The sequence below is a fragment of the Bos grunniens genome, chromosome 20, assembly GCF_055505025.1.
Source record: "Bos grunniens cultivar Pamir isolate PY7600 chromosome 20, Bosgru_T2T1.0, whole genome shotgun sequence".
NCBI classification, from domain to species: domain Eukaryota; kingdom Metazoa; phylum Chordata; class Mammalia; order Artiodactyla; family Bovidae; genus Bos; species Bos grunniens.
In genome coordinates this window covers 7,501-126,427 of record NC_141184.1, presented here as the reverse complement: position 1 = coordinate 126,427, position 118,927 = coordinate 7,501, and the positions used below count along the sequence as shown (strand labels likewise).

The following is a 118,927-nucleotide window of genomic DNA, read 5'->3' as shown; positions in this document are numbered from 1 at the left end:
ATACTACCTCACACTTATTAGGATGGCTACTGTCAAAACATTGTTCAGTTGTTTCAGTTCAGTTCAGTCACTCAGTCATGTCCCTCTCTTTGCGACCCCATGGACTGCAGCACACCAGGCTTCCCTGTCCATCACCAACTCCCAGAGTTTATTCAAACTCATGTCCATTGAGTTGGTGATGCCATCCAACCATCTCATCCTCTGTTGTCCCCTTCTTCTCCTGCCTTCAATCTTTCCCAGCAATGAGTCAGTTCTTTCCATCAGGTGGCTAAAGTATTGGAGTATCAGCTTCAGCATCAGTCCTTCCAATGAACACCCAGGACTGATCTCCTTTAGCATGGACTGGTTGGATCTCCTTGCAGTCCAAGGGACTCTCAAGAGTCTTCTCCAACACCACAGTTCAAAAGCATCAATTCTTTGGTGCTCAGCTTTCTTTATAGTCCAACTCTCACATCCATACATGACTATTGGAAAAACCATAGCCTTGATTAGACAGACCTTTGTTTGCAAAGTAATGTCTCTGCTTTTGAATATGCTGTCTAGGTTGGTCATAACTTTCCTTCCAAGGAGTAAGTGTCTTTTAATTTCATGGCTGCAATCACCATCTGCAGTGATTTTGGAGCCCCCAAAAATAAAGTTTGACACTGTTTCCACTGTTTCCCCACCTATTTCCAATAAAGTGATGGGACCAGATGCCATGATCTTAGTTTTCTGAATGTTGAGTTTTAAGCCAACTTTTTCACTCTCCTCTTTCACTTTGATCAAGAGGCTCTTCAGTTCCTCTTCGCTTTCTGCCATAATGGTGGTGTCATCTGTGCTCTGAGGTTATTGATATTTGTCCCAGCAATCTTGATTCCAGCTTGTGCTTCATCCAGCCCTGCATTTTCCCATGATGTGCTCTGCATATAAGTTGAATAAGCAGGGTGACAATATACAACCTTGATGTACTCCTTTTCCTATTTGGAACCAGTCTGTTGTTCCATGTCCAGTTCTAACTGTTGCTTCCTGACCTGCATACAGGTTTCTCAGGAGGCAGGTCAGGTGGTCTGGTATTCTCATCTCTTGAAGAATTTGTCAGTTTGCTGTGATCCACACGGTCAAAGGGTTTGGCATAGTCAATAAAGCAGAAGTAGATGTTTTTCTGGAACTCTCTTGCTTTTTTGATGATCCAGCAGATGTTGGCAATTTGATCTCTGGTTCCTCTGCCTTTTCTAAACCCAGCTTGAACATCTGGATGTTCACGGTTTACATACTGTTGAAGCCTGGCTTGGAGAATTTTGAGCATTACTTTGCTAGTGTGTGAGATGAGTGCAATTATGTGGTAGTTTGAGCATTCTTTGCAATTGCCTTTGGGATTGGAATAAAAACTGACCTTTTCCAGTCCTGTGGCCACCTCTGAGTTTTCCAAATTTGCTGGCATATTGAGTGCAGCACTTTCACGGCATCATCTTTTAGGATTTGAAATAGCTCAACTGGAGTTCCACCACCTCCACGAGCTTTGTTCATAGTGATGCTTCCCAAGGTCCACTTGACTTCACACTCCAGGATGTCTGGCTCTAGGTGAGTGATCACACCATCGTGATTATCTGGGTCGTGAAGATCTTTTTTGTACAGTTCTTCTGTGTATTCTTGCCACCTCTTCTTAATATCTTCTGATTCTTTTAGGTCCATACAATTACTGTCCTTTATTGTGCCCATCTTTGCATGAAAAGTCCCCTTGGTGTCTCTAATTTTCTTGAAGAGATCTCTAGTCTTTCCCATTCTATTGTTTTCCTCTATTTCTTTGCATTGATCACTAAGGAAGGCTTTCTTATCATCCTTGCTATTCTTTGGAACGCTGCATTCAAATGGGTATATCTTTCCTTTTCTCCTTTGCCTTTAGTTTCTCTTTTCATAGCTGTTTGTAAGGCCTCCTCAGAGAGCCATTTTGCTTTTTTCTGTTTCTTTTTCTTGGGGATGGTCCTAATCACTGCCTCCGATACAATGGCACGAACCTCCATCCATAGTTCTTCAGGCACTCTGTCTATCAGCTCTAATCCCTTGAATTTATTTGTCACTTCCACTATATAGTCATAAGGGATTTGATTTAGGTCATACCTCAATGGTCTAGTGGTTTTCCCTATTTTCTTCAATTTAAGTCTGAATTTGGCAATAAGGAGTTCATGATCTGAGCCACAATCAGCTCTTGGTCTTGTCTTTACTAACTGTATAGAGCTTCTCCATCTTTGAAGAAGATGCTTGATCGTGTCCAAGTCTTTGTGACCCCATGAACTGCAGCACACCAAGCTTCCCTGTCCTTCATTATCTCCTGAAGTTTGCTTAAACTCATGTTCATCGAGTCGGTGATGCCATCCAATCATCTCATCCTCTGTCACCCCCTCCCCCTTCTGCCTTTAATCTTTCCCAGCATTAGGGTCTTTCCCAATGAGTTGGCTCTTTGCGTCAGGTGGCCAAAATATTGGAGCTTCAGCATCAGTCCTTCCAATGAATATTCAGGATTGATTTCCTTTATGAATGACATCACGGTAATCGAAATAGATGCCCCAACCACTAATGCCAAAGAAGCTGAAATTAAACAGTTCTATGAAGACCTATACTGTGGAAAATTCTGGAAGAGATGGGAATACCAGACCACCTGACTTGCCTCTTGAGAAATCTATATGCAGATCAGGAAGCAACAGTTAGAACAGGACATGGAACCACAGACTGGTTCCAAATAGGAAAAGGAGTACGTCAAGGCTGTATATTGACACCCTGCTTATTTAACTTATATGCAGAGTACATCATGAGAAATGCTGGGCTAGAAGAAGCACAAGCTGGAATCAAGATTGCCAGGAGAAATATCAATAACCTCAGATATGCAGATGACACTTTCTTATGGCAGAAAGTGAAGAAGAACTAAAGAGCCTCTTGATGAAAGTGAAAGAGAGAGTGAAAAAGTTGGCTTAAAGCTCAACATTCAGAAAACTAAGATCATGGCATCTGGTCCCATCAATTCATGGGAAATAGATGGGGAAACAGTGGAAACAGTGTCAAACTTTATTTTTGGGGGGCTCCAAAATCACTGCAGATGGTGATTGCAGCCATGAAATTAAAAGACGCTTACTCCTTGGAAGGAAAGTTATGACCAACCTAGATAGCATATTGAAAAGCAGAGACATTACTTTGCCAACAAAGGTCCATCTAGTCAAGGCTATGGTTTTTCCAGTGGTCATGTATGGATGTGAAAGTTGGACTGTGAAAAAAGCTGAATGCCGAAGAATTGATGCTTTTGAATTGTGATTGTTGGAGAAGACTCTTGAGAGTCCCTTGGACTGTAAGGAGATCCAACCAGTCCATTCTAAAGGAGATCAGTCCTGGGTGTTCTTTGGAAGGAATGATGGTAAAACTGAAACTCCAATACTTTGGCCACCTCATGCGAAGAGTTGACTCATTGGAAAAGACTCTGATGCTGGGAGGGATTGGGGGCAGGAGAAGGGGAGCAGAGGATGGTGGATGGCATCACCGACTCAATGCACATAAGTTTGGGTGAACTCCGGGAGTTGGTGATGGATAGGGAGGCCTGGTGTGCTGCAATTGATGGGGTCACAAAGAGAAACGATTGAGAGACTGAACTGAACTGACTGATGAAAACCTACAAGACCTTCTAGAACTAACACCAAAAACCAGTCAAAACATAAAATGTTGGCAAAACATAAATGTTGCAAGATATGGAGAAAGTGGAGCTCTTGGCCACTGTGGGTGGGAATGTAAAATAGTGCAGTCAAGTGGAAAACAGAATGGAAGTCCCTCAAAAAATTAAACATAGATCTACCATATAATCCACCACCTCTGGGGTTATGACTGAAAGAACTGAAAGCATGGTCTTGAGGAGGAACCTGTCCACCTGGGTTCACAGCAGCACGTTCACGACAGCCAAGAACTGGAAGCAGCCTGAGTGTCCATCAACAGATGAGGGATGAACGCATGATGGTCCATTCATACAACAGGCGAGTATTCAGTCTTAAAAAGGAAGGAGATTCTAAGACAGGCTCCAGCATGGGTAAGCTTTGAGGACCTGGTGCTCAGCGATGTGCACAAGTCACGGGAGGACAGACCCTACAGGACTCGCTCACACAGGGACCCAGAGGAGTTGGGTTCTTGGAAAACAGGAGGTGGTGGGCGGGGGCGGGGACTCAGTGTTCATGGGGACAGTGCTGCAGCCTCACAGGATGAAGAGTCACATGGAGGGTGGTGTGAGGCTGCACAACACTGAGTGCACTTCATACTGGTGAGCTGCGCACTTCAGCCCAGTCCAGCTCAGTGCAGTTCAGTCGCTCAGTCGTGTCCAACTCTCTGCGACCCCATGAATTGCAGCACACCAGGCTTTCCTGTCCATCACCAACTCCCGGAGTTCACTCAGACTCACGTCCATCTCATCCTCTGTCGTCTCCTTCTTCCCCTGCCCCCAATCCCTCCTAGCATCAGGGTCTTTTCCAATGAGTCAACTCTTCTCATGAGGTGGCCAAAGTATTGGAGTTTCAGCTTCAGCATCATTCCTTCCAAAGAACACCCAGGGCTGATCTCCTTTAGGATGGACGGGTTGGATCTTTGGATCCTTGCAGTCCAAGGGACTCTCGAGAGTCTTCTCCAACACCACAGTTCAAAAGCATCAATTCTTCGGCGCTCATCTTTCTTCACAGACCAACTCTCATATCCCTACATGACCACTGGAAAAACCATAGCCTTGACTAGACGGACCTTTGTTGGCAAAGTAATATCTCTGCTTTTAGCTGTGCACTTAAAACTGGTTAAAATGGTAAACTTTTCATTATGCATATTTTCACCATCGTACAACAGGTAAGAATCTCTGCCTTTACCCATTTTCCCAAGAGATACGTTCAGACTCTCACACAGGCTGGCTTCCTGGAACCTCCAGCCTGGACACCGATGAAATCCTCACGCGTGCCCTGGCACACTTTCATGCTCACAAGTCACCCTCACACTTCCCCTTAAGGGGAGACGCAGTGATGCGGCCATGCCGCACACTGCTCCTCACATCAGCTCCGCCTGCAGCCCCCGACCCCCCACCCTGGGCCCCCGCCTGCTCCCACTTTGACCAGGCTTGCCTGGACTGAACAGGTGGCTCCCTCAGCTGGCTGTGGTGATGAGGGTGGTGACCAGACGACCACCCTCTTCGAGGAGAACTGGGCTTGGAAGCTGGATGAGAAAGGTGGCATCTCAGGCACATCCATCATGTTCCTGGGAGTCAGACAAGGAGCTATGCCCGTGGAGAAGGAGTGTGAGAGCAGGCAGCCAGGGGCGGGGGCTGAGTGACCAGGCTTGAGGCAGCAGATGGCCTGGCCCCCTGCACGGCCTCGCCCTGAGCCCCTCGAGGCTGGGCCGGCTTCCCGGCAGCCCTTCCTCTGCCCCATTCCCGAACCGACTCTCAGGGGCTCCGGGCCAGCCTGAGCATGGAGCATCCTGACAAAGGAAAAGCCCCAGAGCTGTTTCCATCCTCACGACCGGTGACCCGATCCCTCGGGTTTCTCTGTTGCTTCTGGAAATTCCACGCCTGCGGTCAGGGCTCAGGTCTGGGTAAGACCCAGGGTCAGGCAGCCCTCCAGGCGGCACAGCACCGCCCCCGTGTGGCCAACTGGCACTGAGACCAGTCGGGTGTGGCCCTGGAGGGAAGGCCCTGGAGGGAAGGGGTCCCCGTCTTCCTGTGTGCATGCCTGGGCGGAGCTTGGAGACAGCCTTTAACCCACCTGCCTCTCCCGTGGCAGCCGCACTCCCAGCCCACACACCCCCACCTGTACATGCAGTGGTACAAACCCGAGAGTCCACTGAGAGGGTCCGTGCAGTGCATATACACCAGACCACCCCACCTGTGCGCCTGAACTGTCTGTGTGCACCCCTACTACCCACCTGTGTGTCTCCACCACCTGCTTGTGTACCTGCACCAACTGTGTACTGGGCCACCTGAGTACATCTGTATCACATCAGACCTCTTTGCAATTCTGCAACTTCCCTCTCCCTCACTTCCCTGAATCAGGGGACATCCCCAATCACATGTGCACAGGTTCCTGCCTGCAGCCGACCTGCACTGAGCAGATGACTCAATGTCTGCTCTGTCTGGGCACAGGCCTCAGGGATCTCCAGAAATTAAAGGCAGTCCGTGCACTGGGCAGGTTCCTCAGTGAAGCTGGGAATTGCTGCCACCCCAGACCAGCTTCAGAGATCCCCGATCCTGGGGTCCAGGGGGAATCCAGGGCCTAAGGTACTGCAGGGGTGGGGGCAGGGAGGACAGAGAAGCCAACATGAGAATGGATGAGGGGCCCACATCACAGGGGCCCAAAGTGCAAATGTGGGATGCCTGCCCTCGCTCTAAGCTTGCAGTCTGTGCAGGCCAGAGCTCACGGGACAAACAAGCATGGCACCTCGCAGGGGAGAGGGACCATGCTGTCCACACTTCCATCCACTGGAGACCAATTATCCATACCTGGGGACCCTCAGGGGAAGTGGGCCCCACTGTCTCCATCTACTGGGGACCCTCAGGGGAAGTAGGCCCCACTGTCTACACCTCCATCTACTGGGGAATCACCAGGGGAGGAGGGGCCCACTGTCTACGCTTCCATCTACTGGGGAACTTCCAGGGGAGGAGGGGCCCATTGTCTATACTCCATCTACTCTGGAACCTCCAGGGGAAGTGGGCCCCACTGTCTCCACCTCCATCTACTGGAAAACCTCCAGGGGAAGTGGACCCACTGTCTACACTTCCATCTACTGGGGAACCTCCAGGGGAAGTGGGCCCCACTGTATACACCTCCTGCTACTGGGGAACCTCCAGGGGAAGTGGGCGCACTGTCTACACCTCCATCTACTCGGGAACCTCCAGGGGAAGTGGGTTTCACTGTCTACACCTCCATCTACTCGGGAACCTCCAGGGGAAGTGGGTTTCACTGTCTACACCTCCATCCACTGGGGAACCTCCAGGTGAGGAGGGGCCCACTGTCTACACCTCTGTCTACTGGGGAAACTCCAGGGTAGGAGGAGCCAACTGTCTACACCTCTGCCTACTGGGGAACCTCCAGGAGAGGAGAGACACCACTGTCTACACTTCCATCCACTAGGGAACCTCCAGGAGAGGAGGGGCCCACTGTCTACACCTCCGTCTACTGGGGAACCTCCAAGGGAAGTGGGCCCACTGTCTACACCTCTGTCTACTGGGGAACCTCCAGAGGGGAAGTGGGTCACACTGTCTACACCTCCATCTACTGGGAGACACGGAGATAGACTAGAGGCAGTTTTGGCTGAGGCAGTGGGTACCAGGTACAAGATGAGTCCAGCTGCACACCCAGACGTCCCAGGCCTCAAGTCAGGAATTTGAGTTCCAACCTCTGGAGTACAACTTGTAATCGTGGGCTGGTGTCTTCAGAAGTATTTCGAAGTGCAGAGATCCATGAAGGGTAAAGGCGTGGAATCCTCAGAGAACCCCTTGGACCTTCGTCCATGAGCTCACAAGGCCAGTCGGAGCCCCATAGATTCTTTATCTCAACCCCAAGTACTGTGTTCAATGACGTTCCTCGTAATCACATTGCAGATAAAATCCACAGTCCCCCAGGCTCCGATCTCCTACCAGCACAGGTCCCCCAAAATGGACCCCCAGTTTCTGGCACCCCAGATCCATTTATGGGTCACTGACACCGCCCAGAGGCCCACCCCGAATCCTGGTTTAGGGAGGCACATTTTAAAGGGGGTGGGCACAGGAGCCCGAGGCGAGTCTGGGGGCAGCGCAGGGAGCCTGGGCCGGCTGGGCACCAAGCGCACGGGGAAGGGCTGGTGCACCCCCTGCACACCTTCACGCGTGACAAACTCTGATCAAGCCCATCAGAGGGCAGAGGCACATCATTAGTAAGTGGAAGAAAAACCACTCCTTTCCAAATCAAATTTGGATCTGTATTTCCAAAGAAGTTTTACCAAATGTAAAGCAACTCCTGTCACAGAGGATGGACAAATCTTGGGATTCCCATGACCAGGGCCAGGGGACACCCCAGGCTGCCAGACCCCTCGGAGCTCCAGGTGAGCGCAGCTGAGACGGACAGGCACAAGGATCCGTGTGCTTTATTGCTTACGCTGCACGTTCAAGTGAATACAGTAAACCCCCTTTAAAAAGTAAGGCACATGAGTGGCCTTCTGTGCAAGTTCCATATTATTTAAAGTTCCTATTGGCTAATAAAGTATTTCTACTCTAGAACTAGAGCTATCTGAAAAAGCACATGATAAGTTTTTTGCAAGCAGAATACCTGAAACATCATTACATGTTACCTCATGGCACAATTAACAGCCTCATATCAAATGTCTGTATCTGAGGAAAGATAGAACTATTGTTACAACTGGGAAACGTTAACCAGCTTATCCACATATATACAGTTGGGTCCCCAAATAGTAGTTATACAAAATCTAAAGAAAGAACTGTATCTAACTACGTTGGTGCTTGTTTCATTAAAGGTACGAGATTTGGCATTTTCAGTCTTTTTTCCCATAAGTCATGCTGGTATTTGCAGAAAGGCAGGGTCATACGATGCTGAAGACCATGGACAGATACTGTTCATATGACACTTGGATCCAGCCGTCCTGGTCTGTATCGTAGCGTCTGAATATATCTGTCAACCTCTGAGGAGAAACAGCAGGTATTTAGACCTGACACTCACCAACAGAAGGAACACAATGTACTGGTAAACAGACATTCAGGAACCCAATTTCAGAAGGGTCCCTGTCTCCACATCCCACACCCCCAGCGCAGGGACGCAGGGCAGGTGTCCCTGACCACCCACAGGGCAGGCCGGTCCGCTCACGAGATGGGGGATCAGGCAGGACAACGGACGACAGGGGGAGCCTAGTGTGTGGGCCACAGCCCCGGGTCCTGGCAGGGCCTCTGGTCCCAGAACAAGGTTTCCCCACAGTGGGTGATGTGCCCGGGTCCTCCTTTGCCATCATAAGACCGTTCTCCCGGGGCCTTCCCTGAAGGCTCACCCCTGTTCTGGTGACAGGCTGCTCAGAACGAAGGGAAACCAACCCCCAGTGGGGCCCCCCGGGGGAGGCCTGGCTGTAGAGCCAGAAGGGCGGGGTCTCCTGTGCAGCCCAAGCCCTTGCCTTGATGCCCCAAGAAGGGTGGGGTCTCCTGTGCCAGTCCAGGCCCTCGCCTTGATGCCCACCCTCCCCATCTCCTCCTGGCTGACCAGCCCCCAGGGCTCCCCCTCAGTCTGTTCACAAGTCTAGCCACTGGACAACAGAGACTGGGGCAGCTAGGTCAGTGCTGCCCTGAATGACAGAAGCTAGAAACCACCATGGGTTCGGAAGAGCCCAGACTGGAGAAGACAGTGCCCAGGCTCATCAAGACCTTGGCCTGTCCACCTGCCCCAGGGCCGAGCAAGGTTGCAGCCTGGCCCGTGAGCTGAGCCTCCCGCTCCCGGCTCCAGTTCCAGCCCTCTCTGCCCTGAGCTGGGCAGGTCGATGGCCAACAATCAACAGGCTGACACAGGTGACGGTCAGCGGGGGTGAACTGGAGCTTCCTATGTGGCCAACCCTGGTGTGACACAGACCACAGAAACCACAGCAGCAGTGCCCTCTGCTGGGAGGGCATGGCATCGTTTCCCTTTCTTTGCGCTTGAAGATTTCTACCACTTTTCACATTGCTTCATATAAAAACAACTTTCAATAAGGCTTTTTCTTTCTCGAAAGGGGCAGATGGTGGAGAAGGAAATGGCAACCCACTCCAGTATTCTTGCCTGGACAATCCTGTGTACAGAGGAGCCTGGTGGGCTGCTGTCCACAGGGTCGCACAGAGTCGGACACGGCTGAAGCGACTTAGCATGCACGCGTGCATATGTAAAATAGACAGCTAGTGGGAAGCTGCTGTGTAACTCCGGGAGCTCAACCTGGCGCTCTGTGACAGCCCAGAGGGGTGGGATGGGGTGGGGGGTTGGGGGAAGGCTCAGGAGGGTGGGGACATGTATACCAGGGACTGATTCGTGTTGATGTACATCGGAAACCAGCAGGACATTGTAAAGCAATCATCCTCCAATTAAAAGTAAATAAATTTTTAAAAGCCCCTCTACAAAAAAAACATTGACTTGCGTAGTTTGAACGGGTGTATTGTGTGGCATATGAATTATGTCTCAAGAAAGCTGTTAAAATAACAATAAAAAATAAAAGCCGCATCCAACAAACAAAAAAAAAAAAAAGAAAGGGGCAGATGGAAGAAGACCTCTGAGGGCTCCTGAGGACTTTCTGCAGATGGTCTGCAGCTGAGCCTTTCCTTTCTGACCCCCGTGTCTGTGCAGAGTTTGGGTTCCTTCTCCAGGGGGTGGAGGCAGGGGCACCAGGCCCAGACAGTGACAGGCCGCGGGCGGCCCGCGGTCTGTGCTCCGTCTGCAGGCAGTGGGGACTCCAGGGGCTGAAAGCGACATAGGATGACCTTTGCTTATGCGGACATAAGGGTCAGCTGGTTACTTAGGGGACACAACCTCAAGTGAAAATCCTAACCCCACAGATCCTGGTGAAATTTCTACATCACACCTATTCCTAACGTATTCTGACAGCATAAAAGTGAAAGTTTTGGTCGCTCAGTAGTATCTGACTCCTTGTGACCCCGTGGACTGTAGCCTGCCAGTCTCCTCTGTTCACAGGATTCTCTAGGCAAGAATACTGGCATGGGTTGCCATGCCCTCCTCCAGGGGATCTTCCCAACCCAGGGATCGAACCTGAGTCTCCAGCATTGCAGGCAGATTCTTACTGTCTGAGCCACCAGGGAAGCCCTGTAATCTCACCTCACCAGACCCTGAGAGGGAGACAGCTGGCATTCCAATGAGTCACTGAAGCACAGGGCCTGGCAGGCTCAGATTCCCCAGGAAAGAAATCAGGACAGCAGGCCAGGGAGAGAAAGCTCAGTCATTCAACCATCACTGCGACAAGGAGAGCCCTGAGAGTGCCCCCCAAGTTACCAGTTCCACTGACACCGCGTGCCCTGCACACCTCTCTGCAAATTCTGCTGCTGCTGCTAAGTCGCTCAGTCGTGTCCGACTCTGTGCGACCCCATAGGCGGCAGCCCACCAGGCTCTGCTGTCCCTGGGATTCTCCATGCAAGAATACTGGAGTGGGTCGCCATTTCCTTTTCCAATGCATGAAAGTGAAAAGGGAAAGTGAAGTCGCTCAGTCGTGTCCGACTCTTCGCGACTCCATGGACTGCAGCCCACCAGGCTCCTCCACCCTTGGGATTTTCCAGGCAAGAGTACTGGGGTGGGTGCCACTGCCTTCTCCATTTCTGTATTATTTCTATGCCTGATTTTAGAATCTTCTCTGCAGATTCTAAAGACAACAAAATTTGACAACAAAATGGTTTGGATGTAAACAGCAAGGGTGTCTTTCAGGGCCGGGTTCTACCGAAATACTTCTGGAAAACACATTTGCTTCCCATAAATGGAACTGTGTCAGAATTATGAGCGAGTGGAGTATTATATGGACTTGGCTGTGAGTTGGTAACTGCTGACTCTAAATAATGGGCACAGGGTTGTCTTCGCTATTATTATTGTTGAGACTTCTCACAATAAAGAAAAGGTTTACACCAATTCACTGTGTTTTCTAAAGCTGAAATCTAAGGAACTTGGCCCCCACCTGGAGACAGGAGCAGGGCCTGTGTGGGAACAGCCAGGGGGGTCAAGTGCTGCCACCCCCACCCTCGGGGGGCATGCCCGCGCCTGGTTCCTCCTGGGTGAAGCCGAGGGACCGCAGGAGCAGCCAGCTCAGAGGGGCCTGCGAGGCAGTGGGCACTGCGATCAGCAGCCCGCCAGGCACTGCTCCCGACTCTCGCTGGGGAGCAAGCCTCCCGTGAAGGGCGCAGAGCAAGCCTCATGACAGAACCTTCTCTGATTCTTAGGAAGAAACACAACACACCACCAGGTATTCATGTGAACCGCCTGCTGGATCCCTTCCAAATGGACGGCTCTCAGGGTTTCCAGTGGAGGAGGGACACGCTGTCTACACCTCCATTTATCAAGAGAACTAGTTACTTCTCCAGGAAGCACACTCACTTCTGTAGCTTCTAGAGCCAGTCTTATGTGTCTGACTCGCTTCAACTGCCCAAGCGTGGGGCCTCGGGCGCCCACTGCCCACCACCCCGGGCCTTCCGGCGGCGGTACCTGCAACACGATGCAGCCCTGGATGAAGTCGTCGAAGGCGATCTGCCCCCGGCCTTGTCGGTCGAACTTCCGAATGAGGATGTCATGAAACTGGTCAGAGAGCCGGTACCCTGCAGGGGGGCAGGCAGAGTCAACCCCACACCCGCCCCAGAACCCAGTCTCCCCCACCCAACCCCCAAGAACACAACGTGGGCCCCCCAGGCAGGCCCGGGGGCAAGCACACGGCAAGGCGCTGAGAGCTCCGCAGAGTCTCTGCACTGTGCCCTTGGCCCCACGGAGGTGCCCTCCTGGAGGGACCACGGAATCACTCATTCACACCAACTCCAGTGCTACAGTCGCCCTGCAGGGGCTTCTGGAATGTCAGCCTTCTTAAAAGCCTTCATTGGTAAATTTTACTTCATTGTTAACAAGCTAGCGGTGAAGTTGTGAATAACTCAGCTGTCCTGGATTATTCGCTGCTAGAGAATGCTTTGCAAAATAAAAGCTCACTAAGGCTCCCAAGGAGACAAAGTGTAAACTTAAGGATAGGAAGTTAACTGATGGTCCCTCCCCTGCATCAGCTGGTTGCTCACTGGCATCAAGACATCAAGGTATGAGGGTGCGGGATCCGATGGAGCTCCGGAAGGGCCATCCTGGTGCCTTGACTCCCCCTCCAATGCTCGATCGGCCTGGCCCCCAGCAGGGCAGCAGGGATGCCCTGGCTCTCTCAGCCCTGCCCTCCCCGCCCCCAGTCTCACCACCTGTTTGACCGTGGCTTCCTTACTTATTCAGGAGACAACATCCAGGTACAAAATATTTTTACCACTTTTCAGTCTCGCTGGAATCTTTGCAAGGATATGTACACCTATTATCTGAGTGAATGTCACAGTTAATTACCTCTATAAGTGCTTCATCACTTTACTGAAAAAGTCAAGCATGCACACACGTGACTGTACCTTCCAGAGTGGTCAGCGAGCTCCTCACATCCATAACTAATCCAGGGCCCCGCCCTGCAGCTGAGCAGCAGACAGGACCCTCCTACACCTGGCACAGCCTGTGGCCAGACAGAGGCCAGGCTGGGGAAGGCCGGCGAGATGGCCACAGGGACACAGCATCATGGAGAGCGGGGCTCGTGGAACCAGGCAGGTGCCACTGGGCCTGATGAGCCGCTAGGCCGGCTCCGCCCTCCGGGTCTCACATGTGGACCCACCTCAGCAGCCTGTTCTCGGCCAGTGAGGCAGGTGAAGACCACTGTGTGTCCTGTGGCCAGCAGGAGGGGCTGGCCACCTCATTGGGTGTCATGCACGTCCTCCCAGAACGCCCCCTCCCCTAAGGCTGCACTTCCAGCGGAGGGAACTAGCCCTCCTTCCCCAAGAGCTAGCGAGGCGGCCTGCTGCCTCCAGTGACCACCCAGCACCCACTCGCAGTGCTAGGAAGAAAAGCGGATGCCAGTTAGAAACTATGGCAGAGGACAGACAGGGTGAATGGCACAGAGAGGGGTGGGGGCTGCCGTGGCCCTGTCAGGGCCGTAACTTGGTCAACCTGACTGTAAAGACCCTGTTGACCTGGGCAGGGTGGCTGATGGCCCGGGCTCCGGGACGCAGAGTGTGTGTGTGGGTGTCAGGGCTTGGGCTCCGCTGCATTAAAAGAGACAGAGCAGGCGCAGCACAAGAGGGAAAGCAGCCGACGAGGGTGACGAGTGAGCAGAGGCTCACTGCCCCCGTGCGATGTCCCCTCAAACCACGCTGGCTTCAGGCTGCCAGGGTCTGGGTGCAGGGCTTGGGCGGGAGTGCTGGACGGGTGCTTGTGGTGGGGAGCCTGCCTTTGTCAGGGACAACAGGACTGTTTGTCCCCCACGAGTGGAGTGTGTGGCCTTGCCTTACACACCTTGTTACTTTCTGGTCTCTGTACCTGGCATGCAAAACATGCTGTTCAGTCACTCAGTCGCATCCGACTCTTTGCGACCCTGTGGACTGCAGCACGCCAGGCCTCCCTGTCCTTCACCAACTCCTGGAGTTTGCTCAAACCCATGTCCATCGAGTCGGTGATGCCATCCAACCATCTCATCCTCTGTCATCCCCTTCTCCTCCTGCCTTCAATCATTCCCAGCATCAGGGTCTTTTCCAATGAGTCAGCTCTTTGCATCAGGTGGCCAAACTACTGGAGCTTCAGCTTCAGCATCAGTCCTTCCAATGGATATCCAGGCTTGATTTCCTTTAGGATTGACTGGTTTAATCTCCTTGCTGTCCAAGGGACTCTCAAGAGTCTTCTCCAACACCACAGTTCAAAAGCACCAATTCTTGGGTACTTAGCTTTCTTTATGGTCCAACTCTCACATCCATGCATGACTACTGGAAAAACCAGAGCTTTAACTAGACGGACCTTTGTTGGTAAAGTGATGTCTCTGCTTTTAAATACACTGTCTAGGTTGCTCATTGCTTTTCTTCCAAAGAGCAAGCAGCTTTTAATTTCATGGCTGCAGTCACCATCTAGAGTGATTTTGGAGCCCAAGGAAATAAAGTCTGCACTGTTTCTATAGTTTCCCCATCTATTTGCCATGAAGTGATGGGACCAGATGCCATGATCTTAGGTTTCTGAATGTTGAGTTTTAAGTCAGCTTTTTTATTCTCCTCTTTCACCTTTATCAAGAGGCTCTTTTATTCCTATTATGGAGCACATAATAGGAATAAAAGCCTAAAAGATGAACAGATGGACCCTCAAATCCAGCAGGTGGGCCGTTCAGGGTCACACAGCCCTGCCAGGGTCAGCCTGAGACTCCATGTAGGGGGGTGAGAGATCAGAGGGCACCTTAGGGCTTCAGCCACCCTGACTCCCTCACGCGTCTGCTGAGCTGCAATGCAGCTCCAGCTTGACTGACAGACACTTGTTCTTAGAAACCAAAGAGGAAATTTCACTCCCAGGGCAAATTCTTTGTCACTAACAAGTAACCGGCAAAAGGTTGACAAGTCACCTCGGGTGGGAGACGAGGAGCCAGAGGAGTCCTGAGAAACGGAGGACCAAGGGCAGGAAGGAACCCTGCGGCGTAACTGAAGAAATGCTGCAGCGGAGTCTGTCCTTTCTCCAGGAAAAGCTGAAGGTCAGGGAGGCTCCTGGCTCTGCCCCGCACCATGAAGCCTATCAGCGTCTGACCTCCTGGATCTGACTGGGACTTGCAGGCCCGAGAGCCAGAGACCGGCTGGTCAACCTCAGCGTTTCCAACCCGAGTCCAGGAAATGACGGTTGCTGGCACTAAGAAAAAGCGGGCTCCAGGCCTGACAAGGTTAGAAACACTATGGTCGGTGCTGAGATCACCAGCCTGGAAACTAATTCAGAGGGTCCAGGTTCCAGTCAGCCAGGCCTCCAGCTCCCTCCTGCCCAGGACTGCTCTCTGAGGGACGCCCCTAATGCTCAGCCCCCCACCTACTGGCACAGCAAGGTCAGCCACATTCCAAGTTCCAATCCAGAGAACCCAGGGCCGACATCCTACCCAAATCCTGACCTGCGCCTGGTGGCGATACAAACTTCTGTGGGGGTCTCACAGCCTCTAAAGCAAAAGAGACAAAGAGGAGAAGACACCCATAAAGGACAAACGCAGAGGAAGAGGGGTGGGGAAGAAGCACAGCGATAACCACAAGGACCAAAATGTACTTTGTTATTAAAACCAGAAACAGCCAGAATAAAATACACTGGACTCTAACAGAAGGGCCCAGAGAACACAGGGCCGGGGGATTCACGCCCGTCAAACCAGAATTCTGGTGCGACGACTGCGTCCCTCCTCACGAACCCTGAGCTCCCCGCAGGCCCACGTGGGCCCCAGGACCAGGCCTACTGACTGCTCTGGAAGGTACCACAGGAGCACTGCTCACGGCACAGCAAGCACGCAGGCTGCACACACCTGAGAATGCGGGCTTCCGTGCTCACGCCTGCACTCCATGCAACCCACGGGCTCGTCTTTGTGAGCATTTTATCACTGGTCCATGTATTCTCATGTCAGGGAACAGAAGGTGCTTTATATACGTAAGCTGTTTTATCTTGACTTGTTCACTTTAAACTTTTTGAAAGCCACATTCTCAGTGTGCCTGCGACACCACTTCACAAAAGAAAACTACTGCATAGCCCTTATCTCATTTTGGATGGAAAACCGCATAAAAGCCCCCAAGTCAAATATAAGCCTGTATGATACAGAAACATCAAAAATGTACAACTGCAATGTAAACAAAAATTTCACATAGGCTACTTTCAAATGATTAAGCTGAACAAAGCAACAAGATACACCATATGGCCCTTGGCTCCAAAATGAAATAGCTACGCAGTCAAGACAAGTGTTTTACCGAAACCTGAGAGGGCTTGCTTGAGCTCGTTCTTGTCGATCATGCCCGAGTTGTCCCTGTCGTATGTGCGGAAGACGTTCTGCCAGTCCGTGATGTACTTCCAGACGCCAGTGAACTCACTGAAGTTCACGCCGGCCTTGTTCTCTCTGTCAAACATGGCTGAAGCGAAAGGGCACGGCTCAGCAGGAACCAGGGCAGAGGCACACCCACAGCTCTGCAGGCTGGGTTCCTCCAGGACCAGCCCGGAGCTCGGCCAGCAGGTCCCCAGGGGCTGTGGTGACACCAGCCCTAAATTAGCCAGGCAGGCGTGAGGCAGCTGTGAAGAGGGATGTGCAAGCCGAACACCCTGATAGATTCACAATAAGAATGATTTACACCAAAGGATGTTCCTCAAAAGCTGGGCACGCCCGCTCTCGGGAAGGAACCGGGGTGCAGAGGGGTCAAGGGGCCTACCCCAACCCTCCAGGCTCAGGTCTGGTTTCTGGAGCTGCCCGTCCCTCCCCCAGAGGATCCGTGTCCCCGAGGAGGAGCTCCTTAGAGGGCTCGGTCAGGGAGGCCCATTCCAATGAGAAAAATACTACTGGCTTTTGGTTTTTTTTTTAAGCGAGACCCACCTTTCATTTTAAAAAAATCAGCCTCATTCCAGGTCCAAGTAAGAACTTGTAACTACATTTACATACAACTGCATGCAATGTGGACAGAGACGCCTGTAGGAAATCTCAGCCTGAGACACTGCTACCAAAACGTAGTGTGCCATCTGCCTCTTCAGGAAACCGAAGTGCTCCTGGTGTGCACAGAAGTCACTCCAGCTGAGTGACTCGTCACGTGAGAACTCAGCTGCTTCTTCCAGTCACAGCCGCGCAACCCGGGGGGAACGGAAACGTGTGCGGAAATGAGGGTGGGGCGCACAGCGAATGCTGAGCGAAGGCTCAGGGATGGTGGGGCGGGCGGGACACCCAGAAGAGAATCAGCCGGAAGCGCAGGCCCGACAGGGTTGCCCATACTTACATATGATTGATCGGACAGTCACTGGATTAAACGGAGTCCAGGTGCCTGAAACAAACATTAGGAATTAAGACAGAACAAAATCTCCGAATCCCGTCTGTAACCCCAGAAGCCAGAGAAAGTGAGTAGCTGTCAACATCAAGACCTGAGAGCCACGGATCTCAGCGGGGAGGCTGCCCCTGGACGATGGTCAGCCAGGGTCCTGTCTACGCTGCCTGAGAGTCACTCTGGTCCAGCCACACGTTCACAGCTGCTCATGACCTGCGCCTGGCAGCTCGCCCTCCTCACGTTATAACTAGAGACGGCCATCTTACCACTCACTGAACTTCCCAGGCCCACAGCACCAGGTGAGCTGAGAAGAGGGCGCTTAGCCCCACTAGGAGTGTCACAACTGCACTTCAGAAAACCCCACGCCCAGGGGCACCACTGCTGCAGGACCAGGGTCGTCCACGAATCCACAGTGGCTGCACATGTGGTGATCGAACCTGCCAGAGTGCTCGGCAAAGTACAGCGTGAAGACAGGCTTACATGCTCCTCCTAAAGTAACAGGCTGGCAACACACTATCTTCTCTGAAACTGTGAAAAGGATGCATCATTCCATGATTCATTTCAGAACAGGAGTGGGATCTTACCAAACATTTGTTATGAAGGGAACTGTTCACTCTGACAGATTTGGTAATTTAGAACCCTTCATAAGCTGTGATGATGGAACGTTCACCAGGTAACTCTGTGCCCAAGGATCTGTTTTCAGAGTGATCTATGCTGACTAAAACCAGGGTAAACGTTTTTTATGTGCCGTGTCCCCCCATCCCCCCTTGTATAGTAACACCCCACCTCCCCTCCTGTGTACAGACCGCTTCAGCTCTGGGGGCACAGGCCCCTCCCGACCCCACGCAGGGCAGCACCCCTGGGCTCTGAGCATGCCCAGTTGGCCCCCACACACCCCCGATACCCCATGTGGCCCCACCTTCACCCCACCCCTACTTCTCCTCAGTCTGTACGGGGCTTTGCAGGGGAAGCCGCCCTGAGCCCCGAAGTCACCCCACCGGCCCCTTGGGGCCCCGACACTCGTGAAACCGTCCCTTCTTCCTGAGCCAGGCCTGCAGCCAGGGCCCCTGCGCGCTGGGCAGGCATCTCTGGCTTCTTCGGGGTCAGAGGGAGAGTGGGTAGGTGGATATGAAGGTTCTGGGGAAGGTCAGCTCACTAAAACCAGGCCACAAAGGAGTCATACACAGAGGGGCCGAGAGGAGGCGCCGTCTGTGCACAGAAGGTTTCTGACGTCCCAGCTGCTCACACACTGGCCGCTGTTTCCACAGGATACAACCCACCCTGGACCAGGAGCCCGAGGGACCAGATGCAGCTGCTGGACTCTTCCTGCCTTTCTCAGCTCCGATGCCGGCTGTGTCCACACCAGGAGTCCTCAGGGACTGCCCGCTGGGGGCCTGGGTGCGGCCTCGGCGATTCCATAGACTGGAAGAGGCCGCACCCACTGCTCATCCCGATTGTGAGGAGGGCATCCTGGTCACGTCGGCAAATGAATTTTAAACACAAGTGACTTGAGTAAAACAGTTAAACGATGCTGCAAACACAGGCACTTTGTGAGGTAAGGGCCAGGCCCCTGTGGAGGCAGAGGGACGTGTGGGTGGATCGGAGCTCCAGTTGGCAGAGCTGGAGGACGGGAAGCTGGGGACAGCAGAGGCCACGCTGGGCCGAGCTGGGCATGGAGACAGGAGACCCGCAGGCTGGCCAGTTCGGGAGGCAGAGGCAGGCTCCTGGTCCCTTAACTGGCCCTTCCTGTCACCCAAACTGGGCCGACTCTCCACGGAAACCAAGGGGTAATGACAACCCCAACAGTGAACGGACTCTGTTGAGTGCCAGGTCCTGTGGTCTCAGACTGAACGACAAAGCTTGACAGCCCCTAGTGATTCTGCACTCAACACTTCAGTAACGCTAGCTGTTACACACACCAGAGGGTCAGCCTGAAGACCTACAACCTCTGTAAGAAAATGCACTGCGACACGGAGAAGCAGGCCTAACAGAGCCTGCCGGGTACCCAGGACACACTGAGCAGGAAGAGTCCCTTCGGCACAAGTGACCCTCACATGGCTTTCAGGGCCAACCCCAATTTCAAACATTCCCACCCGCTTCCCTCGGTAACCAACGCGTCTAGGAATGTCACAGCCACCAGCCTGAGAAAGATTTCCTGTCAGACTTCTACTTAGAAATACATGGTCTCTGTTCCTCTAAGTCTTGCCTCAGTCTGATCTGAAAGAACCAAAGAAAACAGAAACACACACAGAATCTCCACGTACACTGAGCACACATAACTCTTTCCACCCATAATTTGAACATGAAAGGGCCACAGCTCCATGGTGGTGGGTCGGGGACGGGGGTCACACTGGGCACTCAAGTGTTTTGCCTGTAACCCTCAGGAGTACAGATGATTTTAACAAATTTATATTGGACCCTTTCTTAAAGGAGAAAAACGCCACTCTGCTCTGTGATAATATATTCTTTTTGCTCTCCAGAGAGTTTTCTTTCTAGAAACTGCATCCTGTTAGCAGACTTGGATTGCAGCGAGAGGTGCACGGGTGGAGTCGTCCTGCACCCTGCAGCCACATGCAATCAGTGGACGAGCGGGCCTTTCACAGCACCACCGCCGTCCCCTTCCTCTTCACCGCATCAGAGCCGCTGCCCAGCCCTTCTGGGGGAGGCAGGAGCCATGCAGGCAAGCTGGGCGCACCCTGCAGGCTCACGTGGACTCTGCCAGGACCCTGGTGGCTCTTCAGGATCAGGAATTCCGTACCCCACCAGTCACCTTCACCTACAGCCTCAAAGAGCCACGACTGCCGGGTCTCTAGGAGAGCTGAAGTCCATTTTGATAAAAACACCTCAAAAAGAATGTATTATATGACCTATTATTTAAAGTCCAACTAGGGCTACCCGGGTGGCTCATGGTAAGGAATCCACCTGCCAGTGCAGAAGACACAGGTTCCATCCCTGACCCAGGAAGATCCCTCAAAGCACGGAGCAACTAAGCGCATGCTCCATGGCGCCGCAGTGAGAAGCTGGGGTACCGTAACTAGAGCGACCCCACTCACCGCAACCACAAAGAATCCTCTGCAGCAACGGAGACCCAGAACAGCCATAAATAAATAAAGTCCAATTTGAAAAATGCCTTCTCCAAGTATACCAATGTTATGTTACTGCAAACCTAGAGAGGCACAAAAAAAGGGGCTTGAGCAAATTTAATTTCCAATAATTCTAAGTAACAATGTGGAAGTAAAAACTTTTTTAAAAAGTACCTGACTGAAGATGGTTTGTGCTGTTATTTCAGACGGCAAGACAGTCCTGCATCTCTTCACACCTCTTAACCACACCTCCCTGAGAGCAGCCATGGGAAAGTTCCCCCAGGGAAAGAAGACATAAAGGACTTGGTGTGCAGGGCCCACAAGGACTCCTTCAGCGGTGGTTTCATCTGATTTTAACAGCGCCTCAGAGGCACACAGCTAACAGAAGAGAGAAATCATGCTATTTTGTGCCTTCAGTTTTTCCACCAGTAATAAACTAATTTCCTGAAATAACTTAATATTCTAGTCCTAATATGAAAACAGGCTTTCCAGGTGGCACTACTGGTAAAGAACCCGCCTGCCAATGCAAGAGACCCAAGAGATGCAGGTTCCATCCCTGGGTTGGGAAGATCCCCTGGAGAAGGAAATGGCAACCCTCTCCAGTATTCTTGCCTGGAGAATCCCATGGACAGAGGAGCCTGGTGGGCTGCTGTCCATGGGGTCACAAAGAGTCAGACCCAACTGAAGCAACTTAGGAATATGAAAACAGAGGTCCATTCTGGGGAGAAAACTGAAAGTCAAAATAACTCCAATGTTAACAACTCTGGGAATTCGAGGAGCAGGAAGAGAACTGACTTGTGTCCATCCTCAGTGACTGAGGCCGGGAAACACGACACAACCGGAAATGAGAGACCGGCTGGAGCTTCCTCTAGGAGCCAGAGACAGCTGCAGAAACAACTCCAGCAGAATGAGAGGAGCAAACAGGCAGCACCCAAGAAAAGGGAGGAGCCGTGGGTGCAGAGACAGGAGCCGCCCAGCTCCGGAGCAATGGCGGGTGTCCTGGCAGGAGGAGCGGAGCCCGCTCAGTTGGGGTGGGAGCCACAGCCGGCCTGCGCCTTCAGGGAGCCAACGGGAGGAGGCAGGCGGGACGGCACCAGGTGTGGGGGGAGCACCTAGCTATGCAGGCACACACCTTGATTCCAGTGTACGACCTACCTCTACTCTGGGGCTGAGAAAGGACGAGCGATCGGCACCCATTCATAACCAGACTTCCTGCAGAAAAAGCCTAATTGAATCTACAAAGATATTCACAGCACAGCAAAACAAAGCAAACTCTGGTTATGCAGGATGGGAGGACAAAAGCCTAAGAAAGTAAGGGGTCCCCGACTATCAGTAAAATTCACCTCTTAAAATTCTCAGCTTGCGGCACTGGTGAGCTAGAAATTTAAAAATTTTAGCAGCTAATTTGAAGAGGAAAATATGATTGGTTCAAAAAAAGTCACAGTTTATAAGATACACACAAAACAGGTAGAACAACCATCACAAGTTGCTCCACACAAAAACCAGCACACCCCCAGGGAGGAGAGAGGCAGCCACGGCAGGTGGGGGGAGGGAGTCCCTACCTCCCTCTGGGCTCAGTGACTACCAGTAAGCTCTTACCCAGCCCCAATAGAAGCCGAGGAATCCCTCAGGGCAAATCAAGAAAACTGACTCCACAGGATCACCGGAGCAGGCCCTGATACACACTCAGTGGCTGGGTTAAACACGCTCCCTCTCCAGCAGGCTCCTGCTTCAAGGCTGTCTTCCAACAGAACCATTTGCTTTAACAACCAGCTGAACTGTCAAGCCTGACATCCTCTAGAGACAGTATTACCTGTATGATCCTGTAAATACCAACCCTTCACCAATAGCAACAGAGGAGTACCCACAGTGGAGGCTCGCCTCCCTTCTGGCCCATACGCAGGCCTGGGAGGCACCGTCCACCTCCCACAACCCCAGCCTGCTCCCACTGGTAAGGTGAGCCTTTCAGCACTGTCATTACCTCTTAAAATCAATCCCTCTTCGGATTTAAATGGCACCCCTCTGGAAGATACCACAAATCTAAGGACCAGAAAAAGACAGTGGTGTCTGACAGATCAAAAGAAGGGCAACACAGTCAGGTATTTACTGAAGTAAGGTGTCCACGTCAATGGATTAATCACACTGAGACCAGCAAAAAGGTGACTCCAAAGTGTGCCCCCAGAACTGGCACAAAGTGCTGGGATCCTCTCGCCCCAGTCTGGATGACTAGCATTCATCCACTGAAAAGCCTGAGCCCCAAGATCTGGCTGCAGGGCCACCAGCATTCCCAGTTACTTCCTCTTCGGTGTCAGTGGGACCCTGGTGCCCCTCCCCGGAAGTCACAAGATGCAGTTACCAGAGAAATTCAACAGCCTTCAATAAAGCAGAGGACCGTCTGCTGTACAAAGCCAGGCTCCCTGTGCTCCTGAAGCCCACACCCCAGCCTCCAACTCTCAGGCTTTCCCTGTGACCTCCATGCAGCTGCCCCCCAAGCTCAGCAAGGACTCAGAGAAGCACTGACTGGACACCCAGGAAAGCCCTCCACAGGCCAGGGATTAAGTCTTAATGATTTGGAAAAGAAATCCAGGAAAGAAGTTATTTACTACGGGTGGTCAGGCCTGCAGTTCCGAGTCCAGATGGCCGGGTGCACTCACCATTGGACAGTGCTTGCTGAAGCTCGTTGTCAGATATCACACCGCTCCTGTCCTTATCAACCCTACAAAATTAAGATCAGTTAAACTGGCGATTCAAAGTGCAGGAAAAGCAATACAGGACCAGAACCAAGGTTTAACTCTCTTGTCAATCTAAATTAATTTCCCTGCTTCTTTCCCTTTGGCTGCTAGACTATCTCACTCCCATAGTCCGCTGGGGAATAAGCAAGCCTGTCTCCTTCACTGTCTGAGGTCCCCCTGCTGAAGGCCAAGCTGCTTCTCCCTTTCTCTCAAGCCTTTCTCCCACAGCCTGTCTGAATTCCACCCAGATCGTGTCCTTTTCACAAAGAGGAAAAGGTTCTCTTAGACAACTAAGTCACTCCCTGACCCTGAATCACTCTAGCATGGGGCGCCAACTCGCTGGAAGGACGACCGGGTACCGAAGACACTGCGGTGACGTCCCCTGAGCACAGCCAGGGCCTGGCTTCCCGTCTGGTGGCCGAGGCAGCTGCGGCGAGCCCGCGTTTCTGCTCCCCTAAGTGAATAAGCGTCCCCGGGAGACCCTCGCCCCTGAGCAAAGGCCCTGCTCTCGGGGGAGAAGGACGGAGGCCGAGCCTCCGGGCGGCCGCTCTGCGCTCCGGTAAGTGCCCAGGGGCGGAGAGGAGATCAAAGCTGAGGGGACGGAGCAGGCCGGGGGGCCAGGGTGCCACGAGGGAGGCCGGACTGCGGGCCGAGGGGCCAGGGCGCCAGGGTGAGGCCGAACTGCGGGCCGAAGGGCAGGACGGGGAAGGCCCGGGGCTGACACCGAGGGAAGGGGAGGCCTGCCGGCGCCCGCCCGCCCGGCCGGCCGCACCTCTGGAAGACGTTCCACAGGAAGCTCTGGTCCGGCAAAGCGGCGCCCGCGGCAGGGCCGGCGCCAGGGCCCGGGCGGTACGGGTAGGCGGCCATGGGCCGAGGCGCGGCGGAGTTGAGGTGCGGCTGAGGGGCGGCCGGGAAGCGGGCGGTGGCAGGTGGCTCCACTTCCGCCTCGGCGGGGGCGGGGCCGGGCGCGCCACTTCCGGGGCGGTCACGGGAGCGAGCGCGGCCAATCCCGTCGCTGCCCCGTTGCCAGGCAACGCCCCCGCGTCCGGCCAGCGTGTCAGGGTCCAGCGAGCGGCTCGGAGCCGGTGGCCGAGGCCACGCGGCCCCCAGGGTCACGGACCCGCGTGGGAGATGCTTCTCCCGCGGCACAGAGTGGACGTGAAGGGCGGGGGAAGTTCCTTCGAGCATGGACCGTCCTTGCACCAAATGCAGGCCATGGAAGAACGGTGATGGAGCGGAAGAACGCGCCAGAGATTCCTGTGATTTCCGAACTTCTCTCCCGGCCCTGCCCGCGCTTCTGCGTTCCTTCCCCACACCCACTTTCTTCTCGGTACCACCCGACGTCCCCTCCGGCGTCTGACAGGGCCTGGAGCTCCTCAGCTCGGTCTGCACGTACGTGACCAGGCCCTGATGTCCCCTGCTGATGGGCGGCCAGCGTGTCCCTCCGGCCAGTTGAAGACGCCACCCCCTCCGTCTGGACTTCGACTGAGCGCAGCGCCCTCCGCGCAGGGAAGCCCAGCTTCAGGGCGCTCCCACCGCCTTCCAGGCTGTCAAGAGTGTTGAGCTGCTGATGCAATCTCGCTGACTTGGTTCATCTTCCTCCCCTGCTTAGTTTGTGGAAGGGCCGAGCACCAAGGAAGCCCCTGACCCTTCCTTTCCTGAAGGGATTTCATTATTCAGCACTCCAAAGCTCTGCAGAAGACCCTGGTTCGATTCCTGGGTCCGGAAGAGCCTCTGGAGAAGTGATAGGCTACCCACTCCAGTATTCTTGGGCTTCCCTTGTAGCTCAGCTAGTAAAGAATTCACCTGCAATGAGAGAGGCCTGGGTTCGATCCATGCGTTGGGAAGATCCCCTGGAGAAGGAAAAAGCTACCCACTCCAGTATTCTGGCCTGGAGAATTCCATGGACTGGATAGCCCATGGGGTCCCAAAGAGTTGGACAGGACGGAGCGACTTTCACTTTAATTTTCCAGGGCTCTGCATCTGACCTGTTGTTATTCTCCAGTTGTATTGTCCTCAGCCCCTTTTAACCACCAGACCATATGCTGGAGAGTTCTTTAAACTCTTCAAAGAGACTAAGGTATTCTGACTTGGGCACTCACACAGATTATTATTCTACAAACCTCAGCAATGTGGCTTTTTTCATGACTTAATGAATTAAGTGCTTTCTAGTTTTATCCTCCTAAAGCATTCACATCACTTTCTACACATCACTAATCCTTTCTACAGTTTTCCAAAGCTCTTTGATCTGTAGTTTCTGAAATTTTTTTTATTCTGTCTCCCACCTCTGGCTCATTTTTCTCTAGAACACTACAAAATTAATAACTATAATTTTGCACCCAATTTGTAAGTTTTCCAGCACAGAGTGTACAGGGCAACTTCTGCAAGGAACTCCTCAGCAACTCTAGCTGGCCTTGGTCTCCCTTTCCTGACAGTGACACAGCCTCCACCAACTCTTGGTTGAGTCTCCAGCCTGGATTGCCACAGCCAACACCAACTGTGAGGCCCAGAATTACTCCATCCTACTTTCTGTTTAGTTCCAGGGTTTGGAAATGATTCATTCAAGGGAAGAATCAATTACTGAATCAACCCTAATGTTTAAACATTGCTGTGTATAATCCTTATACCAGAACCTCATGGCAAGGTACCAAAGTTCACATTTAACTGATGAGAAAACTATGCTGGCCTAAAATCTGTCAACTAAAAAAAGATGAACAACATGAGAGCTGCGAGTTTAGTTTTATCTGGGGCAAAATGAAGCAAACAGCCCAGGAAACAACACTTCAGATAGTTCTGAGAAACACCTCCAAAGAGGTATGGTGGTGGGGCGGGGGTCAACATATGTGATTTTGGTGAAGGGGGAGTTCATGCAATCAAGCACTTATTTTGCAAAAAGTGTTCTGCTAGTTACCAGAAGCTAACTTTACAATGAAGGGATTTAGTGCTTCTCTAGACATGAGATGCTGGGTTCCCTGATAGCTCAGTTGGTAAAAAATCCACCTGCAATACAGGTGACCCTGGTTTGATTCCTGGGTTGGGAAGATCCACCGGAGAAGGGATAGGCTACCCACTCCAGTATTCTTGGGCTTCCCTTGTGGCTCATCTGGTAAAGAATTCACCTACAATTCAGGAGACTGGGTTCAATCCCTGGGTGGGGAAGATCCCTTGGAGAAGGGAAAGGCTACCCACTCCATGATTCTGGCCTGGAGAATTCCATGGACTGTATAGTCCTTGGGGTCGCAAAGAGTCAGATATGACTGAGTGACTTTCACTTTCAGACATGAGATGCAAGGATTGGGATCAAAAAATCAGTTCCTGAAAATATCTATCTAAAGACCTGTTCCACCAGTTTTCCTGGAGCACAGCATGCCTCAGTCTCCACCCTGGACTCATTTCAGGGCATGTCAAAGGTCAGCAGCTGCAGCAACACAGGATTCAAGCCCAGCTGAGGCAGATAGCAGATGCCCTTACCTTGCTTAGTCGCTAAGTCATGACCATCTCTTTGCAATCCCATGGACTGCGGCATGCCAGGCCTCCCTTTCCTTCACTATCTCCTGGAGTTTGCTCAAACTCATCTCCATTAGAATCAGTGATGCCATCCAACCTTCTCATCCTCTTTCACCCCCTTCTCCTCCTGCCCTCAATCTTTCCCAGGATCAGGGTCCTTTCCAATGAGTTGACTCTTCCCATCAGGTGGCCAAAGGATTGAAGCTTCAGCTTCAGCATCAGTTCTTCTAATAGTCAAGAAGCAATAGTTAAAACTGGACATGGAACGGACTGGTTCAAAATTGGGAAAGGAGTACATCAAGGCTGTATATTGTCACCCTGCTTATTTAACTTATACCCAGAGTACATCATGCAAAATGTTGGGCTGGATGAATCACAAGCTGGAATCAAGATTGCCAGAAGAAATATCAACCTCAGATACACAGATAATACCACTCCAATGGCAGAAAGTGAAGAGGAACTAAAAAGCCTCTTGATGAGGGTGAAAGAGGAGAATGAAAAAGCTGGCTTAAAATTCAGCATTCGAAAAACTAAGATCATGGCATCTGGTCCCATCCCTTCATGGCAAATAGAAGGGGAGTTCTTGGGCTCCAAAATCACTGCACATGGTGACTGCAGTCATGAAATTAAATGACGCTTGATCCTTGGAAGGAAAGCTATGATGAACCTAGACAGCATGTTAAAAAGCAGAGACATTACTTTGCCAACAAAGCTCTGTATAGTCAAAGCAATGGTTTTCCCAGTAGTCATGTATGGGTGTGAGACTTGGACCCTTAAGGAAAGCTGAGTGGCCAAGAATTGATGCTTTTGAATTGTGGTGCTGGAGAAGACTCTTGAGAGTCCCTTGGACTGCAAGGAGATTAAACCAGTCAATCCTAAAGGAAATCAGTCCTGAATAGTCATTGGAAGAACTGATGCTGAAGCTGAAGCTCCAATAGTTTGGGCACATGATGCGAAGAGCCGACTCACTGAAAAAGACCCTGTTGCTGTGAAGACTGAAGGCAAAAGAAGAGGGTGGCAGAGGAGATGGTCAGGTAGCATTACCAACTTAATGGACATGAATTTGAGCAAACTCCAAAAGACAGTGAAAAAGATAGGGAAGCCCTGCGTGCTTCAGCCCATGGGATGGCAGAGTCAGACATGAATTAGCGACTGAACAACCAGTTTGTCGTAGCTTTCCTTCCAAGGAGCCAATATCTTTTAACTTCATGGCTGCAGGCACTGTCTGCAGTGATTATGGAGCCCAAGAAAATAAAATCCACCATCTTTTTCACTTTTCCCCCCTCTATTTGCCATGAAGGAATGGGACCAGATGCCATGATCTTAGTTTTTTGAATGCTGAGTTTTAAGCCAGCTTTTTCACTCACTCTCCTCTTACACCATCAAGAGGCTTTTTAGTTCCTCTTCAGTTTTGGTCTGTTTTTGGTCAGTTTTGGTATCATCTGCATATCTGAGGCTGATATTTCTCTTGGCAGTCTTGATTTCAGCTTGTGAGTTATCCAGCATTTCACACAGTGTACTCAGCATAAAAGTTAAATAAGTAGGGTGACAATAATATAGCCTCGGTGTACTCCTTTCCCAATTTTGAACCAGTCCATTCCATGTCCAGTTCTGACAGTTGCTTCTTGACCTGCATACAGGTTTCTCAGGAGGCAGGTTAGGTGGTCTGATGTTCCAATCTCTTTAAGAGTTTTCCTGGATGGTGAAGGACAGGGAGGCCTGGCGGGCTACAGGCCATGATCTCAAAGAGTCGGACATGACTGAGCGACTGAACAGACACAAAGGCTTTTGTGTAGTCAAAGATGAAGATTTTGTGGGGGGGGGGGGTGGAAATTCCCTTGTTTTTTCTATGATCCGACTGATGTTGGCAATTTGATCTCTGGTTCCTCTGCCTTTTCTAAATCCAGCTTGTATATCTGGAATTTTTCAGTTCATGTACTGTTGAAGCCTGGCTTAAAGGATTTTGAGTATTACTTTACTAACATGTGAAATGAGTGAAATTGTATGGTAGTTTGAATATTCTTTGGCAATGCCTTTCTTTGGAACTGGAATGAAAACCTTTTCCAGTCTCATGGCCAGTCTTAAGGGGAGATTAATTTAGGAAATGAAGATTAAATACCACCCCCTGCCCACCCAATGTATACCCCTATACATGTACAAATGAGTCTAGGATTCAGCAGAGACTAGCCTGGCACTTTCACCTCAGCCCCGATGGCCCAGACTGCAGCTCTAGAGTGATGGGAGTGGCACCTGGGCTGGTTCCAGCACAGGACTCAGCCTGCAGTCCTAGCCAGATGGCTGCCATCCACTTGGTGGGGTGTGGGGTGGTGCCACGGTGGTATCTTGTTGCCTGGAGTCCTGACACCACCTTACAAAGATGTACAGCAACAGTGACGACCACCCTCTGCTAACAGAAAGAGGCTGACCATCTACCCCTGGCTCTGCTGAAAAAGTGCAGGTCGCTCAGTTGTATCTGACTCTTTGCGACCCCATGGACTACACAGTCCATGGAATTCTCTGGGCCAGAATAGTCATTAAAGTATTGATGTGCTTGCCACTATCTCCTTGCCCATCTTGGGATTCAATTCCCTCCTAACTAGGTCTGTTCTAAGCTTTCCATTTAGATGGTGATTCTGGGTGGAGCAGAGAAATGAACTGAAAGACGACACTCCCCTAATTATTGGGTGTCTTTCCTTTGGTCTGATTTCTCTAATCAGAAAATGCCTGTTATCCCTAGGATTTTTCTGAACATTGGTTCTAAACAGAGTGCTAGCACTAACACGCTTAAATCACCCCTTGTTCATCTTTGGTCACAATAAACATGAAACATGAATGGACAACCAAGGCTATGCACCCTGGTCCTGTCCTTGTATACGTGTGCACACCTAAGATCTTGTATTATCTACCTTACCAGCTTCCCCTGGAAGCCACTCTGGCTCATTCAGTTCACGTGTCTGACTCTCTGCGACCCCATGGACTGCAGCATGCCAGATTTCCCTCTCCATCACCAACTCTCGGAGTTTACTCACACTCACGTCCACTGAGTCGGTGATGCCATCCATCTTGTCCTCTGTTGTCCCCTTCTCCTCCGGCCTTCTGGCTCATTACTTGTCTTTATTTTCTTATCAGGACCACTATGACACCTGCACATTGGAGACCCTTCCTTCTCTCTGCCCTTCCCAGCCTGGCATGGAATTCCAGGACACAAGCTTACTGTGCCTACCCTCCCCTTCCTTTCCAACCAGTATGAAAGTCAGTGACCTTCCAGTTTTAACTCTGGCTTTTTACTGAGTAGCAGTCAATGTATTGAACAGAGGTTTGGTATAGTTTTAGAGCTACACTGGTGTTGGCCCCCAGAATTTTCCGCAGTGATGGAACTGCCTTTATCTGCCATCCAGTGTGGCAGCCACTAGCCACATGTGGTTCTGGAGCACTTGAAACACACCAAGACGACTGGGAATAAATTCTTAGTTTTAGTGACCTTATTTAACTTATATGCAGAGTACATCATGAGAAACACTGGGCTGGAAGAAGCAAAAGCTGGATTCAAGATTGCCGGGAGAAATATCAATAACCTCAGATATGTAGATGACACCACCCTTAAGGCAGAAAGTGAAGAGGAACTAAAAAGCCTCTTGATGAAAGTGAAAGAGGAAAATGAAAAAGCTAGCTTAAAGCTCAACATTCAGAAAACTAAGACCATGGCATCTGGTCTCATCACTTCATGGCAAATAGATGGGGAAACAGTGGAAACAGTGTCAGACTTTATTTTTTGGGGCTCCCAAATCACTGCAGATGGTGACTGCAGCCATGAACTTAAAAGACGCTTACTCCTTGGAAGGAAAGTTATGACCAACCTAGATAGCATATTCAAAAGCAGAGACATTACTTTACCAACAAAGGTCCGTCTAGTCAAGGCTATGGTTTTTCCAGTGGTCGTGTATGGATGTGAGTTGGACTGTGAAGAAAGCTGAGTGCCAAAGAATTGATGCTTTTGAACTGTGGTGTTGGAGAAGACTCTTGAGGGTCCCTTGGACTGCAAGGAGATCCAACCAGTCCATCCTAAAGGAGATTGGTCCTGGGTGTTCATTGGGAGGACTGATGCTGAAGCTGAGACTCCAATACTTTGGCCACCTCATGCGAAGAGTTGACTCATTGGAAAAGACTCTGATGCTGGGAGGGATTGGGGGCAGGAGGAGAAGGGGACGACAGAGGATGAGATGGTTGGATGGCATCACTGACTCGATGGACATGAGTCTGAGTGAACTCCGGGAGTTGGTGATGGACAGGAAGGCCTGGCGTGCTGCTATTCATGGGGTCACAAAGAGTCGGACACGTATGAGCAACTGAACTGAACTGAACCATAAACAGCAATGTGGCTACGGCTATTGAATCTTTTACGATGTATCTTACCTTTTTGCTTTTTTTTGATCCATATTAGAAATTATCTACAGCTCTCTGGGCAGTATTCTATTTTCTTGTTATTTTGACTTTTCTTTTTTTTTTCTTTTACTTCTCTGGTTTGTCAATTCACTCAACATTCTTAGTATGAAATATTCTGTCCTGCATTTCCTTAACTAAAGGAATTCCATAGAGACTTACATTTCCAGATTACCCACTCCCCGGTGGTTTTCTTGATCTCAGAAATACTCATGAAAACAGGTTTGTTTTTGGTTCAAAATTAGTGGCAGACATCAAGAAACCAACCACCCTCATCAGTTACTCCTTTGCAGCCATCAGCCCTCCTGTTACCCTCTCATGCCTCAGGGTTACCCATGCCAGCTTTAAATTCCTTGTCCTAACACATCAATGTTGCTCAATGCCCATGTTAACACTTCCACCCAGCTTACAAAACGCCCTGGCACATACTTCCTCATAGTACCCACTGGCTGGGCAAAGTGGCCTGAGGTTGTCACGCAGTCGTTCCACATGTTCTTTCCTCCTGAAAATTACCTCCTTCATATTTGTTGGACCACATCATTCAACACAGGTGGTTTCTGAAGTGTGGTCCTTGGTCATGTCAGGAATGCAAATTCTCAGGCCCAATCCCAGGACCTACTGAGCCACAAGTTCTGGGCAATCCCTAACCTAGAAAAACAGAATGTGAAATGAAGGAACCCAACTGCCTCGGACTGGATTCTACAGAATCCAACCCTGAGACAAGACCTTGGGAGGTGGCTCCAAGCAGCACCTGCAAGGGGGGGAGGAAGATCTATTTATGCCCACATCACCTTCATGTAGTGTTTGGTCATTTAAATACTTCAGGACACATGTTCAGGTATTAAACCATTTGCCTGCTAAGATCTAGCAGGTAATGTCTGTTGTCTTCACTTGCTGTCAAGCACCAAAACTCATGCCTTACACACACACCACAGCAAAATCTCTGGACTTTGATGCAAGAGAATAGAAAGGTAGTTCTGTTTTATATTTCAGGTCAATAAGTACGCCTCAAGTCAAACAGTACAATACTGCAGATGAACCTGGACACAAACACAAGTCTGTAACTTATGTTTCATCTAGTTTTATTAATTCACGAGAAGAAGGCACGGGTGAAGGCAGGCTGAACACTCGCTGGCAAGTTACTGGCCTCTGGTAGGAATCTCTATCAGATGGCCTCCTCAGTCTGTCAAGGACACAATCAAGAAGGCGGTGATGACCTGAACCCGGGCGTGAGCTATTATACATAATTACAGGAGCAGGGAAGCCTCAGTCTCCTCAGTAGGAGCGGATGGCTGGGGGAACAGTGGCACAGTCAGTCTCGTTCAAAGTTCTGTCGATTACAGGTCTGTACTCCAGGGTGACCTAAAAAAAGACGAGCCGGTGATGAGTTAACGCAGACAAACGCACACATAATACTCTTGTGCTTTTGAAAAATCATAAAAGCAGGTTTGCAGACACATTCAGGAACTTAAAAACAAAGGTATTTACTAGAATATTCTTCAGTAACGAACTTGAGACTATGTAAGTTCACATATGGAATACAACAATTAAAATAACACTGTATCAAATTCTCAACGCTTCAAATTAAAACTTAAACTGAAAATGCTCAAAAAAGCAGGTAAAATTTTGTATCCACTGTCATCACTTAATTACGTGTAAATCATGTATTTGCAGTTTTTCCTACTTTTAAGTGGAAGTTTATATGCACTCAACACTTGAGGGAACTATTTCACAATGGTGGGTGGGAGGCGGCCTCTCACCCATCTGCCCGGCTCGGTTCCGTTCCAGGCAGAAGCCTGACTGACAGTGTGCTTTCAGCGGCGTCTCTCATCTGTCAGTAGCCAACTAAAATCCACGCTGCTCCTTGCAGTTCACCTAATGCTAACCCGCGTCACCCGAGGGCCAGGCCACATGCCCGTGTGGACAGGTGGAACCCGTTCCCCACGCACCTTCCCAGTCTTGATGTCAACGTAGGAGAGCGTGTGCTTCCTCCAGTGCTGCTCAAAGGGCTTCTTCTGCTGCCCCTGGATGGGCTTGGAGTAATCGTACTCGTCAACCCTCTCCTAAGGCCACAGAAAATAAGTTTATTTCAGAAAATACCATGAACAAATACCCTTTACAGCCAGACAACCAGGAAACATGGCAAACTTGTTATTCCCACTGAAACCAAGTGTGCAGACCTGACCCGGAAGAGCACATGGCAAGAAGTCGCGCCACTGGGCACCATGCACAGATAAAACGAGCAAGATTTGGGATCCCTTGGCCAGTGGCCAGTCCTCTAGACACACCTGTGGGCCTCTACCGATGAGCCACCAACCCCTCACCCCAGGCTGGCCCGATCGAGGACCCCTACCTGCTCCTGTCCACCCCATCCCCCCACAGCACTGACGAGGTCAGGCCCCCGAGCCACAGGGCTGGGAGCGGGCCTGCAGCACAGGGGGCTCAGAACTCCACTTCTGTATTTTCTCTCCACAACCAGTGGATGGGTGCTGGAATTTAACTGGTCTTCTATGCACTTGAGTTTATCAAATACTTTTCCTGTTTTTCTGCTCTGTATTCTTTCAGACTTCAACTTTTTCTTTTAGCTTTTTTAATTTAAATGTTCTAATCTTAGCCATTAAGGAATACCCTGCATGTGGTAACAGGTAAGACGCACAAAGCCTCTTCAAATAAAACCCAAACATCCACCCACTTGGCAGCTTCTGCTGAGCAAGGCCAGACCTCTTGCCTGGGGCAATGGACACCTTCCTGACTGCTGTACCTGTACCCCAGTGAGGGGCAAGCGCCCCAACCCCAATCCGCTCCAGGTCTTCGGGGACATCTCAGACACAGGAACCAACCGGCTTCCGGGAGCGGTTTCTGTCCTGGGCACACAGGACGAGCGTGCTCACAAACGTCCTCCTCTAAGTACCTGGCAAATCTAACGCAGCTCCAACTGGTGTCTCGTGGATCAAAACCCAGTTCTTCCTGCTCAGCTTCTAGCTGAGCCACCCAAACATGTCCTGGACCAAAGACTGCCTGTCCGTCGTGTTAAAGCGGCTCAGGTCCAGTAAATGTGCCCCATCCTAACCTGACTGCCACCCCCAAAACCTCCTTCCAGGAAAATCTAACTACCACGTGCTGGGTGCACTTTTCTGCAGAATCTGGCAAGTGAGCTCGGCGTAAAAATCAGTTCATTAGAACAGAGAGCTGCAATGAGGCCCCACAGCTCTTTCCAGACTAGAGGCAGGCCGGTCACTGGGTCAGCCAGTGAGCACTGGCCCATGGCAGCGCCAGCTGCACCTCCGCCCTGGCCAGGCTTCGAGGCAGCAGCAGACACTGAGCAGAAGGAGAAACAGGGCACCGCAGCACCGACATGCGAGGACACAGGTGTGGCGGTTCTCAGGAGAGAAAGGCACTCTTCTCACAGCCTTGTGGGAAATGCACAGAGCGCTGCAAAGGGAGTGCAGGCCGCGGAGGCGGCTGACGGGCCACCTGGGGAGAAGGCGCACCTTGAAGTCCTCCCTGGCGTGGGCGCCGCGCGACTCCTTCCGGGCCTCCGCTCCGTAGATGGTCTGCAGAGCACAAAGCATCAGGTTCTGCAGCTCCAGGGTCTCCACCAGGTCAGTGTTCCAGACCATTCCTGGGCACACAAGGCAGCCGTTAGACGACAGGGCCCACTGAGCAAGGACTGTGGAGCCTGTGACAGCGGGCAGGCCGTGGCGCACTCACCCCTGTCGAACGTCTTCAGATGCCGCAGGTCTCCGTAGAGGCTGCTGATCTTCTCACAGCCTTCCTGCAGCACACTCCCCACACGGAACACCGCGGCATGGCTCTGCATCGACTGTGACGTAAAACACTTGTAAACTCTTAACTCACGTGGAGAAGCCACGCCAAGAACTCTTAAACCTTCAGGTTTTTTCTTATGCGTTTCTTGTTTGTAAAATGTTTACTTCAATAGAAAAACTAAAAAATTCAGACTGAATTTATTACTCTGAATTTTAAAATGAAGTCAGTGAGAACTTTAAAAACCTGCTCTCTAAGCAACTCTCACGTGTACAATACAGGAATACTAACTAGTCAGGACGCTGCTGCACACGCCAGGGCTTACTGATTTCCATCCTGAAACTTGTACCCTGGACTGTCTTTCTCCACGCGTCTGTTCCCTCCTCCCTTACCACTCCACGAGGCCTCCCCGAAGCCCAGACTTGTGGAGAGAACCAGAGTCCTCTGGGAAAGGCCTCCCGCACCTCCTCCCTCTTGCTGGTGTCTGTGTGTATGGCCACAGGAACCATTCGGGCTTCTTTCCAGAAAACGCTCCCACGCAGAAATTTCAAGCGGACAGAGCAAGGTCTCCTTCATGGAGCAAGATTCCCCATGTTAAAATAATTGGATTCCTAACTTTTGTTTTTAACTGACCTAAACCTGTGTTACCCGATGGATTAGCCACTAAGCACAGGTACCTACATTTTAAAGTGAAGTTATCCATCAGCAGATGAATGGCTAAGAAAGCTGTGGTACATATACACAATGGAGTATTACTCAGCCATTAAAAAGAATACATTTGAATCAGTTCTAATGAGGTGGATGAAACTGGAGCCTATTATACAGAGTGAAGTAAGCCAGAAGGAAAAACATAAATACAGTATACTAACGCATATATATGGAATTTAGAAAGATGGTAACAATAACCCAGTGTACGAGACAGCAAAAGAGACACTGATGTATAGAACAGTCTTATGGACTCTGTGGGAGAGGGAGAGGGTGGGAAGATTTGGGAGAATGGCAATGAAACATGTAAAATATCATGTAGGAAACGAGTTGCCAGTCCAGGTTCGATGCACGATGCTGGATGCTTGGGGCTGGTGCACTGGGACGGCCCAGAGGGATGGTATGGGGAGGGAGGAGGGAGGAGGGTTCGGGATGGGGAACACATGTATACCTGTGGCGGATTCATTTTGATATTTGGCAAAACTAATACAATTATGTAAAGTTTAAAAATAAAATAAAATTAGAAAAAAAAAAATAAATAAAGTGAAGTTAAAGAGAAAGCCACATCCCAGTGCTGGGGAGCCACTAGTTCTGCCCTGGGCTGCCCCCTCCAGCCTTCAGTATGGAAAGCTCGCACTTGTATCTTACACAGGCCTGAACATGCCTCTGGGACACAGCAACCCCAGGGCAGCGCTATTGATGCAGCTGGCCTGCTCACTCCAGAGCTTGTAAAGGTTCCTACCTTCTGCATGTTGAGTCGCAGTTCCGATGTTCTTATGCTTCCATTGGCAAATCTCAATTTGTCAAGATTCATGACAGATTCTTCCCCAGCATTTGGTTTAATCGAGGGAACTTTATCTCCTTAAAAAAAAAACCCCGAAACAAAAAAACCCCCACCAAATGTGTTACACTCTTTTCAGGGAGTTTGGAAAATGCACATATAATATTCTACCTGAACTACCCTGTCTCCGAGGAAGCATCTATTGACTTGGGGTCAAAGAGTAAACAAAAAGACTAAATTTCAGGTAAAAAGTTGGTGTCCAATAAGTAATCTTTGCATGAAAAGAACAGAAACCATGTCTTAAAGTCCAAAATTAGATGTATGCAAATCAATCTCGCACTACTCATCTGCGAAGGACAAACACTGCACCCTGCAGGAGAGAAGTTCTCACTCTGCCAGCCATTCGGATTCTCAGACTTTGGGGGTGGGGGGTCGGGGGTGGATGGGAGGGACCTGGCCGGGGGTGTTTAACAGCCTCCTGCTGATCCTGGCCCTTTACCCTCAAGATTTGCTGTTCTTGCCTTTCTAAAAAGATAAACACTTTGAGGGTTTTTAAGCTGTTTGGGGACGACAAATATATTTTCTACAGAAGGTAATGCACGTAGATGTGATGTGCAGGAGACAAAGGCCTGCAGTCACTCTCTCTCCAAGGCCGAGCGCTGCCTGAACTCCTCCAGGAGGGCGGCTTCGCTCCCTTTTGTTTCAAATGCTTTAAAAAAGTCATCTGTAAAACGGAGTTTTTCTCTTAGTCTACAGATTTCAGTAACACATACAGACTGCTGAAACTGCCATGATTTTAACGTTTAGCCTAACTTAATGTGGTTGCTGGTTCTGACAGGCAGAGCTGCGTGACCCTCCCCACAAGTGGGCCTAGGCCCTTAACGAACACCCCACCATCTCCTGCCCCAGTCTCCCTACTCCAGAACCCCACACACAAAATCACATGCACGTGGCCTCTTGGGTCTGGATCACAGCACCTGACTCAGGCTCATCCGTGTTGCTACATGTGTGGGTAGTATGTTCCTTTTATTGCTGATTTCCAAAAATTTTAAAAGTGCAATCCTTCAGGTACAGAAGTAAACGGTATTCTTATAAAACTTCTTTCTCACGTCAAAGGGAAAGGGAACCTCGAATTTTCTCCTTTGCTCTGAGAGCTGCTATGGGGCTCCCACTCCAGCAAAGTGGGCACTAGAGCTGTTGTCAGACTAGCACGTGGGATCTCTTCCTCAGCAAATTATGTTACTTTATGTCCACAAGGGGAAATCACAGGTAGAAACCCAGCCTCTCTGGAGGGGAGAGCCGTGACCCAGGCTTCTCTTGTCTGCATCAACTCATCCTTTTCTTCCTTAAAAGATGTAGTTGTATTTTGTTTCATTTATACCTACTATTTAAAACATTTCTTTGGAGATAATTCATACCAGGCAAGTAATATGTGATAAACCCCTTCAAACTAGTAATTTCCCAGGAGTGACTTCTGAGCAGAACATAACAATTGCAAGAACACCTGACTCAAGTCACTCTTCTAACTCCACCCAGCCTGTGTCTAGTCTCGGGTCTATCACCATGAAAATCTCTGAATTTGTTTCTTCACTTCTGTGGGATAAAACCAGGACTCCTCTACCTCCGCCCCCTCCCCACCATATGATCACAAAGCAAAGCCTCTGCAAACTGCCAGGCTCCTGAAGAGGCAAGTACCGGGTCTGCAGGACTCTGCGATGCTCAGGGCGCACGCCCGGCCGAAGACAACCAGGTCCAGGAGCGAGTTTGCACCCAGACGGTTGGCGCCATGCACCGAGGCGCAGGCAGCCTCCCCGCATGCGTACAGGCCAGGCACAACCTGGTCCTGGCCATTCACGTGCCTCAGAACCTGGGGAAAGAGACCAAGGTTAGTGAGCACGGTGTGCTCAGCTCCCTTTCCCCGCAGCAGGGGTAGAGAAAGGAAAAGAGGTAAGACTGGACCCCCCAACCCTGAGACACTGCCAAGCCCCCTCCCCAGCCCCCTGTGCTGAGGTCTAAGGACCGCAATCTCATGCCCAGGAGACCCTCCCCGCCACCAGATGTGCCCCCGGAGCCCCACGCCAGCTGTGGGTGTGGCACAGACAGGGCAGCAGGCAGGAGAGCACTCAACGGGGAGGTGGAGGACCGGAGGTGTCAGTGCAGCCCACCTCACCGGACGAGGGACTGAAATAGTGACTAAAAAGCTCTCTGTGAGCTGCAAACCATCCACAGGAGTTAACTGTGAAGAGCTCACAAATGACTGTTGACAACACGCACTCCTGTAGGAAAAACTACAAATGACCTAATATATGACTAAGGAAGAATTAATCCAGTGCTAACAGTTGATTAAGGCGTGAAATGCAAACACTGGAGGAGCACCAGGGCCTCCCGCCCTCCAGCAGAAGCACCCATCACACAGCACTTCTGGGGGGTCCCCAGCCAATCACCTGCCCGGCACCTGTCACACAGCCACACAGCACTTCTGGGGGGTCCCCTCAGCCGATCACCTGCCCGGCACCCATCACACAGCACTTCTGGGGGGGTCCCCTCAGCCGATCACCTGCCCGGCACCCATCACACAGCACTTCTGGGGGGTCCCCTCAGCCGATCACCTGCCCGGCACCCGTCACACAGCACTTCTGGGGGGTCCCCTCAGCCGATCACCTGCCCGGCACCCGTCACACAGGACTTCTGGGGGGTCCCCAGCCGATCACCTGTCCGGCACCCGTCACACAGCACTTCTGGAGGGTCCCCAGCCGATCACCTGCCCGGCACCCGTCACACAGCACTTCTGGGGGGCCCCCAGCCGATCACCTGCCCGGCACCCGTCACACAGCACTTCTGGGGGGCCCCCAGCCGATCACCTGCCCGGCACCCGTCACACAGCACTTCTGGGGGGTCCCCAGCCGATCACCTGCCCGGCACCCGTCACACAGCACTTCTGGGGGGTCCCCAGTCGATCACCTGCCCGGCACCCGTCACACAGCACTTCTGGGGGGTCCCCAGCCGATCACCTGCCCGGCACCCGTCACACAGCACTTCTGGGGGGTCCCCAGCCGATCACCTGCCCGGCACCTGTCACACAGCACTTCTGGGGGGTCCCCAGCCGATCACCTGCCCCTTGTAGTTGGTGGGGATGCCACCCATGTTGTAGTGCACGGTGGGAAGCACGGGGATGGGCTCCTTGGTGACGTCCACGCCCGCGAAGATCATGGCCGTCTCTGAGATGCCAGGCAGGCGCATAGCCAGCTGCGCCGGGGGCAGGTGGTGCAGCTGCAGGTACACGTGGTCCTTCTCGGGCCCACAGCCTCTGGGGGAAGAGAAGAGCAAGGCAACAGATCAAGGACCACATCCAGGAAATGTGGGGTCACAGCATCCTGGTGGCGTGTCAGGCACCACCTGCTTTGATCCAGGAGAAAGCGCCCCTTTCACTAAGGCCACCTTTCTAGGGCATCTTTTCTCAGCACCCAAGCACCAAGGTGGGCCCCAGGGGCTGGGATGCAGCTGTGAACACGGCAGACAGCCCACCCTCACCAGGCTCACATCTGAGTGTTGGGAGGTCACCATCTGCATGTTTTGCTGGATGAACGCATTAGTCCTTTCACGCCTAAGAACCACCTGTCTTCTTTCTTGTGCACACAGGTGATGCCTCCAGAGGCCACATGCCAGGCATCTAACCAGCAGCACCACAGCTGGCACGGTGTCAGGGGCTCAGACCTCACACTGCTTCACAAAGAACAAATCCCACTCTTGAGAGCCCCCAACCACCCCGGGTTAAGCAACAGGCATTGGAAGCTCACCGTTAAATTCCCCTAGTGGCTCAGACGGTAAAGAATCTGCCTGCCATGCGGGAGACCTGGGTTCAATCCCTGGGTTGGGACCATCCCCTGGAGGAGGGCATAGCAACCCACTCCAGTATTCTTGCCTGGAGAATTCCCATGGACAAAGGAGACTGGCGGGCTACAATCCAGGGGCTTGCAAAGAGTCTGACACAACTGAGCGACTAAGCACACAAAGGCACCACACACTCAAACACACAAACTGGTCCACAGATCTGAGAAGGATTCACAGCTAACTGCTAAAATTCTTGAACTACGGGTCTCTGGAGACCATAAACTGGCAGACAATCGACAGAGGCAACTGCACGCGGCCTCCGGGGTGGGTGGCAGGCTGACACACACAGGAGCCCCCCAGCCCTCACTGAAATGCAGACACGAACCCCAGCCACCAGAGGACGGGGCGGGCATGACCACACAGACCTTCCCTCGCGGATTTCCAGGGTCATGGACCGGGACACGACATCCCTGGACGCCAGGTCCTTAGCGACGGGGGCGTAGCGCTCCATGAACCTCTCACCCTGGCTGTTGATGAGGATGCCCCCCTCTCCACGACAGCCCTCTGTGATGAGACAGCCAGCGCCATATATGCCTGCAAAGAACCAACAGATGAGACAGTTACAACCTAGCAATCGCTGGGTCTCTACTTCAGATGCAAATGCTTTTCCCAAGATACTCTGGGAGGAGCAAGGAAAGGGTGTGCAAAGAGCACCCCCTCCCAGGGGAGCAGAAGATAGAGAACAAGCCAAGGCAGATGGCGATGCCACAGCCTAGAAGTGGCGCGGCCCAGCTGCACAGAAGGCCTGGCTGCAGCATCCACACAGTTCTGCTCACTGCCCTGACCGTGACTGTGCTGCGCCCTCTCAACACGGCGAAGTGCACCTTTAACAGTTTTACAGTTTTAACTGTTTAACACCACGGAGTTGTACTGACCGGTGAAAGGAAGGAAGCCCGGTTGGAAAGCTGGTGTCTGTAGCAACTAAATGACTGACAAGGGTGCAGATCACAATAGCCCTCATGGAGGCTGCACCCACCACGGACATTCCAAGTCTCCCCAGCTTCCCAGACAAGCCCACCAACATGATGCTGGGAAGTGCAGAGCCCAAACCCAAGTCTGGCAGCGTGGACGGGCAGCTGTGCCATATCTTGATCATCCCTCGACTTCCCTCAAGGTGATGAGGACAAGGATGTCCAGAGCTGGATGCAGTTTGTAGTCTGAAGCCCAATCCTTTGATTAGTGTTCTAAAGGGCTACCTTGCTTCTGGAACTAGACGCAAAGTCCTGTCTGCCATTTTTCAGATTTCCTGGTTTCAATGGTCATTTCTTCCAGTAGTTTATTTCTCAAATATTGAAAAGGAAACAAACAAAAAAGCTCTAACTACAGAGAAAATCAGAAGTCTCAGACATCTTACTGGTTAAAAATAGCTATAAAACCACCACCTAATACACTGGTTTTTCTTATCCATGCCAGGGTCGGATGACAGAGTGTGCCCGGTTCTGCAGTGCTGGGGTGGCTCCTCAGCTGACAGGTCGCCCCAGCACCCTCCCACGCCCGTGCACACGTCACCTCACTCAGTGTCTGGCCCAGCCTGCCACTCAGCCACCGTGGCAGCCCAGAGTCCGCGTGTGCTGCTTCTCCACTCAAGTGCCTTCCCTCCAGCCCTACCACGTGCTGGGCACTGTGAATGTCAGTGTTGGCTGCTCAGCCGTGTCTGACTCTTTGTGACCTCGTGGACTGTAGCCTGCCAGGCTCCTCTGTCCATGGGATTCTCCAGGCAATACTGGGCAGCGGTAAAGAGGCAGACCTGCTCTGGCCTCCCAGGGGAGCAGAGAGCCTCGTCGAGGAGAGGGACAGCCAGCAGTCACTGCGTTGCATCGCAAGCGCGCCAAGGTGAGGTGGAGCTAAGATGCTGGCTTCACCGCCCTGAGGGCCCTGGGAAGAAGCTCCTCGGGGAGGCCATGGTTCAGGACTGAGATCCGAGAAAGCAAGCATGTGCAACCGCAGAGGGGCCTTCCCATAGGTCCCGGTCACCTGAAAGACGAGGAGCCCGACGCGTCCTACCTGTGGGGTGGAACTGCACGAACTCCAGGTCCTGGCAGGGCAGGCCAGCCCTGGTCACCATGGCAGTGCCGTCCCCGGTGCTGGTGTGGGCGGACGTGCAGCTGAAGTAGGTGCGCCCGTAGCCTCTGGAAAACACAGGCCGGCAGAGTGGCGACTGCACGAGTGTCCCCTCGGGGCCCCCTCTCTAAGGACTGAGGGGCCATGCTCTGGACAGCAACTCTGGTGCATCTGCACGAGCTGCCCTGGCCTGTCTGTGCTGTGTGATTCTCTCAAAGAATGCTCCTTTTACAGTAAAACGTAAAAACATTTATGGATCCACTTCTTAAAAGGGTTAAAGTAACAGACTGAAGTATTTAAGATGGAATTTTACTTGTTTTCTTCATGTGAATAAATAGCATTTATCTATCCCAGAAATCAGTATAATCACAGCATCCACCAAAGCAAAAGAGATGTTACTCCAGAAAGTGTCACATGACCCTCCAGGCCTCGGTCTCCTCGAGGGTCCACCCAGCAGGGAACTGCTGACTCTTTCCGGCCGTGCCCAAGGTAGCTGCTGGGGCTGCCCCTCAGGCCCGCAGCAGTATGAGCCCAGCGGGTGCCTCGCAGCCTGGGCTGCGCCCACTGCCCCGTGACGCCTCCATTCTCACTAGAAACAGGAAGTACCGAAACGCAGCTTGCCTGCAGAAAAGTCGAACACCACAAAGGTAGGCTCTCACCCGGTGGCGATGACAGTGTTCCTGGCCCTGATGCGGTGGATGGACCCGTCTTCTATGCACAGAGCGATCACACCGCGGCACTCCCCGCTCTCCATCAGGAGGTCCAGAGCAAAGTACTCCACAAAGTAGCTGGTGTCATAGCGCAGAGACTGAAAGAGGGCGAAAACGGAAAAAGAGGGATCCTTCATTTGCAGTGGCACTGTAAACCTGACTGGTTAGAGACCACGATCTGAGGGGAGAGGGACCAGGCAGACCGAGGGGAACAATGGATTCAAAAAGGAGCTGCAGACTTCAACCCTCGGATGCCAGCTCATTGGTACAAAGACCACAGACCAGGAGAGGGGGCTGCACATGGGCCTCATCTCAGCTCCATGTAGCCCTGAGAGGTGCCAGAGGCAGCACCAAGCCCCCCCAAGCCAATGGGGCCGAGCCACGGACCACGGGGTCCAATGTGGACCAGGCTATGCCATGTGGCCATCGAGTCCCAGTAAAACGAGATGCTCAGCACATTTCCACCACAGCAGAGGGGTTCATCCTGGACTGTGCAGCCTGGACTTGGGATCTGACAGCCCTGGAAAAGGACGGGGCACTTGTCAAACCACCAGCCCCCACACCTGACACACAATTCTGACTTGAAAATCAATGATCTGTGCCCCCTCCTGCAAAACAAGAGTTCAGAAGCAGCACTGTTCAGAATATTGATTACTGGGCCAAAGTTGGCCCTGATTATCCAGTGACCACTGTCCTTCAAGTCACAGGTCAGATTGAACAGTTAAGTATTAAATCAATCAATTCAGCAACTCAGAGGTGGGGAAAGAGCTTCAAAATGCTCACTCTGTTCTTGAACTTTCATGACATAGGCCAGGGTCAAACCTGGCATGTAATGACCACCACTTACCTTTCCTAAAACAGATACTTTCAAATTAACAACTAACCAAATTACTTTGCTGTTCAGAAAGCGACCGCTGAGCTGACGGTGACCTGGCCCAGAGTGGCCTGCTTCCCACCCTCCACACACCCGGCCGGACTCCGCCCCGCCGCCTCACCCTTCCATACAACGTGTGCAGCAGCGAGTGGCCCGTGCGGTCGGCCACGCAGCAGCAGCGGTGAGCCTGCCCACCCTTCCCGAACTTGAGGCTCTGTCCGCCAAAGGCACGCTGGTAGATCTTGCCATCTTCAGTTCTGCTAAAGGGCATGCCGTAATTCTCCAGCTGAGGAACACAAAAGGAGACACCTAGCACCTTACAGGACACTCACGGCTAACCGACACTAGAACTTCAACACCAATCCACAGACCAGGGTGAACCCCCTCTATGAAAAGGTCAGCCCCGGGGAGCAGCCCTCCCGTGACAGCGGCTCACTGTCACCAGGCCCGCAGCCGGCAAGGACGCACCTCCACCACGGAGGCGGGGGCCTGCTCCGTCATGTAGTGGATGGCGTCCTGGTCCCCCAGCCAGTCGGAGCCTTTCACGGTGTCGTAGAAGTGCCACCGCCAGTTGTCCTCCTCCATGTTCCCCAGGGCGGCATTGATCCCTCCCTGAAACACAGCAGCCCGTGAACCAGCAGGAGCCTGGCTGCACCATCAGCCTGCCTCCCACTGCCCTGAAGGAACAGATGTGGACAAAGCCAGCTCTTCGAGTGCCAGCGTCTGTGAGGGATCCCACCGCCTGGCAGACTGTGAAGCAGGTCTCTCCCCTACAACCCAGAGACAGTTTTGGAGCCCCCTAGCCTCAGGCGCCTCGCCCGGGAGAGCGGCATGGGGCCTGAGGCCTTGGGGAGTTGTCTGGAGGGTTGGCTGAGGTCCCCTGGGTGAGGCTCCTTTCCTACCAAGCCTGGCACATAAAGGGGACTCAGAGCTGCCTACTGTTTTATGTCAAGCACCCAGAGGTGCTTGGGGGCACCAGTTAAAGACAGGAAGCACCCACTGCTGAGGCTCGGAGCCACGCCCCCACGCCCCTTCCCCTGCTGGGCACTGCCCCACCCCACTCCCACAGCCAGCCCCTCAGTCACAAGAAGAGTGAAGCACAGAGCACGCGTGAGCAGCCGGCAGCACCCCCCCGCCCTGAACCGCAACTGCTATTCCTCTTCAGGTGGCGTCTTTCTCACAGGACACTTTCTCTAATCGCCCTCTCCCCCACTGTTATTCAACTGCAACTTCTTCAAGACTCTCCGGAGCTCCTTCCCCAGCCGCTGCTGCTGTCCCCCAGCTTGCTGAGTGTTTTGCTACCAAACCAATGCTCATAGAGCAGGAGCCTCGGCCAGACAACACACGAGTTAACTCATTCCCTCCTCCCTCCTCCAACTCTAAACTCAAACACATTCCTGATAAAGAAAAATCTTAAGTACTAGGGTAGCAGAATATAGAAAGATGGCTTAAAATGATGTGAAAATCAAATTGCCTTCCAAAGGAGTTATATAAATTTATATCTTCCCCAACGATGTAAAAAAATTCCTGTTTCCCCACAGCCTTGCCAGGAGTTTTGTCAAACTTGGAGATCTGTTTATCTAATAAGTAAAAAATTCTCAATAAATAAATAGTGCAAAAATACACAGCCTAGTGCACACACAAATGTTGTTATCCTTCCCCAATTAAACGCTCCTTTCTAGCGAACCAGCATTCAAGTCATGCTACCCTTTCCGCATTCCGTTTTATTAATATTGCACTCCACCTGAAAACCGTATTATTTTTGCAGTACTACCTAAAACGATCTGCTTATATCTATTCTTCCTTTTAGACACTGAATTATCCACAGGAGTTTATTATTTATTCTTCAGTTTACAAAGCACAGCTTTCGAACAAAGTATCTGGACAGCTCGGTGGCTGAAGAAGGCTGCTGCTCCAGGTGTGATGGTGACAGGAGCATCCACTGTCCAAGAGTCACCACATCCTCTGCTGTCCCAACGAGGAAGTGTGCCCAAATACTAGAAAAGACGGCCACATGTGGCCCTAGGCTACTCCCTGCACATCAGCCAGGCTCCACCTACAGTGTGCCTAGAGTGAAAAATCACAACTGTTAAGTCACGTAAGTTCCCACCTCACTCACCCCTTTCCCTAAATCCAGAGCAGTACAGGCCACTGCTCTCTGCTGCACCTTCGTGCCATCATCAGAGCCCATCCCCAGTGCTGGAAGCTGGCCCCAAGGCTCTGGCAGACACAGGGTGAGCGCACAGCTTGCTCGTTCACGTGGGGCGACAGCAGGGGAGGAGGTCACACTGCAATGGGGACAGGCGCCGGGGGGGTGGGGGGGTGGGGTGGGCGGGGCGGTGACTGGAGTGGAAACAGGAGGGACGCATCCCCAGGAGGTGGGTGGTGACAGCGGGTAGACAGCCCTGGGGACCGAGTGCCAGGAGCAGAGGGGGCACGGTGCAGGGCAGGGCTCCTCGAGCGGAACCTCGCAGGCACTGTGAGCGCGACAGCGCCTTCTCATACCTGGGCCGCGACAGTGTGGGATCTGGTGGGGAAGAGCTTCGTGACGCAGGCCGTGTTGAAACCTGCTTCAGAGAGGCCGAACGCGGCCCGCAGGCCTGCCCCCCCTGCACCAACCACCACGGCATCAAACTCATGGTCCACAACTGGGTACTGCGCAGAAATCTGGAAAAGAAAAGTCCCTGTTAATCACTGGTTCAACTAGGCCGGACACTGAGGCTGTGGTCACGGTGAAGGACCTCAGTACACACGAGTCGCTGCCACAGCCGGAGGGCCTCCATCGTGCTGGGCTGCACACCAGGCACGGCAGCAACGGCAGACACAGTGAGCACGTCCGCAAGTCGAAAGGGTGCTCCCATCACAGCAGAGCACCGACCCCACGGAGCCGGGACACCCACCATCAGCTGAAAAGCTGGAAACTTACAGTGTGGGGCCACAGATGCAGAGGAGGGCAACGCCACAGATCAAAACACCAGTTCCAACTAGGTTTCTCTTTACAGTTATCATTTCTTATCTTTTCTTTTTATGCTTATATCTGTATACATGTGGTTAGACAAACCTAAGCTTATAAAGTAGTATAGACCATGATTTGCAAGTTTCTCATGAAAACACTGAAGTGTTGTCTCATTTAGATAAGCACAGTCCATTCACCTGGGAGACCACCAAGAACCCAAGGATGCTCCACGTCCATACTGTATGTACAACTGAGAAGGTGCCAACTAGCACTCAGTCACCACTGTGAGTGCTATGAAAATGGCCTCAGAAGCAAATTCTGGTTTCTTCAACAGAGTGCGGAAGAGCCTTGTAAACACAGAGGAGCCCATGTTCAGCTGAGAAGGCATCTGTCACCTCGCATTCCAGTAAATATTGTTCACCTGATATCTGTATTTTGTTAGTTTACTTCACTTGAAGTTTAATTTGCTTATAGATACACAAGAGCTATAAGCAAAAATGCCAGTACCTATGTTCATGTCTGTACTATAATTACTAATACATCAAAAGTGATTTGAGTATGAATTAGAGAATTTAAGTAAAAATCTGTGTGTTACTCAAGTACATAAATAACTGGTACAGAACACTACTCTGCTAAATCAAGAAAATCACTTAAAACAAAGAGCCCTGAACTTACCGCATCTGAAACTTTAGCGGACGACCTCTTATTGCCATCAACGGTGAAGTGAAAACTGCGGGTTCCTGTCTGCCATGCTGCCGGCCACTTCTGAAACACAGAGGGAGGGCTACATGTCTTCACAGAACCCGGGACTCCTGATTTCCTAAGTTGCCAGCCTTCTCACGGACCCGGGTGCATGCTCTCATCCAGAACCCTTTCCTGGAACCCTCCACTTAGCTCTGAAGGTTAAGGCAGGGGCTAAGGACCCAGGCCCAGCTTGAGGAACTGGTAACCAGCAAAGGCCTTTCCACATGAAGCTTGTTTCCAGACAGGACATTCACTGACCCAGGAAATGTAAAAAGCACACTTTCACATTAATTTCTTGACTTGCGGTACTTAGTGGAGAAGGGGAAGGACACCTGTGCTGCCTAAGTGGCAGGTCTGCAGACAACCAAATGCTTCTCCCGGGTCCACCCAGCCTGCACACGGGGCCTGTGGCTCACTGCAGGAGGCGCTGACAGTGAGGAGTGGGCAGTGGGGCTCCAGAGCAGGCCGCCCCGGGGCGGGCCCTTCATGGACGCTCCTGGTCCTGCGTCGCCCTCTCCACACCTGCGCCGGCTCAGCCGTGTCCCTGCCTGTCATATTCCACCTCCATACCCCCTACCTGTACAGCTGTCCCCGGTCTGTCCCTGGCCAACCTCTACAACTGCAAGCCTCAGCTAAGATGTCCCTTCCAACAACCATTTACCCAGGAAACTGGTGGCAATGAAATCACAACCCAGCAACAGAGGCAACATTCTTCATGGACTAAGAAAGGTCCACAATTTAGGGAACAAGTCTTTTCATTCTGCTTATCACATTTTAGCAGAATGATAAAAGAGAATATTCTGAACAACAGTTTTGGGAACTAAATACATTCAGCAATTACAAAAGGGATGTCTTCAATTATTCTTCAATTGGAAGAGATGTTTCAATTTTGTGGAGAAAATTATGCTTTGGGACAAACACATGTGGATTATAGGGAGAATTTCCAAATACAATATGAACTGCAACCAAGTTGTCTGAAACCGGACAGACTTCTGCAAGATGAGGAACTCTGTCAGGGCTGGACAGTCTGGCTGACCACCAGCAAGGAACACCGGAGGCAGGAGGTTCCCCCTAACTCAGGAACTGAGTGATGGCTGATGCAAACATCTGAGTTTATCTTAACAGCTCTACTTAAAAAGTATAGTTTCTTGCATTTTTAAGTAGATTCGAACTGGTAAGAGTGATGTTCTTGAAGTTTTCATTTGCAATGTTAAGTATATTTGTTTTTTTTCCTAAGTACATTTGTTTTTATTGACAAAACTAATTTAGTTTTTTCCTTTAGATGTAAATTTAAAAGAATATTCTCCAGCTTTATTACACTTTTTTAAATGGTAAATTCATATTTTAACATAAACCAAGTCCCTGAAGGAATTTTAATACAAATGCTCTTGAAAATATCATAAAGTACTCCCACTGAACTGAACAATAAAAATATAGCTAATAGTACCAATAAGGATAGTATACTTTGTGATACCAAGTTAAAATTAAAATAGAAACTGTGAGATTCCCAAAGTATTTACTTCTTTTTCCAGGATGTTCACATTGAATAAAGACAGACAAACACACCCACCCACGTGGTTAGGTTAAAAAGCAGTACCTACTGTAATGAGATCGGTAACAGATTATCATATTACCACCCCATGGAAAACAGTAACACGATTTTTTGTACCTAAATCAGATTTGGGGAGTGATTTTAGAATTTGGAGAGTCCAATGTAATCCAATTTCTGTCTTTAGATAAAACTCATTTTATGCCACTTACTATTCTCACGTTTTTTGAAGACAAAAATATCAAACATTTTGCAACAGGGTAACATGAAAAAGAAAGCAGAAACCTACCTAAGATATTAACAGAGTTAGCATAAAAGTACAGGCCACTGAATCAGGAGAATAAAGAGAGAAACAAGTGAGAAGGGCACATACTTATCTCTTCAACTGAGCAAAGTGGAAAGTCCTCATCTAGCACAACATCCTATGAATCAGGACCAAGAAGTTACTCTATAAGAACAGGTACAAGCTACACAATTACAGAACTACACACTAAAGGTTCTGAAAGTGGTTGCATAATCACACTGGGAGAACTGAAGATGTGGGTAGTGGGGTAAGTGAACTAAACCCTTCAGAACAGTTGCTCAGTTGTGTCTGACTCTTTGCCACCCCATGGACTGCAGCATGCCAGGCCTCCCTGTCCATCAACAACTCCTGGAGTTTACTCAAACTCATGTCCATTGAGTCAGTGATGCCATCCAACCCTCTCATCCCCTTCTCCTCCCGCCTTAATCTTTCCCAGCATCAGGGCCTTTTCAAATGAGTCAGTTCTTAGCATCAGGTGGCCAAAGTACTGGAGTTTGAGCTTCAGCATCATTCCTTCCAATGAATATTCAGGACTGATTTTCTTTAGGAAGGACTGGTTGGATCTCCTTGCAGTCCAAGGGACTCTCAAGAGTCTTCTCCAACACCACAGTTCAAAAGCATCGATTTTTGGCACTCAGCTTTTTTTATAGTCCAACTCTCACATTTATACTTGACTACTGGAAAAACCATAGCTTTGACTAGACGGACCTTTGTTGGCAAAGTAATGCCTCTGCTTTTTAATAAGCTGTCTAGGTTGGTCAAACTTTTCTTCCAAGGAGCAGGTGTCTTTTAATTGCATGGCGTAGTCACTGTCTGCAGTGATTTTGGAGCCCCTCAAAATAAAGTCTGTCACTGTTTCTATTACTTCCCTATCTATTTGCCATGAAGTGATGGGACCAGATGTCATGATCTTAGTTTTCTGAATGTTGAGCTTTAAGCCAACTTTTTCACTCTCCTCTTTCACTGTCATCAAGAGGCTCTTTAGCTCTTCTTCACTTTCTGCCATCAGGGTGGTATCATCTGCATATCTGAGGTTATTGATATTTCTTCTGGCAATCTTGATTCCAGCTTGTGCTTCATCCAGTCCAGCTTTTCTTATGATGTACTCTGCATATAAGTAAGCAGGGTGACAACATACAGCCTTGACATACTCCTTTCCTAATTTGGAACCAATCTGTTGTTCCATGTCCAGTTCTAACTGTTGCTTCTTGACCTGCATACAGACTTCTAAGGAGACAGGTCAAGTGGTCTGGTATTCCCATCTTGTGAAGAATTTTCCACAGTATTTTGTGATCTACAGTCAAAGGCTTTGGTGTAGTCAATAAAGCAGATCTTTTTTCTGGAATTCTCTTGCTTTTTCGATGATCCAACAGATGTTGGCCATTTGATCACTGGTTCCTCTGCCTTTTCTAAACCCAGCTTGGACATCTGGAAGTTCGCGGTTCACGTACTGTTGAAGCCTGGCTTGGAGAATTTTGAGCATTACTTTACTAGCGTGTGAGATGAGTGCAATTGTGCAGTAGTTTGAGCATTCTTTGACATTGCCTTTCTTTGGGAATGGAACGAAAACTGATATTTTCCAGTTCTGTGGCTACTGCTGAGTTTTCCAAATTTGTTGGCATATTGAGTGCAGCACTTTCACAACATCATCTTTTAGGATGTGAAATAGCTCAACTGGAATTCGATCACCTCCACTAGCTTTGTTTGTAGTGATACTTCCTAAGGCCCACTTGATTTCACATTCCAGGATGTCTGGCTCTAGGTGAGTGATCACACCATCGTGATTATCTGGGTTGTGAAGATCATTTTGTATAGTTCTTCTGTGTATTCTTGCCACCTCTTAATATTTTCTGCTTCTATTAGGTCCATACCACTCCTGTCCTTTATTGTGCCCATCTTCGCATGAATATTCCCTTGGTATTTCTAATTTTCTTGAAGAGATCTCTAGTATTTCCCATTCTATTGTTTTCTTTTTGTTTGCATCGGTCACTGAGGAAGTCTTTCTTATCTCTCTTTGCTATTCTTTGGAACTCTGCATTCAAATGGGTATATCTTCCCTTTTCTCCTTTGCCTTTTGCTTCATTGTGGGATTCTTGCCCACAGCAGCAGATATAATGGTCATCTGAGTTAAATTCACCCATTTTAGTCCATTTTAGTTCTCCGATTCCTAAAATGTTGACGTTCACTCTCGCCATCTCCTGTTTGACCACTTCCAATTTGCCTTGATTCATGTACCTAACATTCCAGGTTCCTATGCAGTATTGCTCTTTACAGCACTGGACTTTACTTCCATCACCAGTCATATCCACAACTGGGTGATGGTGTTGCTTTGGCTCTGTCTCTTCATCCTTTTCTGGAGTTATTTCTCCACTGATCTCCAGTAGCATATTGGGCACCTACTGACCCATGGAGTTCATCTTTCAGTGTCCTATCTTTTTGCTTTTTCATACTGTTTGTGGGATTTTCAAGGCAAGAATACTGAAGTGGTTTGCCATTCCCTTCTCCAGTGGACCACGTTTTGTCAGAACTCTCCACCATGACCCGTCTGTCCGTCTTGGGTGGCCCTACACAGCATGGGTCATAGTTTCATTGAGTTAGACAAGGCTGTGGTCCATGTGATCAGTTTGGTTAGTTTTCTGTGATTGTGGTTTTCAGTCTGTCTGCCCTCTGATGGAGAAGGATAAGAGGCTTATGGAAGCTTCCTGATGGGAGACTGACTGAGGGGGAAACTGGGTCTTGTTCGGATGGGTGGGGCCATGCTCAGTAAATCTTTAATTCAATTTTCTGTTGATGGGTGGGGCTGTGTTCCCTCCTTGTTATTTACCTGGGGCCAAATTATGATGGAGGTAATGAAAATAATGGTGACCTCCTGCTACACTCAGTGCCCCCAACCCTGCAGTAGGCCACCGCCAACCCACACCTCTGCCGGAGACTCCTGGACACTTGCAGGCAAGTCTGGGTCAGTCTCTTGTGTGTGTGTGTGTGTGTGGGGGGGGGGGGGTCACTGCTCCTTTCTCCTGGATCCTGGAGCACACAAGGTTCTGTTTATGCCCTCCAAGAGTCTGTTTCCCCAGTCTTGTGTAAGTTCTGACAGCCCTATGTGGGGTTAATGGCAACTCCCTCCAAGAGGGCTTATGCTATACCCAGGTCTGCTGCACCCAAAGCCCCTGCCTCTGCAGCAGTCCACTGCTGACCCGTACCTCTGCAGGCGAACTAAACCCTTATTTACCAGCAAAAATCAATGTCTAAAATGGACAAAATGCACCTGCATATTAGCTAGAGAAATGGATGTAAAGAGCAGGCATCAATACCAAAATCAGTTCAGAACTGATTCTATTAGAGAACAGGTTTGGGGAAGGAGGTGGTCTTCTTTCTTTTCACTTATAAAAACTTCTGTACTCACTGACTTTTTTTTTTTTTGCTACTATGTGCAATTACTTTCACTTAAAATTTAAAGGTTTTTCAAGCAGGGATGTTTAAAACATCATTCACATGATAACTGAGGGTAGGCTGTGAGCTGCAGGCCCTGGCACCGAGGAACATCACACAAGTTTCACATGTTCCCTCACAGAACCCTCATTAATCCCACAGAGAAGTGGAGTCTTTCCAGCGTATTGGATCTGCCTGGCAGGCTCCAGATCCTACACTTTCCCTACCATCCAGGGATCCTTGGAAAAAAATTTCTGGGCTTCCAAACTAAGATGAATATCCAGGTATATACCAAAACCAGCCACAATTTTTCAAACGAACCAGGAAAAACAGGACATGGAACACAGAACTAAGAGCTAGTGCCAAGAAACAAAACAGAAGGGTGCTAGTCACTGCAGCGGCCCGAACGGTGTGAATCCAGACATGCCACTGGCACGCACTCAGAACAACACTTCTGAATAAACTGATTTATTCTAGAATAGCTTGTTGAAAATGGAAAAATATCACCTGAAGTTAGGCAACAACTATCTAAGGTTACTGGTTTTACTCTTCCTTTCTATTTAACCACTTTCAAATAGTGTGCAAATTTGTGTCAGTGCACTGGGACAATTAAAAAGGAAACAAAGGCAAAATAGGTTTGATAATTCTGTAACTCGAAAGTAGCTGTAAATATGACTTGAAAACACCACAGAATTGAATAAATTTTCTGTGGACTTTATTCAAATTATCCTTATTGAGTACAGTCCTTGAACATTTCTCAGTGGGAGATTATGAATTCCTTTCTTTTTTTGTTCTGCTAATTTGCTGCTTCTGTTCTTGCCAACCTTAAACTCCATTAAGCAGCTTGCAGACATTAATTTACATAGGTGGAAATTATTTTAAAAGCTACCTTCATCAAGATAAAAGACTTTAAAACTCAAGACCATCTTTGGTAGATCTAACCTGTGGTTTAATTTTGCTAACTCTCTCTCGCCATTTTGTTCACAAGCACCTGAACACAAGACCCTGGTGAAGAATCATGGAGACAGTGAAGCACAGGGCTGGCAGTTAAGAGCAGATTGCACTAAGGTCACTTCCAATCAAGCCAACAGGAGAGGAGAGGTTTAGGCTCCAATCTGTTGTGTGAAACTTTCACTTTCAGCTAAAACCTCAAAGCTGAATTCCTTCCAGCCCAGCCTGGATAAAGGTCAGCAACGCGTACATAAACTGTCAAAGGGCGAGTGATGGGTGAAGGGCAAGCACAGGCTGGAATGGCTGGAATAAGGATCGCCGGGCTCCAGTCCAGGCTGACAGACCTGTCCATTCTTCCCCAGTGACCACCAGACCAAACTGCCATCTCACCTAACAAGAAGGGCCCACTCAGAAGTCTGCTTATGCTTGGTTGACTAAAACTACCCCACTGGCCATGGACTTCATCACCTGCTTGTGGACCTCCTGCTACCCTTGTGTCTTAGAGTCCAAGATTTGAGGGGCTGGGGGGAACCTCCGCTCAGTAAGCATCAACAACATGGGACACTTAAAACACTTTCTGGGGTTGGCAGAATGTCCGACTCAACCTCCTCACATTTAACATAACCTCTAATACCAAAATTTTAAAAAGAAAAAAACCGTGGGTATAATTATAGGCACAAATCAAGTCTACATTGTTGAAAGCCTTGCTTCCCACTGCGATCTTTACTTTATAATTAAAGCATTAACTAGGTGGCTGGGCAAGTTCACATAACGGGACCACGTAACTAAACCCTCTAAATTCAGTCTGCTAAGTCACTTCAGTCGTGTCCGACTCTGTGCGACCCCATAGACGGCAGCCCACCGGGCTCCCCCGTCCCTGCGATTCTCCAGGCAAGAACACTGGGGTGGGTTGCCATTTCCTTCTCCAATGCATAAAAGTGAAAAGGGAAAGTGAAGTCGCTCAGTCATGTCCGACCCTCAGCGACCCCATAGACTGCAGCCTTCCAGGCTCCTTCGTCCATGGGATTTTCTAGGCAAGAGTACTGGAGTGGGGTGCCATTGCCTTCTCCGAAATTCAGTGTTTCAGTAAAATTCCAGAGGATCAACTCAGAAGACTTAACTGTCAGGAGTGGAAGGGACACGGTCCAGCAGCCAGGCCTAGCCGGGCTCCGCAGGGAACACCCAGGAGGACATCGGTCTCGCGACCGCCCCGGTCGCTATGCGGTCAGTGCCCAGGGGCCGCGCAAAGCCCCAGAAGCAAGGCCGAGCCGAGTGCCGGGGCGCTGCTCAGACCGCACCCCATGGGACCCACGGCCGTCCGGCCGCCCCGGGCGTGTCCCGCCGCGTGACCTTGGGGGGCCAAATCTTCAAGCGCGCGCCCGCGGCTGGGCAAGCAGCTTCGCAGCCGCGCCGGGCTCCCGGATGGGCCCCGGGGCAGTGACCTTCACCGCGCCGCCGCCCGGCCGGCCGGCTCCGGAACGTGCGGCGGGCCCTCCCCAGACCGTTTCGCCGCGAGGCAGGGGACCCGGGACCCGGGACCCAGTGTCTGCCGCGCCCCGCCCGCGGCGGACACTCACCGTGCAGGTCAGCGCCAGGCGCCGGGCGCGCAACAAGCGCGACACAGCGGCAACCCCCGACATGTCCGCCCTCCGGAGCAGTCAGCCGGTCCCGCGCGGACCGCGCCTGCGTACGTCGCCGCGCCCGGGGTCTTACGTCGCCGCGCCCGGGGCCCTACGTCGCCGCGCCTGGGGTTCTACGTCGCCGCGCCCGGGGTCTTACGTCGCCGCGCCCGGGGGTCTTACGTCGCCGCGCCCGGGAGACTGGGAAACGCCGCGCCTGCGCACAAGGGCTAGCGGGCGGGGGCGCTCAGGGCACCTGGTCGGCGAGTTCCCTGCCCGAGGTAAGTTGGCGTTTGGGGGTCTTCTCGGGCTCCCCCAATTTCTCCTCATATCCAGACAATGTTTGGTTTTTCTGGAGATTACGGCAGTTTTGTGAGGCGGTACCAGGGTACCCGTCCCGTTGTCTCTCCGGGACGGAGCGGGAGTTCCGGTATCGGGCAGTTTGACGGCGGGCCGCCCGCTTGGACCGACGTTCCGGGGTCATCGGCGGGGCGCCCGGCCCGTTCGGGCCCCTCTGCGCGTCCCCGGGCGGCGGGTGCGCGGGCAACGTCTGGAGCCCGCTGTCCGAAGGGGAGCGCAGGCCCTGAAGTTTGTGGGGTCGGGGGCGGAGTGCCGCTCACAGCACTGCGCTTTGAGGGTCGTGAGCTTCCGTGCAACACATCTGACATTTTTTTTTTTTTTAATTGTGCTGGCCACAAGCTCTTTCACATTAACTACTGAGCTTTTGTGTGTGTGTCATTTCTTTATTACCAATTAGGATTTTATACCTTTAGGTGTTAAGCAAGTATTTATTGGAAGTCCTATGAAGAGTCTTTGATGCTGAATTGAGTTTGTCTGTATTCACCTCCTATTTATATTTCAGTTGTTTGAGGCACATCACGCTCCCCTACGATTTGCGAGTTGCTTTTGTCTGAGGTCTTATTTTTTTCTTTTAATCTCATAAGGCTCACTGCTGTGCAGCCCATACCTAGATCTGAACAAAGTTTTTTAAGAGAAAAAAAAAAAAAGGACTCACATGGACCACATGCTGTGCTTAGTCGCTCAGTCGTGTCGGATTTTTTGTGACCCCATGGACTGTAGCTCCCCAGGCTCATCTCTCCATGGGGATTCTCCAGGCAAGAATACTGGAGTGGGTTGTAATGCCCTCCTCCAGGGGATCTTCCATCCCAGGGATCGAACCCAGGTCTCCTGCATTGCAGGTGGATTCTTTACCGACTGAACCATCAGGGAAGCCCAAGAATACTCGAGTGGGTACCCTATTCCTTCTCTAAGGGATCTTTAGGACCCAAGAATCAAACCAGGGTCCCCTTGTAGATGATATATTGTGAGCCATGTATTTTGTTCCGTTTGTGTGGTTAACGATATTGTTATTTACTTTAAGGTGTATCTCCATGAATAACTTAAATGACCCCCCAAATTGGAATATCCGGCCCAATTCCAGGGCTGATGGAGGTGATGGAAGCAGATGGAATTATGCCCTATTGGTTCCAATGCTGGGACTAGCTGCTTTTCGTAAGTCATGATTCTCCTAACTTGTTTTCTGGGCTCAAAGTGTGGAGCTCAGAGATCTTGGGCTTTGAAACCTAACAAATGTTGACTGGGGAAAAGATGCACAGTGTGTGAGCTGTGAAGACTATATCCTGGGATGTGTGTGTGTGTGTGCGCTCAGTTGTGTCCAACTCTTTGTGACCCCATGGTTTGTAGCCTGCCAGGCTCCTCTGTCCATGGGATTTTCCAGGTGAAAATATTGGAGTGGGTTTTCATTTCCTTATCCAGGGGATCTTCCCAATTCAGGGGGTCTTCCCAACCCAGGGATCGAACCCATGTCTCCTGCACTGGCAGATGGATTCTTTACTACTGAGCTGCCTGGGAAGCACTATAAGCCCAGGAGAGAGCCTTTCAGATACCTGTTAGGAACTGCTCTGCAGAGGTAGAGGAGGAGCCAGGGAATACATGTGGTCAGGCTACATCTTGGTGAAAGATTACTCCTTCTCAGAAGAGAAAAGCCAGGTATCTCAAGTTAATGATTTTAATACGGGAAGGTGCAAGAATCTGGGGTCATTAAAATTCTTCCATAAGTATGTATCTTAACTATGTTGGGTCTCATGTATCCAAGACAGAGTGCATTCACCCTGAATGTCTTTCAGGGTGAACATGTAGGTCACTGACTTAATCATAAATGGCAGGCACCAGTCTTTGTTTACACAGACACATACTGTGTGTCCTGGTCAAATGATTTAACCCTCTGAGCCTCAGTTTCTCTGACATTGTAATTATCTTAGTGCTAAGTAAGACAAGATAGAGAGATTTTGTGTGGAGTGATTCAGTAACCATTCGTTCTTGTCAAAGCTTCGTTGCTCTGAAGGGGGCTCCCTTGCTTCAGTTGCCCTCATAAGCGCTAATGAGGAAGAATAAAGCAGCCATGAAGGAAAACCCATTTTGGATGTCTGTGTAATGTTTAGGGTATCAGTCTTTGGGAGATTTCATCCCTGAAACCTCTGCTCAGGCTGACTAGAAATTCTCTCTACATTGAATCAACTTTGTACCACTTTGGGGGAATTACCAGTCACTGGTCAGTTGTAATTTTTCCAGCTCTTAGTTTTTATCCCGACTATTGGGGTGGCCAAAAAGTTCGTTCAAGTTTTAAACTTGAACTGACTTTTTTGCCAATTCAATCCCTGATGAATTTCTTGATGGTTAGGAGTTGATTTTATGTTTTGTCATTGTTACAGAGGAAGAAACTTTACGCTTTTAGGTTTTTCTGGCTGGTCTAAGAATTAAATTGATATGAGTTAGAGTAACAGGAGAAAATAAAAGCAAAGTTCCTAACATCTACCCATTGGAGAGATCTGGGGCTTCCTAGGTGGCTTATTGGTAAAGACTCTGCCGCCTGCCTGTGCAGAGACGTGAGAGATGCGGGCTTAGTACCCGGGTCGGGAAGACCCCCTGGAGGAGGGCATGGCAACCCACTCCACTGTTCTTGCCTGGCAAATTCCATGGACACAGGAGCCTGGTGGGATACGATTCATGGAGTGGCAAAGAGTTGGACACGACTGAGCACACATAGAAGAACAACACCATAGGAGACAGCCAGGAAAACTGAGTAACTCACCAAAGTGGCATAAGCGCTCACCTTGAATACCATCCTCAGCTAAAGACAAAAGAGGATGTTGGGGGTGGGGAGAGTTAGTTACCAGAGAAGACCAGGAAAAGCACAGTAATGGATGGTAAGGTTCTTGTGCAGATTTAGGTTGTAGCCTTTTTGTTTGATAACTTTGAAGCAATTTGGCTAACCTGTTCCTGGTAGAGTCAGGGAGACACCATTACAACTAGAGACTTCTCTCATAAATTTAAGTGTTTCTTGTGTTAGTCAGTCTCTAAGTCGTCTCCAACTCTTTGCAGCCCCATGGATGGTAGCCCACCAGGCTCCTCTATCCCTGAGCTTTCCCAGGTAAAAATACCACAGTAGGTTGCCATTTCCTTCTCCAGGGGATCTTCCTGATCCAAGGATCAAACCTGTGTCTTCTGCATTGGCAGGTGAATTCTTTACTGCTGAGCCACCAGGGAAGCCCCAAGTGTTTCTTATGAATGGGTAACTCCTACTTGGTTTTCAACGTTTCTTCCACGTCTGCTGTTTCTTAGAAAATAACCAGTTGATATAATCCTTATGCCAAAGAGACCTTTTTTTTTTGGATTTGTAGGAAGTGGATTTATTTAGAGAGAGACACACTCCACAGAATATGGTCCATCTCAGAAGCAGAGGCCCTGAAATATGGGGTGGTTAGCTTTTATGGGCTGGGTAATTTCATAGGCTAATGAGTGGGAGGATTATTCTAATTATTTGGGGAAGGGTGCAGGGATTTCCAGGAATGGGCCACAGCCTACTTTTTGACCTTTCATGGTTGGCTTTAGAACTGTTCTAGAGCTGGTCATTGTGTAATTTAGCATGCTGATCTATTACAGCGAGTGTATAACAAGGCTCAAGGTCCACTGGCAGTGGATCCTGCCATCTTGGACCTAGTTGGTTCTAACCAGTTGCAGGGAGATCAAACCAGTCAACCCTAAAGGAAATCAACCCTGAATATTCATTGGAAGGATTGGTGCTGAAGCTGAAGCTCCAGTACTTTGGCCACCTGATGGGAAGAGCCAACTCATTGGAAAAGTCTGTGGTGCTGGGAAAGACTGAACGCAAAAGGAGGAGGGGACGTCAAAGGATAAGATGGTTAGATAGCATCACCAACTCAGTGGACATGATTTTGAGCAAACTCTAGGAGATAGTGGAGGACAGGAGCCTGTCGTGCTACAGTCCATGGGGTCGCAAAGAGTCGGACATCACTTAGTGACTGAACAACAACTGCATGCTAAGTTGCTTCATTCATGTTCTACTCTTTCTAATCCTATGGACTGTAACCCACCAGGCTCCTCTATTCATGGGGTTTTCCAGGCAAGAGTACTGGAGTGGGTTGCCATGCCCTCCTCCAGGGAATCTTCCTGACCCAGGGATCGAACCCGTGTCTCCTGCATTGGCAGGCAGGTTCATTATCACTGGCACCAATGGCTATGTCATTCTTTTAAAAGTTGTGCCCTGCCCCCTCCCCTCCTGTTTCATTCTCCCTTCAGATTTTAGTCCCATGTTCTTACGGAAAGCAGAGGGGTGATGCTCCAATTTCTGTGGTTTCAAGGCTGAGGAGGGGTATCGACCCTATATGTCAGGGAGTAAAAATCTTTGGATGCCTGGTCTAGGGCCCCAGGGGCAGGATGGCTTCTTGTTTGCAGTCGGTTTGGGCTGGAATCCTCACATAGCTGTCAGCTTGATGTGGAGCTGTTGTACAGCTTCCACAGCCTTCCTGTGACTCTTCTTGATGATGAAGCACTTTTTATTATATCAGACTACAAAAATAGCTATCTATAAATGACAAAAAAGTTGTTGACTAAAAAAAAGATACACAAGGTGAGAGTTGAGAGTTAAGTTTTATTTGGGGCAAAATAAGGACTGCATGAGGTGCAGTCCTACAAAATGAGGTGCTGGGAGGCAGCACCTCAGAAAGCTCTGAGAGAGGGCTCCAGAGAGGAAGTGGGGGAAGGTCAATATATAAGATTTTGGTGAAAGGGAAGTTGAATGCAATCAAGCACTCATTTACAAAAGGTTTTCTGCTAGTCACAGGAGCTTATGTCACCATGAAGGGATTTAGTGCCTTTTTAGATATGTTGTTCAGTTGCTAAGTTGTGTCTGACTCTTTGTGATCCCATGAACTGTAACGTGCCAGGCTTTCCTGTCTTTCACCATCTTCTGGAGCTTGCTCAAACTTAGGTCCATTGAGTTGGTGGTGCCATCCAACCATCTCATCTTCTGTAGCCCCTTTGTCTTCCTGACTTCAGTCTTTCCCAGCATCAGGGTCTTTTCCATTGAGTTGGCTCTTCACGTCAGGTGGCCAAAGTATTGGAGCTTCAGCATCAGTCCTTCCAATGAATATTCAGGGTTGATTTCCTTTAGGATGGACTGGTTTGATCTCCTTGCAATCCAAGGGACTCTCAGGAGTCTTCTCCAACACCACAGTTCAAAAGCATCAATTCTTAAGTGCTCAGCCTTCTTTATGGTCCAACTCCCACATCCCTAAGTGACTACTGGAAAAACCATAGCTTTGACTATATGAACACTTTGTTGACCAAGTGACATCTCTGCTTTTTAATATGCTGTCTAGGTTTGTCATAGCTTTCCTTCCAAGGAGCAGGTGTCTTTTAATTTCATGGCTACAGTCCCCATCCACAGTGATTTTGGAGCCCAAGAAAAAATTTGTCACTGTGTCCCCTTTTTCTCCATCTATTTGCCATGAAGTGATGGGACCAGATGCCATGATCTTAGTTTTTTGAACGCTGAGTTTTAAGCTAGCTTTTTCATTTTCTTCTTTCACCCACATCAAGAGACTCTTTAGTTCCTCTTCACTTTCTGCTACTAGAAAACTCATACTATCTGTTATTAAAAGCAGTATTTCAAGAAAACTTCGAAGAAGCCGAATCCATTCTTGGCCCAGCCTGCTTCCCTGGTGTCTCAGAGGTTAAAGCGTCTGCCTGCAATGCGGAAGACCTGGGTTCGATCCCTGGGTCAGGAAGATCCCCTGGAGAAGGAAATGGCAACCCACTCCAGTATTCTTGCCTGGAGAATCCCATGGACGGAGGAGCCTGGTGGGCTACAGTCCACAGGGTCGCAAAGAGTCGGACACGACTGAGCGACTTCACCTTCACTTTCTTTCACTCCTAACAAAAGCCATTTACCCAAGTAGATTTAATCCAGTCTTAGAAAATGTTGATCATGTAGAACTTTCTTTTCCAGTATTTTTTTCTCATTCTTTACACCTTCTTTTACTGAAAACATACATCCTACTTTCCTTTTAAGTTTTTTTTTCTTTTTCCACTTCAAGTTATTTTTATTGATGACAGATTTGCAGCATATAATAAGATCTTATTTGACCTTTAATAAAACTAGGTATAACAGAAATACTGTACTTAACAGTGATGATTCTAAAGACATGTCTGTATTAGTCAAACCTACAAACAAGTTATCTTCAATACCAGATATTAATTTAATGTTGAATATTTCCTAGATCACATGAACCCAAAATTCTTTCGGGCCAGTTTTATACTCCTGAGTACATATATAAGCACTTTTGCTTAATTGCTCAGTTGTGTCCAACTCTTTGCAACCCCATGAACTGTAACCTGCCAGGCTCCTCTGTCCATGGAATTTACCAGGCAAGAATACTGGAGTGGGTTGCCATTTCCTTCTCCAGTATAACAATTCAGTCAATTAAGTAGAGCTCTTTTCTAAATTAATTTTGGTAATACCATACATCTACAACACACAAACACAGAGACCTCACAGTTCTTATTTCAGACTTTCAGCCCTGAGCAGTTTGTTGTTGTTATTCAGTTGCTTAGCAGAAATGACCAGAAGCTAACTGTGGCTCACAGGTACTACAGTGTAAAGCCCATCAGTTTTATGGTGGTTGTTTAGTCTCTCAGTCGTGTCCACCTCTTTGCAACCCCATGGACTGCAGCACACCAGGCTTCCCTGTCCTTCACTATCTCCCAGTATTTCCTCAAACTCACTCATGTCCACTGAGTCGGTGATGCCATCCAATCATCTCATCCTCTGTTGCCTCCTTCTCCTGCCTTCAATCTTTCCCAGCATCAAAGTCTTTCCCAGTGAGTCAGTTCTTCGCATCAGGTGGCCAAAGGATTGGAGCTTCAGCTTCAGCATCAGTCCTTCCAATGAATATTCGGCACTGATTTCCTTTAGCATTGACTAGATTGATCTTCTTGCAGTCCAAGGGACTCTCAAGAGTCTTCTCCAACACCACAGTTTGAAGGAATCAATTCTTCGGCGCTCAGCCTTCTTTATGGTTCATCTTCTGTTTGGTCACATCCATATATGACTACTGGAAAAACCATAGCTTTGACTACACAGACCTTGGTCAGTTAAGTGATGTCTCTGCTTTTTAATACATCATCTAGGTTTGTCATAGTTTTTCTTCCAAGGAACAAGCATGTTTTAATTTGATGGCTAGAGTCACTGTCCATAGTGATTTTATGGACAATAAAGCCTGTCACTGTTTCCATTTTTTCTCCATGTATTTGCCATGAAGTGATGGGACCAGATGCCATTATCTTAGTTTTTTGAATGTTGAGTTTTTTGTTCTAAGGCCAGAAAAATTTTTTTTCTTTGAAGAATTGAGTAGCTAGCTCAATGGTATCAAATGACTGCTACATTCATCTGTGTTGCAAAGTTTTTCCTTCCCTTATTTAGCTTAGGTTTATCACAGCTTTCTTCCAAGGAGCAAGTGTCTTTTAAGCTATGACAAACCTAGACAGTGTATTAAAAACCAGGGACATCACTTTGCTGACAAAGGTCCGTTTAGTCAAAGCTATGGTTTTTAGCTTAGCGGAGAAGGCTTCCCCCTTCCCTTCTCCACCACCGGTTCTTGTTAGACGGCTCCAAATGTCAGCTGTGTGGCCTCCCATTCGGTTACTGCTATCTACAGGGATGTTCCAGTCTAGGTTTTAATAATCACCCTCTGGGTGCCTTCACACTCCATAGCCCAGGGTCTACTGAGGCCTTTGTTTCAGGTCCACATTTTGTCTGTTTCCTTCTGCTTTCTGTTAAAACCATCTCATGACGAGGGTGGTTCCCTTGACCCCCAAGAAGCAATGGTCTGTAGCCAGTCAGGCCAGAGAGATGAGTCTGCGGTGGCACACTGTGCTCCCTGAGTCATACCCCGTGGTTCTGGGTCTCTCTTAGGAATCTGAGAAACTGGGAAAAGTGCTGCCCTGTTGTGGGGTAGGTTTTTTTTTTTAATTATATGGAACACTTGGCCAATTTGCATGTCTTCCTCGCGCAGGCACCATGCTAATCTTCTCTGTATCGTTCTAGTTTTTTTTTAATTTTTAGTATATGAGCTGCCAAAAGTGAGCAAGCATACTTTTCATGGAGTGACTTATGTGCCTGGATTTCTCAGGTCAACGGGATTGAGTAGAGAAAGCGGAGGCTGACAAGAGTAGCATTTATCAGCTTCATTTGTCTGCCTTTAGACTGTGCTCAGGCCACCTAACATCCATCGGTTTGATATAATTTCTTAATCTTGTAATAACACTTTTGGAGAATAAGTACAGGAATGCAGAATTAAAAGTTTTCTCTGATTGTATTACCTAAGCAAGATAACCAAAAAGAAAGAAATATAATATTTCTCAACCCTTCTCAGGGACAGAAAGCAGGAACTTCGAAAGTAAAGATTATATAAAAAGCTGTAAAAGCTAGAGAAGAGTCTGAAAAAACAAATGGAAAATGAAAGTCACCACAGGGCCTTTCCTAGCCTCAAAATGAATTAATTGTAAAGCAGTTATCCTTCATTTAAAAAAAATGAAAGAACTCATTACTACACAGCAGCTGTAATTCTAAGCTTTCCACTTCACTCACCAAGTTCACTGCTCTAGCTACAGGCAACAGGCAGCCTTTTCTCAGCATTAAGTAAGGTTTTACAAGATACAGACTAGTGAGTTTTTATATAGCGACTCAGATAACCATTATATCTACTACTGTGGGCAGGAATCCCTTAGAAGAAATGGAGTAGCCATGATAGTCAACAGAAGAGTCTGAAATGCAGTTCTTGGGTGTGGTCTCAAAAATGACAGAATCATCTCTGTTTGTTTCCAAGGCAAACCATTAAGTATCACAGTAATAAAAGTCTATGCCCTGACCTGTAATGCTGAAGAAGCTGAAGTTGTATGAAGACCTACAAGACCTTCTAGAACTAACACCCTAAAAAGATGTCCTCTTTGGTATAGGGAACTGGAATGCAGAAGTAGGAAGTCAAAGAGACACCTGGAGTAATGGGCAAATTAGGCCTTGGAGTACAAAATGAAGTAGAGCAAAGGCTAACAGTTTTGCCAAGAGAACGCACTAGTCATGGCAAACACCCTCCTCCAATGACACAAGAGAAGACTCTACACATGGACATCACCAGATGGTCAATACTGATATTAGAATGATTATATTTATTGCAGCCAAAGATGCAGAAGCTCTATCTAGTCAGCAAAAACAAGACTGGGAGCTGACTGGGCTCAGATCATGGAACTCCTTATTTTCAAATTCAGACTTTAATTGAAGGAAGTAAGGAAAACACTAGACCATTCAGGTGTAACCTAAATCAAATCCCTTACAGTTATACAGTGGAAGTAACAAACAGATTCAAGGGATTAGATCTGATAGAGTGCCTGAAGAACTATGGACAGAGGTTTGTGACATTGTACAGGAGGCAGTGATCAAGACCATCCCCAAGAAAAAGAAATGCAAAAAGGCAAAATGGTTGAAGAGGCTTTACAAATAGCTGAGAAAGGAGAAGAAGCTAAAGGCAAAGGAGAAAAGGAAAGATACACCCATTTGAATGCAGAGTTCCAAAGAATAGTGAGGAGAGGTTAGAAAGTCTTCCTCAGTGATCAGTGCAAAGAAATAGAAGAAAACAATAGAATGGGAAAGACTAGAGATCGCTTCAAGAAAATCAAGAAATGTCAAGGGAACATTTCATGCAAAGATGGGTCCAATAAAGGATAGAAATGGTAAGGATCTAACAGAAGCAGAAGATATTAGGAAGAGGTAGCAAGAATACACAGAAGAACTATACGAAAAAGATCTTAATGACCCAGATAACCACAATGGTGTGATCACTCTCCTAGAGAGTGCATCCTGCAATGCGAAGTCAAGTGGGCCTTAGGAAGCATCACTATGAACAAAGCTAATGGAGGTGATGGAATTCCAGTTGAGCTCTTTCAAATCCTAAAAGATGATGTTATTAAGGTGCTGCTCTCAATATACCAGCAAATTTGGAAAACTCAGCAGTGGCCACAGGACTGGAAGAGGTCAGTTTTCATTCCAATCCCAAAGAATGTTTAAACTAGCACCAAGTTGCACTCATCTCACACACTAGCAAAGTAATGCTCAAAATTCTCCAAGCCAGGCTTCAACTATATGTGAACCGTGAACTTCCAGATGTTCAAGCTGGATTTAGAAAAGGCAGAGGAACCAGAGATCAAATTGCCAGCATCTGCTGGATCATTGAAAAAGGAAGAGTTCCAGAAAAACATCTACTTCTCCTTCATTGACTATGCCAAAGCCTTTGACTGTGTGGATCACAACAAATTGGAAAATTCTTCAAGAAATGGGAATACCAGATCACCTGACCTGTCTTCTGAGACATCTGTATGCAGGTCAGAAAGCAACAGTTAGAACCAGACATGGAACAACAGATTGGTTCCAAGTTGGGAAAGGAGTATGTCAAGGCTGTATATTGTCACCCTGCTTACTTAACTTATATGCAGAGTACGTCATGGGAAATGCCAGGCTGGATGAAGCATAAGCTGGAATCAGGTTGCCAGGAGAAATATCAATAACCTCAGATATGCAGATGACACCACCCTTATGGCAGAAAGCGAAGAAGACCTAAAGAGCCTCTTGATGAAAGTGAAAGAGGAGAGTGGAAAAGCTGGCTGAAAACTCAGCATTCAGAAAACTAAGATCGTGGCATCCAGTCTCATCACTTCATGGCAAAATGATGGGGAAAGTATGGAAACAGTGAGAGACTTTATTTTTGGAGCTCCAAAATCACTGCAGACAGTGACTGCAGTCATGAAATAAAAAGCCGCTTGCTTCTTGGAAGAAAAGCTATGACCAACCTAGACAGCATATTAAAAAACAGAGACATTACTTTGCCAACAAAAGTCCATCCAGTCAAAGCTATGGTTTTTCCAGTAGCCATGAATGGATGTGAGAGTTGGACTATAAAGAAAGCTGAGCACCGAAGAATTGATGCTTTTGAACCATGGTGTTGGAGAAGACTCTTGAGAGTCCCTTGGACTGCAAGGAGATCCAACCAGTCTATCCTAAAGAAAATCGGTTCTGAATATTTATTGGAAGGACTGATGCTGAAGCTGAAGCTCCAGTAGTTTGGCCACCTGATGGGAAGAACTGACTCATTAGAAAAGACTCTGATGCTGGGAATGATTGAAGGCAGGAGGAGAAGGGGACAACAGAGGGTGAGGTGGTTGGATGGCATCACCGACTCAATGGACATGTGTTTGAGTAAACTCCAGGAGTTGGTGATGGAAAGGGAAGCCTGATGTGCCGCAGTCCATGGGTTCACAAAGAGTCGGACACAACTGAGGGACTGAACTGAACTGAAAATCACTGCATGTGGTGATTGCAGCCATGGAATTAAAAGCCACTTGCTCCTTGGATGAAAGCTACGACAAACCTAGACAGCATATTGAAAAGTAGAGACAGTACTTTGCCAACAAGTATCTGTATAATCAGTGCTGTGGTTTTTCAGTAGTTGGGTATGGATGTGAGAGTTGTATCATAAAAAATGCTGAGCACCAAAGAACTGATGGATTTGACCGTGGTGTTGGAGAAGACTCTTGAAAGTTCCCTGGACAGTAAAGAGATCAAACCAGTCAATCCTAAGGAAATCAACCCTGATTTCAAATTGGGTTTGAAATTCATTTGAAGGACTGATGCTGAAGCTGAAGCTCCAATCCTTTGGCCACCTGATGTGAAGAGCTGACTCATTGGAAAAGACCCTGATGATGGGAAAGATAGAAGGTAGGAGGAGAAGGGGACAACAGAGGACAAGATGGTTGAATGGCATCACCGAATCAATGGATGTGAGTTTGAGCAAGCTCCAGAGATGGTAAAGGACAGGGAAGCCTGGTGTGCTTCAGTCCACGGGGTCACAAAGTGTTGGACACGACTGAGTGACTCAATAACAAAAGCAGCAATTCATAACATGGGGCATATCCTATACCAGTGAAATCATCACACTGTCTTTTGTCTTGTTATCAGAAAAGACCAAAACTCTTACTCATAGGATGGAGAAGGTCTGGTGACAGCACCCAGAACCAGGCTCCAGCTGGCTGCAGGGTTTGTGGTCATCAGCTCTCTTTCTCACTTTGGCTTGTCAGTTTGTGGAGCAGAGCAGGGTATTACCCACCCCAGCTGCCCACACCTTCTGTCTCGTATTTGTGAGGTTATGGTGGATCTGTGTCTTGAGGCTGAAATTCTGACTTCTTACTTGTATGACCCCCTAGCAGGATATAAGCAGCCATCTTGGGCCTTACCTGTTTACTAGTGATGACCGGGCACAGCTGTGAACACACTTTGAACTTTTTTCAGTTCTATACTAACCTGGCCAACACTGTGAAGCATACTTACCCATAGTCATTTTGAAACCTCGCCAACGGTCTGTGGGGGCCCTGTGGCCAGAGTATAGGCACATGGTGCTAGGCCAGAGGTAGGTTTTCTCAGCCTTCAAACGTTAGGGGGCTGGAAGGGGTCTCTGCAGTCTTGTTCTTCTCTTTGGAGAGCCGTTATCTGATTTGAAGCACTTTGCATATTGTTTGTGTGCTTAATTGCTTCAGTCTTGTCTGACTCTTTGTGACTCATGGACTGTCCATGGGATTATCCCAGTAAGGATACTGGAGTGGGTTGCCATTTTCTCCTTCAGGGGATCTTCCCGACCCAGGGATCAAACAAGCGTCTCCTGTATTGGCATGTGGATTCTTTACCATTTGAGCCACCTGGGAAGCCCACATAGCTTCATACAAACTATTACCATTTTGTTTGTCTCAGGACTTAAGAATTTATTGAAATGCTCTATAGCTGCTTTATGTTTCCTGTAAATAGAGATTATAACTTGAGCTCTGATGTTCATTATGTGTGTTTTCTTCCCCCAAATTATTTGTGTCAGGCTGGATTTGGTCTAGGGAGTCGAGAAAAGAAATAGAAAAGGAGAGAGAAGCGTACCGTCAGAGGACAGCTGCCTTCCAGCGGGACCTTGAAGCCAGGTACCATGCCACAATTGCAGAAAGCCGGCGGGCCGTGGCACACTTGTCCCTGGAACTTGAAAAGGAGCAGAACAGAACAACTAGTTACCGAGAAGCCCTCATCTCTCAGGGGCGCAAGTTGGTGGAAGAGAAGAAACTTCTGGAGCAGGAGCGGGCTCAGGTCCTTCAGGAGAGGAGGCAGCCCTTGCGGAGTGCGTACCTGCGCTGCCTGGGCCAGGAGGAGGACTGGCAGCGCAGGGCCAGGCTCCTGCTGAGCGAGTTCGAGGCCGCGCTCACCGAGAGACAGAGCATCTACTGCAGCCTGGTGCTCCCGCGCCGCAGGCGCCTCGAGCTCGAGAAGAGCTTGCTGGTCCGTGCGTCCACCGACCCGGTGGCTGCAGACCTCGAGATGGCAGCTGGCCTCACTGACATATTTAAGCACGATACGCACTGTGGAGACGTCTGGAACACCAACAAGCGCCAAAACGGGAGGCTCATGTGGCTGTATCTCAGATACTGGGAACTGATCATTGAACTGAAGAAGTTTAAGCAGGTAGAGAAAGCCATACTGGAAAAGTAAGTCAGGAATCAACGGCTCCGGGTCAGAGTCCTGCATTTCGGGTTTTCCGACGTTCGCTGCTCCTCCTGCCAGTGCTCCCTTGCTGTGACCGTGCATGCACACCGCCGCCTCTCAGCAGTGGCCAAGCCTGTCACCCTCTGAGCAGGACAGCGAGCCTCTGTCCCCTGCAGCAGCTGAGGACGCAGTCTCAGAAGCAGATCAAGATTTTATTAAGTAGAACAGGATAACCTCACAGCTTTAGAGTAAAATTGTTTTTAAGAATGTCAAATACCGTGTTCATCCTATAAGTCATTTTGTCACTCCCTAAATAAGTTCTGTTTTCTCCTCAAATTATTTTTCTCTCTCCTAAAACTACAGTTAGAAGTTGTCAGGTAGTGGTGAGGACTGCCTCACAGATGGGAACAGATGGTGGTGACGCCAGCAAGGTTTCGTGGTGTGAAGCTCTTTCCCATCAGAGTGTTTCTGCTTTTCACTTGATAACCCTTGTGGGTGTTTGGAGTTTGCTGTGTCTGTATTCAGTAAGCAGATACTATTTATTTAGGTTGGTGTAAAGGTAATTACAGTTTTGCATTGTTGAATTTTGCCATTTGATATTGAAATACATTCTTAAATAAATGAAGTTATGTTTTGAAAGTGCAAGTGTTAGTCACTCAGTTGTGTCTGACTCTTTGCGATCCCATGGGCTGTAGCCTGCCAGGCTCCTCTGTCCATTGGATTATCCAGGAAGAATACTGGAGTGGGTTGCCATTCCCTTCCCCAGGGGATCTTCCTGACCCAGGGATTGAACCCATATCTCCTGCTTTGCAGGCAGATTCTTTACTGTCTGAGCCACCAGGGAAGCCCGAGGTTACGTTTTACATCATTTTAATGCACATTTCTCACTTTATGTTTTTTTGTTAATGATTCATTACTTGCTGTTTATTTTAGACTAGGGAAATGATGTTAGACAAAAAGCAGATTTGAACGATTTTCTTATTTGAGTTCAAAATAAGTCATAAATCAGCAGAGACAACTAGCAACATCAGTGACGCTTTTGACCCAGGAACTGCTAACAGACATACAGTGCAGTAGCCGTTCAGGAAGCTTTGTAAAGGAGACGAGAGCTTTGACAATGAGGAGTGCAGTAACTGGCCGTCAGAAGTTGACAGTGACCAACTGCGAGCCACCGTCGGAGCTGATCCTCTTACAGCTACATGAGAAGTTGCCAAAGAACTCAGTGTCAACCGTTCTACAGTTGTTCAGCATTTGAAGCAGATTTGATAGGTGATAAAGCTCGATAACGTGGGTGTCTCATGAGCCGACTGCAAATAAAGTCATGTTTTGAAGTGTAGTCTTCTCTCATGTAACAACGACAAACCATTTCTCAATTGGATTATGATGTGACAGAAAATGGATTTCATATGACAACTGGCAATGACCAGATCAGTGGCTGGTGACGAGAAGAAGCTTCAAAGCCCTTCCCAAAGCCAAACTTGCACCATAAAAAGGTCATGGTCACTTTTGGTGGTCTCCTGCCTGTCTAACCCACTATAGCCTTCTGAATCCTAGTGAAATGACTACATCTGAGCAGTATGCTCAGCAGGTTGACGAGATGCACCAAAAACTGCAGTGCCCACAGCTGGTGTTGGTCAACAGAATGGGCCGAATTCTTCTCCGTGACAATGCCCAACCACATGTTGCACAACCAGCGCTTCAAAAGTTGAACAAATTGGGCTACAAAGTTTAGCCCCATCCACCATATTCATCTGAACTCTTGCCAGAGACTACGACTTCTTCAAACATAACAACTTTGCAGGGAGAATGCTTCCACAACCAGCAGGATGCATAAAATGCTTTCCAAGAGTTCATCGAATCCCAAGGCACGGATTTTTAATCCTACGGGAATGAATAAACTTCTCATTGGCAAAAATATGTTGGTTGTAATGATTCCTGCTTTGATTAATAAAAATGTGTTTAAGCATATTTATAATGATTTAAAGTTATGATCCGAAACCACAGTTACTTTTTCACCAACTAAATATTAGCAATGGCCTGTATTTAAAACACCTGCAATTTGAAAGCAACAATACCACTTTTTCTGTGTGTAATTCCTTACTCCTTACAAGGCTTTTTAAAATAGATTATCTCAACTTTTTACTACAAACTTACGTCCATTTTCAACAGAGCTAATGTGAATTGGCCTTTGTGTGTGTTATGCACATCACTTGTGTCAGCCTGATCCCAGTCTTGTGCAGTGAGCACTCTTAATATCCTTGGGGTAGAGGCTCCTGAGACCACCCCAGACTTAATGACTTGTTGGGAGGTCTGAGGACTCAATGCTTGGCTGTTCTCATACTTGAGGCTCATCACATAGAAGGAGGACAAGTCCAGCAGAGGGATACGCACCTGGCAAAGGGGGAGACCACGCAGCTTCCAGCAGCCCCCCCACCCCGAGGGCCACATGGCCATGTGGACGCACCTCAGAGACAGTGTCCTGGGTTTCTGTGGAGGGCCAGTCACATAGGCAGTCTGCCTGGCACAGACCCAAATTCCAGACTCCCAGAGGAAAGCAGGTGTGGGCGCTAGGGGCCACTCCTACCACTTGATGGTGGCAGGAGCCCTCCCCAGCCCAGGTCCCAGGCGCCAGCCGAGGGCCAGCCTGTCAGCAGCTTCCCAGGCCTGCAGTGAGCCCTTCTCTGCAGCCATCACGTTCAGGGTCATGCAGGTGGTCACAGGTCCAGTTCAGACCCAGGCAGCTGGGCTTCAGAACTGCACTGCCCCAAGTGAGACCAGGTCAGTTTTGAGGGACTGGCGGGTTTGTGGGCTGATGTGAGAGGTTCTCGCCTCCACCTGAGGAACCCCGAGAGCAGCTGTGCTCTCAACAGGGCTCTGGTCCTGCTGGCTTAGACAGCCGGGGGCTTGACTAAGGCCAACTCGTGGAGCCTCAGGGCAGGGGTGGGGCGTGGTGGTCAGACCTCAGAGAAGAGCCAGAAATGGCTCGTGAATGACATCTCGAACCTTAGAGAAACTACCCTTTGGCCTCAGATCTCGTTTTATCTTCTCTGCTGGCAAACCAGCTGTCCCTGGCCCCAGGGTAAGAACAGCAGCCAAGTTTGGGGGCTGCGGGGTTGTGTGCTGCTGTGGCCTCTGAGTGGAGCAGGAGCCGGCTCTGGCAGCTGTGAAGCAGGCATGCGCCCTGCAGGCCCTCCAGCAAAACAAGGACCTGCACAGACCACGGGGCTGCCAGCAGCAGGCAGGGAGGGGAGGGGCGGGGCTCCTGGGTCTAGGAGCGGGCAGCTGATGAGAGAGCTGCAGGCTGAAGTCTCTGGGTCTCTGGGCACGGTGACTGTACGAGTCCTCTGGGTCTGCGGGTGTCTCCTAAGCTCCGAGTACACAATTGGAAAGAACCGTCTGGAACAAGAATTGTTAAGGTGGGACAGATGCATTGAAGCCCTGAAGCTGCATCTCTTTCTTGCCAGGATGGTCAGCAGGAAACAATGCTGCATTCCTGGAGGAAGGGCAATTATCAATCCACACAGGCCAAGGGGAGGTAACATGGTGGTCCCCAGACATCTAGGCTGTGGTCCTATAGGGTCTATCAGGGTCCCCATCGTCTCTCCATTCCATTCAACTGTCTGGTCCCTGGTAAGACTGGGTGGGTCTAGGCAGATGACGGCACCTCAGGCTCCCCAAGAGCAGCCCAGTTGAGCTGCCATGTAGCAGTTGCTGGTCTCCTGACCCTTGGCACTCTGTCCTCTTCCCCTGTGCAGTGTGGTTTGCCCTCGTGTGGGAGCTCTGCTGTCTGCCGCACGAGAAGCCCAAGGGTGGTCCTGACCCTGGTGGGCACCCACGGTCACATTCACTGCCAGCATCACTGGGCATCCTCAGGACCACCAGTCTTGGGGTGGGCAGGTACAGGGAAAACCCACCAGGCTGCAAGCGGCGTATTCAGTGTTGTGGCTGAGCGGGACCACAGCAACAAGTCAGTTCGATGCCCTGGGATGAGTGGGAGGCGTAGGTCCCACTCGGGCCATCTGTGCGCTTCTGAAGTGCTCCAGATGAGCCTCCCAGGTTCTTCAGTTTCACAAAAGTGGGCTATTCCTCAGGGTGGGGGGGGGGGGCAGTTGGGAGTGTTCACCAGCAGACCCCTGTGTGGCCACTCCTGCCGTAGATCTCAGGTCCTACGTTGCCACAGTCTCCCTGGGCTCTTCTCCACAACAGCTGCTAGGCTCAGCCTTGGATGTGCCCGGTCCTACCTGCTGACCACTCAGAGGCCAGGTCATTGAAAAACTTCCAGAGACACAAACAGCAGAAGCTACTCTTCTCTTCAGAATTAGAACAAAATTGTTTCAAAATTTTGCCCTGTGCCTCCCAAGAGTTTCTTGGAATAACAAAGTCCACGTGGCTGAAATAGGTGCCAGTGAGACTTGACCAGTACAACACGTGAGGAGACGTGCAGGGGTGAGCAAAGGGCAGAGCTGACAAGTGCAGGGGGCAGGAAGCCGCCACGTTGTCGCTCCAGCCCACTCTGTCACTGCTTTCCCAAAGACTCGGGCTCTTCCTGACCCAGGGATCGAACCCATGTTTCCTGTGGCTCCTGCATTGGGAGGCAGATTCTTTACCACTGAGCCACCTGGGAAACCCTGTGGAATACTATATATATTTGGTTTTGTTCAGTTGTTAAGTCATGTCCGACTCTTTGTGACACCATGGGCTGTACCACACCAGGCTTCCCTGTCCTTCACCAACTCCCAGAGCTTGCTCAAACTCATGTCTATGTAGTCAGTAATGCCATCCAACCATCTCATCCTCTGTTGTCCCTTTCTCCTGCTTTGATCTTTCCCAGCATCAAGGTTTTTCCCAATGAGTCAGATCTTCCCATCAGGTGGTTAAAGTATTGGAGCTTAAGCTTCAGCATCGGTCCTTCCAGTGAACACCCAGGACTGATCTCCTTTAGGATGGACTGGTTGGATCTCCTGGCAGTCCAAGGAACTCTCAAGAGTCTTCTCCAACACCACGGTTCAAAAGCATCAATTCAGCGCTCAGCTTTCTTTATGGTCCAACTCTCACATCCATACATGACCACTGGAAAAACCATAGCTTTGACGACATGGACCTTTGTTGGCAAAGTAATGTCTCAGCTTTTTAATATGCTGTCTAGGTTGGTCATAACTTTCCTTCAGAGGAGTAAGCATCTTTTAATTTCATGGCTGCAGTAACAGTCTGCAGTTACTGGAGCCCAAGAAAATAAAATCTGTCACTGCTTCCACTTTTCCCCTCTTTGCCATGAAGTGATAGGACTAGATGCTATGATTTTGGTTTTTTGAATGTTGAGTTTTAAGCCAGCTTTTTCACTCTCCTCTTTCACTCCCATCAAGAGGTTGTTACTTTCTCTTTGCTCTCTGCCATTAGAGTGGTGTCATCTGCATATCTGAGGTTGGTGATAGTTCTTCCAGCAATCTTGATTCCAGCTTGTTATTCATCCAGCCCGGCATTCCACATGATGTACTCTGCATATAAGTTAAAGAGATTAGAACAGGCAAGGGTCCTGTGGGGGAAGGGGAGAAGTGGGTGAACTTTTTGTTTAAATAAATCATTTTAACAAAGGAATACAAATGGCCAACAAGCATATGAACATGCCCAGTTTCATGAACATCTAGGAAATACAAATTATTGCAAGACCTTTTTTTCATCCATTAGATTAAAAAAGAAAGAATACCATATCTGAATAAGCCACACTTCTGTTTTATTAGCATTAGTATTTAATTACCTTAATATGCAGCACTCTGCACAAATCTGATCTTAGTAGAAACCAAGTCCAAACATTGGAATTAACCACTCCTGAAGCGCCAGGACTCAGCTGCCAGAAGGTGCCCCCTGAGCCCAGGGTCGGTGGAGGTGGGAGTGGGGGAGGCATCAGAGCCAGAGGTCACCTGCAGCTCTGGGCTCAGGCTGGCACCAGCAGAGCCCTCGCCTGCCACTTGCAGGCCAGAGGGCAGGAAGAGCCATTAACCAGCAAAGCCAGTGTCCTCGCTGGACAGGAATTTAAATATTCATACAGGGCAGCGTGGCAGACACCTGCACCCCGCAGCCCGGGCTCCGGTGTGCCCCTTGCTTTCACTCTCCTCGGCTGGTCACTTCCATCCGTGTGTCCAGAGAGGTGTCCTCTCTGTCCTTCCGCGCTCACACTGGCCTGTCCTCCCAGCACCCGAGCGCCGGTCCCGCCGCTGGACCTCACTCGACCCCCTACCGCCTGGGCTGCTCCTCGGCTCCCACTGCAGGGCATCTGGCCTGCTCCTCCCCAAGCCTGAGCATGGGGCTCAGTAAGACCCCCGTTCTGTCTTTGCTCCCAGGGAGAGGGGCGGAGGCAGGGCCGCGCTCCAGCAGCGTCCGGGTGTTTTCACCAGGAGGCGCCCAGCTGGTGGACGGGGTGATACTCGGGGCGGGGACCCTGGAGTCCGAGCTGCGGACGCACCCGTCTCGGACGTGCAGGGTCTACTCCATCTGCTTCAGCACTCTGGAGAAGTTTTCTAGAGCGGTTTTGAAAGCTTGCAGCAAGAAAGCTCCGAGTTCATTGCTGGTTTCCTGAATGTCCGGGTCGAAACTCCCGAAGAGGGGTGTGGAGACTTGGATGTCGTCCCGGCCGGCGCGCAGCAGCACCGCGCGCAGGTCTGCCGCAATGGCGTCGTATTTCTGCTGGTCGAACTTGGACATGGCCAGCTCGTCCTGGGGGTAGGCGCTGCCCTCGGGGTAGCAGTCCCGGGGCACTGGGAACTCCACGCACCGCAGCCGGGGGAGCTCGCAGAGCGCGGCGAAGAGGCGCCGGAGCGCGCGGCCCGACAGCGGGTTCCCCAGGAAGCGCAGCTCCCGCAGCCGGCGGCAGGTGCCCAGCGCCAGGCTCAGTGCGCCCACGTGCCGGTCCTCGAGGCCGCATTCCTCCAGGGTCAGGGCCCTCAGCGTGGGGGCGGCCTGGCCCAGCAGCCGGTGAAAGGTGGCCGGGAACAGGTCCACCAGGCAGTGCCCGCTGAGGTCCAGCACCTCCAGGTGGGCCGCGTGGATGCAGTTCGCCAAGAAGGTCATGTCTTCGTGGTTCAGGGCGCAGTTGCCCACGTCCAGCACTCTCAGCGGCGTCCGGAGGGGGCTGCGGGCAAGGTGGGAAATAGCGGCTGAGAGCAGGCCCCGGGGTGCTCTGGGGCCTTGGGGTGAATCCTGTTTCAGGCACAGCAGACTGCGGCTCAGAGCCGCACCCACCTACCCGGGACTCCACTCAGCCTGAGAGCAGGACTGTTTTTCATTTTTAAGCAGTTGAACAAATCAAAATGAGAATGTTTTGTGACATGTGAAAATGATATGAAATTCAAGTTTCAGTGCCCGTAAATCAAGTATAATCTGAACACGGCAAGACCTTCCTGTACCTCCTGTCTGCAGCTGCCCGGGTGCAACGGAAGGGCTGAGGCAGCAGGCAGTGTAGCCACCTGCAGCAGAGGCTCGACTTTACCTGAAGACAGGCCTGGCCTTTGTCCTCAGCCACCAAAGTGATCAATCTCTATTGTCAACAGGGCTCTGTGTGTTCACAAGCTTGTTGTGGGGCCGTGAAGTGCCTGTGAATTGGTACCTGGCTTGGCTCCGAATGAAGGGCTGGAGCGCACAGGCTTTTAGGGCAGGGAGGGGTCCATTCTTAGCTTGCCAGGGACCTGAAGACCCTCCTGTGCTCTGAGTAGGAGTCCTTGCCCCGCTCAGTGGCTCTCACAGACCCACACCCGCCCTGGGGATTCCTGGCCTGGGTCTGGGGTCACCGAGCTGAGCACCGAGTGTCAGGACGTGGGGGTCCACTCTCCACCTGCCCGCTGGGGCTCCTCTACCACCTCACCCTACATCTGTACTCTGGGCCCAGAGCTCCTGTGGTCTTCCAGCTGCCGACACAGCAGAGTGCCTGCTGTCCCCCTATCACGGCTCTGCAGGCTGTGGCTCAGGCCCTGAGCTGTGCGGAGTGTTTCCACTGACATCTCTCTCATGCCCACATCCATCCATAAGGAGCCCTCTCCCCAGCTGCCCCGCCCCAACCCTTAAGGGGCCTCTTGTGTGGAAAAGGGTCAAAGGGCAGGCCTGACTGCCAACGTGTGTCTGGGAGCTTGGATTTGGGAAAGGCCCCCCACTCAGCTGATAAGGGGCCCCTGGCCTGAGCTGTCCGCACAAGCAATGTGGTGCCTGCTGACACAGGCCTCCTTCTGGGATCTGAAATCTCTGTGCATGCCAGGCCGAGGTGCCCTCCCAACAAGCCCCCAATGAAACCCCTGGGCCTGGGTCTCCAATGTGCTCCCCATGTGTCTGGAAAGGCAGGCCCCGAGCCCACACACAAACATGACTGCTGTGTGGCGGCACCCTGGGACAGTCCTGCATTTGTGGTGCCTGGGGAAGCGCACTCACAACCAGACGACCTGGCACAAGCCCGCAGGGCCGTCTCGTTGGCTCCGCCCTGACATCACCTGTCTTCCCGAAGCTCTGCACACTCGGGCTTCAGTCAGCTGGTCGCTGAGAGCCTGTCCAAAGCCCCAGAAGGCGCAGGTGTGCCATGTGTCAGGCCTAAGTGGAAAGGAGGCAGACAGGTGCGTGCCCGTCATCACAGCCATCTGCATCTCGGCAGTGAGTCTTCCCAGGGAGTCACCAACCTGGGAGCCGTGGGAGGACTGCCCTGTCTGCCGGTCTTCCCATCTCTCCACCTGGGTTTGCTGTGTGAGCCAAGGGAGCCAGGGCAACCCTTGTCCTGTGGGACTGATCACCCCAAGTCGGGCTCAGAGCCTCCAGGGCTTGACCTGGCTCTTCCCTACCCCCGTTCTTCCCCCCTGCTCCCTTCCTCACCTGTCCTTCAGCCCCCAGCCCAGGCCGCCCCCTCCGTGTCTCCCAGAGCCGGCCTCAGCCCCAGCTCAGGCCCTTGACCTGCAGGGTTCCTGCCGGTTCACTCTCCCCAGGCCCTCCACTCACTCAGGGGCCAGGTCTCTGGTCAAAGGTCACCTTGGAAACCGACCTTCCCTGACCACACAACCGTCTACTCCCTCCCACTTAGGCCTGACACACCACACATCTGGGCCTTCTGGAGCTTTGGATGGGCTCTCAGTGAGTGTGCAGAGCAAAGGGTCAGGGGAGACAGGTGATGTCAGGGCGGGGCCAACGAGATGGCCCCGCGGGTTTGTGCCGGGTTGTCTGGTTGTGAACGTGCTTCCCCAGGCACCACAAGCGCAGGATTGTCCTGAGGGTCCCAGGGCGCTGCCACACGGCAGTCGTGTTTGTGTGTGGGTTCAAGGCCCGCCTTTCCTGAGCTGGGCAACTACCTGGTTGAGGAGCCGGGGTGGGGGATGGGGCGGGGAGCCCAGGTGCCTCAGGGAATAGAGGCCATGCAGGCCCTGGCCAGCCGCTGCTTAAAGGGAAAGCTCTGCTAAGCCAAGGCTCCCTAAACCAGAGAAGACGGCCTCACACTCATTGGCTCAAGAAACGAGAAGTTATTTTCCATAATTTTTGTAAGTATATTCACAGCTGGTGGCTGTCAAGGTGGCGACCCTCGGTGGTGCCCTCCCCTGGCCTGGTGACCGGCCGTCACCACACCGTGAGTGGCAGCATCGGCGTCGTACTCTGCAGGGAAGGTTACAGGAGCCAGAGGGCTTGCGGAGGGGTCCATGAGCCAAGGAGTTGAGGTCTCCTATAGCTCAGATGGTAAACAATCCTCCTGCAATGCGGGAGACCCCATTTTGATTCCTGAGTTGGGAAGATCCCCTGGAGAAGGGTTAGGATTAGGGTTAGGGTTACCCACTCCAGTATTCTTGGGCTTTTCTTGTGGCTCAGCTGGTAAAGAATCCGCTTGCAATGCAGGAGACCTGGATTCGATCCCTGGGTTGGGAAGATCCCCTGGAGAAGGGAAAGGCTACCCACTCCAGTATTCTGGCCTGGAGAATTCCACGGACTGGAATCCTGGAGGATTCCATAGAGTCCATGGGTTGCAAAGAGTCGGACACGACTGAGCGACTTTCACTTTTCCCTTTTTTTCACTGACAGCCATGAAAATGAGCATGGAAGTGGATCATTCCACTTTCCCGCCGGACAGGCCTTCAGGAGAGACCACAGCTGCCCCCACAGGGCTCCTGTCTTGCCCACAGGAGCCCCAGCACTGGGGTGCTTTGTTACACCAAAAGGTAATTAATACACTGTGATGGAGTTACTTCTATGTTGCCTGCTTGCTAATCAGGACTCTTGTCTTTTTCTTACTAACTGGAGAGTCTCCTTTGAGGCGTGGGGCTCCCAGGTGGCCCCCAACGGCCAGTCCCAGCTGGGCTTCCTCCCTCCCCATGGGTCCTCTCTGGCTGCTCTGGGCTGGGCAAAACCCACAGGGACCGGGCCTTGTGCCTTGTAAGTAACCAGGTCTGTGTACAGCCCTGGGCCGCCCTGACCTGGGCTGAGGGGCTGAGGGCAGATGCCCCCCACCCCCGCCCCATCCTTCCGGTCACCCCAGACTCACCCAAGCAGTGTCTGCAGCTTCCCGGTCAGCGTGGAGAAGGCCATGTGCAGCTCCGTGAGCTGCGTCATCCTGCTGAGCGCCCAGGCGATGGAGGCGAGCAGGGGCTCCTCACCGTCAGAGGCAGGGGTGCTGGCGGGGGGCGCATCAAAGGCCTTGGCAGGCAGGGTGAGAGAGACCAGCCGCGGGAAGCCCCCCTGGGCCAGCAGCTGCTGCACGTGGCCCGCGTGCAGACGCACGTTGTGCACCACTTCCAGCCGGCGCAGCTCTCGGGGCCCTGCCAGGCGCAGCACGTGCAGCAGCTGCCCTGGGTCCAGGCTGTCGGCCCGCAGCGAGAGGCAGCGCACGCGCAGAGAGCCGGGGCCCGACGGCCCCAGGGCGCGCGCCACCACCTCAAAGTTGCCCGCGGTGACGAAGACGTCGGCCAGGACCTCGATGGGGCGCCGGGTGGCGCAGGGCTGCTTCTGCAGCTCGCAGCAGGTCCTGGCCAGCAGCTCCGTCCGGCCCCACCTGCCCAGCGCCCGCCCGCAGGGGCACCTCTGCACCTGTACGTCTCGGATGCCCGTGAGGTCAGCCACCCGCAGCCGCCGGCGGCCCTCGCCCTGGAGCACGTGATCGGCCAGGCCGCGTACGCAGGCCTCCAGGCAGGCCCGGCAGGCCCGGTCCCGCAGGTCCCCAGCGTGGTCCGCGCTCGGACCCAGCAGAGGGCCCAGCCGGAACTCCTCCAGGGGCCAGCGCTCGAGCAGAAGGCGGATCACGGCGGACTGCTCCAGCAGGTAGCTGGCTTTGAAGAGCAGCGGGTATAGATTGTGGGCCACGGCGTCCAGGCTCTGCTGGGCCCCCGGGGGGTGGGACACCAGGGCCTCCGCGGAGATGAAGCGCAGCGACTGCATGGCCCACCTGCGGTTGCTGGGACAGGACCGAGCTGCCCCCTGTGCTTCTGCCGAAGGCCAGCCCCCTTCTCGCCTATTTTTAGCTGCAGCTGCTGCAAGCAGCTTGCCTTAGACGGGGTGGGGAGCCAGCCCTCTGGTCATCTGATGGCTATTTTTGTCCTGGGCGCCCATTTGGCTCTGGCTGTGGAGGCGTCTGGCTGCGGCTGGCCTGTCTTGAAGGCGCTCAGCTGCGGAAAGCTGAGCTCCTCTGGTGCTTGGCTGGGGGAGGGCGTGGGCCATTGGAATTGCCGCCAGTGTTCACTTCTGGTGTGGCCTGTCCTGGGGGCACCCATCCCCTCCGGGGAGTGGGTCTGCCCCATCCCTGGGCTGGCTCCACAGCTAGAGGGATCAGCAAGCCTTTCCTTGGACCCCTGGGCCTGAGTCCCTCCCTTGGCCCTGCGTCCAGAGTCAGGGACGTGGCAATGAGCATGGGCTGGGCTCTCCAACAACTGTCTCCTGATTTTAGGAGAAGATTCATTGTCACTGAGGACCCAGGCTGGGAGCCACCCCCCCCCAACACTCGCCTGCACCCCCAGTGGTCCGTGTGCCCCCAGCTGTGGGGCCTCCTTGGACAGAACCCCCTGCAGCCTCAGGACCCATGCAGTATGCGGGGCTGTGGGTGAGGTGGGGACCCTGGGATCCTGACACTCCCACAGCCTGGAGCCTGGTTCCTCGCTCTGGAGGGGGACAGAACGTGTGGCCCTGAACATGCAAGAGTATTCTGAGCTAAGGGCGCTTGGATCCCCTTTCTTCCTGAACACAGGAAGGTGAGCCACCTTCCCTAAACTGGGAGGAGAGAGACAGTCTCATCACCAGAGAGGATGTCAGGATAGTTCCTTGTTAATGTTACTGCCTTGTGTGTTGAGTTACTTTTCCACAGTCATCTCATCTCTCAGCTTAGTCCAGAAACACTTAGGCCACTGGGGTCTTCATCTCCTTATGAGGGCTCCCATGTCATAAAAGCTTACGTGAAATCTATGTGCTTTTCTCTTGTGAATCTGTTCTTTGTTACAGAGCCCCAGAAGACAGCCCAAGATGGGCAGGGAAAAAATTCTTCCTTCCTACAGAATCCAGCTCTGACGGGTGTTAGATCATCATCCAGTGACTTGAAGGTGCACGCTACCTCCACCCCGACTTCAGCATCATTTAGGAGCTGATAGACTGTCCATATGATCACTGATCTAGGGAGGGGACACGGTGGACAGAGAGAGAGACAGAAAAACAGAGACACAGAGACACACCAAGACAAATCAAGAGACAAGAGGAGGGGAAAGGTGGAAAGGACCCTGGGAGGAGAGGGTCAGGGGCCACTGGACACCAGGAGGTGGGGCCTGGCTGGGCTGCAGGTGCGTGGGGGTGGGGCCTGGCGGGGGTGCAGGGGCGTGGGGGTGGGGTGGAACGTGAGGGTGAGAGTGAGCGTAGGGCTGGGGCTGCCATGCCTGGGGACCCACGTGGGGTGGGCCCTCCACCCCTCCACCCAGGTCGGACCCCCCTCAGGGACAGTTCTGCCTGCCGTTTCCTTAGAGCCTCAGCAGTGCCTCCCTTGGGGGGCGGTTGTGGGGAGGCGTCATGCTCCGGGGGGGACCCCAGTATTGTCAGGCAGGCAATGTGTGTGTGGAAGGTGGTGGGGGACCTCCTCTGATCCCCCCCTACCCCCCGAAGGGCAGGAGACAAAGATGTGGACCAGGCAGACCCCAGAGGGCTTCTGCTGCTCAGGGCCCCATCCCCCAAAGTCACAGGGGTTGAGGTCCCTGGGGAGGCATACCTGTTATGACCCCGACGCAATAAAACCAGTGAAAGAAGCACACGCATGTATTAGAAAACAGTCCCATTTATTTATGGTCCTAAAGTTTGGAGTGGGGCTTCCCAGGTGGCACTAGTGGTAAAGAACCTGCCTGCCAATGCAGGAGACATAGGAGATGCAGGTTCGATCCCTGGGTGGGCATGGCAACCCACTGCAGTATTCTTGCCTGGAGAATCCCATGGACAGAGAAGCCTGGTGGGCTACAGTCCAGAGGGTCTTAAAGAATCAGACAAGACTGAATGACTTGGCCCAGCGTATAAAGTTTGGCATAGCCAGTGTTGAAGCAGGGTGACAAGGAACAGAATTTACAGCGGCCAGCAGAGCACAAAGGTGAGGCCCCTGCCCGTCCAGCTGCTCCTGTCTGGGGGGTGATATCTGATGCCACCCCCCAGGGGGGCCTGGGGGGCCTGCAGGAGGAATCATGTTGAAGGCATCCACTCATGCTCTCCTCCCTGTGGTGAGGGGGCTCAGGGCCGTGTCCACACTGGCAGGATCTCCCTGCAGAGGCTGGCACGGACCTTCAGTCCCAGCTGCTGTGCCCTTTCCCCACCCCACCTGGGGTCCCCCAGACACGGGAATGCCGAGTCCTGACTCACAGGTGGAGCCAACTCGAGTGCCGCCAGCCACACAGCTTGTTCGAAGGAAAAGGAATCCGCAATCCTAGCTAGACTCAGGAAACTGCCGCTGCACCCGGGACACACTTCATGGGGGCTGCGCCTGGGGAGGAGGTGCTCTTCAGGGGTCTAGGGCCTCATCAGTAGGTGGAAGCTGTTACCATTTACTAAATTGGGAGAAACTTGGGGAGACTAAGACACACGAACACTCAGATGCTTTTCAGGAATTTGGAGATCTTTTTAACGATGGTCATTGTGACAAGTGGGAGGTGATTCCTCATTGTAGTTTTGATTTGCATTGATTTAGTAGTTAGTGGCGGAGAAGGCGATGGCACCCCACTCCAGTGCTCCTGCCTGGAAAATCCCATGGATGCAGGAGCCTGGTGGGCTTCAGTCCATGGGGTCGCACAGAGTCGGACACGACTGAGCGACTTAACTTTCACTTTTCACCTTCATGCATTGGAGAAGGCAATGGCACCCCACTCCAGTACTCTTGCCTGGAAAATCCCATGGATGCAGGAGCCTGGTAGGCTGCAGTCCATGGGGTCGAACAGAGTCGGACACGACTGATCGACTTCACTTTCACTTTTCACTTTCATGCATTGGAGAAGGAAATGGCAACCCACTCCAGTGTTCTTGCCTGGAGAATCCCAGGGACGGGGGAGCCTGGTGGGCTGCCGTCTATGGGGTCGCACAGCGTCGGACACGACTGGAGTGACTTAGCAGCAGCAGCAGCAGTTAGTGGAGTGTTTTTGCATGTGTTCTAATACTTTAGTTGTTGTGAATACAATTTACGTCTTGAAACTGGCTTCTTAAAAGTCATCCCTGTTTTGAATTATTTTTTGGTAATTAACCCAGGGACATTGCTTGAGGGAAGGTGTCATTTACAGCGCCAAAGGCCTTGCAAATTTTAGGTGCCCATCAGTTCCAACAAGATCAAACCAGTCAATCCTAAAGGAAATCAGCCCTGAATATTCATTGGAAGGACTGATGCTGAAGCTGAAACTCCAATACTTTTGGTCCCCTGATGCCAAGAACTCACTCATTGGAAAAGACCCTGATGCTGGGAGCGATTGAAGGTGGGAGGAGAAGGGGACGACAGAGGATGAGATAGCTGGATGGCATCACCGACTCAATGGACATGAGTTTGAGTAAACTCCAGGAGTTGGTGATGGACAGGGAGGCCTGGCATGTTGGGAAGATCCCCTGGAGAAGGAAATGGCAACCCACTCCAGTATTCTTGCCTGGGGAATCCCATGGACAGAGGAGCCTGGCGGGCTACAGTCCGTGGGGTCGCAAAGAGGTGAACACAACTTAGTGACTAAAACAACAAATAGCTTCTGTATACAGGGGAGCTACCAAAGAAACCTGAGACACTCCCTGAAATGTCCAAAGTCATCACCTTAAATGCCTTCTTCAGCTAAAAACAAGACTCTGAAGAATGGGAGAAGCCCGTTATGGTAGGTAATTACACAAAATACAGTAAAGAAGGGTACGATTGTTTATAGCTTTAAGTTGGGACCTCTCCATTGATAAGTTACTTGAGTTTTAATTATCCTTTTATTTCTGGTGCAAACAGGGACAACCCTTAAATGCAGAGATTTCTCTGCTGTAAATGTCCATCACAAAACGGCAATTGCTACTTAGTTTGCTGAGCATCCTCTTTTTTTTTTTTTCATGGAAGTGGACTTAAGCAATCCTCACAGCAGAGAGGCATATTTTGGGGTGGCATGTTCTACTTGCTTTGACATGGATATACCCAATTTGATTATGGATTCATCTATTGAAGGATACCCTGATTACTTCAAGCTTTTAACTATTATGGATAGTGCTGCTGTGCCTAAGTTCATCTTTGTGTTTGGGCATGGATTTTTCAAAGCAGTTTCCTAAATACTGGAAGTACGATCATTGGATCCCAAGGTGAGGTGTGTTTAGCTTTAGAGAAAACTGTCCAACTGTGTTACAAGGTGGCTGTGCATGCATCTTACCAGCAGTGAGGGAGCGTTCCTGCTATTCCTCAGCCTCCAGCAATTGGTATTGTCATATATTTAGAATTTAGCAGCCTAATATGTGTAGTGCGATAGCTTGTGACTTTAATTTGTAATTCCCTAATGGTGTATGATGTTGAGCGTGTTTCTGTTTTGTACTATCTGTATAACTTCTTTTTGGCTGGGTGTCTGTTCAGATCTTTACTTATTGTTTATAGTGTTGTTCAAGAGGTCTTTGTCTATTTTGTGTCCAAATCCTGTATCAAATATGAATTTTGCAAATATTTTCTCCCAGTTTGTAGCTTGTATTTTGATTTTTTGAATGAGGTCTTTCAGAATAGACATCTTTATTTCTATAAAGTCCACAATATTTTTATTTTGTGGACTCACAGCTTGTGTGTTAAAACTCAAAGCTCATGATATACAGGCCAAACCCAGGGTCATGTAGATTTTCTATGTTTATGTCCACAATTTTGATAATTTCAAAATTTAAATGTCTGTTAATAAATTTGAGTGAATTTGGTGACTACATTTCATTCTATACAGTTTCAAGTTAATTATTCCTTAACTATTTTGGAGAAGTTTTGGATATTGGCAATATTTCAGTTTGAATTTGCATAGTTTAATGGACCTACCAGAACTGCCCTGAGGGGCGGAGTCTCCACTTAGCTGTGCCTGAGCCGGTGAGGGAGGCTTGAGCTGCAGTTCCCGTTGGCTGGCCCGGAGCGAGGAGCCCGCCTCCCCGACCCACCTCCACCCCAGGCGGAATTCCTGCTCTGCCTGAGCACCTGGCTGCGTGTGGCTGCTGACGGGAGTCTGGCCTCCTCAGGACCCGTTGGGGCTTCAGCTTTGGGACGTTGTGGGACTCAGTTCAGGAAGACAGGGAGTCTGGTCTCCTCAAGACCTGCTCAGGCTTTGGCCTTGGGACACTGTGGGGTTCACTTCAGGCTGACAGTAGATGGGTCTTCTCAGGACCATTGGTGTTTCGGCTTTGGGACGTTGTGGGGTTAGTTCAGGCTGAATGGGTGTCCTTCTAAAGCACCGGGAATAAACATGATGCCCCAGGAAGCTGTATCACAGACACTCTGTTTTGCGTCCCCCGTGCCTGGAACTGGGGCCGTGCATGCTCCAGTTAGAGACGCGTGTAGGCATGTGGTCCTTGGAGTTAATCAGAGCAACTAAACGGAAAAACGATCCAAATGACTCCCGACACTGCCATTGCGGTTGTGAAGGGGAAAAGCTTGAGCCGCATTGCAGGACAGAACACTTCCAGAAGGACCGAGGGGATCTCTGAGGCCCTTACTAGGAAAACAGAGTCTGTGAACCCAGTGGCCCCAGCGGCGTGGGCAGGTGGAGAAGGCGGCGTGGGCGTGGCCGACCCTGCGCAGCTGTCTCCTGACCGACGCGCAGGGGCCTTTCCACGGCGAGTTCCTGTTTACAACGGGCGGTGGAGCAGCCCCTCTGAGAGGCTGGACCACAGTGGGAGCTGCGGAGCAGCTCAGGTCCTGGGGAGGCTCCTGTGAGCCACACGTCTCAGGGGGAGGAGTCAGGAGGAGACACAGCAGCCCAGAAGGGTGAGGGCCAAGGAAAGGGCCTTTAAAAAGCTAAGTTCCAGAGTCCCAGGAACCAGGTGTTTCCACTTTAGGTGGTGTGTCTGTGTGTCAGATGTCTGTCCCGGCGCTTGCACATGGGCTCCTGGAAGCCCTGGGCGGCTGCATGTGGCCCAGGGGCCCTGTGTGCCTGGCTGTCACCACGCAGTGACGCTGCCCATGGGTCCACACCGGTCCAGTCGGAGAGGACCCTCCTCCAGGCCCAGAGAGCGGGCTGAGAAGCAAGAGGACTGGGACGGGGTGGGGGCCTGCTGTGTCCTTTATCTGCCCAGTTCTGGCTTTCTTTGCGCTAAGATCCTCAGGACCTGCTGGTGCTTCAGCTTTCGTCAGCCTATGCCGGCCCTGCCAGCAACAAAGAGTGAGTTTTTTCCATGCATTTCTAAGTCATTTAGACTCTGCTGCATTCTGTGTTTCATTCTGTGACACTCTCATATCCTAAATAACTAAATTTGAATAGATTATGATTTACTAACTGAGGTCTAAAGCTCTATGGGTTTATACAAATGCACAGTGGTAGATATTCATCTGAAATGTCAGTTTAGTCGCTCAGTTGTGTCTGACTCTTTGCGACCCCATGGACTGCAGCCCGCCAAGCTTCTCTGTCCATCACCAACTCCCGGAGCTTACTCAAACTCACGTCCATCGAGTCGGTGATGCCATCCAACCATTTCATCTGTAATGTATCAGATGGAATATTGAACCTCCTACCTCATAATCTTTTTCTAAGTCTGTTTTGCCTTTTTCAGAATGTCGTATAAATGGGGTCATTAGTGTGTAGACTGGATTCTTTTACTTAGCAATATACACGTAAGATTCATCCATGGTTTTTGCTTGGTTTGATGGTTCATTCTGTTATATTTCCAAATACTATTCCATTGCATGTGTATTGGAGGAAAAATAATGTTCCCTTTATATTTCTCTTTTCCTCATTGAGACTTTCCCCCACAACAAAAGGCAGATGAACTGGAGGAAAACAGAAGCTTATTACCATGCATAGCCCCTATATGCTTGTAAGGTATCTAGGAAAACTTGAAATGGCCCAAGCCTGTGACTTATGGGCTATATTTAGCTAAGAACAAAAGAAAGATATTGTGGTGGGGGGCGGGGGACAGAACGATTTGGGAGGTTTGGAGGCAAAGCACAGTAAACAGGGGTCTGGATAATATGCAGATTTACATCCAGGCCATCTCCATGGACTAGCTTCTCTGAAGACTTAGTTATCCTTCCATTTCTGGTACATAGGTGGAGACAGCCTTACAAGTGGAGATTTCCATAATAAATGTAAATTTAATTCCTAAAAGGGCATTTTCAAACATCCTCCTGGATCTGCTATTTTTTAAATGTCAGTCCAGAATGATCCTGATGTCAAAAAGACACAACTTGGGGTGGCATATTCTGCTCCCCTTGATATATATGTGCCCTAATTTACTTATGAATTCATTTACAGAAGAACATTCTGATGTCTTTCAGTTTTTAACCAATTTTTAACCCAGAATAGAGCTACTGTGCATTATTTTATGCTTGTTTTTGTTTGAACAGTTTTTCAAAGCTGTTGTCTAAATACAAGAGGTGTAGTGTTGCATCCTAAGATGAGTCTGTTTAGCTTTGGAAAAAACTGTCAGACTGTCTTCCAAAGGTGGCTGTGCACGCATCCCACCAGGATCTTGAGTAGGTTTTCTTATGGTTGTTTACTGTCAGTGTACCCTCTGTGGCCAGGTGTATGTTTCAGTCTTTACCAATTATTAACAGGTTTGTTTGCTCTAGAGTTCTTGGTATAACTTGAGTACACATTCTTGATCAGATATGCGTTTTTTAAATTATTAATGTTTGGCCGTGCTGGGTCTTCGTTGTGTGGGCTTTTGTCTAGTTCTGGCGAGCAGGGGCTGTGCTAGTTGTGGTGTGTGGGCTTCTCACTGGTGGCTCCTGTTGTGGGACACAGGCTCTGGGGCTCATGGGCTCAGTAGTTGCAGCTTCCGGGATCTAGAACACAGGCTCAGTGGTTGCGGTGCGTGGGCTTAGCTGCTCCACAGCATGGACAGGGATCCAACCTATGTCTCCTGCATTGGCATGAAGATTCTTTAATACTCAGCCAGCAGGGAAGCCCTCAGCCATGTTTTACATTCTAGTTTGCCACACCTGTATCTGGTGAGAGAGGCCAGTATCAAGAGGCCTGGGAGCTGGGGGTGCTCAGCCACAGTTCTGGCTGTGCCATCGAAAGCTTTGGGGTCTTTGGTGAGCGCCTCAACTTTCCTGGGACTGTTTCCTCTCTTCAAAAATGCCCTGCTGTTGGACTGTAGCCCGTCAGGCTCCTCTGTCCATGGGATTTCCCAGACAAGAATACTGGAGTGGGTGCCATTTCCTTCTGCACAGATACACATTTGGAAGATATTTTCTCCTGGTTTGTGATTTTTATGCAGGAAGGGGGAACCCCTTCCACGGCCTGAGAGCAGGCTCTTGTCTGATACTTGGAAATGAATTGTCCGAGGCGACATGTGCTGTCAAAGAGACTTTATTGGGAAGGGCTGCCTGGGTGGAGGGCAGGAGGGTGAGGGAAGCTGAGAGAACTGCTCTGCCACGTGGCTCACAGTGTCAGGTTTTATGGGCACTGGGTTAGTTTCTGGTTTGTCTCTGGCCAGTCATTCTGAATTGGGGTCCTTCCTGGTGGCATATGCATCACTCCATCCAAGGTGGATTCTAGCAAGGAGGATCCTGGGAGGTTGGTAAGACCTGTGGATTGGAGTCTCCTATCTCCTTTGACCTTTCCTGAATTCTAGTTGGTGGTGGCTTCTTAGTTCCTTGTCCTTACCCAGGACCTCCTGTTGTAAGACGACTCCTGCAGGTGGTTTCTCTGGTGCCCGGCAAGGACGGGCGGGTGGTTTTGGTTAGTGGTTCCCCTAACGCTTTGTCCTGTGGTTTTCTTGAGTAAGGTCCTTTACAGAGTGAATGTATACATTTTTAAAAGTCAGTGTTTTAATTAATTTATTTAAAACATTTTGTATATTGGCTTTTTTGTTGTGTTTTAGAACTCATCACCAGACTCAAGGTCATGTAGATCTTTTGTTGTTTTCTAAAATGTTTATAGTTTTTAACTGAAATGTGGTGTCAGTTGCAAAGTTTGTGTTTATGTTCCTTTCATTCCATATGGTTTTTAATCAATTGTTGCCTGGCCGTGTGTTGAGCAGGGTCATGGAGATTTTTGGCTCCATTTCAGTTTGGGTTTCCAGTCTGAGTGCTCACAGCAAAGCTGGTTCTGGGTGAGCCCTCTGAGGTCTGTGACCGCGGGGCTGCCCGCTCGTCTCTGGTGGCTTGCAGGGGGAGCCAACACCCCTCTGACCCGTGGGCACAGGACATTTGCCTTTAGGCTGGGCTCGGTGACCAGCTGGCGGGAGCTTTGTCTCCTCAGGACTGTCAGGGCTGAGGCTTCTGGATAACGGGGCTGCGTCCCAGCTGAGACGAGCGGGGTTGCCTCAGTGCTCGCCAGCAGGGAGGCGCTGCAAGAGGGGAAAATGAGGACCAAGTAGACGTTTCCTGTGTCCAGCTGAGTGCTGACCAGAGGTCCATCTCAGAGGACTGGGGCGGGGCGGGGAAGAGCTCCATGTGCAAATGGCCAGTTCCTCACTGTTGTGGTTACTACAGCTCCCGGATGTAGTTTGAAGTCAGAGAGGAAGATGCCTCCAGGTTCATTCTTCTTTCTCAGTCTTTTTGGCTGTTCAGGGTCCTTAGTTGTTGCAGAATATTATTAGGAACATTCTATGAATATTGCTATGAAAAATGCCATTGGATATTATATTTTGATTGCAGTGCATTTGCTGATGGCTTTTGTTGGAATGGACATTTTAATAACTCATTCTTCCAGTGCATGAGCATGGAATATTTTTGTGTTTATTTGTGTTTTCTTTGGTGTCTTAATCAGTGCTTTCTAGTTTTCTGACTACTGGTCTTTTATGTCCTTGGTTAGGTTTTTTCGTAATTTTTGTTTCTGATTGTTATTAGTGTATAGAAACACAACTGATTTTTATATAGTGATTCAGATTGTAAATTGTAGTATTTTGTATGATTGTAAATTGATCCCAAATTATTCAACTTTACTGAATGTATTCTAACAACTTTATGTGGGAAATTTTATTTATAAATTCCATGTGGACTCCTTCAAGGGCAATGAGCATCACAACTTCCCTTGAACTTTGCCTGGGTAAATCTTGGCCTCTATAAGAGTTTCAAGCCTGTCTGATCTTATTTTCTTTTGTGGTATTGACATGGTTGTTTTGAAAAAAATTTACTTTTCAGCAACTTAAAATGTGCAGGAAACTCTTAATATTGCTAAAAACAAAACAAAACAAAACAAAAAAACACCTCACATTTGCCACATAACCTAAAACACTCCATGCATTTTATCCAAAATGGGCGCATTCTCCTGTGGAACCAGCACATAATCTCCAAAATCAGGAAATCATATAGTTTCTACATTGTAATGTAATCCACAGCCCCACTTCCACTTTCAGCAATTGTCAGATTGTATGAATGTATCTTTTTTCCCGTCCTCATCCAATTTTTTTTAAGACTGTTACTGAGATTTTCAGACATTTGGACAAACTTGATGGATGTAGATTCACCAAGTAGACATGGTGAATATGGGATCTGGGTAGCCTTTTCTATGTGGATTTTTTCACTAAAGATGTTTTTAATGTTTATTCATTTTGTAACATGTACCAATACTACATTCTTTTTCCCCATAGTAATTAAAAATAAATAACATGCCATTTACTATTTACATATTTGTAAGCATACAGTGTTGTAGTATGAACTACCTTTCCTTGTTTTGCAAACCAGGTTAATAATGTGCACCTTGTGCGTGCTTTGAAGAAACTCGGGAAACTGAGTCAGTGACTGAAATGGTCCAAGATATCACCTTAGATACCATCTTCATCTAAAAACAAAACAGGGGCTTCCTGGTGGTCCAGTGGCTAGGACTGGACACTCCTTAAGAAGGAGGCCCAGGTTCCATCCCTGATCAGAGAACTAGATCTCCTATGCCACAACTAAGAGTTTGCATGCCACCGCTAAATATCTGGCTTGCCTCAACGAAGGTCGACCTGGCGCAGCCAAATAAAAAAACAAATAAATATTAAAAAACAAAACTAAAGGAAAGGAAGGGTATGGTTGTTGTACAGATTTACGTCTTAGCTTTCCCTATTGATAAAAAAAGAGTTTCACAAGACTATCATCTTTCTATATGGTGTATACAGAGAACTCCTTTGAAATGAGATTTCTCTTGTAAATGTAACTCAGAAGAGCCATCTTGAACTTGGGTTTCAGAGATGATCATGTGTCCTCTTAAAAAAAAATGTTAATTAAGTCCAACGAATTCTCATGCTGAAGGGGTATATTTTGGGGTAGCATTTGCTCCCCTTCACTTTGGATGTATCCCAATTTGCTTACACAGTCATCTACTGAAGACATCCTGATATTTGAAAGTTTTTAGCCATTAGAAGTAGAGCTGCTGTGTATAATTGTGTGATACTTTTTGTCTGGACACTTTTTCAAAGCTGTTTACTAAGTACTAGACATGTAGTGTTCAGGTCACAGGCGAGCCTTGTTTAGCTGAGGAAAAATCCAGCTAAGTTTCTCTGTGGCATGTGGGATCTTCCTGGGTAAGGGATTGAACTTGAGTGTTTTGCATCGTCAGGCAGATCCTTTACCAGTGAGCCACCAGAGAAGCCCCACCCTGCACCCCCGTTTTTTGAGTTTACTGGATCTAATAGGTGTGCAGTGCTACCTTACTGTTGTTTTAGTTTGTAATTTCCTTATGATATATGATTTTGAGTATTTTTGATATGCTGATTTACTATCTTTATATTTTCTTTGGCCAGGTATTCAGATTTATACATTTTTAATGAGGTTGTTTGTTCCAGATTTTTTGGTATAGTTGGAGTACAATCCAGAAGTAGATGTCTTTTTGGAACACTTTTGCTTTCTCCATGATTCAATGAATGTTGTCAACTTGATCTCTACACTTACAGTAATAAAAGAACCATTGCTATTTAGAATGCGGGGGCTTTAGGGAAGCCATTAGGTCATGAAGGCTTTGCTTTGCCCTCATGAACTGAATTAGTGCCTGCTCATGCTTAGTCGTGTCTGACTCTGTGACCCCATGGACTGTAACCCCCCAGGCTCCTCTGTCCATGTGGTTCTCCAGGCAAGAATACTGGAGTGGGTTGCCATTTCCTGATCCAGGGAACATTCCCTACACAAGGATCAAACTCAGGACTCCTGCATTGCAGGAATATTCGTTACTTTCTGAGCTACCAGGGAAGCCCATGAACTGGATTAGTGCCCTCATAAAAGAGCCCAGGGCACTCCCTTGCCCCATGTGATGTGTGGGCACAGCAAAAAGACAGCCATCTACAAACCAGGAAGAATGCTTTCATCAGAACCCAATCCAATCTTAGACTTCCAGCTTTCAGAACAGTGATAAATAAATGCTTATGTTATAATTACTATAGCAGCCCAAACAAGCTAAAGCAATCATTAACATAATGTTCAGGTATCAACAGTTTTCACCAGAAGACTATACATGAAAGAATGTGTTCTGTTTGATTTCACTTGTGTAAAATTCAGAAAAAGACAGAAACTGTGTAGAGTTAGGGTCTCTAAAAATAAAGATTGATCTAACTTGAGGAATCCTGACTCAGAAAGAAGATGAGAAGTTTGTCTGATGTAGTGTTGGTCTTCTACTTGGTTTAGAAGTTTGGTCATAAAGGCATTTTTACTTTGAAAAGATTCAATAAATTGTAAACTTATGTTTTGTGCACATTTTGAACGTGTACTATAAACATTTGAAATATGTTAAAAATGATACTACTCTTCAAAGAAGCGAAACTTCCTTTGAATATGAAAGCAGTCTCTTTGTCTACTGAAGGCAGAACGTATTAGTTTGCGAGGGCTGCTATAACTAAGTACCACAGACTGGGGTGGCTTAAACAAAAGAGGCTGATTTCCTTGCAGTTTGGAGGATAGTAATTCAAGATCAAAATGTTAGTAGGGTTGGTTTCATTCTGAAGCTTCCATCTGGCTTATAGACGGCCATCACCTCCTGTGTCTCTCACGGTCTTTCCTGTGTGTATTCTTGTGTTCTAATCTCCTTTCTTAAAAAAGATATCAGTCATCCTGGGTTAGGATGCACTATTTGAACCAATTACAATTTAATTTCCTCTTTAAAAACTATATCTACAAATTTAGTCGTATTCAGAAGTACTGGGAGTCAAGATTTTGATATATGGATATTAAATAAACTTTTCAACCCATAACCCAAAGTGGGATTGTAATAGGTTGTTGCACAAAGTTATGATAATTGTGTGGAAGAAATTAACAAATATTACGGGTAACAGACTATGGCACGAGTATCGATGGCAGACATCAGTATTATGATGTAGACTTCCCAGTGTATGAAGGAAAATATTGACACTGAATCTAAAAAAGAAAAGCACTAGAAACCAGTTGGGCCCCATGGCAAATCTGAATTGTACCCAATTGTTATTTCTCCAGAGAACTCATTTAGTGCAAAATACTGTCTAACAAAGTGATTACTTAATACTCACCTATATGTATAATCTCTTAAGGAAATGGCATCAATCTACAAATATATAAATACTGCCTGCATTATTCAGCAGAAGAGCCATGACATTGATGCTCTTTCTAAAATGGCTCTTCCTTCAAAGGTATGTAGACTTCTGTATTATACATTTATTTATAACCATCAAAACTCTGCTTTCTTATTTGGGCAATCATGTGCTAAAACTAGACTTATGATTCATAAATGACAAGAAAGAAAAAGGAAATACCAAGACCAGAAAAGTGTGGATATTTACTATTTTAGGTACTATTACTTATATAATTCATTGAGTCATTTAGGTGGATGATAAGGAATATATTGAATGCCATTCTCTATGATTCTTTACTTAATGACTAATAGCTACCATTTATTGATGACTACCCAGTCCATGGATGTACAAAGTGTCAGAAATGACTGAGCACAAACACACACAGACATGTATGGAGAACAATATGTTCCATGGAGCATATTTTCTGTTGCATAATCCTCAAAATAAACCTACTCATATAAGGAATCCATTTTGACACACAAAAAACTGCATATAAGGTAAATAAGCAGGGTGACAAGATACAGCCTTGACAGTCTCCTTTCTTGACTTGGACCAGACTGTTGTTCTAACTGTTGCTTTCTGACCTACATATAGATTTCTCAAAAGGCAGGTCAAGTGGTCTGGTATTCCCATCTCTTTCAGAATTTTCCAGTTTATTGTGATCCACACAGTCAAAGGCTTTGGCATAGTCATTAAAGCAGAAATAGATGTTTTTTCCTGGAACTCTCTTGTTTTTTCAATGTTTTTCCAACAGATGTTGGCAATTTGATCTCTGGTTCCTCTCCCTTTTCTAAAACCAACTTGAACATCTGGAAATTCATGGCTCATGTATTGCTGAAGCCTGGCTTGGAGACTTTTGAGAATTAGTTAACTCGTGTATGAGATGAGTGCAACTGTGCGGTAGTTTGAGCATTGCCTTTCTTTGTGATTGGAATGAAAACTGACATTTTCCAGTCCTGTGGCCACTGCTGAGTTTTCCAAATTTGCTGGCATACTGAGTGCAGCACTTTCACAGCATCATCTTTTAAGATTTGAAATAGCTCAACTGGAATTCCATCACCTCCGCTAGCTTTGTTCATAGTGATGCTTCCTAAGGCCCACTTGACTTCGCCTTCCAGGATGTCTGGCTCTAGGTGAGTGATCACACCATCGTGGTTATCTGGGTCATGAAGATCTTTTTTGTACAGCTCTTCTGTGTATTCTTGCCACCTCTTCTCAATATCTTCTGCTTCTGTTAGGTCCGTATCACTTCTGCCCTTTATCGTGCTCCTCTTTGCATGAAATATTTTCTTGGTATCTCTAATCTTCTTAAAGTGATCTCTAGTCTTTCCCATTCTATTTTTTCCTCTGTTTCTTTCCAATCAGATCAGATCAGATCAGTCGCTCAGTCATGTCTGACTCTTTGCGACCCCATGAATCGCAGCACGCCAGGCCTCCCTGTCCATCACAAACTCCCAGAGTTCACTGAGACTCACGTCCATCGAGTCAGCGATGCCATCCAGCCATCTCATCCTCTGTTGTCCCCTTCTCCTCCTGCCCCCAATCCCTCCCAGCATCAGAGTCTTTCCCAATGAGTCAACTCTTCGCATGAGGTGGCCAAAGTACTGGAGTTTCAGCTTTAGCATCATTCCTTCCAAAGAAATCCCAGGGCTGATCTCCTTCAGAATGGACTGGTTGGATCTCCTTGCAGTCCAAGGGACCCTCAAGAGTCTTCTCCAACACCACAGCTCAAAAGCATCAATTCTTCGGTGCTCAGCCTTCTTCACAGTCCAACTCTCACATCCATACATGACCACAGGAAAAACCATAGCCTTGACTAGACGGACCTTTGTTGGCAAAGTAATGTCTCTGCTTTTGAATATGCTATCTAGGTTGGTCATAACTTTCCTTCCAAGGAGTAAGCGTCTTTTAGTTTCATGGCTGCAGTCACCATCTGTAGTGATTTTGGAGCCCAGAAAAATAAAGTCTGACACTGTTTCCACTCTTTCCCCACCTATTTCCCATGAAGTGATGGGACTGGATGCCATGATCTTCGTTTTCTGAATGTTGAGCTTTAAGCCAACTTTTTCACTCTCTACTTTCACTTTCATCAAGAGGCTTTTGAGTTCCTCTTCATTTTCTGCCATAAGGGTGGTGTCATCTGCATATCTGAGGTTATTGATATTTCTCCCGGCAATCTTGATTCCAGTTTGTGTTTCTTCCAGTCCAGTGTTTCTCATGATGTACCCTGCATATAAGTTAAATAAACAGGGTGACAATATACAGCCTTGACGAACTCCTTTTCCTATTTGGAACCAGTCTGTTATTTCATGTCCAGTTCTAACTGTTGCTTCCTAACCTGCATACAGATTTCTCAAGAGGCAGATCAGGTGGTCTGGTATTCCCATCTCTTTCAGAATTTTCCACAGTTTACTGTGATCCACACAGTCAAAGGCTTTGGCATAGTCAATAAAGCAGAAATAGATGTTTTTCTGGAACTCTCTTGCTTTTTCCATGATCCAGTGTATGTTGGCAATTTGATCTCTGGTTCCTCTGCCTTTTCTAAAACCAGCTTGAACATCAGGAAATTCACGGTTCACATATTGCTGAAGCCTGGCTTGGAGAATTTTGAGCATTACTTTACTAGCATGTGAGATGAGTGCAACTGTGTGGTAGTTTGAGCATTCCTAGGCATTGCCTTTCTTTGGGATTGGAATGAAAACTGACCTTTTCCAGTCCTGTGGCCACTGCTGAGTTTTCCAAATTTGCTGGCCTATTGAGTGCGGCACTTTCACAGCATCATCTTTCAGGATTTGGAATAGCTCAACTGGAATTCCTTCACCTCCACTAGCTTTGTTCGTAGTGATGCTTTCTAAGGCCCACTTGACTTCACATTCCAGGATGTCTGGCTCTAGGTGAGTGATCACACCATCGTGATTATCTTGGTCGTGAATATCTTTTTTGTACAGTTCTTCTGTGTATTCTTGCCATCTCTTCTTAATATCTTCTGCTTCTGTTAGGTCCACACCATTTCTGTCCTTTATCGAGCTCATCTTTGCATGAAATGTTCCTTTGGTATCTCTGATTTTCTTGAAGAGATCCCTAGTCTTTCCCATTCTGTTGTTTTCCTCTATTTCTTTGCATTGATCGCTGAAGAAGGCTTTCTTATCTCTTCTTGCTATTCTTTGGAACTCTGCATTCAGATGTTTATATCTTTCCTTTTCTCCTTTGCTTTTTGCTTCTCTTCTTTTCACCGCTATTTGTAACCCTGTTTAAAATAGACTGTATACAGGCAACACTTAAATATACTAAGAGGTCCAGTCTAACACAGTGATGGTTTACCCCATGAATGGACTCTCAGGACTAAGCCTCCTTTATCTACATATGCAAACATACTAACCCTGACCTATTACTGTTAGTCACAGTGTATGTAAAATTGTGCTAAGTGTAGTCGTTGGATAACTCATAAACACATTTGGATAAGCACATGTTAATTTGGAGGTATCTTTGTAAGAGTTGAATATGCTTTCTTAGGATATTTTCTATAAATAATTGCTTTTCACTTGTTTTATAAGTAATATATAATTTCATGAGAAAAAATTAAGACCTCATCACTTTTCCATGAATATAAAAGTTGGTGGATCATCATTTATCAAAAAAGCTTTCAATAACATTCATACATGCATGGACTTTTGAAAACAAAAATGTATTCAGAATCTTCAGCTAGTGTCATGAATCAATCAGAAGGTTAGCTCTCAATATGTATTGCTCTATAATTAACACTATTTGTGTTTCAAACCATCTGTTGACTCACCGTAATTCTACTCTTTGGTTTGGATTTTGGCTAGTTGTTTTTCTCTTCATTAATTTAAATAGGTGAAAAATTTATGAGTAAAGCCTATCATGTCCTTCTCATAGTTTAAAAACATGAAGCAATATGGATTTTTGTCATTTAAAATCTAACTTTTGATCAGAAGAATGTCCTGTTAAACATTTGATTGCTATGATGAAGGTATTGCTTGATTCCAAATTCTTGTCACTAACATTACATTCTTGGGTTTGTATTTAGCTGCTTAAATCAAGCTTTTAATAACTAGAGTGGATCAACCAGATAAGAATCTGTGTAAAACCAAATGGCATTGCACTAGACATGTGTTAAAATGTGATCAGCACAGCTCAAACTGGTATCCATTGGGATCTGATTACATGTTTACAATTCAATTTATGTTGATTGGTGTCCACTTAATCTACCTTCATTCTTAATATAAGTGAAATACATTTTTTGTCCTTGTTGACTCTTGCTAATAATACCAGCATAAAAGCAAATCAGAAGCAGAAGTAATTTCTCATGAATGAGTTTATTCTTGTTTAAGGGGCACACAATTGAACATGTGTAGAAAGATTCTGAGAAGTAACATTTACTTGTGGTAGTATCACTGGAAAGATGGATTCATTTAAGCACAGAGAGTATTGTTACTCAGGCTAAGTTACTAATTGCCCACAAGCCACATTCCCTTAGATTGGTTCTGAGAAAAAGCAGATGGTAGGAGGAGAGTTCTTTTTCATAACTTTAGGTTCTGAGCAGGAAGAAAGAGTACTATTTGATTAGTATTGGAAACTACATTAACAATTTTTTTTTAATGTTTTCAAATCACCCAAGTTTGCTTCTAACAAGTTGGTGTCAAATATGAAACGATAGGCTGCTCAAGAAACAATCATACTGACAGAGATCATTATAACTTGACCCTTTAAGATCACATTTTCTGTGATCCTTATGGCAGACATATTCCTCAGTGTCCACTATTTTGTTTCATTTTGTAAGTAAAACATTTGTCATCCAGCTGTTCACCACCATTCCCATTGCCCCTTGTCAGTGGGATACATAATGTTGTCAAGTCTTGGCAATGAGCCATCAGTAGAAAGTGGTGCCTGAAACCTAAAGACCACCTTCTCTATGTTAAAGCCATTAGATACAGACTTTATTCTCTTCCTTCCCACTTGAAAATGTTGCCACTGAAATGATCACTTTTTAGACAAAGATGGAAACCACATACTGAGGGTCTAATTGCCTTTCCCAATCCCCTTAACTCATATTGCTGACTGAGAAAGGAATAAATTACTTTATTAAGTCACTGCATCTTGGGAGTTCACTTAGCTATAGTGCTATATTTGCTCTTATAATACTTTCCATAAACATATCCTTGGCACTTCACCTCTGCATCTTACCACTCACTAGGACAATTTTTACCTGAGAATGATCAAGTCTCTTCAGAAACTATTCTGGTATTGAGAGAAGGGCATCTTGTCTTCTGTCTTAACCAGAAGGAGAAAAACTCAAGGTTCTGATCTATATTAGATATTAGGTTATATATCCCTTTGTCCTAACTACTTGATGAGTCCTTGGGCTTGTTATGACCTTTAAGAGTCCAGTTGTCACATTAACTGGTTTTGGATCCCTTTTGACTCATCATCTGAGCCATTTCACTAGCCTTTTTAGGTACTTACAAGTCTTTTTCTTAAGCTTAGGAAATCTCAGCTATGTTTTGTCTGCACTGTGCTTACAGGTGTAGATAAGGTTTCCACCAGACATTTGAGCCAGCACATCTTTAACTGTCCTTACTTATTAGTGGGGCTTCCCCAATGGCTTAGCAGCAAAGAATCATCTGCAAGGCAAGAGACATAATTTCAATCCCTGGGGGAACATCCCCTGGAGAAGGAAATGGCAACCTACTCCAGTATTCTTGCCTGGAAAACCCCATGGACAGAGGAGCCTGGCAGGTTACAGTCCATAGGGTCACACAGAGTCGAACACAACTGAGCATGCACACACTTACACGCACTTATCATGAGTGAAATTGTTCCTCCAGAAGATGTGTTAAGTTCCTAACCTGAAGAACTTCAGAGTTTGGTTATAGGATCATTGGGTTATAGGGTCATTATTTGGATATAGGGTTGTTGAAGATGCAATTGTTAATATGAAGTCATACTGAAGTAAGGTGGACCGTTAATCCAGTGTGAGTGATCTCCTTACAAGAATGAAGAAATTTGGACACAGATGTAGAGGGAAGATGACCATGAGAAGACAGCAGAGACTGGAAAGATGCTTACAAGACAAGGAATGCCTGGGACCATGAGCAGCTGGAAAAAAACAAAGAAGGAACCTCCCCTAGAGCTTCATAGAGAGCCTGGTTCCACCAATACCTTGACTTCAGACTTGTAGGCTCCAGAACTGTGAGAAAATAAATTTTTGTTGTTCTAAGTCAATGAGTGTGTGGTACTTTGTTAACGCAGACTCATGAAACTAATATATTTCTTTACAGTATTGTTTAAATGTTAGAACTTTGGTTTTACTTTAGTTTTTCTTAGTCTCCCAGGCTATCATCCCTTCTGCTCTAGGAGCTCTTCAAATGTATCTGAAGTTTCTTTGGTAAACCTGTGGTTTTGCAGCAACCTCCCCTGAATACAGTGTGCTACCCAGAAGGGGCACCAGATTCCTTTCAAAAGATTCACTGACCTTTAAACCCTTCTCACATTGCCAATCTCAGGTTCAGCCCTTACTCTGCAGTTTACTATAGAAGCTCGCTGCTGTGCTTCTAACTATTTAAATTATACTTTTGGAATTATTTAAAAAATAGCAACAACAAAGATGTTCTCCTCTCTTGAGTTTTATTTTTGGCAATTGACAGTCATGATTTCCAAGATTAATTTCTCTGCAACTGTGCTCCCTGACCCCAAAAGAAGTTGATTTAAGAACCTGAAAATCAGGATTGCAATTCATTGCTTCTCTTCAGAATTTGTACAGTTTACATCCACTTAGAACACCTTGTTGCTGCTTTAATAATGGTATTGAGGTTAGGTGAGGCATATATTAAAATAAAGTTTAATGTAAATAATTTAACATGGCAATATTGATGTCTTCACATAAATGTGAAATCTAATTTAACAATGAAATGGTTACTAAGATAACTTGGAAAAAATAAGCTAAACTGTTTCTAAATAACTTATACAATCAATATTTTGCCTGTATTTTCCAAAATAGCAGACTATTCAGCATATTCAGGAATGTTTTTGATTTTGTCCTATGAGAATAGCTCACAATATCACCCACATGGTAGACATCAAACATTTGAATCTGAATTAAAAAAAACAACAAATTCCAGTTGATGGTTTAAGTGGGTCTTAGATTGTATCACTTTACAACCACCCCAACATAGAACAATATTCCTGACATCTGACAGCAACCACGTTTATAACTTGGTTTTAAACTACCGCTTCCTGTTAAACCATTGTAATTTCTTCAAATCCCTAAAATATAAAAGGATCTTAATTTTGCTGAGGGAATATAGGGGTATGTCTGCATTTTTGTTTTGATACAGAAAAAGAGAGTATGATTTTCCAAAAGCTGACCCTCATTTCCAGATCTGCATGTTGAAAAATGACATCTTTTCAAACAACACGAGAACCGTGGAATTACAGAGAGTGACCGCCAGTGAATCTAGTGGGAGTCAGAAGCAGAGAGGAATGATTTTTAGCAGACAGGGTGCAGTTGAGGAACAGCTACTGCATGGAATGACGTGGGGATGGACAAGAAATTTACTTTACCACCTCCCTTGTTCTGTCTCCACAATTAATAAAATAGAAGCACTTTTGAAAGCAGTGGCTAAATCTTATTATCAGTTAAATAGAAACTATCCAGGTCAACACTATCAAGTGTCACAGATGCAAATAGTAGCAATTTGTTATAAGTGTGCATTATAATCTTTTAAACCTTTTACCTTACTTAAAAAATTATATGAAAAATAGAACACATGTGCAAAGTTTGCTCATATAAAAATGGTAGAAGTAAAATTAACCTATCAAAGATAATAAAAACAACCTATCTGCATGTGGCATAGTTCCAAGACAGTCAGTGTTACAAGATACATCTTAATGTTTATTAGAGACAGGAAATAACATTTTTCAAAGGCTTTCCTCAAGGCATGTTTTACCTCTTGGTTCCTCAGGCTGTAGATCATGGGATTCAACAAAGGAATGACTATGGTGTAGAAGACAGAGACCATTTCGTCTGTGTTAAGGGAATGGTTTGATTTGGGCTGCAGATACATGAAGATCAGAGTCCCTTGGAATATAGTGACAGCAGTCAGATGAGAACCACAGGATGAGGATGCTTTGCGCCTCCCTTCTGCAGATTGGATTCTCAGGATGGCAGCCACAATGTATCGGTAAGAAATAAGGACCGTGGTCAAAGGGCTGGTTATGTTGAATCCAGCAAAGATAAAAATCAAGATCTGAGGCTGGTGTCTGAGCAGGCAAGGGCCATCAAAGGGACATCATCACAATAGAAGTGATTAATAATATTGGGGCCATAGTAGATCAGTCAAAAAGTAACAGCTATGTGGAGGAAAGCAACAGAAAAGCTGTATCAGTAAGGGCCTGTGACCAGTTGCATGCACACCTTTTGGGACATGATCACCATGTGGAGGAGAGGATCGCAGATGGCCACATAGCGGTCATAAGCCATTACTGCAAGAAGGAACGTCTCCAAAATCAAGAAGTTCAGGAAAAAGCCTAGCTGTGCACACATGCATAGAGAGATATGGACCTGTGCTTGGTCAGAAGTGTCTCCAGGAACTTTGGGGCTATTGATGAGGAGTAACAAAGGTCTACAAAGGCCAGATTACTGAGAAAAAAGTACATGGGTGTGTGAAGGTGAGGATCCAACAGGATTAAGGAAACGATGCCAATGTTTCCCACCAGAGTTAGAGAATATACCACTAAAATGAGAAGAAAGAGAAGGATTTCACTCTCTCTCTGGACTGAAAAACCCAAAAGAATGAATTCCATCACCTGGTAATATTCTCTTCAATCATTTGTTCTAGTCTCTGAACTGCTGAAAAGAGGCAAGTTAAAGACAGATAAGTTATCAGGAGTAAGGAATTGTCATCAGATGCCAAAACATGTGTGTTGTAACTTGAGAAATTATTGCTTATTGAACCAGAATAAGTGAAGTCGCTCAGTCGTGTCCAACCCTTTGCGACCCCATGGACTGTAGCCTACCAGGCTCGTCCATCCATGGAATTTTACAGGCAAGAGTACTGGAGTGGGTTGCCATTTCCTTCTCCAGGGGATCTTCCTGACCCAGGGATTAGAACCCAGGTCTCCTGCATTGCAGGCAGACGCTTGAGCCACCAGGGAAATTACCCAGAAGTTCTGAAGCAGAATATCAGAACAAATAAATATATCCCCTCTCAAACTCTCCTATCTGACTATTTATAATTTTCTGAAGCCAAAAATTGAGGTTTAATAAAAATAATATTTATAAATATATGTAATATTTTAGGTTTAGATTATTTTTAGTCATATTAAATAATAGAGAGAATAAAGACATTTTAAAATATCCTTCTCCCATATTTACTTCTCAGTGGAGTAAAACTTTAATATGTAACATTTTATTTGTTTTAATAGACATTTATTTTAACAAATGTTCATTATGGTAAATATAATACAAAGCTAAACAGGATATTCCATGGATAGAAAAGTGGAGGAAATTAAATATTTCTATTTGCGAATTAGGCAAATTTTGGATTCATATGTAATTTATTCATTTTCAAATACTACTTTCTAAAAGTGAAAAAGTACACTTGTAGTTAGAATACACATATGTTGAAAAGTAGAGTTCTTTATAATCATTTACTCAATGGACTTGAGTTTGAGCAATCTCCGGGGACAGTGAAGGACAGGGAAGGCTGGCATGCTGCAGCACATGGGGTCACAAAGAGGCAGACGCGACTGAGTGAGTGAACAGCAACAAATGTTTTACATTAATTATTTTCAACACATAGTCAGGAATACTTTCTAAATTATTGGCGTAACATTATTGGTGTTACAAATTTTTAGTGATTTTTTGCCCGGGGAGCCCTAATGCGGGGCGGCCCAGCAACTGTCTGCAAAGGCCTCCCGTGGCTGTTTGCTTCCTTCTACCAGAGCTAGCTGTGCTCTCCGCTTCGTTTTTTCGCAAGCCAGGGCTCTGCCTGACACTCTTCGCCGGGGGCACATGGGAGGTGCCAGGTGCCCTCAGTTGGGTGACCCCAGCATGGCACCCCGCTGTGGTGTTGATACACTCCCGAAGCCTCCTTCCCCATGGGCAGTACTGCGCTCACCTAGAAATGTGTTTGCAAGGCTCAGAAAGTGTAGGGTGACACACAGCCCTGACTTGGGAATTGAGGCCTTTGGAGCAGGCTTGGTGGTCTGACCTCTGAGAAGCCAAACCCCAGCTGTGAGGAGAGCCCTGAAAACACATTCTCTGGCCAGCCTTTCCTTCCTCCAAGATAGATAGCTTTCCCAGTCTCTTGTGTGCTGAGAGTCACACAGGGCTGAAATGCACTTGCCTTAATGTCATTATTCAGTAGCAATTGCCCCTGAGGCCCTGCACCTAGGTTGGGCTCCCACACTCACAGGCAAATCAAAGTGACCTCCAAATGAGTAAGCTCTTTGCATCAAGTGGCCTAAGTATTGGAGTTTCAGGTTCATATTTGTCCTTCCAATGTATATTCAGGCCTGATTTCCTTTAGGATGGAGTGGTTGGGTCTCCACAGTTCAAAAGCATCAAATCTTCGGCAGTCAACTTTCTTTATAGTCCGACTTTCACATCCATACATGACACATGGATAAACCATACCTTGACTAGACAGATCTTTGTTGGCAAAATAACGTCTCTGCTTTTTAGCATGCTGTCTAGTTTGGTCATCACTTTCTTTCCAAATCGTAAGCATCTTTTCGGAGAAGGCAGTGCCAACCCACTCCAGTACTCTTGCCTGGAAAATCTCATGGACAGACGAGCCTGGTAGGCTGCAGTCCATGGGGTTGCTAAGAGTCGGACACAACTGAGTGACTTCCCTTTCACTTTTCACTTTCATGCATTGGAGAAGGAAATGGCAACCCACTCCAGTGTTCTTGTCTGGAGAATCCCAGGGACAGGGGAGCCTGGTGGGCTGCCGTCTATGGGGTCACACAGAGTCGGACACGACTGAAGTGACTTAGCAGCAGCAGCAGCAAGCCTCTTTTAATTTCATGGCTGCAGTCACCATCTGCAGTGATTTCCGAGCCCCCCAAAATAAAGTCTGCCGCTGTTTCCACTGTTTTCCCATCTATTTGCCATGAAGTGATGAGGCCAGATGCCATGATCTTAGTTTTCTGAATGTTGAGCTTTAAGGTAGCTCTTACACTCTCCTTTTTCACTTTCATCAAGAGGCTCTTTAGTTCTTCCCTTTCTGCCATAAGGGTGGTGTCATCTGCATATCTGAAGTTATTGATATTTCTCCTGGCAATCTTGATTCCAGCTTGTGCTTCATCCAATCCAGCATTTCTCATGATGTACTCTGCATATAAGTTAAATAAGCAGGGTGACAATATACAGCCTTGACATATTCCTTTTCCTATTTGGAACCAGTCTGTTGTTCCATGTCCAGTTCTAACTGTTTCTTCCTGACCTGAATACAGATGTATCAAGAGGCAGGTCAGGCGGTGTGATATTCCCATCTCTTTAAGAATTTTCCCCACTTTTTTGTGATCCACATAGTCAAAGGCTTTGGTATAGTCAATAAAGCAGAAATAGATGTTTCTCTTCAACTCTCTTGCTTTTTCCGTGATCCAATGGATGTTGGCAATTTGATCTGTGGTTCCTCTGCCTTTTCTAAATCCAGCTTGAACATCTGGAAGTTCACGGTTCATATATTGTTGAAGCCTGGCTTGGAGAATTTTGAGCATTACTTTACTAGCGTGTGAGATGAGTGCAACTGTGAGACAGTTTGAACATTCTTTGTCATTGCCTTTTTTTGGGACTGGAATGAAAAAGGTTTTCAATTGCAAATGCTTAAAGAACCAGCTTTGCAATTTCCAAGAAAAAAAAAAAAAAGTTTCATTTTGAGAGAGTCATTTCCTAGGCAGGGTGATAAGGAGTCTAGGGGTCCCCCAGGAGAGAGGGGTCTGGAATTCTCAAGGAGGAAGAAAGGACAAACTTTTTTTCTATCTCTACATTCCTTAGGATTATATAACAATAATGTATCCTGCCTAAGGACAGTCTCTGGATTAAACCTTCTGTTATCTTAAAATGTAAATTATGGGAGTAGACCTGGTCTTTACAAGGATGTATCCTGCCTGAGGACAGTGTTATCTTAAAATGTAAATTATGGGAGTAGGTCTGATGAGGTCTCTACAACCTCCAGACATTCTTTGGATTATATAACTTCATTGTTAACACTAGCAAGTGGGTACTCTTTCTGCCCCCTTCTGATGCCTATGTCAGAAGCTTTCTCTATCTCCGCTATACTTTAATAAAACTTTATTATACAAAAGCTCTGAGCGATCAAGCCTCGTCTCTGGCCCCGGATTGAATTCTTCTCCTCCGGGGGCCAAGAATCCTGGTGTCTTCACGTGATTCAACAACAACCTTTCAATTTTAAGCAATTTTGTCTGAAATCCAAGGAATATCATGGCCATCCTGCATCAAAAAGTCATCTTTCCTTTAGGTAGTCATAGTTTCATGCCTAAATTATAGACCAAATAATGCTCAAATTGACTCTGATATCAGGGGCAGATCAGCTGATAAAAAGCTTGGATTGTCCCTCTGGAGGGAAGTGAGACCTTAGTCCCATCAGAAGAATCTGAGGGGTTAAGGGAATTTGCAGGAGTGGGGAAAGCTTGGTCCATCCTACATGTACCATAATCTTATATAATGCTTATTTACTTTACCAAAGTGTAAAAAAAATTATAAAAACAAATATAAATCACTGAAAGGTAAAGAAATTCATAATCTGTGATCAAAAGCTTCATTCTAAGAAAACTGTGTTCTCTTAACCTAGAGAGTAGACTAAATTCCAGTCTGACCAGCTTACCAGATAACAAACAAAAAAATTGTTTATGGGTAAGCCTAGAAAAGTCTTTTCCATATATCTTGAAGGAGCAGTAATCATAGAAGGCATGTTTAAAACCTGATTAAATTGAAATTGACAAAGTAATCTGGTCACTGCTGTGACTTGAAACACTTGAATATGATAACCAGAATTGTAACTGACAGCATTTTATCATAACATATCAGATTTTCATGAATGTCACATAATTTCTAGGATATCTATATTAGTATCATCAACCATACAATATAACTTGAGAAGATTCATCACTCTTTCTGACAACACTTCCCATGTAGTTTAACATGCCAAATGAACTCAAGTTGTTTAATATCTCTCTTTGGGAGGTCTCAGGGGCCCTCTGAAGCATCCCAAAGTTAGCTAGAAGTCAATTATTTAGGAAGGTTTGTTCATAAATATCAAAAGGGTTTATAACAGTCAGGTAGGATCACATCAGTTACTGTGAAACAATACTTCTCCACTTAGCCAAAGTTAACACAAGATTTCAAAGGTAGACCTAGAACAGATCACTTAAGAGGTAAAGAAACTTAAAATCCATTTGCAAAGGCAGTTCAACATCTCAAGAAAGCTTGTACCAGGCACAAAACTCTTTTCTGGGGGTCCAGTTTCCATAAAACCTCCTTATCCCTTTCTGTACCCATTCCTTTGCTTCTCTCATCCTGAAACTGCCACCTGTAAGTCAGAACTACTTCTTTTTCCTTCGTAAAATACGATTTCATTCCTCATACCTTCTTTAATAACAAGACATACATTCTCCTTAAGCAACCAAGACCTGACTTTTATATTGGCATTCTATAGGTTGGTGAACATACACATCAGTGATACTATCGAAAAAAAAATTGCTTTCTTACAGTGAACATCTTAGGATGGCACCAGACACTATTCAGGATAGTCAAGAATCTCTTTAGTTTCTGTGTAAGAGGAAGGGCCTGTCAAGTAGTGAATGTTTCAGAACCTTAATTTATTTGGAAATGACCTAGCTATTCAATACACTGTCGTCACTTAGTTTAGCACAACGATAGAAATGCAGGTAAACAAAATCTGGAGAAACTACTCTAAGTTCAGTTCAGTTCAGTTGCTCAGTCGTGTCTGACTCTTTGCGACCCCGTGGACTGCAGGACGCCAGGCTTCCCTGTCCATCACCAACTCCAGGGCCTTGCTCAAACTCATGTCTATAGAGTCAGTGATGCCATCCAACCATCTTATCCTCTTTTGTCCTCTTCTCCTCTGCCTTCAATTGAGACTATTATAGACAGATATTTAAAAGTATAATTATTGTAAATAGTTTATCTAAAAGCTCATATCGCATTTACATTTTTTAGGAGTTTTTTTTGGTTTGTTTTTAGAGGTATTTTCTTTGTGGACAAGTTTGTGACAGATATAACAATATAGCAATATTTAACATAATAAACCTAGGCACTATGAAAATTTTATGCTTAATGTTAATGACTCTCAGACATGCCTATATTAGAAAAAAAATACTATATATTTAATATTGATTATTTCCCAGTTCACATGAACCTGAAATTCATTTAGGTCAATTTTTTCTTGTAGTTAGAATTGTTTGATTTGTAAGGGCTTCCTTTTCTTTAGATTATTTAAATAAGAACTCACAACTTCAGCAATATTACCAAAAAACAGAAGACTCACACTGAGACATATATAAATCCACACAGACAGACAGACAGAGATCTTCTAGTTTTCCGCCTAAGATTTAAAATATCTCTTTGACCTCCTTTTTGGGGGTGGGGGGCGGTGGGGCTTGAAATTCTCATTTGCCGAAGGCTAAGGTCTCAGGCCAAGTGGGCAGTGTTTTTCAAGGAAAGGGTTAACTTCGAGCTTTGCCCTAGGCAGGCCTTTTTAACAAGCTAATTGTTTTTAATTGCATATGCAAGAGAACCAGCTTTACAGTTTCCAAGAAAAAAATTTTTTTATTTTAACCAATTTTCTCTGGTTCTATAGAATATCATGTCCATCCTAGATCAGGTCATCTTATTTTCTGTAGTCATAGTTTTATCCCTGAATTATAGACAGATCAGCTGACAAGGTTTCCGTAGGTCAACCTGCGGAAGGATCATTAACTTGGTTGGTTCCGAGAGCGGTGCGATGGCCTCGCCGCGCCCCGCCCGGCTCGTCAGCCTCTCCTCCAACCGTGCGGCGCGGGATGGGAAGGTAGGGAGGGAAAGACGTCTGGAAGGCGGCGCGCCCCGGGCGGGCGGTCGGGCCCAGTGGCCTTTCCGGTGGTAGGGGATGAGGGGCCGCGCGAGAAGGTGGGGGGCGGCGTGCAGAGTGGGGGTCGGGTGGGAAAGGCGGCTCTCCTCCGCCTTCCCGCCCGCCCCTCCGCGCCTCCACCCGAGGCCGGGCGCCACCCTTGCCCCGCGCCCCGTGGCGTCGTCTCCGGTGTCCCTCTTCCGCCCGACCTCCCCGCCACGTTCCTTCGAGGTTGGGTCCGAGGGTTCGGGGCGGGGGAGGGGGTGCTCAGCGCGCCCCCACCCCACCCCACACTCCTTGGTCCGTGGCGCCGGCCACGACTGCCTTCCCCCCGGCCGCGGACCTCACGGCGCGGATCCTCCGGTCGCGTCTCGCGGGCTGTGCGGCGTGACGGGTGGCGGCTCCCCGCCGCGGGGCCGCTTGCTTGCCCGTCGCCTCCCGCCGCTGGCCCTGGACTGGTCTGCCTCGGCCGGTCGTCGGTCGTCCGCTGCTCTGGGCCTGCCGCGCGGTCGCCAGGCGCCTCCCCACGCCCTCCGAGCCTCGGGGCTTGCTCCCAACCCCCCTTCCCCACGCGTCCCGCGGCTGTCTTGTCCGGTTCTCTCGTCCCCTTACCTCTGTCGTGTCCCTTGCCCACTTGGCGCCACGCTCCCTTTCGGAGCCCCTTCCCTCTGCCCTTGGTGGTGGGGGGAAAAGGGTGCCTGGGGCGCGGGCAGGGGACCCCGGTGGTTGAGGGGAGAGGTCGGGGGTGGGGGTGGGGTGCGGCCGTACGGGTGGAGCTTTTTTTTAATTAAAAATTTAATTAAAAATTTTTACACGTTCTATTTATTCAGTTCTAAAACACCACACTTATTGCACAGGGTCCTCATGGAAAGGCCCCCCTCTCAGCAGGACAGCCACAGATTCCACCGTGAAAGGGCAGCAAGGTGCCCTCCTCCCTTCTTTTCTGCCTGGGTGGCCACCAGGTTTTTAAATCCCCACCAGGTGGTGGGGGGAGCGGTCTGCCCCGTTTCGGGGGGACGTGGGGGTGGTCCTCTGGCCTCACCGGGGACCTCCGGGCGGCGATCGACCAGCGCATGGCCGGGCCCCCAAGCGTCACGGGCCGGCAGCGCCGAGGCCCGCAGGCGGCCGCGGGGGGAGACGCGGTGGTGGTTGACCTAGGGGCGGTGGCATGCCGGGGCGCGCCGTGCTGCTCGCTCGCCTGCCTCTTTCCAGGTACCTAGCGCGTGGGGCTTCCCTGGTGACTCAGATGGTAAAGCGTCTGCCTGCAGTGCGGGAGACCCAGGTTCGATCCCTGGGTTGGGCAGATCTCCCCTGGAGAAGGAAATGGCAACCCACTCCAGTACTCTTGCCTGGAAAATTCCATGGACGGAGGCGCCTTGTAGGCTACAGTCCATGGGGTCACAAAGAGTCGGACACGACTGAACGACTTCACTTCACAGCTGATAAAAAGCTTGGGTTGTCTTGGTGGGGTGGATTTGCTCCTGGATGGATTTCACCTGGCGGCAAACAGCGAGGCTCGCGGGCCTCTCCTGGCAGTGGGCGTATGGGCGGAGCACACCTGGCCCGCGTCGGGGGCGGAGCGCGCACCGGGGGCGGAGCGCACCTCCTCCTAGCTCCTAGGCTGTGGGTCCTAGGTCTCAGGGGTCGCCATTGCGGCTGGGAATGCCCATTTCGTGGGCTCCTGGGTCCCCATCGATCGGCATCCAGTGAGCGGAGCGGAGAGGTGCGGACCACAGGTAAAGGAACTGGGGCTCCGTGGCACAGGGTGGAGCAGGGATCCATGTATTCCGCCCTCTCTGTTGGCACAGTCTCGGAGCCCCCTAACCTGGCGGTCGCAGAAAGGCCTCGCCATTGGGGTCAAGGCCTTTACCACTTTACCCCTTCTCATAAAGCTCAGACCCGCGCGGTTTTCCAAAGCAGCCCAGTGCCTGCAGCGAGGTCCCCAGGAAGTCTAAGGGATTTATCCTGCCTGGTGATTTCACCTGCTGGTAGTCCACAACCCTTACTCTGGCCGACTGGCCCAGCCCTGCTACCGGCAGCTTGCAGCCCAGCGGGCCCTTGACCACCTGCTGGGATGGGGAAGGGGAAGGGTCCACGAATTGCACCCTAGAAACTTAGTAGGGTGCATGGATTTAAACACGTGGTGGTCGCCCAGGCAGAAAAGAAGGGAGGAGGGCACCTTGCTGCTCTTTCATGGTGGAATCTGTGGCTGTCCTGCTGAGAGGGGGGCCTTTCCATGAGGACCCTGTGCAATAAGTGTGGTGTTTTAGAACTGAATAAATAGAACGTGTTAATTTTTTTTTTAAATTATGTGGTGCTTTAATTTAAAAAAAAAGCTCCAAGTTTTTTTGCAAATTGAGGTCTAAAAATTGAAGGCCTATTTTCCTTCCACTGTGGCATTCAATGGAGAAATGTGCGGTGTTTTTTTTTTTTTTTTAAAGAAAAGAGTCAGAAAAGTGAGGGAAACAGAAAGCCCAGAGGTGCCCCTGTAGTTTGGTGAAGGCTTTAGGAGGTCACTTGTAAATGCTGCTGGCTGTAGGGAGGCAGTCTCTTCCTGTGGCTGATGGGCACAGAGCTCTGCAGGCTTGTCCTTTTCATGGATGTTCTTGTTTGTGGAAATCCAGCTCGGAGCCATCTCCTGATGTGTAAGAACTTTCCAGACTAGACCCCTAGGCAAATCCCTTAGGGCCAGGGACTCCTTCCTTCATTGTATTTGTCTGTTTGACTGAAAAGCAGCAATGACATATTTTTCTTTAAATCTGGTCTATCATCCAGGCCTTGGAGTAATATTTCCCATCCCTCTCAATAGGCTTGGGTTCCAGGAATGAACTATGGTCAGTTGTCCATGATTCTACAGATGAGGACATTGAGGGTGGAGGACTGTCTAAGGGAGAATGGAGATCCTTCCAGGAACCCTGGCTCCTGGGTTTTTAATGAGCTTCCTACCCAGCACGGTCATTGATTGGCAAGTGTTGACATTGAGAATAAACTATTGGTGGAAATGTGAAAGGCTTTTTTAAAGACTGTGCCTACCAGCTGTGCATCTTATGGAGTATTTCATTTCCTCCCCAACCCTTGGAAAGTGCTGGCCACAGGGCAGATGCTTCATCATTTTTATTGAACAAGTTCAATTTCACACAATTATATCCATAGTGTCAGCAACACTATGAGGTATATTAGAACAGTGATCATCATAGTTGGTACTTCATAGATCAGTAAAGAAAGAAAACTTTTTCTTAGGAAGGCTGTAACAATTGCTAAGTTTTAAGTTTATCCCACAAGGATATTAAAAAAAAATGAAACAAATCTCTCCAATCATCACCAAGGCCATCGGAGGTCTGTTGAGGACCCCACACAAGGGAGGGTCTACTTCTTGGGACACCCCTGCTTCAGCATCTCCCTAAGCCAGCAACCTGGGACAGCTGAGTACACTTGAAGTTCCCTCCTTGACCTCGGGAGTTTTTTTGGAAGACAATTTTTTGACAGACAAGGTGGGGGAAGGTTTTGGGATGTTTCAAGTGCAGTCCATTTATTGTGCACTCTTTCTGTTCGCTGGTGGCTCAGTTGGTAGTCTACCTGCAGTGCAGGAGACCTGGGTTCAATCCCTGGGTTGGGAAGATCTCCTGGAGAAGGCAATGACAGCCTTCTTGCCTGAAGAATTCAATGGACTGAGGAGTCTTGTGGGCTACGGTCCATAGGGTCACAAGGGGTTGGACATGGCTGAGTGACCGAACACTTATTTCTATTATTTGATCAGCTCCACCTCAGATCATCAGGCATTAGATCCTAGAGGTTGGGGGCCCCTGCTTTAGTTCCCTCTTTCATCTTCTACACAGCTCCAGCCTGCTTCCTCCTCGTCTTCCACCTGCAGAACTACCTGCGGGGCTTCTCTGAATGTGGCTAAGAATCTCCTTCCTTCACTTCCTTGTCTCTGAGTCCCTTCTCCTAACTGGGTTTCCCTGATCTCCATTTAGGCACTTTTGCCCCAGGTGGTGCTAGTGGTAAAGAGTCTATCTGCCAATGCAGGCATTCGGTCCCTGGATTGGGAAGATCCCCTGGAGGAGGAAACGGCAACCCACTCCAGTATTCTTGCCTGGAAAATTCCCATGGACAGAGGAGCCTGGTGGGCTCTGACAGTCAGACATGACTGAAGCGACTTAGCACAGCATACCGGAGGATGTTTGAACTGCAGACTCATGTGATTGTTTTGGCTCCTTGGAGTCCCTTGTCATTCCACGTGTAGGTTAGGGTCAGCTTGTGTATTGCTTCCTACAGGCCTGGAGAGGGTAACAGGCAGGAAGGGCGGGGGTCTCCAGACAGAGAAAATAGGCTACAAGTGTCAGATGTTTTTTTGTCTCTTTCTTAAGAGGCAGGAGGAAAGAAACTAGTGTTGCAATTTTTCTCCTTGATACAAATTTAAAAGGAGGCGTCTCTGAAAATTCTGTGTTGCCATGACGACTCCTGGCTCCACCTGAATTTAACTTTTCTCAAACCTTGAGCTAAGCAGTGCCCTTTTCTTATGGAAATGTTTGTCTTAAGCCATGTTAATGTACTATGTATTTACCCAAGACTCTCTCTTCAGGTCGGTTCCCCCTAAAGGCTCAGAACCGACTCGACAAACCAGTATGTCTTACTCACACCTGGTTCTCCTAATCTATGTTAATGAAACTATATTTGCTTGGAAATCCACCTTTCTTCAAGATTCATGTCAAACATTTTATGGCCCGGATGACTCACCTGCTGCCAATGTTATCTCAATGCATGTTGCCGGTGAGGGGCCTGGTGCCATTCTCTGAGACATTGTCTTTCTTTAATTAGCAGACTGCTAGTGGCTGTAAGTGAAAGTGAAAGTGAAGTCGCTCAGTCTTTCAGTTTTCACTTTCATGCATTGGAGAAGGAAATGGCAACCCACTCCAGTATTCTTGCCTGGAGAATCCCAGGGACGGAGGAGCCTGGTGGGCTGCCGTCTGTGGGATCGCGCAGGGTTGGACACGACTGAAGTGACTTAGCAGCAGCAGCAGTGGCTGTAAAGACTAGCAGGGGGTACTCTTTGTTCCCCCTTCTGATGTCTATGTCAGCAGCTTTCTCTATTTCTTTTATAGTTTAATAAAACTTTATAACACAAAACCTCTGAGCGATCAAGCTTCGTCACTGGCCCTGGATTGAACTCTTCTCTGGAGGCCAAGAATCCTGGCATCTTTTGTGGTTTAGCAACAACCTTTCAGCCTTTTGTAATTCATATTGAATCTTCATTTCAGATTGAAGATGCATTCCATGGTATTGCCAACTTAAGTCTTTCCATCATAATGATGGAATATCTGTACATGTATTTAGGGTATTTTTCAGCAGTCGTGTATAATTTCCAGTGTGCCAGTCTTGTCATCCTCATTACATGCATGGGAAAGTATTTTGTTAATGTTGACATTATTGAAATGGAATTGTTTTTTTTAATTCCTTTTCAGATTGTTATTTGCTAGTATATACAGATAAAACTGTGTAATCATTCATTTTATCAGTTTGGACAGGTTGATAGTTGTCTTTACTTTCTTTACTTTCTCATAATTTAAGATTACCCTGGCTCATATATTTAGAGTCTCATCCCTAGTCTGAGTCATTTCTTCAAAAAACTGTCCTTTTTTTTTTTTTTTTGACATTAAATTACTTTTGACTGTGCTGGGTCTTTATTGCTCGTCTGTCTAGTTGTAGTGAGCGGAGGCTGCCCTCTAGTGGCCGTGAATTACTTTTGACTATGCTGGGTCTGTATTGCTAGTTTGTCTAGGTGTACTGAGCAGAGGCTGCCCTCTAGTTGCCGTGCCATGGCTTCTCACTGCAGTGCTTTCTCTGGTTGCAGAACTTGGGCTCTGGAGCATGCAAACTTCAATAGTTGTTTGGGGGCTTAGTTGCCCCTGGGCATGTGGAATCTTCTAGGACCAGGGATTGAACCCGTGTTCCCTGCATTGGTAGGCAGATTCTTTACTGTTAGGTAGGTAGACTAGGGAAAAGGAGTCCAAAATGGTGGTGGCTAAAAGACATGGAAGGGGAAAACCCGCGAAAATAGAACAAAGGAAGGTCAAAGGAAGGTCCGAGGACCAGAGTGAAGACTTCAGGTAGAACAAACAGCACTCATGGCTAAGCCCAATTTGCATAGGGCAGGCCCATGTGGAGGAAAAACATACAAGAGGAGGAGCCAAAGTGCTTTCTCGCTCTTTCTCTCTCTCACTCTCTCTCTCTTCCTCCCGCCCCCCCCACCCCCCCCACCCCCGCTCCTCCACTCTCTTAGAGTCTTTGGGTTGGCATGCCCTCACGCTTCGAGGATGGATTCTCCTGCTATCTTCTAAATAAAATAGAGCTGTAACACTGATTTGCCTAAGAGCTATAACACAGTTTGTCCAAGACCCGAGAGCTGTGACGCGTCGAGGGCTTTAATATCCGTCGCTCCAAATCTTTGTTGTGATGAGACAAAGAAATGAGAAGCATACACTCACGTGACATCTATGGTGCCGTGACTCAGGTTTAACCTGCCTGAAACAACCTCCGCGCGGAAGAGGCCAAGCACAGCAGGAGCCCAACTCAGCGAAGCTCCCACGCTAGAAGCGGAAGGCGAAGAAACCCAGCGCAGGGGAAGGCCCATCGTGGGACAGCGAAAAACGAACTCAGCAGAAAGCTCATGTGGCCCAGTCTCAGATTCCAGAAGACCTCCGGTTAAGGTAAGCGGTCCTCGGTAACGGATGTTTACAATCTCTCGTTTCTTGTTTCCTCGAACCTCCTGCAAACAGGCGGGTGGCAGGGGGCACAATTAGGGACTCTGGAGAGGCTACTCCTCAGCATGTCCCAAAGGCGCTATCTGCTGAGCCCCAGTAGCTGTTACACAAGCTGGTGGGGGTTCTTCTGTCCTTTCTCTTCTCTGTGCCAAGGATCAGACCAATGAAACTGTGAGCACCGGTCAGATATTTAGCAAATTTTCCAGCGGGCTATGAAGGGGATTCCTTGGCATGTTTTTCCCACTGCTTTTTCCTCCTGTCCTTCAGCTCTCTCCCGGGACTCAAGCACAGCCAAAACTAATGAAACTCAGGCTCTGATGTCTCATTGCAAAAATTCATTGAGAGACAAAGAGGTGGATTTGTTAGGATCTAGAGAGAAGCCACCCTTCAGGGTGTGAACTGTTGCCGAGGGCAAGGGCTAAGGCCTTGGAATTGGGCCTGGCTAGGTTTTGTGAGGGGGTGGAATTCATATGCTAATGAGCGGGAGGATCATCCCAGCCTTTGGGGAACCAACCACTCCTCCCTCTTCTGACCTTGTGCCTTGGAGCTGTCCTGCCACCTCTGGTGTGTCTGTTGGTTTATAGATTGGGGATTAAGGTTTACTTGAATTTGACTTGTCATCTTGGACCCAATTGGTTTTGATTGGTTTACATTATACCCTTGTGCTTTGTCATTCTTTCAAAGGTTGTGCTTTGCCCCCTTCCCTCCTGTTTCATGCTCTTTTCCTGAGGCCCAGCCAGACCCACAAGGTTGCCTCTACAATCTTCTGGAGAGACAACCAGAAAATAGCTGGCCTTGGGAGGGAAATACTCTATAATATCCGACCCCCTAATCCTACCCAGTACTGGTCACACTGCAGATCTTGGGGACGCCCAACTCCAGTCTGGGGGTCCCAGGAGGTCATCACACCTTGACCTACAGGGATCTGGTCCTCGAAAGGTTGTCACGCCTCAACCTGCTCTGGGATCCACTACTCCCAGGGGTCCCAGGAGGTCGTCACGCCTCGACCTGCCTAGGGACCCAATTCTCCGGAGGCCGTCACGCCTCACCCTGCCTGGGGATTCGATCTCTAGGAGGCTGTCACGCCTCAGCCTGCCTGGGGATCTGCACTCTGACCCCGGGATGCCTGGCTCTCCAGTTGCAACAGTACTAGGTAGGATGAGCTTACATCGTATCTATTCCCGTCCACAGTGGGCAAACTTGCAATGAGTTACAAACCCCTTAATTCTACCCAGCACTGGTCACACTGGAGACCTTGGGGATGCCCAGACTCCAGTCTGGGGGTCCCAGGAGGTTATCACGCCTTGACCTGCCTAGGGATCTGGTCCTCGAAAGGTTGTCACACCTCAATCTGCTCTGGGATCCACTAGTCCCAGGGGTCCCAGGAGGTCGTCACGCCTTGACCTGCCCAGGGACCCAATTCTTGGGAGGCCGTCACCCTCGACCTGCCCGGGGATTCGATCTCTAGTAGGCTGTCGTGCCTCAGCCTGCCTGGGGATCTGCACCCTGACCCGGGGACGCCTGGCTCTCAGGTTGCAACAGTTCTGGGTAGGATAAGCTTCAGAAAGACTCACCCCTAAGGAAGTCCACTCATGAAAACAAAAAAGCCTATTACTTGTGGGACTGTGCCCAGTCTTAGCAATAACTCAGGAGCCCAATGAGAACCACATTGCCTTTCTGGAAAGGCTAAAAGAGGCACTCCAAAAGTTTACCAATCTGGACTTAGACTCTTATGAGGGACAGGTGATTTTAAAGGACAAATTCCTGTCCCAGTGTGCATCAGATATCAGAATTAAGTTACAACAGCTACAACAGCAGGACCCTGCTGCCTCTTTAGATGAGATCGTCCAGACAGCCACCAATACCTTTTATAACAGAACAGGAGAAGGAGGCCAAGGCCCAGGAGAAGGAGAGAAAGAAAGAGACAAGGCATGCCCAGATGCTGGCCGCTGTCCAGAGAAGCCCTATGGCAATCCCTGAGTCCTTGAAGGACAAGGCAGGAGACAAATGCCTGATCTGAGACAGGCGGGGCATTGGGCCAAAGAGTGTCCAAACCGTGACAAGGCTCCTAGAATGGCTTGCCACAAATGCCATCAACTGGGACATTGGGCGGCACTCAGCCCTCAGGACCCAAGAGCCTCAAGGTCAAGCGCCAAGCCTACCCTCATGATTGTTCAAGAGGACTGAAGCGGCCCGCTCCAGGCAGCCTGCCTGTCACAGATAACCATCACGGGGCTGGAGCCGCGGGTGCAACTGGATGTGGCAGGTAGGTCCGAGAATTTCTTGGTTGACACAGGGGCTACCTACTCTGTCTTGATCTCCTACTCTGGAGCCTTCTCCCAAATCTGTGCCATTTTGGGTGCTACA

At 48.8% G+C, this 118,927-nt stretch overlaps 4 protein-coding genes, 3 long non-coding RNA genes, 1 other non-coding gene and 1 pseudogene across 15 annotated transcripts; 4 read left to right on the top strand and 5 right to left on the bottom strand.

Moving 5' to 3' along the window:
- Window positions 1-8,088: 8,088 nt before the first annotated feature.
- On the bottom strand, window positions 8,089-24,308 carry PDCD6 (programmed cell death 6). 5 transcript variants are annotated; one of them, XR_015149137.1, is made up of 6 exons: window positions 24,130-24,308; window positions 23,280-23,341; window positions 17,498-17,542; window positions 15,130-16,648; window positions 12,180-12,289; window positions 8,089-8,655 (listed from the first exon to the last, which is right to left on the bottom strand). XR_015149137.1 is itself a non-coding variant. In XM_086362445.1 (6 exons), the coding sequence occupies exons 1-6, from the start codon at window positions 24,222-24,224 to the stop codon at window positions 8,557-8,559; spliced, it is 570 nt and encodes a 189-aa protein (XP_086218571.1). In that variant the 5' UTR covers window positions 24,225-24,308; the 3' UTR covers window positions 8,089-8,556. The 5 variants fall into 5 exon arrangements, 4 of the variants coding, with proteins under 4 accessions (XP_086218571.1, XP_086218573.1, XP_086218570.1 ...); XM_086362445.1 differs by having other exon boundaries at window positions 16,490-16,648; XM_086362447.1 differs by having other exon boundaries at window positions 16,496-16,648.
- A 100-nt stretch (window positions 24,309-24,408) lies between these two features.
- On the top strand, window positions 24,409-31,337 carry LOC147350002 (uncharacterized). The gene is made up of 2 exons (XR_015149142.1): window positions 24,409-26,171; window positions 29,994-31,337. It is a non-coding gene; the product is annotated as an uncharacterized LOC147350002 (long non-coding RNA).
- Window positions 31,338-32,369: 1,032 nt separating this feature from the next.
- On the bottom strand, window positions 32,370-55,698 carry SDHA (succinate dehydrogenase complex flavoprotein subunit A). 2 transcript variants are annotated; one of them, XM_086362442.1, is made up of 15 exons: window positions 55,602-55,698; window positions 47,723-47,812; window positions 46,597-46,758; window positions 44,560-44,703; window positions 44,213-44,377; window positions 43,167-43,315; window positions 42,451-42,575; window positions 40,812-40,980; window positions 39,667-39,862; window positions 38,251-38,422; window positions 36,517-36,635; window positions 35,016-35,127; window positions 34,796-34,926; window positions 33,254-33,367; window positions 32,370-32,666 (listed from the first exon to the last, which is right to left on the bottom strand). In XM_086362442.1, the coding sequence occupies exons 1-15, from the start codon at window positions 55,662-55,664 to the stop codon at window positions 32,580-32,582; spliced, it is 1,998 nt and encodes a 665-aa protein (XP_086218568.1). In that variant the 5' UTR covers window positions 55,665-55,698; the 3' UTR covers window positions 32,370-32,579. The 2 variants fall into 2 exon arrangements, 1 of the variants encoding a protein (XP_086218568.1); XR_015149136.1 differs by lacking the exons at window positions 32,370-32,666; window positions 33,254-33,367; window positions 34,796-34,926; window positions 35,016-35,127 and having other exon boundaries at window positions 36,572-36,635; window positions 38,251-39,112; window positions 39,317-39,862.
- A 171-nt stretch (window positions 55,699-55,869) lies between these two features.
- On the top strand, window positions 55,870-71,502 carry CCDC127 (coiled-coil domain containing 127). 2 transcript variants are annotated; one of them, XM_086362449.1, is made up of 3 exons: window positions 55,870-55,924; window positions 57,025-57,155; window positions 68,936-71,502. In XM_086362449.1, the coding sequence occupies exons 2-3, from the start codon at window positions 57,035-57,037 to the stop codon at window positions 69,589-69,591; spliced, it is 777 nt and encodes a 258-aa protein (XP_086218575.1). In that variant the 5' UTR covers window positions 55,870-55,924; window positions 57,025-57,034; the 3' UTR covers window positions 69,592-71,502. The 2 variants fall into 2 exon arrangements, with proteins under 2 accessions (XP_086218575.1, XP_086218574.1); XM_086362448.1 differs by lacking the exon at window positions 55,870-55,924 and having other exon boundaries at window positions 56,960-57,155.
- LOC147350000 (U6 spliceosomal RNA) lies at window positions 63,995-64,106 on the bottom strand. The gene has a single exon (XR_015149308.1). It is a non-coding gene; the product is annotated as a U6 spliceosomal RNA (small nuclear RNA).
- A 3,793-nt stretch (window positions 71,503-75,295) lies between the features above and the next one.
- LRRC14B (leucine rich repeat containing 14B) lies at window positions 75,296-81,038 on the bottom strand. Its single transcript, XM_086362443.1, has 2 exons — window positions 80,078-81,038; window positions 75,296-76,711 (listed from the first exon to the last, which is right to left on the bottom strand). Exons 1-2 carry the CDS (start codon window positions 80,965-80,967, stop codon window positions 76,066-76,068), a joined length of 1,536 nt encoding a protein of 511 aa, XP_086218569.1. The 5' UTR covers window positions 80,968-81,038; the 3' UTR covers window positions 75,296-76,065.
- On the top strand, window positions 79,618-82,228 carry LOC147349997 (uncharacterized). Its single transcript, XR_015149139.1, has 2 exons — window positions 79,618-79,754; window positions 82,021-82,228. It is a non-coding gene; the product is annotated as an uncharacterized LOC147349997 (long non-coding RNA).
- A 4,609-nt stretch (window positions 82,229-86,837) lies between these two features.
- LOC147349996 (uncharacterized) lies at window positions 86,838-100,926 on the top strand. 2 transcript variants are annotated; one of them, XR_015149140.1, is made up of 3 exons: window positions 86,838-87,380; window positions 94,642-94,740; window positions 100,676-100,926. It is a non-coding gene; the product is annotated as an uncharacterized LOC147349996 (long non-coding RNA). The 2 variants fall into 2 exon arrangements; XR_015149141.1 differs by having other exon boundaries at window positions 87,263-87,380; window positions 100,697-100,926.
- Window positions 100,927-102,467: 1,541 nt separating this feature from the next.
- Window positions 102,468-103,930, bottom strand: LOC147349995 (olfactory receptor 8U3-like; annotated as a pseudogene).
- Between the last annotated feature and the right edge of the window lie 14,997 nt (window positions 103,931-118,927).

Excerpts from the sequence above, each read along its gene's own strand:
- SDHA (XM_086362442.1), bottom strand. The coding sequence starts at position 55,664 with ATGTCGGGGGTTGCCGCTGTGTCGCGCTTGTTGCGCGCCCGGCGCCTG. Across the intron at positions 38,423-39,666 it reads CCACCAACTACAAGGGGCAG|GTTCTGAGGCACGTGAATGG; the intron begins GTGATCGGCTGG and ends CTCTTTCCCCAG. Across the intron at positions 35,128-36,516 it reads TGCGACTCAACATGCAGAAG|TCGATGCAGAGCCATGCCGC; the intron begins GTAGGAACCTTT and ends TTTACGTCACAG.
- LRRC14B (XM_086362443.1), bottom strand. The coding sequence starts at position 80,967 with ATGCAGTCGCTGCGCTTCATCTCCGCGGAGGCCCTGGTGTCCCACCCC. Across the intron at positions 76,712-80,077 it reads AAGCTGCAGACACTGCTTGG|CCCCCTCCGGACGCCGCTGA; the intron begins GTGAGTCTGGGG and ends CCTTGCCCGCAG.
- CCDC127 (XM_086362448.1), top strand. The coding sequence starts at position 56,975 with ATGTATTTTGTTCCGTTTGTGTGGTTAACGATATTGTTATTTACTTTA. Across the intron at positions 57,156-68,935 it reads GCTGGGACTAGCTGCTTTTC|GCTGGATTTGGTCTAGGGAG; the intron begins GTAAGTCATGAT and ends TATTTGTGTCAG.
- PDCD6 (XM_086362444.1), bottom strand. The coding sequence starts at position 24,224 with ATGGCCGCCTACCCGTACCGCCCGGGCCCTGGCGCCGGCCCTGCCGCG. Across the intron at positions 12,290-16,489 it reads GCAAGCCCTCTCAGGTTTCG|GGTACCGGCTCTCTGACCAG; the intron begins GTAAAACACTTG and ends GCCCCCCTGCAG. Across the intron at positions 11,153-12,179 it reads AGGGCTGCATCGTGTTGCAG|GAAATGGCGACCCACTCCAG; the intron begins GTACCGCCGCCG and ends GCATTGGAAAAG.